This window comes from Copidosoma floridanum, unplaced genomic scaffold (genome assembly GCF_036245765.1).
Source record: "Copidosoma floridanum isolate Cflo_tuat_1 unplaced genomic scaffold, Cflo_Japanese_pri ptg000013l, whole genome shotgun sequence".
NCBI classification, from domain to species: domain Eukaryota; kingdom Metazoa; phylum Arthropoda; class Insecta; order Hymenoptera; family Encyrtidae; genus Copidosoma; species Copidosoma floridanum.
In genome coordinates, this window is record NW_028321890.1 from 12964304 (window position 1) to 13108482 (window position 144179).

Sequence of the window (144179 nt, forward strand, 5' to 3'; positions counted from 1 at the left end):
AACTGTATGATAAAACATTGAGCTCAGAATTTCTCTAGAGTTTTTTAAATGATGTTTCAAATTTTTCAAAAATAACCATTTTTGATACAAACGAAAGCAACTTTTTTTACGAGCTCAATAGATTTTCCTCTTTCATTGCAAGCTTCGCTTAAGCGCCAATCCTTAGGTGCCAATAAAAAAATTCCAATTGCAGTGTGGGTGGTCGGTAGGGGCTGTAGGGGTGGGGGAGGATCCATAAAAAAGTGAGGGGTAGACGCGAGTGGTGGGGTGTAGACAAAAAATGTAATGAGTCGAAATTACGGAAAAGAAGATTTAATTTTGCATTATGTTTTTTTTTTGGAAGGAGAGAGGTGTGGATGGTTGTGTTAATTGCCCCACAAAAACAACTATAAAATGTTGAAATAAACATGTTATTTACAGCTTAACGTAATAAAAAGTTAAATGCACAGCTATGCGAACTTGTTTTCAATAGAAGATGCAAATCAGGTTAACTTACTAATATCAGGGAGATTTGTTTTATAAAAAGTATCGATAGTATGGAATTGTTTAACTAATTTCAAAGTAACTTTAAAGTTAATGTAATGACCTCAACATAGTAACATGAAAAAGGCAAATTTAGGCATTTAAGAGCAAGTTTTGGTGGAAATGTCTATTGAAAGATGAAAAATGTGAGAAAGTGGCTTAGCAGCTGGCTTTTTTGGTGCAAATTATTGAAACAAAGTGAACGTTGATCACAAATTTTAAATCAACACGAATCGTTATATTTTCGAAGTACTGTCATATCAACAAGTATAACCGTACGTGCTAGTCGAAGATTTAAAAAAAAATCCTTTTTCATGCTTGAAATTGGATTAAACAGCAGACATATCAAGTTCAAATTTTCTTTGAAAAGATGAATCCTTTTATTTTATCTGATTACATTAAATTATACCCTTTTCGTGTGAAACGCTATTTGTTTGTATCGACCCATTAGCCATTTTTTGATTTTATTTTTGTTTCAGTTCCGTGAGTAACTTTCTTGATTCGTCTAAGAAAGTAACGCATACGATCGAAATCTTATAAACGAAATCGATGCAGTCTGACGGTAACGTATTTGTATACAAATGGTACACCATTACTCATACGATAATCAGCATGTGTACCAAGAAAAACTTTAAGCCTCAGCACGGGTTAGTCATTAACATTTGGAAGGGCCTATTGAATAGCTTTCTAATAGCTTTTTAACTCATTGATAAGAAAGAAGGGCGTGAGGCTTCTTAGTCAGTAAGTACCGCAAAAGGGATATAAAGCCTCAACCTTGGTGCAAAAGTCCAGTTTGTAAGTTGGATTCAGACTGAAACCTTTCACAAAATTTTATAATCGTGTGTTCGAATATAGTGCAAAAGTTCTCGACGAAGCCTTTGCTTAAGCTACATTGGAGAAATTTACGATAAGTAGAGAATAAAGTTGCCTCTGCAGAAAAAATGGAATTGCAGTATGAAGAAGTATTCAATGACGCTCAGGAGCTAAGGCCCCAAATCCAGATGGAGAAAAGTAAGTATTTCATTCACTCAATAATTATGTTAAAAAATATTAAAATGCATCTATTTTAATACGTGTCTTTATATCATTCAGATCCATTGAATAAAAAACGAAAGAGAACGTCGTATAGCTCAGCGCAGATTGTGGAGCTCGAAAGAGTATTTGACATGAATAATTACTTGTCCATGGCTGGTCGACTACAATTGGCGAAAGAGATGGGCCTCACGGAAAATCAAGTGACAATATGGTTCCAAAATCGCCGATCGAAATTGAAAGAAGAAAATAGAGACAGCCCTGATAGCAGAAACGTCGTGAAAAAAGCACGGAGAGCCCATATAATGCTGGATCCAGCAGAATCTGTAAGCAGCTGCGAATCTCTGCATGTCCAGCCTCCATTGTTTGGTCAGGAACAACTGTACCCCGCACAACAACAGACCATTTCCTCCCCGAACCAGCAGGGACAACAATCGTGGATGCCACAAAAGCAAATCCATGGTTGTGGAACCCAGCAGCGACCGTTTTGGCGTCCATGTGATTTAGCTGCGCAACAACTTGAAGTTGCAAAGCAGATGCCATACCTGACGAGCTCAAAAGCCACGGTACCTTCAACTTCAACCGACAAAGTGTACCATCATTTTTCTGTTGCTGCTCGTTACTCCAGGTAAAACAAAATTTTATTATTTACTTAATTTATGAATTTCTCCAAAGAAAAAAGCACTTAGGTTACAATCTTTAAACTTACACAATTTGTTTCTGCTTTAAGCTTCATGATATTATCTTATTTAAGAAAAATTTTTCCTAAGATGTAAATTATTTGTTTTTCTGTTTTTTTCATAGCAGTATCGAAGGAAATCGGGTAAACGGCCCCAACTATAGTTGCCAAGTTAATGTACTTGAACTGGAGCAGCAACTTCTCCCGCAGCCAGGACAACAGCAGCACCAGCAGCCCCAATCAACGCATCAACATCTGCAACCAGAAAAACGATCGCTGCTGGATGCATTTTTTGATAGTTTTTCGTGCACGGTGTATGACGACCCACTGGAGGATTTTATTGTTGAATTACCTAGTGGTGAAATTACTAACCAGAATGACTTTTATAAAGAAATGTGTAATTTTTTTAAAATTATGAATTCTCCAAGTGCTTGAACAGGACAAACAAAAAAGTTTGCAAATACGTGTATTTAGATGAAAAAAAAATCAGATTGTTATTTGTTAAAAAAAAAAATTAGCTATAAGTTTTTCTCTTTTAAGTTTTATGTAAACATTTGTATAATAGAATGAATAAAAATATGTTTAGTTAAAATTTGTTCCTTTTTATTTTTAATAAACGGTTCCCAAAAGTCAAATAATTCATGGGCTGTGTACAGAAAGTACAAAATATTTTTAAAATGGACTGACTTGAATCCGTCTTTTATATCAGGGTAGCAAATATGTGCTGATTTGGGAGAACCTCAAGTCTGGATGAACGAAGCATTCCCGAACCAGTAGATTTTAATATTCGGAGGGTACTCGTAAAAAAAGAAAATCTTTTTAATTAAAACTGTATCACGACTTTATTAACAATCGATTGCTCAAGTTTATGGTTCTAGTGTACATTGGGCATTGTTTAAATTTGATTGTAATATATTTTAAAAAATGTGTCAATTTTTAACGGATACGCCTTCTTCTCTTCATTCTTTCTCTTTTTCTTCTTCGTCTTCTGCTTAAAGCAATATTCGTGTGATAAAATTCTTTGAAATGTTTTCATAAAGTACAAAAATACCTCTAGAACAACACGCTAAATATGGTTTCTGTCAAGCTTGCATATCTGATTAGTAAGACAAGTAAAGCTTACGTGGAGAATCTTATGATTCAAAAATTGGTGGTACAAGGTTGATAATCTATACATATATATATATATATATATTGTTCAATTTGTGATACCATATATCATACTGTTCTCTTCCGTTAAGATTAGGTAAACGGTCGTATATAATATTGTTAGAAAGAAAATAAATTTACGTATTTACTCTGTTGCATATACGCCAAAAATGAGATCTTCGATACCAAAATCCCATTCAAAATACATGTAATTACCGAAACTAGCGCCAAATGCATCTTTTTGGCAGTTATATCGGTGAATAGATGTATTGTAGACGAGATTTTGGTATCAAAGTTCTAATTTTGGCCGTTTGCGCACGGGGCGAATAAAATAAATCCTTATAGGTACAAAGAGAATATATTTACAGTTTTTTCAAACTTAAGCCATTACTGAGTTATTTTGCTACTCACACCCTATGTGCAAATAAAAACTTTTAGTTTTTTACGATGCATATACCTTCTGAAGTCTAAAGTAGAAGTCTTGCTCGCCAATTTGACATGGGGAATTCATCATATAATAAAATTCCACGTAGGGTGCACCCACCACGCACACCAGATCTTTTACTGCTCCTGTAGGTTGGTATTGATCAGAGGAAAAACAACGCAAATGGCAAAGAGGAAAAATTTAATCTGAAAAAGGCTTATAAAACAGTCTTGGTTACTTTATGATTCTTCAAAATAAAACAGAAGAATTCAAGCTCACTGAATAACGACTCACCCTAACTTAGTCATCAAAATTGTGAAAAATGAGATAGAAGACCAGCGTTATTCTGTAAAAACATAACAAAATTGACATTAAATTTAGTACAAAATCTGTTTTTCTTTATGAACAACCATCCTGAACCGATGCCAAGCAAGTACAATGATATTTAGTTTAGATTTTTCTTAATGGAATATTAAATATATAATTAAGTAACAAATAGAAACTTCTTATGTATTGAGCATAGAATTGGACATACATTATAGTAAAATAACAGTATTTAGCCTGGTTCCGTAATTTTTAATGTAGCAGATTATATTTTTGTGTGTAACATGGACTAGTTGACGAACATCTTATCGCCAATTAAAATCACAAAAAATATTGTCTTAGAACTTTGATCTCGTTGTACATTTAATGAAGGGGGCTACGTGACCTGCTTCATCCGCTCACAGATAATGTCACAACGATGTAAGTGTTACAAGAATATGTAAAAATTGATTGAAATGTAAGTATGCGATACGGAAAAAATTATAACTGAGGAATTATAACGAAAAAAAAAAAGTTGATATTTTATATGTTAAAAAAAAAAAGTTTGACGTAGCCGTTAACAGTCTAAAAGTTTTCTTAAACAAAAGTGTTGACTAGTTAGAAAATAATTTAACTATTTTTATTAATAAAAAAATCATCTAGTTTGAAAGCACTATTGAGATCTGACAATTGAGAAAACGCTCAAAAACAACCAAATGCCTGAAAAGCCGCAGCATGCAAGATTCGCAGCCTGCTGTGGAAAGTGAAAGTGCTTACACTGCTGAAAAAAATCAGCTGATCACTTGTGCCAATCTGTCAGCAAATTTTCCAAAATTCGTTTTTCGTTTATTCCAAAACTTATACACTGCAAGAAGATCGCATCACAAATAATTATGAATCCTTTCATTCACATTTCAACGCGGAGTTTTACACATAAATCCAAAACGTGGTTGTGATCGTTGACGCTCTCAAAGCTATATAAAATATACGTCACTATGCGTAGTGAATAAGAAAACGCCAAAGAGTCCCAAGAGAGAGAGAGAGAGAAGGAATTTTCAGAAAGAATTTATTGTTATCACAAACAAGTTAAACGTATCGCTTTCAGTCCCCTCATTAGGTATTAATAGTCAGGAACCGATCTACTTCACTTTCTAATGACTTCAGATTTTGAGAAATCCGAGAATGACTGTATTATTAATATGCAATTTATGAGGTTTTAATATTTCGAAGTTTTAAATTTATATCTATTCTGTAAAGTCACAGTAATTAGAAACTTTGCACTACATGTTAGTTTTTTCCAAATCATCTCTTTCTTTCAAGTATATTTTAAAGCGCTGTTTTCTTTTCAACATAAAAGGTAATTTTAAAGATTCATTCTTTTGACTAAAGTAATTTATCTTGACTTTTTTTATGATGGTGTTTTTAGATAAATTTTTTTAGCAAGAGAGAACACAAATTTATTTTTCGAAAAGAGTAGAATTATTAATTTCCTACTTTCAAAAGAGCAAAAAACGCCAAAGTTACATTTTTCCAAAGAACACCAAAATTAATCTGTTCATAAGGAGGGACTAAAAATCTCTTCTTTCAGAAACAATACTTGCCGTGATTGACACTTACAAAAAGTAATAGGAGTTGTCGTCGCAAAAGCGCCATCGCCACTGTGTCAGAAGGGCAGAAAGAATTCGGACGGAAAGGTAGCCTCAGTTTGATGGTGCTTATGCAGCGAACACTTTTTTTTCTACCAAGGGCTCACTAAACCAAGTCCAAGTGTCTTTAAGAACGCCTAAAGATCAAAAAAATATCATTTTTGTATTACAAGATCTTATTCCCATCAGTATTTAAAAAATTGTGTAGGTGGTAGGAGCAATTGAAACTAACGTATTTACAAGTTCGTCATCATAGCATATACACATAATAATAAATGTAAAAAATTGGTTAGGATTTTGCACGTATGTAATCTTCAGTATCCATGGAAATCAACGTTTTATTTATTTGGAAGAATCAATTTTGTAACGCTAGAACCGTAGTTACACGAAGTGAAATATCTATGAAATGCATCCAATTTTTCGATAACTGTATAATGAAACATTAAGCTAAGAATTTTTTAAAAGTTTTTTTAATTATGTTTCAGATTTTTTAGAAATAATCAACTTATATTGTACTTAACTAAGGCAACTTTTTTTACGAGCTCAATAGATTTTCCTCTCCCCTTGCACGCTTCACTTGAGCGCCAACCCTTAGGTGCCAATAAAAAAATCCCAATTGCAGTGTAGGTAGTCGGTAGGAGCTGAAGAGGTGGGGGAGGGTCCATAAAAAAGTGGGGGTAGGTGCGAGTGGTGGGGTCTGGACAAAAAATGTAATGGGTCGAAATAACGGAAAAGAAGATTTAATTTTACATTATGTTTTTTTTTTGGAAAGTGGGAGATGTGGATGGTTGTGTGGAATGCCCCACACAAACAACTATATAATGTTAAAATATACATGTTATTTACAGCTTTACAGTAATAAAAAGTTAAATGCAATTCTATGCGAGTTTGTTTTCAATAGAAGATGCGAATCAGGTGAACTTACTAACATCAGGGAGATGATTTGTTTTATAAAAAGTATCGATAATATTGGAATTTTTTTGCTTATTTTAAGGTTATTTTAAAGTTAATGTAATGATTTTAACATAGTAACATGAAAAGGGCAAATTTAGGCATTTAAGAGCACGTTTTGGTGAAAATGTCTATTGAAAGATGAAAAATGTGAGAAAGTGGCTGAGCAGCTTGCTTTTTCTGTGCTGATTATTGAAACAAAGCGATTAATCATTACAAATTTTACATCAACACAAATCGTTACATTTTCGAAGTACAGTCATATTAACAGGTATATCCGTACGTGCTAGTCAAAGATTAAAAAAAAAAAAAACCCCTATTTGATCCTTGAAATGGGATTCGGCAGCAAACATATCAAGTTCAAATTTTCTCTGAAAAAATGAATCCTTTCTTTTATCGAATTTCATAAATTGTTCATGTTACGATTTTATTTTTGTTTCAGTTTCGTGAGTAATTTTCTTGATTCGTATAAGAAAGTAACGCATACGATCGAAATCTTATAAATGAAATCGATGCAGTCTGACGGTAACGTATTTGTATACAAATGGTATACCATTACTCATACAGTAATCAGCATGTGTACCAAGAAAAACTTTTAGCCTCAGCACGGGTTATTAATGAACATTTGGGAGAGCCTATTGAATAGCTTTCTAATAGCTTTTTAACTTATTGATAAGAAAGAAGGGCGTGAGGCTCCTCAGTCAGTAAGTACCGCAAAAGGGATATAAAGCCTTAACCTTGGTGCAAAAGTCCAGTTTGTAAGTTGGATTCAGACTGAAACCTTTCACAAGATTCTATAATCGTGTGTTTGAATATAGTGCAAAAGTTCTCGACGAAGCCTTTGCTTAAGCTACATTTGAGAAATTTATGAGAAGTAGAGAATAAAGTTACCTCTGCAGAAAAAATAAAATTGCAGTATGAAGAAGTATTCAATGCCGCTCAGGAGCTAAGGCCCCAAAACCAGATGGAGAAAAGTAAGTATTTCATTCACTCAATAATTATGTTAAAAAATATTAAAATGCATTTAATTCAATACGTGTCTTTATATCATTTAGATCCATTGAACAAAAAACGAAAGAGGACGTCGTGTAGCTCAGCGCAGATTGTGGAGCTCGAAAGAGTAATTGACATGGATAATTACTTGTCCATGGCTGGTCGACTACAATTGGCGAAAGAGATGGGCCTCACGGAAAATCAAGTGACAATATGGTTCCAAAATCGCTGATCGAAATTGAAGAAAGAAAATAGAGACAGCCCTGATAGCAGAAACATCGTGAAAAAAGCACGGAGAGCCCATATTATGCTGGATCCAGCAGGATCTGTGAGCAGCTACGAATCCCTGCATGTCCAGCCTCCATTGTTTGGTCAGGAACAACTGTACCCCGCACAACAACAGACCATTTCCACCCCGAACCAGCAGGGACAACAATCGTGGATGCCACAAAAGCAAATCCATGGTTGTGGAACCCAGCAGCGACCGTTTTGGCGTCCATGTGATTTAGCTGCGCAACAACTTGAAGTTGCAAAGCAGATGCCGTACCTGACGAGCTTAAAATCCACGGTACCTCTAACTTTGACCGACAAAGTGTACCATCATTTTTCTGTTGCTGCTCATTACTCCAGATAAAACAAAATTTTATTATTTACTTAATTTATAAATTTCTCCAAAGAAAAAAGCACTTAGGTTACAATCTTTAAACTTACACAATTTGTTTCTGCTTTAAGCTTCATGATATTATCTTATTTAAGAAAAATTTTTCCTAAGATGTAAATTTTTTGTTTTTTTGTTTTTTTCATAGCAGTATCGAAGGAAATCGGGTAAACGGCACCAACTATAGTTGCCAAGACAATGTACTTGAACTAGAGCAACAACTTCTCCTGCAGCCAGGACAACAGCAGCACCAGCAGCCCCAATCAACGCATAAACATCTGCAACCAGAAAAACGATCGCTGCTGGATGCATTTTTTGATAGTTTTTCGTGCACGGTGTATGACGATCCACTGGAGGACTTTATTGTTGAATTACCTAGTAGTGATTTTACTAACCAGAATGACTTTTATAAAGAAATGTGTAATTTTTTTAAAATTATGAATCCTCCAAGTGCTTGAACAGGACAAACAAAAAAGTTTGCAAATACGTGTGTTTAGATGAAAAAAAAATCAGTTTGTTATTTGTTAAAAAAAAAAATTAGCTATAAGTTTTTCTCTTTTGAGTTTTATGTAATTATTTGTATAATAGGATGAATAAAAATATGTTTAGTTAAAATTTGTTCCTTTTTATTTTTGATAAACGGTTCCCAAAAGTCAATTATTTCATGGGCTGCGTACAGAAAGTACAAAATATTTTTAAAATGGACTGACTTGAATCCGTCTTTTATATCAGGGTAGCAAATATGTGCTGATTTGGGAGAACCTCAAGTCTGGATGAACGAAGCATTCCCGAACCAGTAGATTTTAATATTTGGAGGGTACTCGTAAAAAAATAAAATCTCTTTAATTAAAACTGTATTACGACTACTTTAACAATAGATTGCTCAAATTTATGGTTCAAGTGCACATTGGGCATTAGTTCAATTTGATTGTAATATATTGTAAAAAATGTGTCAACTTTTAACGGACACGCCTTCTTCTCTTCATTCTTATTCTCTTTCTTCTTCTTCTTCTGCTTACAGCAATATTCGTGTGATAAAATTCTTTGAAATGTTTTCATAAAGTACAAAAATACTTGTAGAACAACACGATTAATATGGTTTCTGTCAAGCTTGCATATCTGATAAGTAAGACAAGTAAAGCTTACGTGGAGAATTTTATGATTTAAAAATGGGTGGTACAAGGTTGATAATCTATATATATATATATATATATATATATAGTTTAATTTGTGATACCATATATCATACTGTTCTCTTCCGTTAAGATTAGGTAAACGGTCGAATATAATATTGTTAGAAAGAAAATAAATTTACGTATTTACTCTGTTGCATATACGCCAAAAATAAGATCTTCGATCCCAAATTCCATTCAAAATACATGTTATTACCGACACTAGCGCCAATTGCATCTTTTTGGCAGTTATATCGGTGAATAGATGTATTGTAGACGAGATTTTGGTATCAAAGTTCCAATTTTGGCCGTGTGCGCACGGGGCGAATAGAATAAATCCTTATAGGTACAAAGAGAATATATTTACAGTTTTATGAAACTTAAGCCATTACTGAGTTATTTTGCTACTCACACCCTATGTGCAAATAAAAACTTTTAATTTTTTACGATGCATATACCTCCTAATGTCTAAAGTAGAAGTCTTGCTCGCCAATTTGACATGGGGAATTCATCATATACTAAAATTCCACGTAGGGCGCACCCACCACGCACACCAGATCTTTTACTGCTCCTGTAGGTTGGTATTGATCAGAGGAAAAACAACACAAATGGCAAAGAGGAAAAATTTTATCCCAAAAAGACTTATAAAACAGTCTTGGTTACTTTTTGATTTTTCAAAATAAAACAGAAGAATTCAATCTTACTGATTAACGACCCACCCTAACTTAGTCATCAAAATTGTGAAAAATGTGATAGAAGACCAGCGTTATTCTGTACAACATATTAAATTTATAATTCAAGCAGAATTAGTGTTTTTTGTTGGAACGTCACAAGTTGTACGTGAAAAGAAATTTATTGTAAGAGTATTTTTTTTTTTTTTTTTTTCTAATTTGAGCCGTAAGCTCATACCTAAAACATATCAAAAGAGTACTTATGAATTTTTTTGCTGCGTATATTTTGTACGAGCTTCTAGTCTATTGATGTTAACGGTACCTCTTTCTGATTCACCTCTTACGGAGAAACATAAATACATGTAGTTTTGTAAATTAAGTATATAACTGCAGGATATTTTATATGCTTTCTGATAATTTAAATTATTTTCAGACATCTGTTGGGTCAACGTAATACTTCTATAATTTTATCGCGATAAAAATAGTTTTATTATAGGCAAAGTTTATTAAAATAGAATTTTTAAGTAACGCAATTGATTTTTATACGTTATTAATGTTAACAAGACAGAAATTTGTACATGGTTGATAGCTCACTTTTTATTTTCAGACATTTACTAATGTATTTCTTGATAAATAATTAGTATATTACAAACTAATGACAGTCAGGACGTTTTGTAGAGATAGCGGCGGGGAACCACTTGCGGGGCAAGGGGGAAGCAGCGATGAGTAAAGACGTGGCTTCGCCACATGGGTCTCCAATGTGTGAGTGTTTATGTACACACATATATACCCACATTAGGTGGTGTGCACTCTGCAAGTCTGCAGTAGTGCAGTGCCTGCCTCACTGTCTGCTGCATCGGTTACGGCAGCGTATGGGTATACTTGTAATGTATTTGTGCGAAAGATCCAAGAATTTGATTTTTGTTCGTTATAACAATGTAATAAAAATGAGTAAATAAATAAAGAGACGTTTGACAGATATTTGTACATACAATTATAATTGTAGCTAATGTAAATAAAATTTTTGAATTCTTATGTGACTTGAAAAGTCTCATTGAAAGTGATATGTTAAATAATTAGGACATACTCTAGTCTTTGCGATTACTACAAGCATATGATTTTGTTATTTTGTGTAAAAAAATTGTATTGTATAAAAATTACAAATTAAAAATTTTATTAAGAAAAATAAATATGTGTTATTATGACACATTGTTTCGTTATGGGTACTGGTGGAACCTATGTTCATACACTCACACACATATATAAGCTCATGTTTTATACAGAAATACATTAATATCTACCATAATATTCAAATATTTACTGATTTACGTCCTGGAACATTTTGAATTTCCCGCTTTTTGCGACGTTGCCATGACGTTTTTTTCGAACCATTATTTAATTTTTTTATTCATAAACTAATCAGACAATCGTCGTAAATCTTTGTGTACATATAGTTTATAACATTATCTGTGACACATGGAAAAATTGGAGACATTCATGACGCCAATTTTTTTAAAACTGAGTTTTTATAAGTTTCCCCATAAGCGACCGTGTTAAAATGACTAAACTTTGAAGTTTTATATCTTGGAAACGAAACAGACGAACCACTTGAAAGTTTAACAGCTTCATTGTATTAACAATAAGAACGTCTGGTTAAAATTTCAAAAAGATTTATCACAGGGTTCTATCTCTACCGAACGTCCTTAAATAAAACTGTTGGAAAATGCATAACAATAGAAACGGTGACTAAGATTATCGATGTGTTTTCGGATTTATTGTAATTTTTTTTTTTAAAGAGCTTCCTCCCAGTCGCATTTGTGGATTTCCGTAAAATTTGATGTGACAGCAACAATTAGCAGGAAATCTGAACGGTTCTTGCTTGAGATGACCAGTAGAAGAAACAGATACTAACATTTTGTAGACATATTTTTGCTTGCAGAAGGTTTTATAGCCCTCTGGAGTCGCATTAATTACACTGCATTCATTATCTTCATTTCTGGAAAAGAATATGATTATTAGAAAATAAGGCTTCAGTTAAAAGTTACAAATACAGTATTTACATTGATAAAAAAATACACCAATAGTTTTCGTGGTATTCATACTTATAGATTATTCTCATGTACAGTTGTAAGGATTCTTTTTAGAGGTAATAAACTTGTTAGTTATATCATTTTATTAAATTTATAAAAATTTGAAAATATTACGGCTAAAATGGCTAAAATCGGAAAATATTATGTTTTTGTTAGTCCAACACAGAAACTTGCATTGATATCTATACCTTGTGTTTTAATGGAACGGGAATCAAGTGATTGCCACGATTCAGATTAATAAAAATGATCACAAAGTGAATTCGTTTATATAGTAGTAGGATAGGTAGCGTACCTTACTGTCTTTCTACCACCCTACAGTAACTCATAAAGTAAGAAAAAATTTATCTGGTTTCTCATACTTAAACATTTCTTACAACACCATAAAAACTTCCACAACTTATCAACAACCTTCCATGGATTTTTGAGTGTTTTTTGGGGTTGTTTTGGCGACTGTGGAGAGGGGGGGAGGGTACAATGCACCTCGCAAACAACTAAATAGTATAAAATTTTAATCTATATTTTTTATCACTGAATAAATTTCTATCTTTTGACAATGTTATTTAACACTTTGTTTCCAATAAGGGTATAAATAGTGGGGTAATGTAATGGAAAAAGTTAAGGTTAATAAAAATGCAATCATTTGCGAAACGATGTCGAAAATAATACATTCAAATAAGTGTGTGCATAAGTAATTTTTGTAAATAAGAAAGTTTATCAAATTTGATCTTTTATTAAATTAAATTTCAAAATGTCAGTGTGTATTGCATTAATTACGCAAAATCCTATCTATTAAACGTTCTATAACTAGACATTTTTTCGAGAGTAAAACTGACGTAATGCCAGCCCAGGGTATGACAATAGTTATTTACGTAACAAGTGCGGAAAAGACGATTTCCCGCACGAGTCTATCACACGAGTGCGGGAAATCAGCCCGCACGAGTTGTGTACAAGTTTTTTCGGAATAAGTGTGAGGAAAATAGGTGTTTTCCGCACACTATTGCGAAATAGTAGTTTTCCTACGAGTTTAAAAAGTCTTTGTTTGCGAACCGAGAGGTTTGCGGCCTGAGCCGAAGGCGAGGTCCGTAACGAGGTTCGTAAAGGAGACTTTTCAAACGAGTATCGGAAAACTGCTTTTTTGCCCGAGGAAGTACCAGCCTTCCAAAACCACCCGAGGGCGGAAAAAATTTTTTTCTTTGTAACACGAAGTAATAAATTAACATCTTATACAAAAAGGTTTCTCCTAATACTTTAGGTCCATCTATTTAATAAATTTTATTACCGTTTAAAATTTGAACATTTTGAAAATAAATTCATAATCTTAGGAGTAAATGTTCGTCAAACGCTTTTATTAATAAATAATAGTAATATAAGCGTTATTTGACAAAAACTATTAAGTCGTTATTTCTTTGGACATATTTTACATATTAAATTTAAGTACAAATATTAAATCGGTTGATAAGATTTTTTCTAAGTTATTGTTCAAAATTGGAGAAAGAAAAATGAAATTACGGAAAACTCCTAAAAAATGAAGAGTCAATCATGTATGTTTTAAAATATTAGGTAAAGATAACAAATCTTTATTGAATAGTGTTATACTGACTTTTTACAATAAGTACACTTTTTCTTTAAATAATAAAATTTTGAGCAAATTAAAGGGAAATACGACAATTTATTGTAGCGTATATCACGTTATATACCAGTGTGTCGATAAAGTAGATGATAAAAGTTTGATGAATTTTCTAATCAAAATACTAAACGAAATTCGTAAAGGTTTGCCACCTCATGAGCTGAATTCAAAAGTTGCGGCAATAGTTATGGCTCTGTTCGGAAATGATACGTTGGTTAAGTTTTTGGTTTGTACCTACCCCCACCCTGGCTTAACCAATAACTTACTAATAGTTAATCAGCTGATCACGTTTTGGCGCACTTTAAGCGCTTTTAAGGTTAAAGAGAGGACTTGAAAGCGCTCAAAGTGCGCCAAAACGTGACCAGCTGATTAACTATTGTTTACATGTGCGAACACACGGTCAGTTAGTTAAGCCAGGGTGGGGGTAGGTACCAACTTAATACTTAACCAACGCATCATTTCCGAACAGAGCCTATGTTGATACCAAATTCAAGTATAGCTGACGGTTTGTGCAACGACACACGATTAAGGATCACTTAACTATTCAAGTACATATTACAGCTAAAATTATTACTGGAGAAAAACTTGGAAATAAAGTCTTCATTCTTAAAATCACTCTTACTACAGGTAATGAAGAGGTATTATTTTATTTTATATAAAGCAAATTTTTCCTGATTGTGGAGGGGTTGAGTTTTAAAAAGTCTCATGAATTCATTGATATAAAAAACTTAATTTTTACCAAAATGTTACTCTTATCTTTCTTTTTCATTGTACGGTAGTATGGGGAACTCTAAAAATTACATGGGGGGATAAGGGGAGCCTGGCTGGGCTGTAGGTATGATTTTATTGGAACAAAACACCTGCAAAAATAATTAAATTTTCTCTTATTTTGCAGAAAGGGGCGGTGTTGTTTAAATTTTCACTTGAGTTACTACATGGTACAGGAAGATATTTATAAATATAGTTGTTTATTAAATTTATATATACAAGAAGGCTATGTCTTCTCCACGCTATGCCATAAAATTATTGTCTTGTTACTGTCTAGATTTATTTTTTGGATTATTTCAAAGTAACAACTTAAATGTTTTCTTAATAAAAAAAATCACAAACTATCACTTTGTTATATTATAATTATGAACTGAGTAACGGTTAGTTATTTGATGATTATTGCTCATAGCTGTTTGAGATTTTTAACCGCATACTTTTCTGAAGTTCTCACAAAGCGCACAAATTTTTGTTGTGCTTAGAAAGAAATGCTATGAAAATAGTCAAAACTGATGAGCAGCATTTATTCTTTAGCTATGAGTATTTTATAATCTTAGATTTTAAGTTTTCCTTTCAATTGGGGGCAGTTCGTGATAAAGTCTTGAACTAAACGTATCATGTCACACAATCGAAAAATCTTAATGCTAAAATTTTTGTCATAATGTTATAAACAGATTTAATAGCAGTGATAGTTAACTTACCCACATATTTCTACTCGAACAGCTTGTTTGTAGCTACCATGATTGACAACAAGCAGTGATTCCTTATCTTTACTCTCAGCAACTCTTGGAAAAATCACTTTTTCCTGAAAAACAAAACTCTGTTAGTAATGGTCTTAAAAAGTAAATCACACATACACTACTTAATTTGGTAACTAATTATTTAAAAAAAAAAAAATTTCGGCTGTTTCAAAGTATATCACACAAAATTAAATCCTTCTCATTCAAAGCAGTAGGCTAGTTACGGGATTGTCGGTGTACCTTTTTCCTAGGCATTTTTATTATATAAATATAACTGGATTAGTTGTTCCTTATAAAAATTCAAAAAATGAGCTCTACTAATAAGATGATAACAGGGAGAGTAGCGAGAAGAGTAGATTTTTGAAATTTCTGTTAAAAATTGAGAAAGTAACGTTTTTTGTCCTATTTTTTTGCAAAAGTTGTGGTACATAGAGAGTTAAATTTTTTTGTAAAATTTACCTCTGCTGGCCTATAATGTATAAATAATTTTAGCACGATAGGTCGTGTTTTACCGAGTAATTAAGCCTAAATTTATTTTTGTTGCCTTGAATGCAAAATGCAACGACATTCCCAGAGACGTATTTTACTGGTCAAAACCAAGTTTAAAAATTAAAAAAAATAACAAAACTTTAAACTTTTTTAATAATTAATAATTGATCAATAATCGTTTTTTAAATTTATCTGCTATCACGAAATGTTTCAATCAACAACCCAGCTTTTCAAATAACGCAAAGTAAGAAATAAATTTTTGTTCAAAAAGCCGTTGAAAAAAGGTAGGGTTTGACAAATTTGTAGTATTTTATTATATAATCATTGAAAAGTCAGGTACTTCTCCTACTTAAATCTAAATGAAGAAAGAGTAAAGTGAGTAATGAGTTATAATTAAAACTTACGTATGAGTTACATAGTGAAGCATCTTCTGGAGAAACATTAAGTCGATTTTCTACGTCAGGGATCTATGGAAATTTTTTTTTTAATAGTTACTACATATCTATTTTAGGACCATATCTTGAGAGTTGTTCCAACTTAGTTGGAGTTTCCTACTTCAGTGACTATGTCGTTGTGCATTTATAATATTACATTGTTATTTATTACACTAATAGCTTCTTTCTCGAAAAAATGACGTCAATTTTTTATTATTAATAATAAAGCCTGACTTGAGGACCTGGATGAACGAAGTAATTTTTTCAAAAGTAGCTTGTAAAGAATAAAAATATGTTTTTATAAGTTAAGGAGATTATAGCGTGTGGTAATGTCAACTTCGGAAGTAAGTTTTTGGGAATAAAGAAACTCTCACTTTAATCAATTACTATATACATTGTCTTTGCACAAATATTTTGGGAAGCCAGTGGGAGGGGGGGTACCAATAAAAATGTATGGTAGGGCTGTACGGATGTATGGAGGTTGGAAAACTTTTTAGGTTTAAATAATAATTCAGTATTGGGTTGTAAATGATTAAGTTACCTCTTATTTCGGGAAAGACTGTAGGGCACCGAGTAGAGGGCTATGAAGGAATTGTGAAATGCCTAACACTAATCACTTTTTAATTAACCTAAGCCGTAATCAGTAGAAAAAAGTGTTGATGTCTCTTTCTGACATTGCAATGAATAATACAAGCTCAAATTAAACATGATTGTATAAGAATTCAGGGAGAAAAATGAGAAATACGATATCAGATAAGTGTATAATACGAGTATGGTATTGAATATCAGTTTTTATTTGTTCCACAATTTCTCTATTATTTCAACGGTGCTGTATTTATTTAAATTTGAGGAATAAATGAAAATTTTTTTGAGAGAAAAAGCTATTTGTTCAACAAATAATTTTATTAATCGATTAAGTCAAAGTCACAAAGTATGTAAAGTAGGGAGGTTTACTTATGTTTGGAATATTTTAATAATATCATAAATTATACTTCAACTTACCAAATCAGCTCCAGAAAATAATGATTTTATATCTTTACTTGTTCGTAAAAGATTTTCTATAAAATCCTCAGGATAATCAGTCGTATTTTCACAGAATGTAGCATTCTCACAAACATGATTAAAACTTGGCACCAAAAAAGGGGATTCCTCAGTTGGGAAGACAATCTTACCATCTATCCTACTACTATTGTTACTGAAATCTGAAAAAAATTTTTGGAGGGTATAAGTTTTTGTACAGAATCATAAATTTTTGTAGCAATGTAAGTTAAAAGCTAGATGTATTTAAAATTAAAACTTCACGGTCCAACAAATACTAATTTATCAGTTTACAATAAAAAATTTTTAATAGTTTTAATTTAAACGTGCTAATTTACTTTTGCTACTTTTATTTTTAAAATAAAATTTTCGGTTTCTTATTTTAAAACAAAAATTCAAAATGATCTACATCATCATCATATTTTTTTTAAGTTAAAAAAGTTGTGGCTCAAGGATGGTATCAAGCTTTCAACTTTAAATTTTTTCTAAGAAATTAACAAATACTGGGGTTAATAAATTTTATACATACTGTCAGTTTCCTGGGACAAAATATTCCTTTCAGTCTGAAGATGACTATAGCCTTTCGTTTCATGTTTCCATGATAAGTAAGAGCTGTTCATTGAAGATATTTCAGAACTACTGTAACTTGAACGAGGTAGAGCTCCAACTTTTTTGATGATCTAAAATAATATTGTTCAACTAATTACTTACTAAGCTATTGTGATTAATCCATTACTTACTTAATTGAAAAATCTTAATTTTCCAAAAACTTTTAAGTAGCAGTAGGTTACTAATTAATTAATGATAAATGTTTCCCATTTTTATTAATATTATTATGTAAAGCTTTAATTTTTTTGAGTTTTTATATGAATAACAATAATAATAATAATAATAATAATAATAATAATAATAATAATAATAATAATAATAACAATAATAATAATACAGGAATTAATATAGGATCGTAGTGAGCACGAATAAAAGACGCAGCAGGTAAAAATTGTTTAACTGATGGAAAATATAATAAGCAAAATATGTTAAGACGAACTGGAAAGCGTTTTTCTTAGTCATCAGTATCATAATATTTTTAAATCGTGTGTATTTTTGTTTTACTCAATTCAAGTTTGCCTGATGATTTATTTTTACCTACATTTAAAAATTCGTACCCAAAAGTGGATAATTATATTACAAAAACGAAAATAATAATTATTTTCCTACAAACATTTATATCGTTTGCAAATAGAAGTTTAATGATAAAAAGAATAAGTAAAAAAGTCTTACAAAAACTGCAGAGGAGATAAACTTGATATGTTTTAAGTTGTAAAACACGCAGTCTTGTAGTAATTATATTTGTAACGAATATTGATCTTTTTATCACACGGAACCAATTATTTACTTGAACATTTAAAAAAAGTATGTTCTGACTCTAAAATTCAAGTTATTTAAATGTATAAATGACAAGATAAAAAATTCACTTATTTCAGGGGCAATGTTATAATTGTAGGCCTGTAAAAAATTCTGAATTCTCTAAATGGTAGTAATAAGTAAATAATTTTTATTAATATGAGATGGTATTTTAGAGACATTGATAGTTTTATTTTTTACAACTTTTGTAAAGATGAGATCACATTTTAATATCAACAATTGTAATTATATATACTCTTAGTATCGCCAACAACGCTGTTATTATCATCATCATTATCATATTTATTATCATCAACTTTTTTTAATCATTACTATTAGGTCAATCAACATTAGTTGGAAATCCATCTTAAAAAAGTACCAAGCTATTCAACATCGTCATGAGAAATATTTTTAACAAAAGTTGTATGTTGCAGAAACATAAAAAGAGTATTACCATTTACTGAAATAGAATAGTATAGCAGCTTTATTTTAATGTAACTTTATCAGACGTTGAGGTTTTTTAGCTAAACTACATTTTTCTGTGCAATGTTATACTATCTACACTACAATACATCGTTTAATTAACACAACTATTATTCATAATGTTATCTCATAAATAACACATTACATTTTTATAAGTTGACCAAGGGTGAACGATTCAAACGCAACTGACAAAAAAATAAACTATTCAAATTTTTAGATTTCATCAACCTCAACTGTTTCTAATTAAGTATTTACGAAATCTTTCTTTAGATTTAATAATCTTTCTTAAAAAATGGTTACATTCTAGTAAGTGTGGTGCATGATGTGATCGGTAGACTAGTTTCATTAACAAAAGCGTTACATTTTAGTCAATAGTAAAAAAAACTATCAATGCGGTTTATTTAATTTAACTTTACCCTTGTAAAATTAGTTTTTCCAAGCAAATACCAAAAGCAATAACTATTGAAATACTATTACATTTTAATTCTCATTTTACTCACGATCGTAACAAAAAATACTCTTATTCGTGAACGTAGATTGAATTTCGCATGGTTATTTCTGAAACGTGCAATATTTTAGTATCCATGTGAGATTTTCAAGCGGTCTAAAACATCATAAGTTTTATCTCCAGTTACTTGATATTAACACAAACTAAAAACTTTGCGATTCTAAAGCCAAAAAATGAGATTCAGCCTTTCCAATAAGTGTGCAACATTTACATTTACTATCTACATTCACTATCTATATTTGCACACGAAAGCCGTCCAATTAGTTTGAAAGGTAAATATCGCTCATTTTACCAAGAGAAACATATTCTTACGACGATACTACTTAGGGCTACATCCGAATTAAGTACAAATACATTAAACGATGAAATTGATTTTTTCTAACTACGAAACGGTATAATTCAAGAGTTCAATAGCTGATTACACGAAAACATTTAGCACGTGTAATTCAAAAATTACCAAATATTTAAATTCATATGGCCACAACTAAAATGTTGCCTTTTAGTTAAGAATCATTTTTAGACATATTAAAAAGGCTCAAGAAATCTTCAATGTTAATAAACATTAGACACTAAACGTAAGAAATTGAATTTTTAAATTGGATGTGTTACAGTATTAAATTGTTTGGCTATTTAATAGTTTACACATTCGTTAGCAAAACAAGTTTTTCAGTTATTATTTAGCAACGAGCAAAAAGAAAAAAAATAATGTACAAGATATAAAAAATTTTGGATGTGAAAAAATAAAATATGTAGTTTTTAATAGCAGATACATAAAATAACGCTGTTTTCATGAAATAACCATAAACATAAATCTTTTTTTCGTAAAGTGATATATAGTAAATATGTGTTTTCGTAAATATTTTACCAAAATATAAAACATCACAGTAGTCGATCTTTTTAAACAGGTTGCCATAGCATCGATAGTGTAAAAGACACTTGAAATTATCGTAAAAACTTCACTTGTAGAACCAGTCATTCATTTACTCTCGCGTATACAATTTTATGTAATTTATATTAAAACTGCGAACAAATACTATAATGTCTTCGATTTTTGAACCAAAGTAGATTTTTTTTAAATCTAATCGCAAAGCACACGCGTAATGAAAATAAAACGAAATGTAAGAGCACACGAGTAAAACGGCAAAATATCTCGTTGTCAGGCAGTCGATGAAAAAATAATGTTGGAACCGCTGTGGCAAATGAATATATGCGGAACTTGTGATTATACACATGCGAAGTCACTACTTGACTTACGTGCGCTCACATGTCCGTGCCACTTCTGATGGCAGTCGCTGTTGTTACTGTTTTTGCTGTGAGTTTACCACCAATCTTTCTCTCTTGCTCTCTTTTTTCCTCTTCCTCAAGCACAGCCGACGGACTAGCTAGGTGGAGAGACATCGCCTGTACTCTGAAAACCGGCATACACTGACGCTCAACGAGTGAGGTGTATTTAAGTGCCAGCAATGCGCACCAGTACACGTAGCTCGGGGCTTTCGAGCCACCATCCTGCTATGAGTGGAGATACCTATTCTTTGGTGTAAGTTGTATTTTAATGCTAAAACACATTTACGGAGCCTTCAATTTAGTTGAGACAAGTGTTTTAACGTTATAAGTTAATCAAATTATTCATCAAACTGCTGCACTCATTTTTAGGTTTTCAAAGCATGTAATGGAAGATGTACCTTTTGTTTTTTGTGTATAATCAACGTTCCATCTGATTTTTATGAATTATAAATGACTAAGAAAAATTTACAATTCATTTGTTGGCAATACAATTTTTATTAAGCCTGACTTTTTTTTGATGGCATATTTTAGAAATTGATTACCAGAATAGTCTTTTCTACACTTTTATTTGGATTCACATCCAATTGAAATTTTTCATTCCTAATTCGCACTCGAGTTTGCATGCACGTATGAACTATTTATTGCACTTTTGACTATCCATGATTACAATAAGTAAGACACGTATTTTTTCTTCACATATTCCTGTAAAGTATTTTTTTTTAATGAAATGAGTCATTAAAAAAAAACCAGAAGTCCGAGGGTACCCAAGTATGAAGTTAAACTTCTATAGGAGATAATCTAAAAATGTAATTGTATATGTATGATTCGGATGTGGTACAATTATACTTGGAATAGGATATTTGGTGATTGGGTGTGATTTCAATTGGTATTTTAATACTTAATTAATGAACAGTCACGGACGATAATCACCGTTAGTAGGGCGAAACTAAAGAACGATAAGAGAGGAGTGAACAAATAGGGCAGCAACCAGCAACTTTTTTTCTTGTGTGAGTATATCTATATACATGCACCTGACCCTATTTTTTTATTTTAATGTCAAAATAACTTGTCGATTCTTCCGAAAAATTGATGTAACTTTTTAATATCATTACAAACATCCTGTTTATTTTAAAACAAAGTAAATATTTATTTAATAATAAAATAAACATAAATTAAAAATTCACTTATTTACTCGTGTCACGTCACTTTTCTTTATTTTCGAAATTTCCGGACGCAAATGTGGAACTTCATTTCCGTCACATATTTTTTAAGAGTAAAAATTTCGAATACGTTGATTTACTCTTGTGCATAACGTGTCTATAGAAATACAACATAAAAAAAATTTTTAAAAAACACTCAATCGATACAAAGTTTTTTGTTTAATCAAGCACGAATAAAAATATTAAGAAATAAATTTAACTCATAAACTTTTATAAGTAGGCCATTTTAACGTAAATTAATTTTTTTTCTCACATAAGCACACATTTTGTGTTCTGTTCTACTGAACAAGCACCTCAGTACTTTTTGCAACTTGTATTGTCTTTGTAAAACTAGTTATAAACTAGCCAAAGACTATAGCTATGATCTTTTTCTGCAAAAATCCACGACAGGAACTTCAGAAGATAAAGGTTAACGAAGTAGACATTGATTGGAGCTACTCCACTAAGTATCTGGGCATAACGCTACATAGATATTTTATGAGGGACTTGTATAAATAAAACCCTTTTGAATAAAAAAGTAGTATCTCAGATAACCAGGCTGTAAATTTTCAATGCTGTTATCGGGGGCACCAGTGCCTATGCGATCTCAACTTGGGGCGCTGCAAAGGAAGACTGACTTCATGAAGTAGGTACTAAGATCGGTTCTAGGTACTCCTTGGGAATACTTGAATCATCAAGGAGCTAAAATCGTCCCAACAGTTCAGGTAGACCCCGTTCTCATCCAGATCAGACGCCCCCTCAAACCGCAAAACGAAAATAACCCCAACACTAGGTCTTCAATATACCATACTTCCTTTTTGAGAATGTCTTCAAGTGCACTGAATAGAAAATTTCGTCGATCTAAATAAACGTTTATACGAATAGAAAAAAAAAATTAACATCATTCAAATAAATATTTATTAAAGTCCATTAAATGTTACGTTATAAAGAAGTTATTTATTTGTTTCAAGTTAGTATTATTTGATTGTAATAATCATTTATTAGATTGTATTCTTATAATATATTCTTATAAACGTTTATTTGAATTGACGAAATTTTATTTCAGTGTGTGACTTTATTATCACACACACACGCACACGCACACGCACACACCGAGAGAGAGAGGAGAGAGACGGTCGTTTTTTAAATGGCATATTTTCATTCCTAACATCATGGAAAACATTTCAAAAAAGTTATTGAAAAAAATTTTTTTTCGTTTCAAAGGTTTTTCGATCAGAAAGTAATGAAATTAACAATAGAACCTTGTTTACGAATTTTTTTAGTGTACAGAAAAGGTTACAGAATCATTTCTATTTTTTAAAGTAACAACTGTATGTTTGTACACATATCATAATTTACAAAACTACTAGACAGATTAACTGCACTCATTAGGAATATTTTCATTTTGGTATAGTACATATCCCGACAATTAGTTTTGTAAATCGAAAATTGTATTGACTTATTGATCATTCAATTTTTTTCACTTTTTGTCTTGCTAAAAAAACGGTGTAACGTAGTTAACCTATATACATTATATAGCCTGATTACGATCATTTATATTTCTTATTTTGCTATTAGTTAAACCCAAAGATGATTTCATCAAATTGCGATTCGAATTACATTTTCTCAAAATGATCTCAGCTTGAACCAATCATAAAACGAACAAAAAGCTTCATTCTAAATTATTCTCTTTTTTGAGATGAGAAAACAAATGGCCATCACTTAGAAGAGCATCGAAATAAAGAGCCTTAGCCTTAACTGTAAGGTTAAATTACATAATTTTTGCTTTTATTTTTCCTAATCAGTGCTGTCGTTCGGAAAATATGAAAATGACGGTCTATATAAGATTAAGCGAAAACTTGAATATCTTTAGTTTTATGACTGTAATATGGTGAGATTTTTAATTTGATTTTGTCTTGAATTTTAAATGTCTCGAGGTGTTGATGTTCCTCTACTAAGAACTTGATTTTAGCGCTTCTTTCTTCAAGCTAGTTCTCAAAAACATAAAAATGAAATTACTTCATTTCTATAATGATTTTAAGATAAAATAATTTATAACTGAACCACTTTCATCTTTGTAAAATATTTCTAGGATTACAAAAAGAACTAATTGTTATGTATACATAAATTTAATATTATTTGTAGTTAACTAATCAGATTGTTAGATTAAAACATGCTTTTGCTCACAGCCTGTTATCACGGGTGGTCTAGAAAAAATTTATGGTTCCTATCCTATCGATAGGTTTGTGTGACACATAATATTATTTATTACTTAAACAGCTGTAGTACTAAATTTTCATGTAATTTTCTAAATTTCCATAATTTTTTCATTTTTCATGTATCGTATTGCAACAGTAAGGATCCAAAGTTTGTCCGTCGACTATATGTTAATGTTACTTATCAGTAGATAACACAGAGGAAGCCGTGTTTTTCATTCGTGCAAGTATTGGCTTTTGTAATTATGCGAATGTTAAAAACAGAGAAAAAAAAGAATAAAGTTTGATTGCTGAGTTTCAACTGGCGATGGCTGTATTTTATTTTTAACGCGCAAAAAGAGGAGGAACAGTTCGGCTTTTGCGCATCTTTATCTTCTTCCAACTCTCGTCACGTATGTATCGCAACGTACATATGGCCCTGACGTTTGGTCATCGAAAGATAAACGTTTAAATAGTTTGATGCTAGCCACGAGTTTGAAAACAGTAAGAGAAGAGGAGGAGAAAAGCGAGAGAAAAAAAACATCGGGTGTAGTCCCGATGCAACAATAGGAACTAACAACGGAAAAGTTTCAATTTGAGCATCTGAGAACAACTGACGGCACTGGCGTTTCTGTAAAAAAATAGAAACTTTAATTTTTTACCGTGGGAACAAGGTATGGCAAAGCTCATTATCCGAAAGGTGAGATTAGAAGTTAAATCTCATACAATTTTCCTCGACTTTGAACTGTCCATTCATGCGACCGTTCGCGCTATTCGATTGACCTCACCGATGAGAGGATGCCATCCTCCATTTAGGTCAAAGATGGTAGAGAAACATTCAAGAGATACAAGGGTTAAGTGTCGAGTACAAAAAACAAAATTTCGAAATGAGTTAACTTTTCAAATTTTTTTTTTTTTTTTTTTTTCAGTCTGCCACCTTTTACGTCCTTAGGGAGTCAAAGATTGTTTTACTGAGTCGCGCGTAAGCCAGCATTCGAGTAACACGTGTCATCAGAATATAACTGCGAGTTATTTTTTTTTTCTCTCAAGCTACTGGTTTTTTTTTTTCTTATTCACGTGATGATGTAACAACCGATTTTTGGTTTGGGCGCGTCGTGAATCCCTTTTCACGAGCTTTCTTTAAAAAGACATTTCTGTAATAGAAATGTCGTCACAACAATCCATTGGCAACCTAACCTCATCGGCTCTGGCTACTCAACCCTCGCAAGTTACTTTTGCTCAAAAGACTCAGCAATCTCAGTTTCCTACCAAAGATGAAGCGATTGTCCTTGACTCGATTGAGGGCATCTCTATTCACAGCTACACTGTTGCAATAGGTTCTTTAATTGAACCGAAGAATGTCAAATTTGTCTCCAGAATTTCGCAAAATCGTGTCTGCTTATATTTAAGCAACAGATCCTTAGTTGAGAAGTTATGCGATGACAATCTCAAAGTAGCAATTGGTGATCATTCCCTGAAAGTCAGACCTCTAGTTTCTAAGGCCAAACGTTTGTTAATCTCCAATGTATGCCCTATTATACCTCATTATGTTATCATTAAAGAGATGAAGAAAATAGGGATTAACCCAGTATCTGAGGTTACATTTGTCAAATCAGGCAACAAACAACCAGGATATGAACATGTTTACAGCTTCAGAAGACAAGTATATGTGAATCAAGAGGATATAACTAAAATTTCTCCTAACATGAAAGTCAACTTTGACGACACAAATTACTGGATTTACTTTTCAACAGACAAGATGATTTGCTTTCTGTGCAAAAAGGAAGGTCATAGTGCAAAGTTTTGTAAAAATCCTGACTCATCTCCTACTATAAGTGGTGAAAATGACAAGAACGTTGAATTTCCAAGTCTTCCCAGTAAACAGGCTAAAAAAAATCAGTCGATGAAAATTTTTCTCCATTAAACCTGGGAGTTAAGAGACCTGCCTCTTCTAATTCATCTCAAACTATAGTTCATGACATTAAAGTAACAAACTTAAACCTTGCAGATGATTTTATCAAGCCCCAGAAAAAAAGATCCAGAACTAATACTGGCAAAGTTACTAAAGCCAGTGTACTAATTCAAATGGAACCAGCCCGGGACTACATGAAGATGAACAGTGCAGATTATCCAGTTGATCTAGATACTGTCGCTGAATTTCTGGTCAAGTCATATGCTAATCCTAATCTTTCGGAGGTCGCATTATCATACACCAAGGATGTATTGGGTCTAGCCAGAATGCTCTCTCATCTTAGATCAAATGTATCTGACACTAACTTAAAGAGTCGTTTAAACAGAATCACCAGAAGGTTAGCTAAAAGTGGTAACTGACTCTCTCAGTGACACCTCAAGTATTGCTGGTGATAGTGAATTTAACGACGAACTGTAAGAGTGCAAGAAGAAGCAAAAGAGAGAGTAAAAAAAAACCAAGTACAAGTAGCACTCCGGGAGTGCAGGCAGAAGTGAAAACTTGAACTTATGGCGCGTTGGGCACTTTTTTGGGTGAGCATTTTTAGGTGCGCTCGCGACATGAGAAATTGTACATAAAAAAATAAAGATAAAAAACTCTCAATCTCGTCTGTCACGAGGGCACGAACGAATGCCCATGCGAAGACTGCGTATCAGCGTTGGTCTGAGCATTATTCCACGCTCACAGTTCATGCTTGATCGCACATAGCGCCGTTGACTGGATCCCACCGAGAACTACTTCGCGTGAAAATTTGAATTAAAAATCGTATGATTTTTTCAACAGACAGTAGGCGCAGAAATTCAAATTCGAAAGAATTCTTGGTATACTATTTATGTATGTAATCATGTGGCGTCTCACATCTCTCGCGCTTCAGGCTCTACTTGCCAGGTGGCCAAGCTCCTGATATTCGCTCCCGTCAAGCGGCGAAATTCTCGCATGATTCATATATAAGCGCGATCGAGTCACTCTAAGCCCACACCTCTTCTGTGTCTAAGGCAGGGAGCACGTCATCAGCCTTACGGATGAGTCCTGGCGTGCTCTCGGGACGAAGCACCTTTTTTCTCTCTGATAGACGACCTCTTGATCTCTATAATCATACAACATTATCCAATATTTTTAGGCATTAATTAGCCAATACATACAAAGATTTCCTTTGAATTTGAATTTCTGCGCCTACTGTCTGCTGAAAAAATCATACGATTTTGAATTTGAATTCTCGCGCCAAGTAGTTCGCGGTGAGATCCAGGCAGCGGCGCTATGTGCGATCAAGCATGAACTGTGAGTGTGGAATAATGCTCAGATCAACGGCATCAACACTGCTGCGTATAGCATGCAGCGCTCTCGCATACCTATACACTCTGAGTATACATATAGGTATGTAATCTCGTCTGTCGCGAGAGTACGAACGAATGCCCATACAAAGAGCGCGTACAGTATACACATATATTATAAGAAAACACGCGTAGTATATCTGTGTAAAATCTCGTCTGTCGCGAGAACGGCTGAAAATGCTCACCCAAAAAAGTGCCCAACGCGCCATAAGAAGTTTTCACTTCAAAAAAAAAAAAAAAAAAAAAAAAGTACAATAACATGTCATCACATTGCAAACCCTTGAAAATACTCTACTGGAATACTCAAAGCATCATGACCAAACAGTGGGACATTCATTATCAAAGCCAGAACTTTGATGTCATTATGTGTGTTGAATCCTGGCTCACCAAGAGGGACTCTATTCATCTACCAGGTTTCCTAACTTTGAGAAAGGACAGACAGCACAGCAAGGGTGGTGGCATTATTCTCTTTATTAGGAGAAACCTAGCTATTACTGAACTCAAAAACCTAATATCTCCTGATCAGTCTGTAGAACTTTGTGGTATAAAAGTTACTAATGTTTTTCCTAATATTGATATACTTATCTGCTACAGAGCCCCAGAGAAAGTTCTATCTCAAACTCAATGGAATAGCATAGCTCTTAATATAGTAAACACTAACACAATCTTAGTCGGAGGTTTCAACTCGCATAACACTGTATGGAACTGCAATTTAACTGATACAAATGGATCAAGATTAGAAAGCATAGTCGATGATTTTGACTTGTATTTACATAACTGGGATACCTATACCTACTTTAATCCAAGTAGAGATTATAAGTCTAACATTGACTTGGTTTTTTCATCTATTAATCTTTCTGATAAAATTGAAGTACGAGTTTCGGATGATCTCTGGGGTTCTGATCACGCACCAATTTTTATTACCTTGTCTGTTGAAAAGTGTCAGTACAAAAGGAAATCTTTCAAATTGCATGCGATTAAAACTGACTGGGTTACAGTTCAGGATATCCTCATTGAATCTCTTGACAGATTTTACAATTGTGAGTATGATGCTCTTAATCCTGTTGAAAAATATTCCTTTTTTACTGATATTTAAAATGATGCTATCAAGCTGAGTACTCCTACAAGAAACCGAAAAAAAGAGAACTCACCAATAGTAAAAAATCCAGTATCTTGGTGGGATTCTGAGTGTAATAGAGCAAAGAGACTGAGAACTGTAGCCTGGAAAAAATGAAATTTTTCAAAAAATCTCGAAGACCTAATAAATTATAAAAAGAGAGTTGCAGAAGCGAAAAAAATTTTTAAGGAAAAAAAAAATCACACTTCAGAGAGTTTGCCAAAAGTATGTCATTCAATACTGATCCGGGGTACGTATGGAAAAAATATAAAATTCTGAAGCACAGTTGGGTGAATACAAATAGCAGTACATCACAGAATATGCAACTAGATCTCTCCCTTGAGGCCCTTGATAAAATTTGCCCTCCCTGGGTAGAAACTGATCCACTCTTTTCTCCTAATTCAGCTCCGAATAAATTTTTTGATAAACCTTTTGATTTTGCTGAGTTTAATCTAGCTTTGGAAAATAAAAATGATAAATCTTCTCCTGGTATTGATGAATTGGATTATTTTACAATGAAAAAAATGCCTATACAGTATAAACTTATTCTCCTTGATATTTTTAATGAGGTACATGCTACAAAAACTTATCCTGAAACATGGAAGCAATCCTATCTGCATTTTATGCCTAAAGCTGACAGGCAAAGTGTTAGACCTATTGCTTTAACATCCTGTGTGTGCAAACTTTTTGAAACTCTTCTGAAAAATCGTCTTCTATGGTGGGTCGAAGTAATTAACGTGATTCCAGACAGTCAGCATGGATTTAGGCAGGGACGCTCATGTTCTGATAGCTTAACTAACTTAAAGTTGAAAGTAGAAGAGGCTTTCCTTGATAACAAGCATGTAGTTGCTGCCTTTCTGGACGTGAGAGTCGCCTTTGACAATGTAAATGTGGATATTTTGCTCCTTGAATTAACAAAAATTGGCTGCTCTGATAATGTTATTGAATTTGTGAAGTTCATTACTCATTCCAGATTTATTTATGCTGACTGTCTTAACGACAAATTTAGAATGGCTTATAAAGGAGTTCCACAGGGTGGGGTTCTCAGCCCTTTGCTCTATGTTATTTATGTGTCATCTCTTGTTAAAAATTTAAGCAAAGTTGTAAGTGTCTCTCAATTCGCAGACGACATAGCCATTTATGTAAAATCTAGTTCTGCCTCTTGGGCCAAAAATAGCGTTGAAAAAGCGGTAGATCAGATTAGCAAATCTTTATACTCACTATAGGCTTAGAATTAGCTGCGGAAAAAACTAAATTGCTACACTGTAATAAAAAACATATTTTACCCGGTCATATATGTATTAAAATACAGAATAATGTAATTGTTTCAAGTTCCACTGTTAAATTTTTAGGTATCTATTTCGACTACAAACTATCTTTCATCCCTCATGTCAATCATCTAACGGCAAAATGTAAAAAAGCACTAAACATAGTTAAATTTCTGGGTGGAACCTAGTGGGGGTCGGATCCTGTAACACTTATTATTCTTTACAAAAGCTATATTCGTTCCATGTTAGATTACGGCTGCTTCGTTTACCATTCCACCAACTTGAAAATGACTGAACAAATCCAAAAAGTACAAAATATAGCTATAAGAGCAGATCTAAGTTGCAGAATCAGCACCCCTACTAATGTTCTACATACTGAGTCTAAACTTGTTTTATTAAACGATAGATATAGATTCCTATGTGATAATTATCTGGCTAAAGTTCTGTCTAACACTAGTTCCTTAACTCGTAAGTGCGTCACTAGTTATATACACACCTTCATAAAAAAGCTGCCAAAGACCTATAGTCTATTAGTTCAAAGTATTTGTGATATTATGCAAGTTGAAAAATTAATTATTAAGGATTCAAATTTCAACCCCTACTGTCAGGCTTATAATATTATCAGTAGTAATATCACTGTCAACTTTGAACTAGGTAACAAGCTTAAAGATTCGTCTCACCCTACCTACCTGTTTAATGATTTTTTGAATAAAGAGAAAGTCCTCCCTTTTTTACTGATGGCAGCAAGGTAAGTGGTAATGAGTGGGTAGGTGCCTCTGTTTATTCCCCCTCCCTCAACATATCAAAGATACATAGCTTTCCCAAGCCAATGTCTATATTTTCTGCTGAATGTTTAGCAATTAACAGTGCTTTAGATATAATTGCTGAAAAAAAATTATTTAATACCGCTATTTTTTCTGACTCCCTGAGCGCCTTACAAAGTCTTCCCTCTAATAAAATAAATGTTAAAAGCAACAAATATATTTTGGAATGTAAAAATAAATACCTACGATTAAAAACAGACAATCCAACCCACTCGGTGAAATTCTATTGGATTCCAGCTCATATAGGAATTGAAGGCAATGATTTTGCTGACAGATTAGCCAAAGCAGCAACCTCTGCAACTGATATTTCAGTAGTTGCAAACATAATCTCCTTCACAGATTTTAAAGAGCTTTTTAAAAAAAATATGCATAGCTCGACCAAAACTACCTTGCTGCTTCAGGGAAAAACTAAGGGTAAAAAATATTTTGATATTTTTTATGAAGACATATTAACACCATGGTACAGTAGACACAAATATAATAGATCCTACATTGTAACTGTGAATAGATGCAAGGCCAATCACTATAGCTTGGCGGAGTCTTTACACCGACTTGGAATCATTAGAGATTCCTCATGTAAATGCGGTTACCCTAGTGAAAACATTAATCATGTTCTGTGGCAATGTGACCTTTACAATGACAATCGTAGAGAATTTGTTAGGAATCTAAGTAGAATCAACATTTTTCTGCCTTACACGGCAGATACATTATTGTCTTCACCTAACAGCGAAGCGTGTTTTCACATGCATAAATTTTTGCTTAAATGTAATCTAAATGTATAAATGCGATATACTTAAATAGTTTAAGACTTGCTGAATTGTGTTATCTAATGTACTTTTATTATTTTTTTAATCATTTAAATCTCATGTTAAGCTGAAATGGGCCTTCAGGCCTCAAATGCTCAATAAAAAAAAAAAAAAAAAAAAAAAAAAAAAATTGTTTTACTGAACCCAATAAGTATCATTGCAGAGAACAACAACGTAGAAGAATTTCGTGACTATATCCTTGATAATTATATCGAAGACTAAGCATTTGGATCTTCCTCTACTCGGGCTAAGCTTTTATCATCCCTCTGTTGAACAACAAACAATTGTGCGTCATTTTATTCGTACTTTAACAATATGTTTAATGAGTTTAATCTGAACTTATTCCGATTTGTAGAAGCTCTCAAAACAGTTCAAATTGAAGTATGTACAATTCCTCACATTTTCCAGATTTGGAAATCAAATAAAAACTCCTTAAACAATAACTATAGTATTTTAAAAGCTGGTTTAAATTATTACGATGAAGCATCTTTATTTTGCAAAAATTGTAAAAAAATGAGCTTTACTTGAATATGCCGTAATTTTTTGGCACAACTGATATTCAGGAGTGCCTTATAGTTTAGCCAGAGAAAAAAGTATAAGTACCCTTGAAACAATTGTTCTTGTGTAAAAAAAATTTTTGAAAAAAAATTACGATAGTGGAACTTAATGTCAGGGGTGTATGTATGCGTTTATAGGCGTAATCAAGTTTTTTGACTGACTCATGCAACTTTTGTCAGATTGGGCTGAAATTTGATTAAGAGCTTAGTCTTCTACGTCCAATATGATGGTTTAAAATCGGTAAGGTTTCCTGTTTTTGAAAAAAATGGCAGTCAAACGTTCTGTGAGACAAAAAGTGCTAAAAAATTGGAAAAATATGGTTTTTCCCTATCTAACTTATTTGTTTTATATTTATGAATTTCAGGTCGTTTAACTGTACCGTTTTTTACGAGATTATTTATAATTAAATTTAAAAAATCTCTATTGAACATGTAACCTTATCGAAGAATCACGTAAAATTACATTTTTAAGGAAAGTGTCTATGGTTTTCCCAAGCTTTTTTTTTATGAAAGAAGACTATTAGATAAACATCATATTAAATTTTCAAATGGTTCCAAAAGATGTTTTTTTTAAAGAAAATAAGAAAGAAGGGGTAGAGTAAGCGTAAATGCGTATATAATATAGGTATATTCGTACAAGCAAAACAATTGCCAGCATTGATACATTTTTGCGCACCTCTCACCTCTCTGCACTTTCCTCCAGCTAATTGTGATAAACGTCCTTAAGGTGGTTAGTATGGTTAAGAAAATGATTCATGATTGCTACAAAAATTAAACGACTGATTCTTCATTACACCTCGAGTAAAACTGAATTTTTCAAATTTTTCGACCGTCCAGTTTTGTAAATATAATAGTTGAAAGTTAAGAGATAATAACATAGGCTCTTATGTAAATACCGTAAAATTTAATCTTTATCACTAAATAACTTTTAAACGTGACTCACCATTCATACGAGACTTGGCATGTGTGTAGAAAAAGTTATAGCGAATACAAAGAAAAAAAAATTGAATATTCAGCGAATGGTTGTTATGTAAAATAACTTTCATTAACACAAAGTTATGTTCTGCATTCACATTCAGTAAATGTGGCAATGTCTCAACTATTTAACCTAGCAAATGGTTCTACTGGCTAAGTGCAACGTTGTCACGTTTCCGTTGCGTGTTCTCTTTCTCACTTGCACAAATCACTCTTTCTCTCTCTAGAATCTATGTATAATTCCTATGTACCATTATTTTTTGTAATAATTTGTAAATATACAACGCGAATGTATCATTCATTTTTACTTTATGGATGTAACGCAAACACTAGGTAGTTTTTTTGAACTATTATAGGGATAAGTTGAGGTTTGTTAAATAAGAGCTTTTATACATAGATAAATTATGACAAAATATCTTTCAGCAAAATACGATGTTCCGTGCAATGTCGTCTTACGAACTCAATGCCAAGAATTTTCCGAAAAAGCATAATAAAGATGTATGTGCCATGACAAGAATACTGCAAAATGTATGCGACGATTTAATATCCCATAAATAATTCATTTACGCTTAGCCTCAAAGAGACAGTGGTAGATCTTTGAAAAATACATCTTTTCAACATTTTTATTTATTTTTTGAGAACCTCCTTTATGTATAAAAAATTGATGAAAAGTTTGAAAAATGCAAAAATAGTTATCATTTTGACTATAACTTTGACAACTTGCAATTTATACATATAAGTGGGCGAGAAAATTTGTAGATCTCAAAAAAAAACAAAAAAACTTTTTTATAGAATGAAATTTTATTTTAGTACGGTCTTTGTGGCCTAAAAGGGAAAAAAAATACATAAAACAATTTATTGTATATTTCGGTACAAAGTTGCCATTAAAAACTAAATTTTGAAATTGAAAAGTTGTGAAACATCGAAAGATAAACTCATAACATTGTCTGTGGGTACACTGTTGTAGCCTAACTACAAAAATTTGTGTTAAAGCCACACTTTTTTCTTTGATGATAAATTTATCAGTCATACCTAGCATGTGAAAGCTCAGCTTTTTACACAAATTTTAAGACTTTGTTGATGGAACTTGAACTATTAATTATGTAAGATTAAAAATGTTTTTTGTAAGATTATGTATGTCTAAATTTGAAATTCCACGTTTCACATGCGTATACGCCATTTCTTCTTGAAGCTACTGTTTGAGTAAAAGACAAAATTTTTTGTTAAATAAACTATAAAAATTTGAAAAAAATTTTAGCAAAAAATTTACATCGCAATAACTGTCAATGTTTACATTATTTATAATCATTTTTGTACTACTTACATAAAAATTTTTGTTTTATTATTTACATTTAAAAATCTATAAAGTTTACTAATTAATCACGTAGCTTCGACTTTATCGTAAAACTATGTATAGCTTTTCAAAGACAGACAGAAAGCTTTTAGTTTAAATATAATAAAAAAATTAGTCCAGATGGAAATTATTTGATATGTTTTTCTTTTTTTTTTTTAAAATAATTCATAAAAATTTTATGGGAAGGTTCGATACCATATTGTTCAAAATATTATCAATAATAAAACTGTTATAGAAACTATACACATGGCGATAGATATAATTCGAATAAGGACAATAGAACATAAACTGAAATGAAATCTTTCACTAATTTTGATAGCATAAATGATATAATAATTTTTAGTAAAACAGTTTATTTTAGCGGCTTTACGGTTCTGTGTCTTTAGGATGCTGTAAATTTTATAAACAATAACGTGAAAATATATTTATAAAAATTAAGTTTAGAAAATTTAGTTACACAAAAAAAATGACCAATGAGATACCATTGGGGAAAAAAAACAGTAACTTGTACAAGAATCCAACATTTTTAATGTTCTTAAACCAACACTGAGAGACCCAATTGTTCATTGTTAACGTATTTGTTACCTGTTAACATAGACATGTTTAATTTTAAGCAACTATACGTATCTTTAAAGCTAACATGTTTAGTTTTGATCAACTCTTTCTTTATTGATCTGGAAGTTTAATATGTTAATAGTTAACCTATCAAGTTCATTAATACAATGCATCAGTTATCCGGAAACATATAGGTCATCTATGCAGCTAACATATTAATATGTTGACTATAAATAGTTGGGTCTCTTAGAGAAGAAACAAGATTTAACTGTTGTAACAATTAATTATCTCCACTAAGTAAGTATGATTAAAAAATAAAAATGTGGCTTAACGATGAAAGTTTCAGACATCCGATAGGATGTTTTAATAATTTCTTTAGTTTTTCTACACTTACCACAGATATAATAATAACAAAAAAGCAGTTTATAACATGAAAATTCCAGATTAAATTTAACGTACAACACTTCAATTAAACTGATTATAAAAAAAAAAATACATTCTCATATATTTATGATCAGTAACAATCATTATGACAAAAAAGTAAACATGATAAACAAAAAACAATCTCTAACATCTCAATGTGGTGCAATAATTTTATCAAAATCTTGAACACCAGATAATTATAATCATTATAAACGTCCAAATGACTTACCTAATAGTGTTCGCATATTAACTTATTTTTTAAAAAATTATCACATGACGTTGATCTGATGATTTTTCCTTTATTATTAGTTTCGGAAGATTACAAGATTTCGAGAGAGTATTAGAAAACTTGAAGACTACATCTACAGCTTTGTTTAAGCTCATTAAATATGCCCATGCACCAAAGAATTAGAATATTATCTAAAAAACACAATGGATTAAACAAAACCGTGCTAGAATTATACTATAATTCGAAGATTAAAAGTTATATTACTTGAAGATCAAGAAATTTTTTTTTTTAATTTATTATTACCAAAGTTGCAGAATCTAGTTCAATAATATGTACAAAAAACGCTCATAAATACTTTTGAAAGATCAATCAACATTTACAACATTCGCTTCATATTTCTGGTAAGAAGTTTGTTCACAGAGAATTATCTCCTCATAAATAATTGTTCATTACTCCAAGATTGTAACGACACGAACGATCAGTACAATAAGTTACACATAAAATGTCACGGATTTATAAAAATAAAAGTTTGTAATGAGCTATGGATGAGTAATGCACTTGTGATTCTTGTTCTTTCCCTTCCTAACAGGAACGGTGTTGATTCGTTTATAGGTAACGATACATCTAATTTTTTAATGAAAATTAGAAATTATAAAATGTTGTCTAATCTTTATCATACAGCAGGCAACGAGTTGTGACATGAAATAATTCTACTGTTTGTGTAAATCAGAATAAACGAGATTCTTATGTAATGGGCAAAGATAAAAGTTTAGCTAGTCAGCGGTGAAAACTTGTAAGGACAAAAACTATTTAATCCCGACGTAATACGGGCTTCAAAAACCATTCAAATTTCAAGCTCTTCTTCAAAATTGAAAGTTTGTCGAAATAGGGGTATACTTCGAGTTTTAACTAAAAAAAATCTCACGATCGATCCCAAAGATTGGCGTAAACTCGAGAAACGAAAATGTCCGACCGGCTAGAAAACAAAAAAATCCAGGCAGCCGGAAAAAAAAAAAATTAAAAAGCCAAAGCTCCAGATTCTGTGCTCGACTAGTACCCTTAAATTCCACCTGGCGCACCCACCTTCGTGTGACCCACAACACTGCGTCCGTCCACATAATTCCGCGCTCAAAGCTGTCCAGCCATCCTTATCGCGCGCAAAATGGCACTAATGTATGCATAACGATCTGGTTTGGTAGCGCGATTGCGCAACAGCGATCGGACAAGCGCGAAAACGAGAGTTACACGCACTTGTGGGGCGCGCGTCAACCTATCGGGCGTAAGAGGGGGGGGTAGTTATTTTTTTTCTCCAGCGCATATTTATCGATCGAGTGCCTTCGATGTTAGACCCGGGGCCCGTGAAGTCTCGGTAGGAGCACTAGGACGGGGGGGAAGGGTGCCGAGCTGGTCGGCGAGAAAGGGACCCGCGCCAAGGTGGGAGTCGGTATAAAGACGGGAAATGAGCGATGGCGCCGGTTAGTGCGTCTAGTGAGAGTGCCGCGAGTCTCGGCCCATCTCGTGAAAGTCCGTTGACATGAAGGTACGCTGCCGCTGGCTCACGGGCTATTATTTTTTCTACGCTTTCCTACCGTTTCTCCATACTTGTACTGCAATGTTTGTCTCTTTGCCTGTTTTTTTTACTCCTTTCGGCCGCTTCGGTATTCGAATGGGCGCGGGTGAAGTGACGCTGATCACCGATGATCTAGTGGGACCTTCGTCTCGTTGGGTTTTTGGTTCTGGTCTTCTGACGGCTAATGGATACACGTCGCAGGGATTGGGAACGGCGTTCGTCGCTCAAAGTGTAACGTTTTTACTCCCGAGAAAATTCTTGTTTGAAGGAAAATCAAGGTTTTCCCTTTGCTTTCATCTGGTATGGATTTCAATTTTTCAACTAATATCCGGCCTTTTTGCTCGTATCGCTTTGAAAGATGAACCATGAAGCTGTAACCCAACTTTTCAAGTAGTTAGCTCATAATTTTCTTTTTCCTGGTAAAATCAAAACGCATTGTCCAACTACAGATTTACTGAAATTTGGTTCAACAACTGTGATCGTATCTCTTTGACACGTTTGCCAGCACTTGTCGATCGTAAAACTTTCTAACGCGACGTTCATACGTTCAATAACCATAAGCGCGATTCAATCACCATGCACTGGAAGAAAGCAAAGTACGGTTCTTCTGCGAAAAAAGTAAAAAATAGAAAGGAAAAACCAAAGGAGCGTTAGGAGAAGTGAATATTCGCTCGAAAAACGGGAGATACCGGTTCCGAATTGAAAATCAAAGATCATGTTTGTTCAGCGATCGAGGCTCCAAAAATTCACTTTCTCGGATCGAGTCCCCGCTCGCTCCCTTCCAACCGACTCGCGAGACTTTGGATGAGCAGCCGTGGTAATGAAACACACGGTGCGCATATAAGTAAGTAGGTATACCAAAGTGTACACACACCTCTGACACGTGAAAGTTCCAAGCGACCCGTAACCTCCCGGCTCCCATCTCTTTTCTCTCGATCACCGGCTCCGCTCTTGACACCGGACCTCGTCTCGGTCAAAGTCGTGGACTCGTTGTCGAGCCTGGGAGTGCGTATATATACATAAGTCTTTCCTTCATTAATGTCACATGAACTTTGACACGTTTTTCTAACTGCACCAAGCGTTTTGGAAATATCTTGACAACATTTTACATGCGTTGGGAGAGTAAGCTATATTGCGACAGTTTGTAGCATTGAAAAAAAATTTTAATGAATTATAAAAAATAGGAATAATACTGTGGTACAAAATAGCAGATCTTTAAATTACCTTTCTATAGGGTTATTACTTACGCAGTGTGTTTCTAAATGCATTTGTTACTAAGCTGTACTAAAATACTCACGGATATTTTCTTGACATGGAAAAAAACTTGTTCTACACATAAATTCCTGCCTAATTTCAAATTGAAATACGGTTATACCGTGTTTCCGAAAAATTTCTCTCGATCACAGTTATTTTAACCTAGTTTGAGCGAGACATGAATTATGCATACACATCTTTCTTAAAAAACTGCGCCATCGAGTTAGTAAACTACTTCCGAGTGAAGTGATTTGATGTTTGATGAAATCAAATTTTAAATGCGAATGGATTATTTTGATGCAAAATTATTGATTTAGATTATGTACGATTTGTTAAAAATAATACGACGTGTTCAATTAATGCAACAGTTCGCAGTTTACGTATTCGTCTTTTTTTGCATTACATAGTGTGGCAATCCTTATATGACAAAAAATAATTGAATGCTCCAAAAATTAATGTAAAGCTTTCTTTTAAAATTCATGATTGACAGAAAAATTTCCAAACGCGTTGAAAGAATAGTTTGGCAGGAATTGATGATAATTTTCATTCAGGAAATGTCACGTTAAAAATATTTAAACATCGTATGGAATTTCGAACAATGTAATATACATTTTTATTAAAGGTCGATACTTTCGTTCAATTACGAGAATTTAATATAAAACTCAAATAATTTACGAACTCTACAAAGTAAAGTGCAATTAAATAAAGTTGCTTAGATGAATTGAAACAATTTTTGAAATTATATATTTTACTGTAAATATATATTTACCTTTTTTGAAACAGCAAATCTTGGACGAGAAAGAACTTATCAACTTAAAATCAATACAATACAAAAAAAAAATTTATAGAAGATAACGTTCTTAATTTTCTAAGTATTATCAGTAACCATTATTAACAAACGATGTATAAATGAACACATACGAGCTCATCATAACTTATAAAAATCGTGTAGGTACAAATGTTATAATAGCCATCAAGCACATGCTTCATTCTTGAAGTGTGTTCCCTATTATGGTCCCGTGTCAATAGTAAATCCTTTATTATAGAGTTAATAAAATTCGAAAATTTGTTTTTATAAAAGACAAAATTGCTTTGATGGTTACTTGCTTCGTTATGTATTCACCCCAACAATATTTTTTACAGCATTCAAAAATCATCGAACCATTAGACTTACAAATTACATTATATTTAGTTTTTGTTATCCTACTATTGAAAAATTGTACAAACATATTTTTTTTTAAACTTAATAAGAAAAGGAAGGGTATGTATTAGTTTAAATAAATTGACGAGGTGATAAAATACGTTAAAAATATCTTCAGAGTGGGGACAACCATTTTTTTTATAGTAAAATGAAAAATTAAATTTTTATGAACAAAATATTGATGTCATGAAAAGTAGTTTATAACGGTTTGTGTGCACATTCAAGGTAGTCGTTGATTCAAAAACCTCGAATGTTAATTGGTTTTACAATAACAACAGTTCAATTGAATTATTTGTAATTAAAATGTATTTAATAAGCATGTTAGAAATATTACCTATAAATACAACCACAATGATAGCATGGAACTGTAAAAAATTTTTAAATATTATTTATTTTTGGCCAGTATATAGGTACGAGATAGATATACTGAAAACATGGAAAAATGTATCAAAATTGAAATATCTTTTAAACGGCCACGGGCAATTTATCTATTTTTTTAATGTAACATTTCTATAGCTATATGAAATAAAATATCAGTTTTAATAAAAAATTAATTGTACAATCAAATAAAATGTTTGTTTTTTACGTATTTTGACAATATTTGCCAGATTCAGTATAGTGCAACTTTGAAGCCTCATATTTTCGGTTCAGCACCGCTGAGTTTTCTGAAATTTAAACAGTAGATTAAAAATAGTCTAAGGAATATGTGTTTAAAACTTTGAGAAGTTTTGTCGTCTCTTCATTTCATAAAGTACTACTTTAAATCCTAATTATTAAGTAAAAAATTTATGATTCATCAGTTACTAATAAAAGTCATTCTAAAGGGGTTATAGTATTTTGGAGTCAGTATGAAAATGTTTGCAGGATTCTGATATGCAGAGGTTGGTTCAATCAGCTAATATAAAAAAATCACTGGTGATGCATAGATTACATGATTTTTATAAGCCCATTGTATTTATAATGCATATAAGTGCATTAGCTTAGCTCATAATTAAATGAACTGAAGTCACGAGATAGCGAATGTTTAGTACCTTCTAATTGTTAAATTCAGTTCTTATACCAGAAAATAAATCTTTCTGTAAATGTCAGAGAAATTTAACAATAAAATTTGACAGTGACATAGTTCAATTTTGATTTCATAGAGCTAATTGATTTTTTGAGATGGTTGGTTAAAAGCATGTTAGAGATTACGTTGAATTTACGTACGTTTTAGAACACCACAGCTTTCTTACTCATTGCATTTTGTTCTACTTAAAATCTTACTGGGATGACTAACTTGAGAAAATTCTATTCATACTCCATGCTATGCTCTACTATTGTTTTTTCTCATATATATTTTATTCATCATGCATTTTTTAAATACGTTATTTTGCAATTACTTACACGTTTGTACACAATGTTTTCACTTGTATCATGTCTTAGTCTATTATTACTTTACATCTAACTTTACTTTGACATCATTTGAAAAGTTTATCTGCAGGTTTTGAATTTGATTATTAGTGGATATTTGTAAAAAAATTTGGAAATAAAAAATATCTAACAAAAAATATACCTACAAGTTGGAGAAGGCTTTTACTTTCTAACAGTAGAGATACAAGGTTAAAAACCATTACGTTTTGTAACGTGTCATCGACCTGATACTTATTAGCTTTTAACAAATTAGTTATGAAACAACTGATCAAAAGATTTTCGAAACCAAGATTAAAGATATAATGTAAAATGTTTGTTTTTCTATGAGAAGTGGTTTGACTTGGTACGAAGGTGTTAAAAAATCAATACATTTTTTTCGGGATAAAAGATTTTTGTTTAATATAGTACATCAGTGTATCGAATATACTGTCCTCATCAAGCCATATCTTTAGAGTTAAGCTTCTAATTTTACCTCCTATGTACCTCATCAACTTTCATAACGCTGGATATAGGGTAGTGATAGTTTACAAAGTCTGTTCGGCTTTAAAAAATGATTATATTGGTCGGTAATGTATGAAATTTTTTGTTTAAGTATAGAAGTCAAGACTAAATTTGAAAATATTTGTTAATTTACAATTTTATTCTGAAGCTATAAAGTTAAGAGAATACAATTATAACCGATTGTCGACAGAAAATTGTCTATGTACTATTGCTTCTTTTTCTTTTTTTCTTTTTTTTTCATGCATACATCAAACAAAATAAATATTTGATGGACATCGCTCTTGTATACCAAGCAATTGAATGGTTAATAAAGTAAATGTACTTAATTAAACTTTATTTCACGGTAAAAAATTAGTTTCCATGTCTAAGAAGAAATCTGTTTCTTCTTGTGTTTCAAAGTGTTTACGTTTTGCTTAAACGTGAATACGAGATACATCCATGCATTGTTTACAACTGGAAAAAACAAGAAATAATTATAAATACCGAGGATTCGATTTTTTTCGCTTTTTCTAGAACCGCTGAAGGTTAAGTATGGACAACATCCATAGGACGGACGTACGTGGACGAATATTACGCATGCAAATGGGGGCACAATTAAAAGTTTATACGAACGCAATGTTTTTCGCGAAAGTCTAGTACTCATAGAACGTTTTGGTGCTTTAATAAAAAATGAGCTGACGTGGAACAGCTAGAGCGCCTGATGAGAAAGTTAGTTTTATGTAAGAATAACGACGAAATAAAACATAAATAGAACGTTCGATCGTTTTTACGGCAGCAAATGTATAAAGGGGGCTAAAAATATGATATCGGTAATTGGTATGTGGTATTATATAACTTGATTGAAAAGAAAGGCTTTTGTATTATTCACTGTACCATTAATATGAAATCCATCAATGAGTTCCTGTAATTTAGGGAAAACATAGATGCTTTTTTTAACGTTAAAACTGTTATTCTTGAAAAATTTCTATACATTTAATGGAGAAAAAGGAGATACAATAAACGATGTTCTGTATCCGCAAGTACCTATGAGTCATTTTACGAAAAATGGATTTTTCAATAGCCAATTCAATTAAAAAGCCTATGTTTAAAAAGATTTAGTTTGGATGGAATTTTTTAAATAATAAAGAGTATTTTTCTATTAAAGTTGCCACAAAAATTAGATCATAAAAAGCTACATCTTCCTTACACAGAAAACATTGTAACGGACAAAAAATTGACATTTAGATAATATGATATGAATATGTTTTCTGAAGTTTAGATTCAAAGCAGAGTACTCTGGTGAAAATGCCTATTTGCATGCGTGTTTGTTTATGTATTCAGTCATTTCTCAGAACTTTCTCAGCTGGTTTTTATAAACTTTGGCCTTTATTTTTTATTATTTTTTTAGATGTACTTCCCACCACAACTAAAAAATAACGTTTCGAATTCAACTGTACTTTTCATTTCAAGTTTACCGATTTTTGAAAATTTGATTTTACAAATAAATCACTTTTTTACAGTTCTTATCTTTATTTTAAAATTTTGTATAATAGAAAATTTAAAAAATTGTGAAATCTTACAAGATAACGTATTTGTATGAAATGAGAAAAAATTAGGTGAGTGGAGGAAATCTGTGGGTATAAGTAGGCCATTGTATACAATCGGTCATATTTTAGGATTACATTGATGGATATCAATGAAACAGGATACATATTATCATTTAAAAATAGAATGACGATTGAATCCACTATTTTTCTTTTTATTCTAAATTTTTTTATTTGAAAAGATTGTTTTGTTTTCTTTAGGATACATCTAAGAGATCAATAAATTAAAAAATAAGGAAAAAAAAGAAAATTGTTATTGGATGGAATTTGAAAAAATAAGCATGCAAGTTTACAATATTATTGATCAATTTTTGAAAAAAATGTTTTCAACTCTTGACGAAAAGTTCTGTCAAAAATAAATTAGTCCTCAAAAAAAAGTTTTACAGAGGAAAGAGAGAAAAATAATTACTCCAATAAATTTGTAACATTTTGTATTTTGTTGTAAATGGGAAAACCACGCAAAATTCTCACTTTTAACGACGCGTGGAAGCAAAATATTGCTTTTAGTTTTTTTTTTCATCATGGGATTCTGTAAAAGTCATCAATTTTACCATTATTGTTATGTATTTTAGAAAACCGAAAAAAAAATTTCGATAACAGTCGTATGCTGTACAATTAGGTGCTCTTATATTCCAATATTCTAATGTTACAGCCGTTGGCTAGTACTGCAGGCTTATGAGTTTGTAACGTCAGTCCCCCCGATATAGCGACGGATGAAAATATTGCCGGAAATTACAAGGTACACGTGCAAGAGTGATATTTAATTTCCATTTGGTGCTACGGAATTTCGTTTTTACGATGGTTTTCCTAGAACTCATAACGCTCTAATTTTGCTCCAAGCCCGTAACGCTGCCCATTATGTTGCTAATGAAAAATTCTTTTCAGAGCAGTTTCCGAGGATCCCGTAAAATTATCAGTTGTTTTGGTCAGAAATGATAAAAAAAAAAAAAAGTATAATAAAAGTTGAAAGCTCGTTTTGAGTCTTTGTCCATTTCGGTCTTTTGAATGTGCCGATTTTTGTAAAATGACCCATACGTGCTTACACACGTCAAATTAAGTATAGGTATCATTCAACGCGAATTGCAAAGCTATACTGAAAAAAAGTCCTTGGAGTCGACAGCCACCGTAATTTGAACACGATACGTTTCGCAAGGAAAAAAAAGTACCTAGTCCATGCAAATGCAAAATTCTAATTTTCACGCATAAAAAGAAAATTAAAGTGTACTCGTGAGTCTTGGGCAATGTGCTCGTAATGATTGATAAAATACGGGTTCAAGTAATATAAATCCATAAACGAATTCGAAGTGCGTTCCAGTTTCCTTCAACCAATAGAGGTGGATAGTTTCACCATCGAAATCGACGGTATTACCCAATTAAATGGATGAAGCAGTAATTAAAAGCAGCAAGCCCTTGTTTACACAAACAAGTGGGTACTTTTGTCCAAAAATTATTTCATGTCCCCAATCACGGTGATGATTAGTCACGGTGGATGAACACTTTTTCGACAACACGAGTAATTATTACACTTTCTTGCGATTCAATTGGACGATGATTGTTCACGACCTGTTTCGGAGTTTCGTACGTCCTGTCAAGCATATCGTACAATTTTTGAGTTCGTTTCGACAAACTCAATTGTCTTTGAGTGCACAACTATAAGTTGGGGGTGGCGCAGAAGTGCAGAAATGTAGAGTGTACTTACTAGTGGCAGGTGTAGCCTAACACCGCAGTCCGTTCCATACTTTTCTATTACATATTGTTGCTAGATTTTTAGAATTACCTGTTAAGATTACCGTAGGAGTAATTAATATATAAGCCGCACGAATTTTCCTCCCTTTGAAAATCCACCCGCGTTACGCAAGTGTTGTAATAATAACACAAGAGATATTTGCAGGAATAAAGTCGTACAAGTGAGTTTTATCTGTGTAGGAATAGAAATTATTGATAAAGACTTTAGAAGATTAGCTAAAAGCCTAAAAAAAATACCATACATATACATCCACGTGCAATGATTCTCGTATTTGTCGGGGGTTGCTTGATATAACAATGCTAGACTAGCTACAGCACAGTTTTGTATTGTTAGAAACAATTTTTTTTTTTTTTTGGCTGGTATAATTTTTTTTCCATTATTCTCGACCAGAGGCACCTACTGCCCATTGACTGTGACATTTTGTACTGCATGATGAAGTTTTAAAAGCTCCGAGTGAGCCAGATTGTGGCATTGTCGACGCTATGAAACATTGCGATTTAAAAGCCCATCGTTGCCTTGACCAATCAGTACCATTTAGAGTAACGATGTGTTACTATCATTCATACGAAACGAAAAAAAGTCCATTATGCGCTTCAATTTGTCTTTCACCGAAAAAAAGTTGAGTAACAACTTTAAACGAGTTGAGAAAATTTACTCCCTAACTTCGCATTTACTTATATCGGGAAAACAAATCAAAACTGGTAGAAAATTGATGAGTAAAGCACCGCCCTTGTCGTGAGCTTCGTCGAGTATCCGTGAGTTCGATCTTCACAGTTTGTCGTGGCAAAAACTTTTTATTACTCGTTACCGTAGTTCGAGGCAATACGTACAACATCCAGAGACAGCGGCCAGCCACAAGCGCCGTAGCGAAAAAAAAAAAAAAAAAAAAAAAAAAAAAAAATAGTTTCAACAAAGTTGAGCCAAGACCAAAAACTTACGGATTCTCGAAGATTCAAATTACTCTATTACGGATCGCCTCGATCGAGAGACGATGGCATTGCTAACTTCAAAGTTCCGTCTTTGAAAACTGCCTGCCAGAGATTGCAACCAACGGAGATGAGGATGGAAAAAAACGGAACACGCGTATAAATATGATGGAAACAGCTTTAAAAGCGAGGGAAGGGCTGAGGGGCATCGCTCAAAAGGAAGGAGCTCCTCGTGCTCGCGTCGATAACCAAGTCTGATGCTCTGATTTTCCTTTTCGGCCGTTTCTCTCGCTCCGACATGCGACGCGTGTGAAGCCAAGTGCATCGGATGTCGCTCTCTTGCAATTGCGCCCCAGCACACACGCATACACATACGTATACGACATGTGCGTGTACATACACCTATGTTGAACTAGCGCGCAACTAGCCGAGCACTATATGGGCAATAAGTGCACGGTCTGCCTTTGCGCGAGTGCTCCTCCCGGCTAACTTTCACCCGCATCGGAAAGCAGCCGCTCCACTTGCCGGGTATATGCGCGAGCTACTCCTCTTCCATACTCCCGTGTGCTTATGTCGCGTCGTTGCGCGATTACATGTGTACACGGGCATGTTTCTCGACCAATTAAGTACGCACTTTGGATAAGGGGCCCGAAAAAGCCTCACCTTGGGCTGAGCTCAAGGTGTACGAATCTTTCCTCAACTCGATATTATATTGAAATTTAATTAGAATTTCTTACTGAAGAGCCAAGGATTAGAGGATTTTGGTTGCCCAATTATGTTGTAAAACATGTGACAACATAACTATATGCAGTAGCTGAATTGTTTGGGCCCACGTTGGGATCTGCGTTAAATTCAAGAAAGGGATGGGTCCACAAGCGTTTTTATAGACCCAAGGTTTTTGAATTTTTATACGAATATCCATTTGATTTTTTTTAAAAAGTTTAATTTAAAAAAAAAGAAATGCCTGGGTTTTTTAAATAGTGAGATTTTTTTAACGAAATGTTGACAAATACGTGGTGCTATACGATATTATATATGATATCTTGCATGGTATCTCCTTGTCAATTACAAATGATCTAATTATATTTTTTTAAATAAATAACTATAAAAAAACTTATGTTTATCAGGTACTACGAAAATGTATCTATTCAGTATCATGAAAAAATACTACAGCAATGTCAGTCATGGCGTCATTAATTTTAAATTACCCTCACAGTGAGTCTGTCAAGAAACCATAAAATACCTACAATTTTTGAATTAGATGAAACTTTTTCTTTTTATGAAGGTAAGTCATCACTTTCATAAAAACTGAAGCATTTACCTTTGAGATGGTGGGAAAAAAATGCAACCAAACCATAATCCCTTTTGCAAGCGTGTACGCGACACATATTTACCGATCGATGAGTTTGGTAGGACGCGAAGTCTCATCTGGAATTAGGGAACTTACTGACCGGATTTTCTCGACGGGATATCCATAGCTGCATATCTCGATGCATATATCTCTTCGAAACTCGTCCATCCACTCCCAAGTTACGCTGTGCCTAGTTTGCTATAACAACTTGAAAGCTGAGCTCCTAAACGAGCCGAAAATTTGGTGCAATGATAGACAAGCTTCGATCCATAATCGACAGTGGGATAGAAAGTTTGGGTCGTTACAACGATCTTTTCATCCACCGCAAAACTTGAGATCCTTTTTCCGATACAAGATCAAAATCTAGAAGCACAAATTTGACATTGCGGCACAGTACGCACACGTGATGTGTATAGGACTTTCATCGATACGATTAACTTGATACTATATATATATAGGTGACGACGAAATAGCTCGTTCGACCAAGTATCGGTAGTGTTTGTTGCACAATTTGTATCGACCGCTTGTATTTTTTCAACACAGGGCCCTTATTCAGTAAATGTTACTGCTAGTTACATGCTTAAGGTACGCATTGTCCCATTACTACGTGCGCGTAATAGCATCCAACGCATATTTTATCGATGACGCGTAGCGTTATCAACATACGCTTACTTTAAGAATCTATATACGCAAAATTGACGCATAACAATATAATTAACGATTAGTTTTAGTCAATGTTACCTAACAATGACTAAAATTTCTAACGCTTTCGATAACCTACGCGCCAAAGTTATAATATTTACCATTATGATTATGTTTATATAGCTACTGCTTTTTTGAATATTTACTATTACTTAAGGTGGTTCTTTCATGAAATGATGAATTATTTATCAAGTTATAATACACTACCCATTAAAATTTTAGAGTAGGCTTATGAATATAAACGCAATAAAATGAAGAATTAAAAGTAAATTTAAAACATGTGCTTTTATGGCAACTGAGCATTCCTTTACTGAAAGTTGTAGCCTAGTTGTTTATTTACTGAACGTAATTAAGTAAAAAACTGACACAATAAAGCTTACGCAACTCCAAGCATACTACCAGCCCGAAGTACATAAATTTTCACAGACTTAATCAAAAGATATTAAAATAAACACAAACATAAATTTTCGTTTCCTATGTTGAAAGCATAGGCAAGCATCAACTGCTGGTATTTTGAGGTTGAGCGCAAATTTAACATAATCATTCCTACAAACTTTTGTATCGGAAACCACGATCTAAAATTTTGAATCAGTACCTAATTTCTAAAAGAATGTTTACAAATAATCGTTTGAAATGTAAGCAGTATTAATAAATATAAATTCGATAGTCGTACCTTTGACGTGGAAGTCATGAAAGAACCACCTTTTAAGATAATTTTGTGAGGTTGCATGTTACAAGTAAATTTACCATACATTTTTTTGGTTGGTTCACTGAATTTTCTTTTTCTTTTTTTTTAAGTATTTTTAAGTCTGTATAAAAATTTCGCGATCAATGAAACTTCTCTTATTATTTTTAAAATCAAACAATTACCACTACAACTGAAACCTAATGAAAAGTAGATGGTTCCAAGGGAAGGCGCGTACGCACACGCAATGTCCCACAACGAAGCGAACCCACGCGAGAGTCGCGGGAAAAAAGATCTCGGGCGAACAATCGTCGTTAATGAGCTATCGCCGGAATCATCAATCCAAAGCGCGCGCGCACCCATCGCGATTCAGTTCGTTTTCACTGGAGCTCGGTTTGCTCGGCCGTCTTCCTGGTGAGGGGGACACCGTGAAACAGAAAACACCGCCTCTCTGTACGCGTGAAAGTGGGAATCGCCGAGGAAAAACGCCGTCATCGTTGGTGCTCTTACGGCACACGCCAACGATTCGGAAGATGGTTGCTACAGCTGCAGGAGGGGGGAGGGAACCCACGCGAGCGGTTTCACTTGCGACGAGTGACGAGATCAGAGGGGCAATTTTAAAAAACACCCCGATCCTTATCGCGGGTCCGGGAACAATGGAGCGCTGGTTTTCGCGCTTTACCTATTTTTTTGTCGTCGTCCCTCGTTTGTTCCGATGCTCGTGTGAGTTTCAAGGGTAACTCCACAGAAGACTGCGAGTGATTTATTTCTCCCCATCCTCTTGACTTCATGTTATCGGTAACATAACACCTATACTTAGAAGACTCCCCGACACCCGGAAGTTTGTCTTTTTACCTCCGTCCATTGTCAGGAATCCCGAAGCGTTACGCGTGAGATCATTAATCATCACCAGTGTCTTACACCGGTGATACCTACGCGTTTAAAACGCGGTGTAATTTTTACCACTTTCCACCGTGTGAGGTGCGACTATCAGTCGGCTATTTCATGGCAACCCGTTCCCACGACGAAATTTTACTGCGTTTGGGGTAATCGATGATTTTCCGCTGCAAACAAACGTACTTCCGTCAAACCGCGAGTTTTAAGTGTAGGTGTTGGCCCACGAGTATAATGACTTTCAAGTTTCACGTCACTTGATTTTTTTCCAGAGAGCTTACGAGCCAGTGTACTCTTGTACCAATGAGTTTTCATGATCTTTTTGTACATTGAAAAATGTTTTGGCTGTAAGTTGCTTTTTAATTTTCACGTGTGTTGTAAACGTTGTACATTATTGGCGATCCAACGCGATTACCATTATTTATATGTAAGTGAAAGTGCAAGCGAGGATCCGAACATATCATAAAAATGCTTACTCGACCAAAGAGGAGTCGTGGTGTTCGGGGAAGATTAATTTTAATGCGATTGAGTGTTTACTAGTGCCAGTCCAGATATTGAATTTTTATTTATCCCACGTGTGTCATCGAATGAATGTTACAAGTATGAGAACCGAGAGGTTCCGTAACGCTGTTTTAATGCTAAATTTCACTTGAATGGGACTTTCGCCTCCGAAACGACGTCAGAACGCGCGTAGTTTCTTTTCATCCTGAATTTCTTTTCTCACATTTTAACGAACATTTTGTCTTTTTTCGTAAAAATTTTTTACGGACCCGACGAATAATTTGATGAAAAATGTGATTTGACTACTTTGTATGTTTTAGTAGTTTACTTCCAGATGTGTGTCAATTAAATAGCTTAACAAAATTTCATTGAATGCAGCATATGTTGCGCAAACTGAATGTTAATACGTTATTCAACATAGGCCTGTATCATCACCAGGTCTCCGGAGTTGCTGTGAGCAAGGGAGTCATTCGTAATCCTGAAAAATAATTTACGGCTCAAGTGTAAGAATTACATTCCTCCAATGGGTTATATTTTAAAATGTTCGTGTATGCCTCAAATGTCGTGTTGAAAATATTATTTTCACTTTGTCAAAAGACAGTATAGACAATAACGAACACGTGAGTACATGTAACGAATTTTTCGCTCGGACGACATAGCGAGATGTAGAGTTGTCGTCCCAAGCTATACAAGTAAACTCATCCTAAATTCTCAAGTGGGTCAGAAGCTCGGCAAGAGTCCACATCTTTTCGAATCCACTAGATTGTAAAATCACTGTTTTATCTCGCAGAGAAAGTGAAACTATAATTATCCCGTATTTAAGACAGAAATAAGTATACCCACTTTACTTGGAAATTAAAAAAATAAGCGCTACTCTGTTTAGCGTATACGACAAAGTGTGACAGAGTAACTCGGACAAAAAAAAACTCGTTCTCTTTCATTAAAATTTGGCACTTTTGGGCAAGAAAAGGGCATAAAAGTCAACCCCTCGTCTTTTAATCGCGATGAAAAAAAAAAAAACCTTCATGTTTGCTATGATGTATGTATTACTATATGTACGAATTGTTGAACATGTAATGCAGAACGAAACAAAAAAATTCCCCATAATGCCCCAAAAAAAAGGTACGTCCAGTTACGCGGGACAAAAATTTCTTTTATTTAAAACTACTATTCGTGCATTTGATATGACATCATATACGTGCAATCGATTCTTCTTTAAATCATTGTATCCGACAAATAAATTTTTTTTTAAATTATGGCTACCGTAAAAGTAAAATACTTCACTCAGATTGAGATAAAGGAAAGTAATAGACATATAGCTATTTTCTTGTTTTCAAAGGTAATTTGTCGTATTATACACATATAATACTTTCTGCACGTTTTTTTACATACTTTGCCTCTAGTATAGGTACAGCTGTTGTTTTTCTCTTCTTTTCTCTTTTCTTCATACCTATATACCTCAGCTTGAGCAAGCGCATCGGTTAATCGGTTTAGTGTTAACTGTAAAAACATACCTAATTACGTACTAACATAGCTATAATATATGTCTACATATGTGAGTATAGTACCATCGTGAGGGAAAGAGAGCAAGCAGCAAACGTGCGGGAGAGAAAGAGATGGAACGGTAGACAGTAGAGTGGCACGCGCTGCAAAAGAGCGAGACGGAGCGAGAGGAAGTGTACTTATAAGAGAGGAAATTGAGAAAAGGGCTTAGGCCGCAGGGTGGGTGTGATGGCTACGTTTTCTCGTAACGGATATCCCCTCACGCGGCTGTTTACGGCCAAACATATGAAATTTCACTTCAAAAATTACTTTAAATACACACAGAAACGAGTATCGCTAGTCTGTTTGCCAAATGACCTTGAATGACGACGATCGCCGTACACACTTCTTATTCCCTAGGAAGGCCCTTTGCGGGTACCAAACAAAATGATAAGATCTCTATGCTCTTGGCAGGTACCAGCGCACCTTATCGCGGTCCTGTGGGTGGCAGTGGGCTACTCTACAGCTGAGCTCCAGAGTGCCAACGACAGCAAGCTCTCAAGGGCAGCGGAGGCCCAGCTCGAGCGGCTTGCGGGCTTCCCTCGCTCGGGCCTAGTCACCGACGGTGTCGATACTAGTGGCGCGTCGTCTGGGAAGCCGGTGCGCCAGACAGGCAGCTCCGACCCGCGGCAGACGCGCTCCAGTCCCACAAAGTCCTCGCTCCAGCCAGACGATGAGCTGCAGCTCCGAATCCCGATCGACTTTGGGGAGCTGTTCCGCATATTCAGCGACTCGAGCTCGGCAAGCCAGGAGGGGCCGGGCTCGCGGGACAAGCGCCACAAATCGAGCTTGGGGCAGGTGCAGCTGACGCCAGACAGGCTCAAGGCGCTTGACAAGTACGCCGACAGGATCATGCAGGACAAGGACGTCCAGTCGTACATGCTCGAGAGGATCAAGCGGGACGGGGCATATGGAGCCTATGGGGCTGGTGGGGGCAGCGGGTCCTTCGTCTCCGGGCTGGCTAGCCAGCTGGTTGGCAGTGTTGTTGGCTTGTCCTCGTCCGCGTCCAAGACGTCGTCTAGCTCGAGTGGCCACAGCCCTGCCCCGGTCTACGGGCCACCGGTCTATGGTCCACCGGCACATCATACGGTAAGCTTTTTGTTTATTCATCATTTTGTAGATTTGTAATAAAACGTACAATTTTCTGTTTACACGTAAATTTAACTTGAAGGTAAAGCTTGCTAGGTTCCGGGCTAAAAAAGTTTTTCCACATCGTAATTTGTGCTTGTTGATATCAGTGGGGTAGATGTAAGTGTTACTGGCGCTGCTCCAATTATTGTCAAATCTAACGTAACCTCTCGATATTAGTAACACCGCATTGTATATAAACGGACAAACCCAAAAACTAGTCAACCGTTAAAATCTCTTGCTGATTATCCCCATTGGGCTTCTGAAGATGCATTAAAATCAAGCAATAAGTGAAACATTAAGGTTAAAACTCTATTAGTCATTTTAGGTTCTTTGTGGCAAAAAATGAATCAAGAAAAACTAGGAGAAAAATGTATGAAAATTGAAGAAACAGAAGTAAAAAAAGAGCCAAGAGTAGAAAAGCAAAATAAAACTCGTATACAAAAAGAAAATGATAAATTGCAATTATCTAAAAGAGCAGGAACGAATGGAAAAGCAGAAAGCAAAATTTATTCAATAACAAAAAAAATACGTGGGAATGAACAAAAAAATAAGTTAAAAGAGGGAGTCTTAGTAAAAATTAAAAAATTAAAAAATTTGCAAGCCAAGATTGCTGATTCAAACGTTTAATTAGAAACAAGCAGCTAAAATATAAAAACTGCGTTTTTGCATTGAAGGTACGGCCGATACGAAGTATATTACTGTTATAACTACACTAGGTAGAAAGCCGGTACTGTTCAGTGCAGGGTTGGTAAAAAAAAGTATATCATTTGTTATTATTTTTTGCGATTAATGGTGTTAATTTTATCTTACAGACATAAATGTTAGATACTAAAAAGTAACATTTTTTAAAGATGTATCTATGAGTTTTACATTTACTTTGAGTTGTACATTTACATCTGAAGTGTAAATAAAAAAACGAGTAAGGCAGGTAGAGGAAAACGATAATTTTGCAATTTTTCGGCTTTTTTTGCGATTTAGAGCGCAAATTTGATATTATAACTGAAACTTAATATGTTAAGTACAAAAAAGTTGTATTTCGACGATATCTACAACTATTATGTTCAATTGATTATCTGAAATGCAAAAAAAAACGTAAGATAGGCAGAAACGACTTTCTATTATTTTTACCAGCACTTTTCGGCTCACAGGACGTGTGAGTTACATCCTAAGGTAAAAGCACCAGTACGTGAACACTTCCTAAAATTGCACCAGTAAATTGAACAGCTTGAATAAACTATTTTCAATTTAAGTGGATAAAAAAAAAAATTTTCTGATACCCTTTGATCATTCTTTAGATAAAACAAAATTAATATTTCAGTAAGTCTTTATACTCAACGAGAAAAAGATTATTCATTCGTGCAACTTGTATGAGGTGGCTTGTGAGACTGTTCAGGTACTGGTACCATTAGGTTTTACCTATGCCCAGTACTCGAACACATAAATACGATTGAAATCACTGTTAATCCATAATAATAGTATGTCAAGCCAGTCGTTATAGTTTTCATAATATGTTACCAATGAAATTAGAAAGAAATTTTTCGATTTGGTTATTTGCAATACATAATAAAAATAGAAATCAGTGGAAGGCATCTTACATAACCTCTCTCCCATTTAATTAACATGGGATGTTCAAGTACTCGGTAAAAAATACGTATCGGTACCAATACCTGAACACGCTGTTCATCTACTGGGTCATTGGTAAAAAAACTTTAAAATTAATTTATTAATTGTACACATGACCTAGAAAAACTTTTTTGTTTTTTTTTTAAAGGAAAAAATATAAACTTAGGGGCCGTACATAAGCCACGTGGTCTCAATTTCCTTGATTTTTGACCCTCCCCTCCCCTCACGTAGCTCTACGTAGCTAATTTGGAACCCCCCCCCCTCCAGGCATATGGTTTTATGAATGATTTTTTCTGAACCCCCTACCTAAAAAAAAAAAAATTGTCTGTAAAATAAAAATACTCTAGTTTATTTTATACGAGTGTATGTATATTTTATTATATTCTATCAACGGAATTATAAATATTCTATATTATAGATATCCTACATTCTATATAATCTAGTCATCCGTACTGAATGGTGAGATGAGCCACTCGCGCAAGTCATTAATGATAGGCATTGACTGATCATTAAGGTTCTGAGATTCAAGCTGGAATACAGTTTTTCGTTACCGACCGTCGGCGTATCAATAATAATTTTTCTCACTGCATATATAAATGTCACGCGCTTATTTTGAAGGCATATATCCTCGTTATACTTGGTAATTTTGAAAATCTAATTGAAATCTAATTAAATTTAAAAACCACATAGCTTGGGGTTCGACCCCTCCTCCCCCCCACGTAGCTTCACGTAGCATTTTGCTGTACCCCTCCCCCCCCTGAAGGGACCACGTGGTTTATGTACGGCCCCTTACTGGCGCAATGACTGTTTTGTTGTTATGCAAATCAGAAATTCAATAAAAATGAGAAAACAAAGACTTTATGGAAAAAGTGTTCACGTACTGATGCTTTTTAGGTGAAAATGTTTTACGTAAAAAAGTTGTATTTTAATGAGATCTACAACTTTTACATGTATTATAATCCAAAATACAAAACAAATAAGTTAGATAAGAAACAATTACGTTTTTGCGATTTTTGAGCACTTTTTGACTCACAGAACGTTTGAATTATACACTGGACGAAGATGTTAATTATGAAAAAGTTGTATTTCAATTAAATCAACAAATTGGTCTTTCATAGCAAACCTCAAAAATATCACATGACAAAGTTACAGCAGAAAAACTGGTTTTTTTTTTTTGTTTTTTTTTTCACTGAAAGTACCATCTTAAAATGACTGCCATTTTTTTTCTAAAACCGGAAATCTTGACGATTTTAAACCATCACGTTAGATATAAAAGACGAAGTTCTCTGTCAAATTTCAGCGCATCCGACAAAAACTGCATGAGTTAGTCAAAAAACTTGATTACGCCCATACATACATACATACACACACCTTTGACGCTGAGATCCGCGATCGCAATTTTTTTCTTACCAAAACTTTTTTATACAAAAACAATAAGTTTGAAGGTTACTTACACTTTTTGCTCCCGCAAAAATATAAGGCACTCCTGAGTATCAGTCGTGCCTAAAAAGTATTAATTCATAGTTATACTGTTTATTCTTTTTTTTTTTGTTTGTTATGAATTTAACTAAAATATTTGATGACTCGTGATAACGTGTAATTTGTTAGATAAAATAAGATTTGACAGTTTTAGGGGGCCACTGATTGAAATGTGCCAATAATTGAAGCACGCTGCCAGTATTAGATGCATATATTTATTACCTATTATTAAAAATATTTCGTTTTCTTCAATGAGAAATTTTACTCATACAATTATAAACAAGCTAAAGTATAGGTTAATCTCAATATGTTGCTAACTCTTTTATTTACAAAAGATGAAAAGATACAAAATGTTAAATCATACGAATAGCTTCTATAAAATTATAGCTGGGCCATCCCTCGAGTACAAAGCATATTATAGTCATGGGGCTGGGTAGAATCTCGTGTGAAACAGGGTGTTAGAGCACACAATAAGGTGATTCTTATGTAATTTTGGGTGTAGAATTCGAATCCAGCAGTCGTTTTTGGTTTTGCAGTCCGAGAAATTTGTTCGAAACGCAATTGTTTGAAGAAATAATCAAAACTGTTTTTGTACTTTGAAGAATTTTTTTTCTTGATAATTGGCCGATTTTAAGACGAAGAAGGCTCTTGTGAATTTTTCGAAAAATATATCCAACAAAAAATGTAAACTTTTTAAGCTTCAAAGTTTTTCCTTTTCAACCAACTTCAACTGTTAACAACTCTTGATCTAATCAATATTTTTACAATTTTCAAAAATATACTTCTTTTGTAAGTGTCCCTTACAGATTCCAACATAGTTTTTGTGATTGTTGTTTGTTTAAGACGTGGGCTTATGCAAAGTAAAAAACAGTTACGAAGGCTTACTGTAGGTGCAAAAGAACGTGCACCTGTAGTAAAAATACGTTAATACTTTAATATTTTTTGGTGTGGATTTAGAATCCACTGATAGATCTTGGGAAATATTAACACTGTTTTTTTTTTTAAAACTATAACTTAAACGAAAATTTCGGAAACTTCATTTTTTGTACCGAACAAATTTTTTTCTTGTACGCTGGTCTGTTTTAAGAAGAATACATAACTTTTTAATTTTTCAAAAATGCATTAAAAGAAAGTTAAGTCATATACTTTTAAATATTCGGAAGTTTTGCGGGAAATTGTCTTTTTGAATTAACTATAAATGTTAATGAGTATTAATCAAAACAATTTTTTTAATTTTTTTGAAAAAAACAGTTTTTCTACAAGTATTATTCTACTGGATATTACTTATTCCCAACATTTTTTTATCATACGCGATTATTTTCATCTCTTTTTTCACACAGATTCTCTGTAAGTGATATACCGTTTGTATCCAGTCTTCAGTGACATGAAGCCTTAACATACGCAAGCACTCTTGTAATGTACACACTACTATGCATACGAGTGGGGCTTTGCCCCCCTGAACACTCTACGCACCATCACACTTAAACATATTCATAAAACGATAATTATTTTTTGAGGCCAAAAATAAGAAATAATTGTAAATAACTATAAAACTAGACACAATAACGTAACTGGTATTGTAAAAAACTAAAAAAAATGTTTTTTTAACGTTCACAGAAACTCATCATTCTTGGTACGTTGTTAATGCAGTAAATGTAAAAAATTCAAAACGAGAATAACGAACTAACACAAATTCATAAAATGCATTTTTGAGCAGCTGTTATAAATTATTAGAGATTTTAATCACGGGACAAAAGATATTAAATTAAGCCAAAGGGCTTCAAATTTTTGTGTATTATAGAACTATAATAATGTAAAATGAGCCAATCGCGATTTAAATTAGATTTTTTTCAAGCAATCCCTCATCGTTGAGCCTTTTGCGGTGTTTATGCTGTGAGCCTATGTTAGAGGCCACACATAAGATTTGATTGCTTAAAAATAGTTGTAAAATATTTTTTCTGACAATTTTCACAATTTTTACCTTTAGACATTGACGTAAAAACGTTAAAACACCTCTACAACATTCAAATGCAACTATTTATAAATAATAGAATTAAATCTTATGTACAGCCTCCAATACAGATTCACCGTGGAAGCACCGCAATCAACGATGAGGGGTTGCTACAAAAAAAATCCAGTTAAAGTTATGAACAGCTCATTTCATACTATTATAGTACTATGTTATGCGAAAACTTAAAATATTTTTAGATAAAGAAATGTGCAGTAATGACTGTGAAAATGTTTTAAAAAAACCCTGTTTTTTTGAATTTTTTCAATTTTTCACTACAAAATTAATGGCTTAATAAAAAATAACAAAACATTTTTTTTTATTTGCCAATGATTAAAAAAAATTTTCTTCAATTAAAAAAAATGTAAATTTCTTATTTATTTTTAAAATATGTTTATAGCAATTGGTCGGTGACTTTGACGGCAAAGCACCTTTGATATTCAGATTCAGCACACGATAATTTGTGAGAAAAACTTTTGTACAGCCAGGCGATCTTGATCGGCTACGAAAAGTAACCTATGGCTCCCGGACTATTTTTTTTTAGTTTTACCAAGAAAGGTGTAATAAAACCAATTTTTTTCCTACAAAATTTTTTGATCATTAAAATTATTTGCATGAGTAAGAGAGGCAAGCCTCTTTCTAACCAGTGCTATCTTCCATGCTAATGAAATTTCACTAGAGTAAATACTGCATGGGCTTAGATTTTTTCGATAAAATATTATTTTAATATAAGACGTCCAATGACAGTTGGTTAATAATTAAAATAACGTCCAATGGTGGTACTGTCAAATTTTGTATATATTAAAAAACAAAACGACGTTTCGGCCGTTTGGACAATGTCCCGTTCCTCATTAGGTACAAAAATCTATGAGTAATAAAAAAAATTCTTTAGAATACAAATTCTGGTAAATGTAATAAACGCAAATTAAGTAAAGTATATAATATACCTCTGACTCTTACGAAGGGAATGTAAAATCATAATGTAGTCAGAGTTTCAAGTTTCTTTCAAATTTTTTGATTAAGAATATTCCGCTGGCGAAATCACACGTAAAAAATAGTTGAGTTAAAAAATAAATTAAAAGATATTATCATTTCACCTGGTTACATTAGTCTAGATGTTGTTAGTTTATTTACTAATACTAGTAAAGTCTTAATCATAAATGCAATAAAACATTTTTGAAAATTCTTGAATGGTAAAATCAATGTTTTTCTCAATGAATTTTTCACAGGTGTACCTTTAATTTTTAATTTAACTTTTTTCCATTTCAACAACAAATTTTATAAACAAGTTTTTGGCTCTTCAATGGGCAGTCCCTGTAGTCCAGTGCTGTGTGATCTTGTAATGCGTTTGCTTGAAATTTCATGCTTGGAGAAGTTATGTTTTGATGTTTCACTGTGTGTGTTGTATGTCGATGATATTCTCATACGTGTGCCTACTAAATACATTAACTATACTAAAAACATTTTTAATAGCTATTGTCCGGAATTACAATTCACTTTTAAGTCATGCAACAACGGCATTAGTTTCTTAGATTTAAAAATTATCATTCAACAAAATAACACAGTACTAACTAATTGGTACCAAAAACCCACACATTCAGGCCGATACTGGAATTTTCTCTCCCACCATCCAATACAACATAAAATAGATATCATTTACACATTAGTAGACTTTTCCATTAAATTAGCAGATTTAACACTCAATAGAACACTCAATAGAGATAGAACACTCAATTTCATAATTTAAAATTAATCAACAAATTTTTACTAGCTAACAACTATCCTCAAAAATTTATGGATGAATTTAAAAAAAAAAGAATAAATACCTTTAAAAAATGAACACGATTGACAATTGCTATAGAAACAATGATAATTATAAACTAGTCTTATCATTACCGTATATTCCCCACTTGCACGGTCCTATTAAATATTTTTGTAAGAAGCTTCGCATTGGTCTTGTATACAGTTTAAACAATAAATTGAATCCGATCTTTTCACTTGGAAAATATGTAACCGAGCCACTCGATAAAAATAGTGTCGTTTACCACATACCATGTGTGAATTGCAACTGCTGTTATGTCGGTTAAACATCGAGAGCAGTAAAATTAAGAATGGCAGAACATAAAAGAGACATAGAGAAAAAAAGGATACATCTGTACTATCACAACATAGCATTTAATTTACACACAACTTCAATTTTGATAAAATAAAAATTTTAGACACAGAACAAAATTATAAAAAGCACCTGTTTTCCGAAATGTTAAATATACATTATTTCAATAATAATATTAACAGACAACAAGATACAGACAAATTGAAAAATTGTTACAAGTCTCTCGTTAAGTCAATTAAGAAAGGAGGCTAACTTGATGTACATGATTTGAGGGCCCCTTTTATTTATGGTATTCGGAAAACATGATCTGTTTACGTGTGTCTCACGAGGAACTGCTCGCGATTCTTATTTGATTGTATTATGTGCGTATACTATGTCATTATTGTGTATGTGCAGGGTATAAAAGCAACGAAATTTGATACTCTGACTATACTACGATTGTACATCCCCTTTGTAAGAGTCAGAGATATATTATACACTTTACTTAATTTGCGTTTATTGTATTTACCAGAATTTGTATTGTAAAGAATTTTTCTTATTACTCATAGATTTTTGTACCTAATGAGGAACGGGACATTGTCCAAACGGCCGAAACGTCGTTTTGTTTTTTAATAAATACAAAATTTGACAGTTCCACCATTGGACGTTATTTTATAATTAAAACATTATTTTGTTCATGAAGATTTAGAAGTAAGAACTATAAGTTTCGTTGACTTGAAAATTTTACTTTCACATAGAAAAAGCTTTGCAGCCTACCAAATACGCAGATGACATGCTACAAATGTGTTTTCTAAGCTCAAGAATCAACGTAAATTTTATTAGCACAATTCATTCATCTCTCTCACTCTCTATATCTGTGCGTGTGTGTGTTTATACGTAATCAGTCACATTTCAGAACTCCAAATATCAATTGCCATATGCAAGGTGGTTAATTTTTTGTTCTAAGATATTTATGACAATGCAAAAGAAAATTTTGGCTCAACTTTTTTTTTTATTTTTAAAATTTTGTCAATTAATTGGAACTAACTTTTCCAAAAAATTAATTTTTTAGTGGTCTAGAACATTGAATATCTAAAAATTTGTAGATTACTATATTTTTCTAAAAAAATGTATTTGGATCGAAATAAAAGAATTTGTAAAATTGTATGGGTATTCGTGTTTGTAAATAGTCGGTGTAATATTTGTGTTGCAAATTTGTATGCATAATCGTTTTATGTCTGTCATTTTCGTATAGAGTTTGTTGGTGTACAATATTTCGTATACAAGTAAAATTTTTTCATCCAAAGTTTTTGATGCCGCATTTTCAGGATTGAGTCGCTACAATGTAATTTATTTTTTCTGTTATCAAATAAAATACATTAAAAAATGTTTTGATTAGTCTATATAATTTAATAATTGAAACAAAATAATATAAAGTTTTGACATTTTTAAATACTTATCAAATTGATTGAGAATTAAAAAAAAACGATTATGAGGAAATATTTATACACAAGAAAGCTTTGAGCCCATAAATTAGCAGCGATTATTTTTGTTCGCAAACTATGATTTTGTAAAAAAAATCTTGAACTACGGCTAATTAATCATTCTGATGAATGTATAGACTTCTCATGTACATTTATGGAAATGTCGATTTCTCCAGCCCTGAAATTTCACACGTAAGGGCACTGTCGAACGACTATTTCAACTCGACAAGGCAAACAACGGTCAAAAATCCAACGCTTTGCTGTTCTTGTCAATGGACCGGACGACCTTCCGTCACCGACAAAAAAATGTTCTAATGAAGTAGCTCTCGCTTTTCTTCGCTCGTACAAGCTTCACCTCTCATATTTTCCGAAGCCACCGGCTAAACGTACGATTTGTGCTATCTGCTACAAGTCCAGCTTCTACACGCGCGTAAACCCCTCCCCCCGACCCACATCAAAGCATGGGCTCGCCAAGCAGATAAAAAGAGCATGTTTCGTCACATTTCCTAGCTGGATTCCAATGTTTAGCGCAAGAGACGAGGTGATCAGACAGCTAATAAACGAACCTAAAGCGATTGCTGTGTAAGTATGGGTGTGTGCACGAACGTTAACTGGGTCGTTCGCCGTTCGCGCGATCGAGGGGGGAAACGTACGTGCAAGTCGTTTTCCCTGTTTATCGACCCCTCCTTGGACTCCACGAGCGTTTCATCCCTTCGTTCCTGCAGTATATAATATACATTGCCGGCTAAAAAAACACCCCAACTGTAAATCCATCTTAAAATGGTTGTTTATTATCTTTTTTTTTGTATGGGAAATCGATCTTTGTTCGACGATTGCGTGTAAAATCAATTTTACTCTTCAAGGACATATAATGATGATTGGTTCTCGAATAGTGTGTATGTTTTCATTATTCTAGATCTATTTTTTCAAAAACGCACAAAATTGATCCTCGTAGCAAGAGTAATTTCGTGAAAAATAGCTACGATCGAAATGCGTATTGACAATTAAAAGAAGATCGCTCGAGCGTAAATTGCGGCTGAATAAACTTAATATAAACAGACTCGGACTCAAAAGGATAGTCCACACGTTAAAAATTGACCAAGGTATACAAAAAAAAAAAAAAGGGTGAAAATTTTCCAGTCCAGGAATCGTATTGAACCGTCATTTGAAAACCAAACGTCACTGACAAAAGTTTCAAGCGCGAAATGCCCATGAGTAACGGGATGACAAACGTTTGGCCTCTTCTCGCCCACTCGGAATTTCCCCGAGACAAAACAAACTGGCCGTGTTTAGCGTACAATATACCTCAAAAGTGGGAGTGACGCGCGAAAAACAAGTTTCCCGGGGGAGTTGCCGCCAAACGAGCGAAGGCTCGGAGGCAAAGAACACGGGAACTAAATTACGCTTTGATTAAGCGCGCACATTAATTTCAAGTTGCGCCGGTTCGCTTGAGATCCCATTAGAACGCACAGCCCCGCGAAGCAATCGGCCGACAAGTGGGCACGCTCAAACGTATACCCTTACTTTGACGGGCTGTGAGCCAATCGATTTGCATTGGCGCTCCACTTTTATGGGTTCGTTGTCGAACCACCTCGCGAGTGGAATTGCTGGTACTCGAGATTTGCTTTGAGCTATACAACGCTTGGACAATCGATGGGAAGTCCAGAGAAGCAATCGGGTTGCCTTGAATTCACTTTTGTAAGCAAATTGATATATTGTATGAACGTTGTTAACCGAAGGACGATGCGCTTCATTTCAGTACGGCAAAGAGAACTTTGGCGTCTGGGATTTCAAGAAGGCAATCCTTAACACCCTCATCCAAGCGGTGAAGGCCATAGGTGGTGGTGGGCTGGCGCTTACGGGACAGATCATTAAGGGCGGAGGCTTCCTCGTGTCGACCAAGGGTCGAATCATCAGCAGTGCCGGCGAGGCCCTTACCGGCGTGGGCAAGAGCTTGGCAAACAGTGCCATCGTCCAGCCACCCCAGCACCCTCCGCAGCCGATATATCCGGTGTACGGTGCTCCTCATCCCGATGGATATACGTACGACGCGGTGGCACCACAACTTACCGGTGAGCTTTTATCTATATACGCATACCGTTGATTATCCCACGCTTTTTGTTCCCCTTTCTTTGTGTGCGCCCCCATGAAATCGCTACAGCGGCAAGCTCGACAATTCCGTGTATATATACGCCGTTGGTTTGTTATTCGGTTCTTCTACACTTGTGCCAAGACATTGGGGGAGATGGAGCGCGGGATCAGAACAATGGCAGTAGGTGATGAGAGTTTTATTGTTAACGGGACGGAAAAATATGAAATAGTAGACTGTTGTTGATGTATTGTTAGGCAGGAAAAAAAAATTATTGATTCGTGCTGCAGTATCCAGTGAAAATGAAATTGGGTTATGGGAGATGACTAACGAGTAATTCTAAAGCTCACCTTATTTTGCTTTGGTTTTTTTCATGGAGGTTCATCATCAAAAACGATGCACAAAAATGTTCATCCAATATAAACATACCAATGGATCCATATTTACCGTTTATAATGAAATAAACAAAAATAATAACGACTCTGAAGAAATTTTCTCACATACGTGTGGTTTTATTTCTTTTCAAATGACTTAAGCCACTTACTTCATTGCAACATCATTTTCTTTTTTTTTTCTTTTTTTTTTTTTACTCAAAGCAGTTATTGCACGGTTTGATCTTTCGAAATCAGGTCTAGCTATTTTCGTGCAAGACAGATATGAATATAAACATAAATCTAGAGATCTTTTATTTGCCAGTAAGTTGATTGAAAAAAAAAGCCAGAACAGGTTTTCATTAGAAAATTTCAGATCACCGACAAATATTGAGTATGTTGATAAGGCAAATTCTAATGGAATACGCTTGGAAAAAGTTTTTTTTTTTTTTTTAAAGAAAACACATAGCGTTTTCGAATCATTTTTTTAAAAACTGTGTTTTGCAATAATAGTTAGTTGAAAAGGCGAATACGTATAAATCAGTCTCTTATCTTTCATTTGTCATGGAAGAAAATGTACAACAGTATTATTTCTACCGATATGGTAATAGCAGTACTAGCAACGCTTGCATAACATCTCCATCAAAGTACCGTTAGCTAAATGTTTAGTATAGATTTTAATTACTTGCATTTTAATAACTTATTATAATTTCTTAGCGAGTAACCATAGAAAAATGAATGATTTTTATAAATATAAATTATCTTTATAAGAGCATGATGTAATTATACATAACAGATCATACAGTATTGCCACGAAATAAACAACTAAAAACAAAACTCATATTAGATATACCAATATAATTTTACAGAAGTTGGAATTTTTTGTGAAATAAATAAATAAATCATAGATTATTGTAATATGCAAGTATAAATATGTTTTTAATAATAAATATCTATTTCTTAGGCCATAATTTGCACTATGATGGACCACCTCCGAGCCCTGACGCATATCACTCGACATTCACATCTGCTTCTGATAGTAAGTACTTTTAGTCTGGTATAATTGCTTTCCTTCCAGATAACCCTATATATTTCCATTTCACGCAATAGAAAAAGAGAAGTTTTATAAAACCAATCATTTGCGTTATGTACACGTACTAGAATCATTAGTTGAAATGTCTCTTTCTCTTCCTTTTCCCATTCTTATTCCTCGTTTTGCTGAGAGGGCATGACTGCATGATAACAAATAATAATCAAAAGCTGCACGAAATCATAATAAAAAAATTGCGTAATTAGATGTCTAATTATTATAAGTAGTGAAAATAGTATTGATAAAAGGGATAATGAATAAACCACTAAATGAAGCGAATTCGCAGTGTAAAACGAAGTTTTAATACATTAACCATGTTTATGTGAGACAAGAGTCATCTACAACACGAATGTTGGAACTAATGCTTTTTAATGTTATTCTTGTAAAAAAATGTGTTTTATTTGTTATGTGATTGAATTACGTTAGATAAATCAAGAATGGTACTTTGCACTAATTGGTGAAATATCTGCATGAATCTAATGATTAAGCGCTATAAATTGACATGAAAAATGTTTTTTTTTTTAAATTTTTTTTTATTGATTAATAGAAATATCTAAGTTTTACAAACGAACATTGAATACTGATTAAAACTAATTGGATGTTAAGTGTTTTAAGGTTTTATTTAAAAATAACATGAGGAAGCTTACGAACAACTAGGAATTATTATAGAATTTAAGTGTTATAAATCAGGGTCAAATTGAGGCTAAGCAATTATTTTTTTATTCAATCATATAGTGTCAATGTCATACAGTAAATATTTCTTTTTTACTTTGGGGGCTATTTTTTAAATATGGTATAGGTGGAGCACCTTGTGCACATTCAACCTCGTTTTTGCCCTGGCTACTTGTGACACTAAATAAAAAAACTACTATTCTGTTATATTTCACCCAGATTTTAGATTGGCAGTCTTACAATCAAATAATACTTCAATAAAATGAATACATTAGTAATGAGAAGAGCTGTCACAACTATTTACAGTGCCGGCCTTAGCTACTCCGGCGCCCTCGGGCAATTTTTCGATGGCGCCCCATATATATATATATATATATATATGTGTGTGTGTGTTTGTGTGTGTGTGTGTGTGTAGTTTTCATTCACAAATATAACGAGTGGCGGTCTTTTTTTTGTTTAGTTGTTGTACACAAGTTCTTATAACCTTATCAGAAGATGATACATCAGATCACGATACCCGGCATGACGCAATCACTCTTGCAAAGCAGTTAAAAGACTATAATTTTATTGTTTCTTTGGTTGTTTGGTATGATGTCTTGTTTCAAATCAATGTTGTGAGTAAAATGCTTCAAGCTCAAGATATTGACATTTCCGAATGTACTAGACTTCTTAAAAACTGCTGTGATTTCTTGGAAAATTATAGACGGTGTGGTTTTTAAGCAAGCTATTATATCAGCTAAAGAATTAGCAGCGGAATTAGGAGTTGAGCCTATATTCGAACAAAATAAAAGAATCAGACGAGTTAAACGGGTTTTTGACGAAAAAGCAAACGATGAAATTATAATTGACCCAGAAAAAAAATTTGAAATAGATGTATTCAACCCCTTATTAGATGTCTCATTATCATCTTTGAAAGAAAGATTCAAACAATTGGAATATTTTTCGACCACATGGGGATTTTTATTTAATATTCAAATTTTACCAGAAAAAAAAAAAACTTCTCGAATTGTATTCTAATCTTGAGAAAGAGCTTACGATTGATAATAAATCAGATATTAAAGGAAATTTACTGTGTAATGAGCTGATTAGTTTGAGAGAATTCTTAATCAGAAATTCAAAAGATAAGATTACACCTAAAGTCGTATTGGATTTCATTAAAACTTACAATTTACAGGAGATTTATCAAAATGTTTGGATTGCAATGCGTATTCTTTTAACTATTCCCGTTACTGTGGCGTCTGGAGAGCGAAGTTTCTTAAAATTAAAGTTAATTGAAACTTTTTTGCGAACGACAATGACACAAGATAGGTTGTCAAGTCTTGGTACTTTATCCATTGAAAATGAGATAGCAGAAGATTTAGATTTGACAGAATTGATTAAAGACTTTGCAAGTAAAAAAGCTCGAAAAGTTCAATTTTAAGCGGATTAAGTAGTTAGAGCTTACTCAATCTTTTATAGAAGGAGTGTATTAGTGTCTGTAAATAATAAATACTATTTTTTCATTAAAATCTCACAATTCTACGCCTTTTTTGAAAAATCATATCATCCAAAGTTAAAATATTCATTATGCTTTATGGTCACAAAGTAACATATTTAAACGTGAGTATTACATAATTTTATTTTGTCTATATTTAGTACGAAATTCAGTACTCAATGCTTTAAGGTCAAAGTGCCTCTTCACACTCATATATTATAGATTCGTATTGCACCAGATAAAAACAATAAATATATTTCAAAATTTACTAGGGCATGACTCTTTTGGCGCCCCTCAGAGCTCGGCGCCCCCGGGCGCCGCCCGACCTCGCCCCCCCCCAAAGGCCGGCACTGTCTATTTACTTCGTAAACTTATTTTTCGTCATAATAAAATAATTTGTCATATATTACAGTTATGGTGAAAATTTTTTTGAAAGATGTTAATGAAATTTACTCTCGTAATTTTTTTTGCTTGATGCTACCACATTTAATTTCTTAATATTCTTTCTTTTCCTTTCATCTTCATCGACTGTAGACTGGTGTTTTGTATTTTTGTATACACTGATATTTGTAGACTTTGGAGACAAATTCGGCTTTGATCAGTATTGCTTTCAATTTATGTACAAGTGAAGATGTTCAGTTATTCGTTGGGTAAAAAAGACTTTTTAATAATTTTGATCCTATCTTCTTTAATTATATAATGGTATAAAATATAGTCACAAAAATCTTCAACTACTAGATCCCTTCGTATGATACTTATCAAATCATCCGTGATAAGATCTTCAATTCTCTGAGAAGCATTCAAGAAAGCTTACCATTTTGTCATCTTTTGTTTTGCAAACCTTGTTTAGTCCTAATTCTTGAATTTTATGCCACCAGCTATGGAGCACATAAAAATCTACATCCCTAAATGTTTGTGTTAGGCAAAATATTTCGAATAGCAATATCGATAGATACTTGAAAATCAGCGTAAACTGACTATGGCTTAAACAACAAAAATTATCATAAATCGGATAACCGAGTTTTCGTTACTAAAGGCCGATGTTTAATCCAGTGTACCAGAAAAATATAGTAACAAATTAATACGATTAGTGCGTACGCGTGTACAAATTCACAAATAACACATCCTTAATTCGCCACACGTATGCAAAAAAAAGATAATTAGTCAGCCTTTTAATAAGTCGATACACTTTTAATTTGATATTGTCTTTCAAGTGTTATGTGCAAGCAAAAATTAATTTATGAGCTTACATTCATCAAGTACCTTTTGCTTTACTAATGAGGAACAGTAGTGAGCTAATTCCACTAATGAATGTTCAAATAATAATGTTAGGATTACTAAGAACAATTACCTAGAACTAACAAAGCTGTAAAAAAAATAAAATAAAACATTGGAGCGTTTGCATGATACTTATCCTCAAATAAAAAAAAAATCTAAAATGACTCACTCGCACAAGGCAATAATAATAATCTTACGTGACTAACAACAGGTCTATAGACCAACTGACAGACGTTACGTTTACAGTTGACAATCTCCAACCGGGTCTATTGATCGCAAAGCCAATATCAGCGGACGTTTCAACATCAAGCCACTTTGGGGCGGATCTCCTTCAACCAGATCACATTGAAACCACTCCGATACAGTCACATCACGAACAAGCTGATGACACTCACACTGACGATCTTGAGCCCCGAAAGCCAGAACACAATGTAAAAAATGTTGTTGGGCACTTAACTGGGACGTTGAATATTTATCCTTCCAATAACTTCAAACAACCTGAGACTCAGTCCGTTGAAGAAGTAACGCCAGTACCTGGAAACAATCTTCAATTACAAGAGCACAACCAAGCCAACTACGAGCTGTATCCACCATTGGGAAATGACCCAGTGGATAATCTAAAAACAGTTCAACAGCCTCCAAACTACGAGCAGTTGGTTGCCTTTAAAAACCAAGTAGACAATTCTCAGAAATACGAATATCCACAGCTCAATTATCAAAGTACTTACGATCTACATTCATACAATGTGCCCACAAAGTATGGGACTCCCAACGTGAATCCTTTCAAATATTTGCCATCGAAAGCTAGTAGTGATAATTATCAGTCACCACCAGATGTCCAAATTGAAATTTCTAACCAAGACATTACTGGATTTGAAACCAAAGGATACTTCCCACGTCATCACCCTCGTCCAGGTCTACATGTCATCGCCATGCAAGGACCATTGAAAATTCCTATTTTAGGACCTAGCACCGCTGGACTGTACAAGAACGCTGCATTTCCACCCACACATAGTAATTCAATTCTAGGTATTGGCAAGTACCCGGGATACGGGCCCAGTTTCGATGTTCAACAATCGATCGAACATGAGCTTCGTAGGAGACGTGATGGTCCAAAAAACAAAATTCATAGGACATGAACTAATTTTTCTTCACTTGCAAGAGTGAAGATAAATAAATGACATGAGGTAACGCGAACGGTTGAGAGTGCTACTTAACATTATGTTCATAATAAATTTATGCAATTATACTTCTAAATGAGGACAAATAATCCAAGCAGGCATTGTTTATACGTTGATTACAAAGTGTAAAAGTAAGTTTTATTTGAGGTAATTTTGTCGGTTATTAAACTGGCGTTTAGATATGGATAAAATTTCATAAACTATTCGATTTTGACATAGAAATAAATTTTTCAAAATTTTGTGGATCTAAAGGGTAGCAGAGAAAAAAGTTAAGGACACTTTTGTTTTTATAGGTGAAACATAGGTGATTCTGAAAAATTACACATTTTCCTACAGTAAACGCAAATTAAACTTAAACTACCCTTCAGATCTGCAAAAAATGACAGAAATGTGAAGGTTATTTATATGGAATAAGTACTTGAATGCACTGATTAATTACTTATAACAGAAGAAAAGTAAAACAACAGACTGAAAAACGTGCTACATAATGACCCTTCTCCAATCACTTGAAATGTTTTCTTTACATATTAGAACTTATAATTTTTCATACTTATTTTAGAGATACAAGTAAACAAAACAAAAAAAGTTTAGAAATCTTTGATTTTCTAAAATTGGGCACCTACTTTTTTCTACTCAAAGTTTTATTTGTTTGTTTCTATTTTTTCTGGGTTAGAAAAATAAATAATTTTTTTACCCTTGAGATGTCAATCCTTCGAGCCATCAATTATATAACTATTTTTAAATAATAAAATTTTTTTGTTGGGTTCTAGTCGATTTTTGCACTTGGAAAACCACGTAAAACACTATAAAGTTTAAAAATTTTATTTTTCTCATATCTATTTTTTTTAACCAGCAAAAGATTAAGCATGAGTTAATGTACAGCATTTGGTAATACTAAACCGAGGGGTTCCAGTATTTTATATGGAATTGCAATAAAACGTTTATTATTTTTTATTAAGATTCCATGTCATGTAGATGAGCCCCTAATTTAGTGTTTTTGTTAATGTTTTTTTTGAAAACTTTTGTCTTAAAAATTTCAATGGTAGGGCATTCTACAGATTTTAACTTAAGAGCTTTAGATAGTTGAATTGTTATTATAACTATTCTTTCATGAAATTAGTTTAACTGTACAAGTTTACAAAGCTTGTAAAATCTGTAATATAATTATTACACTTTCTAAGTAAGATCCGAATTGCACATCAAAAATGTTTATTAGTTATGAAAGCAAAATTATTTCGTTAATAATACTTGTCTACACTACTTTGCAAGTGAATAATTATATGAGGTACGTAGATTATTGTGAGCAGCATATATATGACCCTCACCTATGCATTAAAATAAACGAATACCTCAAAAACAAGAGAGTTGTCAAATATTTATTATTATTATTATTATTGTTATTATTATTATTATCATGATTACTATTATCATTAGTATACTTATGAGTAATAAAAAAAAAATATTAAAGAAAAAAAAAATATTACAAAAAAGCTTAGAAGTAAGCAATTACTTGGTTTGTCTTACCAAATATACAATAAAAAAAATTTGTTTTCAGTGGTATACGCATACGCTTATTATCCACGGTATGGTCACTATCAAAAATCATGGCACCGAGGTTGAAGGCTACCATCTACATACGAGAAAATTATAAGAGTATTTTTGTTAAAATAAAATCAAAGATGTTGAGCACGTTTCATGGCATTTATCAAATTTTATTTAAGTATTTGTACCGTGTACATTATACAGTTTATTTAACAGTAAGACAAATTTTGTACAGAATCTTTTTAGACTAAAATTGAAAAAAAAACTTGGTTAATTTTTTGTAGTCTAAGCATAGCAAAATATCTAAGGTAAAAGGAAATTTGGAGAAATCGTTTTATATTGTTATATTGAGTCTAATAAATTTTTGTTTACTTTTTGCAATCCGTATTAATATAGTACTAAGCATGTTGTACATTCATATAATGTAAAATTGTTTTATTTGTTCAGAAGTAATTGTAAGATACAAGAATTTTAAGTTTGAATACTTTTCTTATATACAATTTTAAATATGTACACTCTATAGTCATACATAATCCTGTCATGTGATCAAATGACATGAGAAATAACTTTTAGCACTGAAAAATTAAAAAATTTTTTTGTATCCAAAATATAATTCCAAAAGTAGTAAAAAAATATCGATAGAATATACAACATATCAAAATTTTTATAAAATAGTAGTTATTATTACAAAAGAATACAATAATTTAAAAACATAATCTTAACCATGGAAGGTCTTAAAAGATTGATTATTCAATTATTTGTTGATAGGTGATAAATGCTTAATCAACTTCCTCCGTACATATAATTTTTAATTTATTATTAGGAATATTTGATTATTATTATAATTTAATTTAAAGTACTGTTAAATTTTTCCTCGCCATTATTCTGTGAAATACAGTACGTTTTTCTTATACTGTGTCAATGTTTGCTTATTACCTCTAATTTATATTCTTGTAAAATAATTGTGATAAGCTATTTTGTACATAACTATTTTAAAAACTACGATTATAAACTATTATAATAATTGCCCCAACTGCAATTTTTCAAGTATGATGGATTTAAAACTTTTTATCTGATTTTTTATATCTGAAAAATAATTATCGTCACCTTCATTCATATACTTATTTGTAAAATCCAACTTAGTGTAATACATCCACAAAATATACATACGTGAATTGTAATAAGTATATAGTGTCACTAAACAATAGAACGTCATTATTTTTTAAACATCAGGTATTGTATATTTATTTGATTTGAAAATATAAAAATTTTTTAGTAAAATTTCAAATGACTTTACTCTTTGCTATTATATTTATCGTACTCCTTTTGAATTAAGTTTAGAGCTTCGCAGGCGAAGAATTAACTTAAATTAGCAACGAAAGTAAAAAAAAACTAATAGGTGAACTTTAATAACGTAGAGACATTCTATTGCTTCTTTTTCGCGTCCTAATAGAAGGAGCATTGTTTAAGTCAAAATAGTAATTTTCGTACCGTCGATATAGTTGGTGTATGTTTACGCTTGAGTTACGAAAGACGTTTTTTTTAGCAAGGTCACAAACTACTTTACTGCTTTACTACTTTGGGTCCCGAGGTAAAAAAATGGTTGTTTTCGTCGGATAAGTGCCATCGACCCGAGGGACGTTATGTAGCCACGAATCGATGGCGCTAATGTGGCGAATCCTAATTTTCCTACCGAGAGCACAGTAGCCTCTTAAAAACGCCCAAAGTAGGAAATAATAGTTTTCGTACCTGGTGGTGCATGCTTCCATGGGCTTGCCCTGGTTGGATGCGCACCAGGTTGAACTCTCTTTTTCCTATTGAGGGCACACTAAACGTCCAAATGTTAAAAAAAAACGTTTATAGAAAAAAAAGTAGTTTTCGTCAAAAAAGTGCCATCGCTATCGGTGAAGGACAGCTGCGGTTACATAGCATTTTTGTGTCGAACATTATTTTTCCTACCGAGGATTTAGTAAGTGTCCAAATGTCACGAAAAACGCCCCGAGAAAAGAAAATAACTTTTTTTTATTTCGAGCGTTATTTGTTTTAATTTTGGACGTTTACTGCACGGTTAATGTAAAAAAAAAAAGAGTTCTTAACAGTAGCCTTATTCAAGTAAATAATTCATTACAAAAAAAAATATCTCGTTAAAGAAACTTTGATCATCTGTCACTGCGCATGCGCGTATAGAGATCGTTAAAATAACATATTGGGAATGCTGGTTCAGTGTCTCCAGTAATAAACCAGTTAGTTGGTGATCACATGATTTTGCTAAAAAGTTCAGATGTTTGCCATCTGAAAAATATTCCAGTACACTGGTCACGTGATCTCTGGCCAACCGGGCAGAGTTACTAGAGGCACCAAACGAAAATACTTATGGTTAAGGAGGTTTGGGAGTAAAACGCAGGGATTGCAATAATGTTGAGTTTTCAAGGTTGTCTAGAATACGAAGAACTTTTACTAATTTTTTTTAAATATTTGTTATAAGTTATTTTTAAAAGAATTATACAAATAAAAATTAGGGGTGAGAACCGACGTCTTTATGAAACACTGCTTGACGATGGTCACAGTTGTGTTTGCACATACAAACAACAAACATCGGTTGTTTTTCTTTCTTATTCGATTTAATTAATAATATATGGCCATGTTGCACGTATATCAGTAATATTTCAATTTCATGATGATTTTGTCGATGACGACAATTTGTTCTATTGCACGATTTTATTTTTCACGCTATCAAGTCGTTTCTTGAAATGTTTTTTCGAAATTAAAAACTAAAAAACAATTAAACCAAAATTAAGTTAACGATAACATAAAACTATTAATCTCACGTCTACGTTCAGGCTTGCCCATCAAGCTATATGCTCGTAATGATAAGTGGAAAAATGTAATTGCCTTGCTTATTAGTTGCTAAGTGATGTATAGCTTATTGGTAGATACAATAAATTCTTAAGGTCGTAGAAGATAAAGATTTTTTGTTTTTTTGTTGCCTTAACATGGCATAACTATATTTCTGTCCGAAATACAAAACAACAGTATAACAGAATTTTTCGTTATTCTGCAAAATTGTTAGTATGGTTCCATTTTCGAAAAACTTCTTATGGTCTTAATAAATGCTTTATTTTTTCTTGAAATTAAGAATTTAAAGTGATTTTCTAGCCTTTTAATTGCGAATTCGATAAAAGTAAAGTTCTTAAAAAATTCAATCATAGAACATTCGAAAGTACCTACACCTATCAAAAAAATAATGATAAAGAAGAAATATTGTTAAAACTTTCTATTACTGTTGAAAAAATTTTCAAATACGTATTTAATTTCCTCTATAAGCTGTACTGTACGTCTTATACAAACCCCTCATCGACACAACTACAATACAATGTACGCAATAAAAAAGAGAAATTTTCACAATACATTCTGTAAAACGTCCACTTTAACATACTCGGAGTTACAATGTACGGCGAAATCATTTAGGGACTGAAGATATTTGCATAAAATAAATCCATCGTCATGAAAAAAATAGCTTTTCGGAGATGAGCGAAAATGTTTCTCTTGTCTCGTTTCAGCTCTTCGTCAAAACGTATGAAATAGGTCCCCAGTACGGGATAAATCCACCAGTTCGAAAGGAAATGCTGCTCCTAGAGCGGACGGTTAATATTTACACTAGCAAAACTAAGGTCCCATATATCATTCAAGTATGTACAGGCGGTATATCAATAAAAATGTTAAAATGTAAAAAAAACGAGCCAAGTTGGTGTACATAAATAATTAAAATTAAACCGACTCTTGCAGTAGTTCTCGTAGTAGGTACCTACACGCTTTCCTTACTTCATGACAGGCTGCTCGGCATGAAAGGTAAGTCAAGGGTCCCTCGGGCAGGGTCCAGTGGAAAAGGTGGAACAGGTAACAATTATACGCCTGGCCAATGGGTCGGCCACGATAGAGGAACGACCAGCAGAGGAACTCACGCTTGTTTCATCTTGAGAGTACCTGTCGGTCCAGTGAGGCGAGTATCATCGGAAAATCATAAAAAACACGCGCTTGGTACTTTAGGAAGACGTTTTTACCTGTAAATACAGAAAACAAAAAATATCACGAACAAACCAAAGCAGCGCTTTTAAGTATGCTGGCTGTCACGTAGGCTAGCTGTAGCTTTGACGCACTAGCTTTTAGATATCATGTAAATTATCGTATTATTTTCTTCAGTGGTTTTAAGAAAGTTTAAGAAAAAGAAACAGTAAATAAATGAATGAGAGAGAAATTTAGAAAAACGATAGAAGAAAAAGCTGGTAGTATTCATTTTTTCAGGAGAGGCATGAAAAATTGCCGAAGCACAAAATACAGCGATGCCGTGATAAAGCTGCGTGCTCACATTTTTTTTTGTAATCGCACTCCCCCACCGCAGTGATAATAGGCCGAGGTAGAGTAGGGGACAATGAAACAGGCTTCTTCAAACTTTTTAATTTCGAGAAACTTATGCTTGGCGCAACTAGCTAGTCAGTTAGTAGTCAGATGTACAGCTCGATAGAAGTTCAAGAAAGTGAGTCGTTTTTAGCCGTCTGCTCTACAGTCCATAAGATATTCGATAAGGTGAGTCATTATCGTAAACAGTAAAATTTTTTTTTGTTAAATTACAACATTTGTTATTAGAAATACATGCGACCCATATTAAATGTAGTTAATTTATAAAAAAATCATATATATTATAATATGCTTTGTTAATTTACTACCTGATTTGTAATACCAAAGAAAAAGGTGTTCAAATGTTATTTCTACAAATAGAATTGTAACCCTACAATATCACTTGTAAATTTACAAGGTGGATTGTAATTTTGCGTACTAAGCAATATAGTGTCAGGTATTATATTTATACAACATCAGTAGTAAAAGTAAGATGCAGATAGTAAGATTAAAAATTGTAGAGGATACATTTTACAAGCGCCGTAGTAGCTGTTCTAACTTATTTGAATATTTATACAGAGATACATTTCGGTTGATATTTTTTGGACTAGGTTGTACCTAATTTTGTAAGCGATATCTACGTTTTCACTTTTTATTATTACAAAATAGATATTTTTAACGATAACACTATATCATTTAGACATTAAATGAATAGTGAGCAATAGTATATAAATTGATTGAATCTACATCTATTATTTTATCCCCAATAATTAAGTAACTCAAGAAAATATACGTATATATACATTAAAAATTTTTTTATCCATATTTTTGACTTAGTTTATGCTAATCGTTGTTGATTTTTTATATTATAATAGTTTTAAAAAATACACAAAAAAGTAGAAACAATTTAGAACTAAAACAAATGCGTTTTTACGATTCGTACTCTGCCTTGCATTCTTAACTTTTGTCTTGCTTCTTACATCACCAGTTTAAGTCTTTTTAAATATTAATAAGGGCATCGACTCTAGTGTAAGGTTATTTGTTTTTCCCTTGTAAGCATATTTCAGAACAATCCTTAATTACCTCAACTGTAAAAACAGTAAAAAGTATGCTGCTGTGTCTGAAAGGATGCAATCAAACACAAAATAAGCAGCAAGAAGTAATCCTAAAATATCTATTATATTGATTAATTTATTATTTAGTATATTTTTACCCGCAACCAGTAAAACTCTGTAGATTTTGAGATTTTTAAGCATGTTCAGAAATCCACTTCTTCGAAATTATCGACTAAAATAAAACAATAAAATTATTGGTGTTTATCTTCCACAGATCTTATGATGACTTACCTTTGGTCGTTACAAACATTTTTTTTTAAATTATCTGTGATAGCTAAGTGTAGGTAGTTATGTTTAATCATAAAGTTTTGTGGATCAGCTCCTTTCAAAAAATAAAATGTCGCTGTATACTTTAATATGTACAATTGATTAAAATAAATTAGGTATTTATGACAAAAAGAAAGTATTTAAATTTGTTACTTGTGAAATAGTTCGAAAAGTTGAAGTATCAAGTGAATTTGGATAGCTTTTGTGGTTCAAATAACAGAGTTTTAAATTTTTGAATGTTTTTGAATTTTAATTGACCACATCAAGATTTGTATACGTTCATAAAAGACAGCTCTTAAGCAAATTTAATTTTTCTTGTTCCGTTAAAGAATTTATGTTATTATCAAAAAGAATTAGCTCAATTCATTTAAATTATCTGTTGGATTTTCTTTGAAATGAATGATTATTACTCGTATGCACACAATACACTCCATTTGTTCGGATTCCGTATAGTTGCGTCAATGGGTATGAATTGTTTTTTCCCTTCATGTTATAGTAGTTCTGGATATTTTACTAGTAATCTAGTTTAGAAGTCCAGGATTGATTTTCCAGTTAAAATTTAAAAGTGGGTGTATATGAAGTACTTATGTAACAGGCATGGCCACGTCGACACAAATTCGTCCACGAGATAGGTTTTACTAATATTATTAAAGAATCGTTGAAGTGGATAAGATTTGGTGAAGGGTGATAAATATAAATTAAAAGCAACTGTATCTGTATAGTCTAAGTGGAGTATTAATCTTAAGTGGTTTTAGACGATGTTCTTTAGTGATTGTTTGCTCTTTGCTGTTAGAGTATAAAGTCAGCTGAAACTTTGGACAACTGCCTTTTAAAGAATTCAGTTTCTTTTGCTTGCAAACATGGAATGTACTTGGTGTTAAGACGTTTGCCAAAGCATTTTGTTGCTGCAGTTTATTCATGTTTATATTTGGTATTTTTAATTTCTGTAACATGACTTTGGTTCCGTTGCTAATTCGTTTCACGTTTTTCTAACGATTTTTGAATACATGAGGATACAAATTTTCAAGTTGATACGCGATTTTTTTGAAATCGATCTCTTTGGCGTGTTTATTGATCACTCACATTACCACGGCTGTTGTATTCACAACTTCCTTACACGATAATTTTCTTAAATCGACATTTTGCAAATTTTTTTTTTTTTATATAATATTTAGCGGAGTGGATTTAAGTAAATGTCACGGGACACGGAAATTTTTAATAGAAGACGCTGTAATCAAAACTAGCGGTGGGGATGGGGTTCGCTGTGTTTTATTATTGTGATTAGAAATAGAAGACTCTGCGGTGATGATTATTTAATTCTCTGATGGTAAAAATACTGTAGTGCATTTCTCGTTATCTTTTGAAAATATCAATGCCTCCTTTTTTAACTCAACCAATTTTGCTGTCATTAACCGGCTTTCCATTGCTTTCTAAAATAATAGTTGTTCAGTTGATTTTTAATTTAATATTTGCTTTTGTGATCAGACAATGCAGAGGATCATGTTAATCAACTTTTTTTACAAAAAATTTATTATTTTAACAATCCAACATCACTTTGAATATTGTCTGAAAAAAAAATTAATAGTGGATTAAATTAGAGGGAACATATCGACGTCCCAGGCGATGACTGTGCCCTTTTTTCTAGTCCGGACGAAGACTATGCCCATTTTTTTTAAGTCTGGGCGAAGACTATGCCCTTTTCTCAAGCCCAGACGAAAACTATGCCCTTTTTTGGTCCCCGACGAAGACTATGCCCGTTTTTTTCGCGCCCGGACGAAGACTATGCCCTTTTTTCTAGTCTGGACGAAAACTATGCCATTTTTTTTGAGTTTGGGCTAAAAATATGTCTTTTTCTCGCGTTTAGACAAAAACTAAATTAAAAAACACCCCAATATTATCTACTCACTCACCCCTCTACTAGCTACTAGTACGCTGCAAAAAGCTCACGAATACGAACCGTCTGAAAACGATTTAACATTCTCAGTTTTCTCGATACTTATGTATGTATTTATATCGATATAAGTTTTATCTTTACATCGAGATTCACATTTATGTAAATCTACCGACGCCTTTGTAAAAAAACAACATGTAATCATTATTCTTAGCAGGTCTAACGGCTCAAGTATTTGGAGTTTTGTTAAATGTTAAAACAGGGGTTTTTGAGCTTTTTTAAAGAGATTCCGTAAATTGTATATAACAATAACTGTAATTAATTTAAACTTGCTATTTTATTCATGTGTTAAAAAATACTTTTTAACTCAAATATGGATGTCTTACAAACATTAATTAATAAAAAAAAGTTTACTTTTTTCTCAATTTTCTTACGAATATTATATTTTATTATATCACGAATTTTACAAATTTTATTAATTTTTTAACTTCAAGTTACAATAGTTACATTACTTATTATAGTCAACAAAAATGTAGAAAAAAAATTAAATTCGAAAATAAAACCTATAAGAGTCTTTCATATTCATTTGTTGCAAATTACCATGCTTATAAAAACATTCCTGAGTTTGTATTATTATTTCATAATGGTGTATTATTATTCACAATTATTTATACAAATGTAAACAACAACCACAATATAAGTATATTTGACTATATATATATCTAATTACAAACACAAATGTAAGGAGAGCTTAAATGAATTGTACTGCATCTGGGCTCCAGAAAACATCAATATCTTCGTCCAGACTCAAAAAATATGGGCATAGTCTTCGTCGGAAACCAAAACAGGGCATAGTTTTCGTCCGAACTCCGGAGAAGGGCATAGTCTTCGTCGGGGACCAAAAAACGGGCATAGTTTTCGTCTAGAACAGACAAAAGGGCATAATTTTAGTCCGAACAGCGGAAAAAAGCATAGTAGTCTTCGTCCAGGATCCTAAAAAGGCATATCCTAAAGGCAGTCTCCGCCCACGGTGTCAATAATATATTCTTTCAGAATAAAGCGTTTGCATAAAAACCATCATACAATAATTTTTTTGGACCCTCAGGCAAAGTGCTTTGTGCTCTAGGGCATATTTTGCAATTATGGGCGGTAAGAAACATTTTTGCCCGTCAGGCACAAAATTTTATCTCACCCTAGGGCACAAAATAGTTTTTCACGTCAAACATCACTTTGCACCTTTAATAGAACGAACATTAATCTCAACTCAAACACAAAAATCCGACAATCCCACTTTTCTGTCCATCAAGCAGTACTTTCAACCCTAAGGCTAAAATATTCCTTTCTCTCCTCACTTTTCCTTAGGTGGACTTCGGAACTTTCAGATAATGACTGCGATCTCTGTAGAAAAAGCAGGATTTGCTTCTCAGGTACCATCCAACCAGGGCTACCCTACGGTTCTTTGGGTTAAAAAATAGCTCCAGTAGCGATGTCACTCTTGTTACCAAAATAAATATTTAACGTTATCCTTATTCAACAAGCGCTTGTGTAGCCTACACTTCTTGTTACGATACAGAAAATCCCAACTTTCCAACTGTAATCCAAGATAATGTTGAATAACGTACACTGCAAAAAAAAAGCATCAACCGTATAATATCTTATGTTACCTAAAAACTCATGCTTTTTATTCAAGTCATATTTATCTGAATCAAAGCTCTCGGGATTGTACGAATTAATATGTTTGTATTCAATGTTATTTGCGTAAGACCCATTGACACTTCTATGCGATAATTTGTATTTTTCAGCCACTGTTATAGGAATGTGCTTAAAACTTTTTAAATGTCGAATTACAATTTAAAACAACGTGTGTTTACTTTCGCATTTTGATCTGAACGTGTGTTTTGGTGGTTCAAAAAACTCGAGCTTACATCTTAGTACAGTTTCCGAAAAACAATTGTTTCTCAAATTCTTTCTCGCTCTGTCGAAAAAAAAATTTTTTACAAAATTGGTGATAGCTGCCAAAGAAATTGTAAATAATTTTTTTTATATGATTGGCACAACTAGTTAAATTTTTGATTTTTGTTTATTTTTGTTTTTGAAGCATACAACTTGTTTTTTGTAACGTATTTTACATTATTTAATCTATAATTACTTAGGCGAACCAATATTCAACCGTTTATTTTTTACGAAATAGCTGATAGTGAGATACAATTTGAACTGCATAGCTCCTTTAAATACGTCATGACCTATCAATGACGACTAGATATAAGTACAAAAATGGTTGTATCGGGCCAATGCTCATTTCTGATACTGTCACTGTACCGTATACAATATCAATCCGATGCTTCGATGTACAATAACCCAATGTATGTGTATGGCTATTTTATTCACAGCGATGTATGATTTACGGATACGTATGTACAAACTATGTTTATCAAGGGATTTTTTCTTTCTTTAAAATGAGTTTGTACAGTGATAATGAAAAATCTGTCTTCCGTTTTTGAAGTTTTTACGTTCTCCCAAAGAAACATATCACATTCTACATTATATGCATTTTGATATTGAATACATTAAAATATATTGCTAAATATCAATTTGTTACAACAACATATCAGTTACGATTATCTAGGGCTGCTGTTGTTTGGGATCTTCCTCCATCCCGATCTACCGCGAAGTATTATAGCTTAGAATTACCTTCTCTGACATTGAAAATTTCTCTCAATTACTAAATCCACAAAAAAATTTATGATTCACATTAAAGGTATGCACGAAATCGGCGGACTATAGTTTTTCCCATACTTTTCATCTGCTTGTAAGACTGAATTATACTGAAGTTCTTTTTTTTGCTGTCCTCTGACCGCACGGCTACAACCAGAAAACTCTGTTTGAACAGTGTTTTCTAGTAAAGACTTTAATACCTTTCCAACTGCAAATTTATAGGTTTCCATACCTATCGATGATTCTTTTATCCACAAAGTCTGCATATTAAAAAAAAAAAAAAAATTTATAAAATTAGTCAATCCTGTAATGAGGAATACATGAAATTTTTTTTATTTACTATCCAAACTTCTTTGTTTTGCCTTATCCGCTTTGAGTATCTTATAAAAATCTTTCGATTCAACAACAAAGTTCATTGAAAATAATGATACAAACTCATTCAAGGCATCATCAGTATCTAATGAAGCTCCTACAGCTTTCAAGTCAGCCATTACGATGTTACGATTCTGACGTATATCATACTGGATGTTACTTCTTAACGATCGCATGTCCATTTTAATCTTTTTATAAAGTTTGTTTGAATCTTTAACAGTTGTTAGTTTTACATGCGAGTCCATTTCAACTTTGGTGTTGGCGATATAACAGGACTCATTATGCCTATTTATTTTTCTGATGACGGCTAGTTATCGATGACTCTGCTGTGCTAAGTTGATCTTTATCCATCAGTGGTATGTCATTTAATTCTTGCTGAAGGTTCTTACTGTTTAATATAGGTATCACTGCACTCGTATTTTTGTTTGACTTGTCTTTTTCGTAACTAGTGCCATTTCCTAAGCTCAATAAGTTAGTTTTTTCAAATGTCATTGTCAGTTTTTCTATTTCTATTGCCAAATTTTCTGTAAATATGTATCATAATTATTTTACTCATCTTACTCATGTATAAAGCAAAGTCGCTAAAACCGTTGTAATCGCTAACCGCGAAAACTACTGAACCGATTTTGCTGAAATTTTGCACACTGATTCATGATACTTCCTAGATGGTTTTAGTATAGTTTTTATCTTAAAAAATTTAATAACAATAGCAATAAATGAGCTCAAAGTTTTGTAAAAATACGCCAGCTTTTCACTTTAGTTCAGTAAAATCCGCTAGGTGGCGTCGACATAAAATCGAAGCTACCTGCAACATAATTAAATAAGTGTGGTTATAATAGGCCGGAGCGTATCGATAGTGGTATAGTCGAGCTTCGGCAGCTCAAAAAGCTGTTCAGAGAACGATGGTGATACTCTTGCAGCTGGATATTCCGATTACGGACGACACTCTTCTCTAAGGGGGCAGGGACCTAAGTGTCCCTTCACCCTGAATCTCGACGAGTGCAATCGAAGAAAAATAAATTACTTCCAACCGATGCCGTCTCTGCCAGAATTACCAGGAGACATATCTAGCCAGAGCACAATCTGCACCAACTCTTCAGAGTTGTGTGGCAGTCCCACCTTCCCACCTGGTGAAGTTAGAGAATTTGTGGCTACAAATGTAAGCAAGGGAAAACAGCTCTGAGGGGCACGGAAAGCCACAACGGCTACCTTTTTGGTCGTCGCGTTCCTCAACGCGCTTACCCACATGTTTCCGTCTAAAGATGAGCAATTAAGCAGTTGGTTATCCGGGGAACGACCTGAGACGAGATGTTCTTTGGTCAGCGGCGTACCTTCCTCCATCACAGTCTCCGTACATCGAGACTCCCAGGGTAAGAATCAAGCAACCCGTAGCCAGCTCTTCATCATCAGTAATAATAATAAATAATAGCCTGGAAGTTTCACCACTGGCGCTTTTTAGGGCCATTATAAGTATTTACGTTCCCTACTTAACCATCAATTTTATCGGTTCTTTTTAGGGGCCACCTAAGTCTAAACTACCTTGCCAACAAGTACATTTTTATTACCATTTCCGGAAGCGATTCGTCGACTAAAAGACTATATTAACTAAAGACGGGCACTATTAAACCAAGTCAGACATTCACTAGCAGACGTCACCTGCGGAGTTGTTCTTCGCAAGGCTGGAAAACCCGGTGACCGACGACCCTATATTACCCTCTTGACTCTAAGAATTCAACCAGGAATTACTGATCCTCTCCAAAGTCTGCGTTGGGCAAACCTATAACAGCTATGAAGGAAAAAAAAACTTGAGCCAACGGGACAGCCTCCACTGGACAAGTATCACTAACCAATCTCCCCATCTAAGATCACTAAAACAACTGAATCTGCAAATAAAAAAGGTGCTTTAGACACCAACGTCTTCGACGTTATACCGGGAGACGTTGGGAAAGAGCACTAAAACTAGCCCCAAAGCTTCGGACTTTGTAATTTTTCTCCTAATCAGTCTGGGTCTTCAACAGTAAGCCAGAGAAGATCACCCTGAGGTATCCAGGCAGTCACAATCGCTGTTAACTGCAGTCAAGAAAGAGTTAACTTAAGAAGCTCACCGGTCTTTTTGAGGGCCATCAAACGTCGAACTACCTTGCCAACAAACATATTAAAATTAACAAAGTTGACTGAAAATAGCCTTTAGGGGTCATAAAAGTCGCAAGCATACCAATAGTCGCAAAAGGGTGTATTGGAAAAAAAACCTCAAATGTATATAATGAATACAATTTGAGGCGTCAAGAAACTGACGCAGAAAATTTATCGAGATTGAAACAGCAGCGTCAAAATCGTCAACTAACGAGTCCATTACGTGAGAGATCAGCTTTTCATTGTACCCTCACAGCAATCTCTGAAATCTTTAAAGATCCTACTTCAGATTTTTTAATGAGTAGAAAATGTATTTGTGTTTTCGTGGCAATAAAAATGTTGGGTTTAAGGTGCAGGACTTTGTTGCTCTGGTAATAAAATTGTGAGATATGAGAAAAAACAATTTTTTTTTAATATAAATTTTTTGGGGGTTTAAAATCTTAACAGCTTTAAAAAATAGCCCTTTTCGTGAATTACACAGAAGAAACTAAATCAACAACTTCTTATAGCCATCGATTATTTTATAGCATAAATTTTCAGTGTAATGATTTTTTTGAATCCTTACACCTTATTATTTGACCAAATAAACTATATGGATTCCGAAAAAATATGTTTTTAATAAGAAGATTTTTGTTCTGAGATGTATCGTTAATATGTGTAAAATTTTCTAATTAAAAATGTTTCACATTACATGTCAACACACTACGGTGTTTTATTTAGTAAGTCTCGGGCAAAGCCGAGACGGGGGGCTGCTAGTTCAATATATACGTCAAAAAATGGATTATTTTGTTGTACCGTTTTTTAGGTTATAATATCTTTTATTAATTACTAAATACGAGTATCTCAATTACATAATACTCTAAGATAAACTCACTGGCTTCGGATAGTATATCCGCACTAGGAACTTTTTAAATGAATCATTGGGCTTTTTCTCTTTCTAGACCCACATAGAGATCGAATAGTACTCTTTCTCTGACAGATATTTGCAAGAAACCGATCCTTCGAATTCGCTGATCCATGATCTTGGAACTAATTCTACGGCTTTTTTATTATCCTTTGCTTTGTAATTTTCAAAAATAAACACTAAAATCTAGTATTTTTTTGTAGACATATTCGATTGTGCGTTTAAACTGCGATTTTTTTCTGTTGCCTTATTTTGTTCGTTGCCAATAAGTTGCAATTATACATCGATTGTTTTTTTAATCACCCAAACTTGCATGCAAATAGAATTCAAATTTTTATTAAAATTTTTATAACATTACATTTAGAGCACGATTTATAATTTTTATAATTGTCTACTGCAATTATCAATACAAACTATTCAAAAAAGTTAAATGGAGTATCTTTCTCGCCCACCGTAGGGCTTCTCGTTTGTTAGGCTAAATCTAAGCTAAATGAAAGCGTTATGTTTTTCTACTAAGAACGAGTAGCTCGCTCGCGACGAGTAAGCAGGCTGGCCGAACGATCAAAAAATGTTTATTCTGTAGGTGAGGTGGGCTCCCAATTATTCTTTTCGTAAATGCAATGTGTCAATTCGTAATACGTTGTATTAAAATATTGTTTTTGAAAAAAAAAAAAAAAAAAAAAAAACAAAACTCGTAAGAGTCTTATAAAATTTATTTTACAGCGAATTCTAAATTAATAATTAACATGTAACATTTTTATCGCATATATAACACTACAAATTTATATCTTCAAACATTTGCTGTCTATCATATTACAATCAAATATTTTTAGTTTTTTCGAACATTTTATAGTTTTCACCAATCCTACATCAATTGAATCACAACGATAATCAAAAGTAGCCTTATAATCTCAATAGTACCCTTGCAATTCTTGACTTTTGAAAAACAACCTAATAATTTCTAATAGTTTTTCATCATACTTATAAATAAAATTATCCGGTCTCAAAGTTAGTATAACACTGTCAAAATTTTAATTTTAATATTTTCCAATCGTTTTCATAATTCAAGAAAGTTACAGGATAATAAAATCCTTTTTTTATGATTCCACAAAATGTTTAGTTTTTTTAAAGTTATTTTAAAGTTTCAGATTGCATGTCATGTGATCGCCTGCTAACTTGCACTAATGGATTTTTTGGAGTTTTACTTAGTTCTTTCATTTGTCCTAGATAGTTTTCAAAGGGAAACTCTGAAGATAAGGACAATGGTGCTACCTTATATTTTACGTCATCAGACGGATGAATTAAGTGATGAAAGTTTATAACTTGTGTACCTCTTCCGTAGATTGTAGGCATCAATTCAAAAAAGTTTCTGAGTAAAGAATCAGTATAATTAGTATGTGTCATAGACATACGCTTACTAAATAGTATTCTACTTCCAACATACAATAGTTTTAATTGTTTATACTGACTAGTTGATACTATCTGTATTAATGTAAGCGGCAAAACGCACAATAGAATGAATTGAAATTGAGTTGCTCTCTAGTTTCTGAATACCTTTAAATAAACCTTTTTACGTTGAAACTCTATTGTTATATCTTTGCTTATTTCTTCTAAAAAATGACTTAATTTTTTTCTGATTTTGTTAAATTTGGATAAGCTAGATAAGTCTAAAAATTTGTAAAGCTCTAGAAATACCTTAACTTAATAATTGCATTAAATTGAGAGAAACTTGCCTTACAAGATAAAATTCAGGAATCTCAACCAACGGGCAATTTCCTTTGTGGTGTCAAGGTTGAATTTTAAGCAAAAACGATTTTTTTGTTCTCATAGCACAGTCAACACTGCTGATGCTTGGTTTTTATTTATTTATTGATAGTAACGCCTTTTATCTCACACTTTTCGCAAGCATAAAAACCATCATGACCCTTAAAAAATTTTGAAAAAGCTCTCACCGGTGTATCACGTATAAATCCTTTGATGTTAAGTACATAGTTCTTATTTGATACCTAAACTCCGTGTTCTATTCCGATTTTAGCTTCAACTATAAAATCTTGCATGAAATCATGGGCTGATCTCGGAAACCAGAACTAAAATATTGTACTAAGTATATCATAGGTAATAATAGTAATATAAGTGTATTCCCGAAAATAAAAAATAAAAATAAGCAAAAATAATAAAAAAACAACTAATAAATTCACAGAACCACGTAGACGTAGGGTTTTCTACTATTGAACAATTTAAGTTCTAGAACGTATCTTCAATTTTTCATTAGTTTCCTAAAGTTCCAAATAGTTTTCTGAAATTTTTGTTAGTTTTTCAAAAGACATCGTATTTTCCTTTTCATTTGGTACTTGCTGAGTACGTTGTATGATGTATTAATAATAAGTTTAAAAAATTGATTGAAGTGATAAGTAATTTTTTTATCTTCCTAATATACAAAGCAAAGTTACTTGTACCGTTGTAATCGCTAACCGCGAAAACTTCCGAACCAATTTTGCTGAAATTTTGCATACCGATTTTTGACACTTCCTAGAAGGTTTTAGTATAATTTTTGTCTTAAAAAATTTTATAGCAATATTAACAAATAAGATCTAAGATTTGCGAAAATATGCCAGCTTTTCACGTTAGCTCAATATAATCCGCTAAATGGCGTCGACATAAACTCAAAGCTACCTACAGTAGAATTAAATAAGTGTAGTTATAATGCGCCAGAGCGTCTAGCAGATTTCTGTAGTCGTCTATCGACACGGAAGATTGTTGTTACCAGAAAAACAGGTACTATATGTTAGTACAAGTATTTTCGATACTCTGTACAAAAAAAATGTGTACTGGTACAGGTATATTTGGTACAGTAGTATACTTTAAAGTACCTTAGTAAGTACAGATAAACCTCTTACTTAGTACGTAAAAATCCGATACGTGGTACGGATTTTTCCTGTACCAGTACAGAAAGTTAGTCGGCCAGTGGGAGCATTCAGAATGTCAGTATATAAATATATATATATATATATTTATATATATATATATACATACGTAGCTGTAAAAGTTCAAGAGGTTAGGATTTCAGTATATCCACACAACACAATATAAAGTTTAATACATTGATACGAATCAAACAAGATGTAATGATAAGTGCAGTAGGCACTTGTAGTCACTTTCCTGTTGCGTATAATAATTGGTTTTCACTCGCAAAGAACAATTTACATATTGAGCCAAAAGAACAATGACAATCTCATACATGTATGCAAGTATGCACATATATATATATATATATATATATATATATATACATATCTCCACTGTATATTATAAGCGCACGTACTCTGTGCGGTAGACGGTACAGTAGAAAGCCATGCGCAGTATACAAACTTTATAGACTATCCATGGTACAGAAAAGTCCTGTACTAAAGCTATTGAAAAACTTGTACTAGTATAGTTATAAAGCCGACTAATCACAGGTTTTTCGGTGATCCAGATAAGTATGTCAAAATGTGAGACTGGTTGCAGAAATCTCAAGACCTGTACGTTACTTTTCTATGCTCATCACTTTTGGTATAGCTTATTCTGGTAACAACAATCTTCCGTGGGCAGATTAATGAGAGCTGCACCATCAATGTAGATGATAGTTGCGTAGCTACGTATCCCAGTTACCGACGACACTCTTGTTTAATGAGTCATAGACATTTTGCTTAAACGACATTTTGCCTACCAATCAGAAAATTGCCCATTGCTGACAAAATAGTATCTCCATTTACTGTTGAGATAGTTTTCAAGAAGATTCTTAAGAAAATTCTTGAGAAAATTTTTAAGAAATTTTTTGACAAATATCTTAAGTAAATTTTTAAAAAAATACTCAAAAAAACTATAAAGGAAATTCTTGAGAAAATTCTTAAAAAAATTAGCGTTAAACATTCCTATTCAAATAAAGTACAAAATTATATAAAGAGATCATATGCGGATAGGAAATAGTTATCTATGATTTTTTTTGGTATAGACAGTAGTAGTACTGCTGGTTTGTGCAATTTTTATCATGATCTCCAGTTTTGGATGATATTGTGCTCAAAGATAAAAATGGTACATTATTTTATTTTCCCGAAGAATAGCAAAAAGTTTATTATTTTAAAATGTTTTAAGATAAATCAAAATGGTTTCTTATATTAAAGGAACAGGTTTGTATTTTTGCAGGTTTTAAGCTTCTAGTTTTGTGATAGTATTACGATAAAAATTGTGTTTTTAGCATGGCAAAGTTAGAAAATATCGTAAAAAAGCATATTAATTCGTTGGTCGTTAATATAGTACATTAAGGATGTTCGGTAGAGATAGAATTCTGTAATGAATCTTTCTAAAATTTTAACCAGATGTTATTATTGTTATTACAATGGAGCTGTCAAAATTTTGAGAGGCTCGTCTGTTTCGTTTCCGAGATATTGAATTTCAAAGTTCAGTCATTTTAACACGATCGCTTATGAGAAAACTTGTGAAAACTCAGTTTAAATAGGTTTGGCAGTACACCCCCACACATAGGTGGTAAGTGGGTGGCCCCGTCGACAAGGCCAGTAGTCTGTCATGGTAACCAGGAAAAAAAAAAGTTTCAAGTTATACTTAGTAATGTGGATTTACTGGTCAGAAAAAAATTGTCTGATGTCAACGTATTTTGACCGTAATTTTACCGTAATTGACAGTAAGGTATTTTTAGTTTTCTAATTAAGACAAACCGTAAAAAATTTTCTGACCAGTAATTGGTAAATTTACCTAAAAATTGAAGAAAAATTTTGTCACAACAGAAAAAAATACAGTGAGTTTGTGATTGACTGATTTTATTTATTTACTTAATACTAAATAAATCAACGTGTTTTTAAAATTACAGTGTAATATAATTTTATATGACAAATTTAATACTAATTTTAATTAAAATACTGACTTTTTTAAAGATCCTTATAAAATAATATGGTATAACAAAGTAACTATGTTTTTTTTTAAATCAGAATACTTAAATTCTTTTTGATTTGTTGTTAAATGTTATCAAGAAGATTTACATTGGCTAAGCCTTCTTGGTTCATACCTTCAACTTCATCTATCTCATCTTCATCAGAAGAAAATGACGGGTCGGGCTTTAAAATTCTTAAATTATGTGCAACGTAGGTGATTTTAAAAGCTCTTTTATTTATCAATCGATTTCTTTTAATGCTATGGATCTAGGCATGTATACTAAAAAAGCATTTAGTAGCCGCAAAACTACTTGGCAAATTCCAAATATTTACCGCAACTTTACCTATGGAAGTTACTTAACATGTCCTCTTTCACCATAGTATATTTGGCAAAAAATTAAGAAATTCTTTTACAAACTGGGAACTCTTCAATTTTTCGTTTGGGTAAATTAAATTTTTTCGCTACGTTTTGTCATTAATTCAGCTTCAAGTTAGTATTGTCTTTGATTTAAAAACTTGCCACGTAATTCGGGATCCAATAAATGAGATCTAAAGCCATAGTTACACGAGCAGCTAATTTTAGTTATAAAGTTCGTTTCTTTAGAGTTCAACAAAGGTAAAACACTATTTGACTCTCACGTATATCGATGCGAGAGTTTTACAGTCACAAAATTTTTTAACCGGTCAGCGTACACTTGCGATAAATAGAAGAAAAAATTATTCAGTAAATTGACGGTAATTACCATAAATTTAAGCGTAAGTTAACCAGTAAATTTATGAACTCACATGACTGGTTATACTCAAACTACAAATACCTGAATAATCCTCCATGGAAGATAATGTAAAAATTAATAGATAATCCTCATTACATTAAGTTGATTATAGTCTGTAAAAAAAATTGTTTAGATTGCCTAGATAAAATTCTAACATACAAATAAAACTTCAATTGGAAAAAGTAAGTGAGAAAGTTTTCAAAATCGGAGATATCTCAATTTTACTGTTTATTTATATCTCAAAGTACGTGTACAAAGTTTCAAGTACTAATATTCAGTAGAAAATATTTGAGAAATAATTTAGTAAAAAAGCGTCATACTGCATTACGTATTTAAGTTTACTTTTTTCACTTTTTTCATACCATAAGCACCCAATCGGTACATTCGAGTGCCTAAACTATTTTCTAAACATTGACTTTCCTACCTGTCACTTTTTTCCAGATTGAAAAGGTAATTTTAGTTTAATCCACGTTTAATTAGAAAAAATACGTGATTTTCCACCATCATTGTGTTTGATTTATAAAAGCATGAATGTCTGTAACTTTCTTCTAAGGTACCCTAGCTTTACTAAACTTTAACCCAGTTATTTTGACGTCAGAATTTGATAGTTCGTACAGTTTCATCGATATCTCAACCATAATTAAAGTACAGATAGTACTACCTTAACGACTAACGAATAAGTATGCTTTTTTACGATATTTCCTAACTTTGCCATGCTTAAAACACAATTTTTATTGTAATATTATCACAAAACTAGAAGCTCAGAACCTAAAAAAATATAAACCTGTTGCTTTAATATAAGAGACCAATTTTAATTGATCTTAGAACATTTAAAAATAATAAACTTTGTGCTATTCTTCGGGGAATAAAATAATGTACCTTTTTTATCTTTAAGCACAATATCATCTAAAACAGGAGATCATGATAAAAATTGCAGAAGCCAGCTGTCTATACCAAAAAAAATCATAGATAACTATTTACTATCCACGTTCGATCTCTTTATATAATTATGTATTTTATTAGCATGGGAATCTGTAACGATAATTTTTTCAAGAATTTTCTCAAGCATTTCCTTAATAATTTTCCTAAATATTTTCTTAAGAATTTACTCAAGAAATCTGTCAAAAAATTTCTTAACAATTTTTTCAAGAATTTTCTTAAGAATCTTCTTAAAAACTATCTCGAAAGTAAATGAAGATACTATGTTGTCATAGCAATGGGCAATCTTCTGATTGGCGGGCAAAATGTCGTTCGAGCAAAATGTCTATGACTCATTAAACAAAAGTGTCGTCGGTAACTGGGATACCTAGCTACACGACTATCATCTACATCGTTGATGCTGCTCTCATTAATCTGCTGATAGACGACTACAGCAATCTGCTAGACGCATTTCCGGCGCATTATAACTACAAGTTTTTATTTGTTCAATTATCTAATTCTGTAGGTAGCTTCGAGTTTATGTCGACGCCATCTAGCGGATTATACTGAGCTAACGTGAAAAGCTGGCATATTTTTGCAAATTTTAGATCTTGTTTGTTGCTATTGTTATGAAATTTTTCAAGATAAAAACTATACTAAAACCTTCTAGGAAGTGTCAAAAATCGGTATGCAAAATTTCAGTAAAATTGACTTGGAAGTTTTAGTGGTTTGTGATTACAACGGTATTAATAACTTTGCTTTATATATCAGTAAGATAAGATAAGAATAAAAAGAAAAATCTTTCCAAACTGTCAAAAAATTTCTCAAGAATTTTCTCAAGAAACTTCTTGAAAACTATCTCAAAAGTAAATGAAGATACTATGTTGTCACAGCAATGGGCAATCTTCTGATTGGTGGAAAAAATGTCGTTTGGGCAAAATGTCTATGACTCTTCACACTGATTACGTCTGTGGTAGAATATCAGGAGACATGTCTAGCCAGAGTACAACCTGCTCCAACTCTTCAGAGTTGTGTGGCAGTCCCACCATTCCACCTGGTGCTGTCAGAGAATTTTTTACTCCAAATGTGAGCCAGAGAAGACAGCCCTGAGAATCACGGGCAGCTACAACGGCTACTTTCTCAGTAGTCGTACCAACAGCATACCCACAGAGAAGGTGTTTTCTAGGCCCACTTTCCCGACTAAGAAAGAGCGGTTTGATATCTGGGGAACGACTCGAAGACGAAATATTCTTTGGTTAGCGACGTACCTACCTCCATCTCGGTCTCCGTACACAGAGACTTGAAGGGTAAGAGTCAAGATACCCGTAGCCATCTCTTTATTATCAGAAATAATAATAATAAGGAATAGCTGGAAGTTTTACCACTGGCGCTTTTTAGGGCCATTATAAGTATTTACGTTCCCTACTTAACCATCAATCTCATCGGTTCTTTTAAGGGCTACCTATATTGAAATTACCTTGCCAACTAATACATTTTTACTACGATTTCCGGAGACGATTCGTCAACTCAAAGACTATGTAAAGCCGGTCAATATTAAACTAAGTTAGTCATTCACTGGCATACGTCACGACCAGAGTTGTTTGTCCCAAGGTTGGGAACCCCGGTGACCGACGACCCTATATTAACCTCTCAACTTCAGGCATTTAACCAGGAATCACCGATCCCCTCCGAGGTCTGGGCTGGGAGAACCTAACAGCTATAAAGGAAAAATAATAAACGTGAGCCAACGGGGCAGTTACCAACGGGGAAGCATCACGAACGTACCTTTCCACCTTAAATCACCAAAACAACTGAGTCTGAGAAAAAGGTGCTTTAGACACCGTCTTCGATGTTATACCAGGAGACTTTGGGAAAGAGCTTTACAACTAGCTTCAAAGCTTCAAACTCTGAGGTATCCAGGCAGTCACGTTTGCTGGAAACTTCAGTCAAGAAAAACTTAAGAAGCTCACCGGTCTATTTTAGGGCTATCGAAAGTTGAACTACCTTGCCAACAAACATATTACAACCTTATAAAGTTAAAAAAATAGCCTTTAGGGCTCACAAGAGTCTCAACTATGCCAGAAGTCACAAGAAGTCGAGTTAGAAGAATAACTTTAAATGTATCTTATGAATACAATTTTAGGCGTCAAGAAAATGACGAAAGAATTTATTAAGTGAAAGATCAGCTTTTCACTATAACCCTCATAGTAATCTCTTGAATCTTTTAAATTTTTAAATAGAAAGAGTATGTATTCGTATTTCTGTTGCGATAAATAATGCAGAGATTAAGTTCCAGGACTTTTTTGCTCCAGTAATAACGTTGTAAGATAAGAGAAAAAAATTTTTTAATAATAAATTTTTTGTGAGCTTTAAATCTTTACAGCCATGAAAAATAGCCCTGTTCATAGATTAAACGGGAAAAACTGCAAGTCAACGGCCCTTAAAGACCAACGATTATTTTATAAATTATATAAGGAATGCACAGTACTTTTCAACATAATTTTTTTTTTCACTTTTTAAAGCTTTTTACTTGACCAAATAAATTCTATGCATTCCAAACAAATATGTTTATAATAAGAAGATTTTTGTTCTGAGAAATGTTAGAATTAGATGTATAATTTTCCACTGAAAACGTTTCACACATGTCAAAACACTACGGTGTTCCATTTAGTGAGTCTCGGGCGAAGCCTAGACGGAGGGGGGGGGGCGCTTGTTTATAATGAAAATAAAAATCATTTACTTGAGATTATCTTACAGTTCAGAACTTATTTTTAATATAAATTTGTATTTAATGCATGTTAATTCATTTGGTTTCATTATAAATTAGATTCATAAATAATTTACTTATTAGAATAACTTTAAAAAAATGTTTTTTCAAAAAACTTGGAAATCAGTATATTTTAGTAGAGCACCTTTCCAATGTATTAATAAATAATTATGCCTACTCGTTAAATTTGTTACTCTTACAGTCAACAAATAACTGTTCATACAACTTCTTATATTTTATTGAAATTTTCAAAAATAAAAAAAAATGTTTCTTGTACCATACGGATAAAATCATTAATTTTATTGTGTTTTATGCTTTTATAATTTTTTTATTCAGGATTAAAGCAATTTTTAGACTTAAGGTAGTTCTTTACATAGTTAGTGAGAGAAAAGTTCAGAGAAGTGAGAAGAACTCCAATGTGTGCAGTAAAGTTAGCAATTGTTTTTCTCATGTGAATGTACTTATGTACATGCTTTTACGCAGACTTCATCTTCTATTTCTAATTTCATTTAAAAACCAACTTGTGGGTCTATTTAAAAAAACGAAAGGTTTATCTAAAAGTAATCTTTTGTACCCAAAAAATTGGGAGCTTCCTACAAATAATACCAATGCCATTTAACGTGATTTTTTCATAAGGCTACATGTTTAATATCGATTTTTTAAAATGTATCATATTGTTAGGTAGGAAAGAAATTAGTATGGAGGTGCGTTGTAAGAATGATTAAAACTTATTTCCCTGAAGACTTTCATTCAAAATACCACATTTATAAGGCAAAGTCGCGCGTGTGTGCCCGTTCCATTCTCGTCGTGTCCTCCCGTAATCATCGCCCGGTGTCTTGGATTGATAACACTCGAGTCCGTTGGTAACGTCCGACCTTTTTGATAGCACTCAACTGCCTGCTCACCCGATTGCCTGAATGCCGCAACTGCGATTGAGTCTCGCTGGGTCTTATATTACCTTGTTCTTCTCCTGTCGATGCCCTCTTGCCAAAGTAGCCTTGCTGTTACCAGGAAAGTCAGTATGATATGCCTCACATATCGTACGTTAAAATATATAATATAATGGTACAGTCAAACGAGCTGCAATTTTGGTATATAGGTATTTTTTATGCTTTTTCAATATAATTTTGATGTTTAAATAATATCTGTTAAAATAACTTACGTGTGATAAACGTCCTAAAGGGACAATTACTGGCATTTAATACTACCCTATTAAAGAAATTTATACTACAAGATGGTTTTTGTGAATTTTCTATAAACAATCATGTTTTGGGTATAAAATATAAACGAGAAATAAGTGTAGGATCGTACGTGATAGAGCGTGACGTAACAGATGTTATCACCGTAGTATTTAATATTAATTCAAATCATACCCAATCAAGGTATACTTATTTCCACGATAATTGCCTCACCTTCATATACAATATTGTCTCGTAGAGGGTATTTTTATACTCAAAATTATATTGTTTGTCATATAATTTCATAGAAGTAAGACTCTACACTTGGGTACCCAAGCACCCACTGTCCACTAGTTTTTATATTGTCTTTACACCACTCACATTTAAAGTTAGATTAGTAAGTACGCTTCTTCTGAGCACCACGAATTAATAAGGTCAAGTTTTCAGACAATGGGAGCAACTGTTTCAGTTATTTAAAAATCAAATAAGAAAACTAAATAATCTTTAACTAAAAATGCCTGAGGTTACTAATTAACAATTGCTTCTTCGTTACTCTAAGTTATTGTGCGATGAAAAAATTTGACACTACCTTAATTACGGTTCTAAAAAAACACCTAATCGTAGAAGATCTTAAGTTTTTCAAAAATTATTTTTTTTTAACAATTAACACTTAGTTAATCTAAAAAAATAATCATTAATACGGAAGCATTTGTACACTGTAATTGGTATTAAAAAAAACGTGTTTAACAAACAGTTAATTGAATGGTGGTGTACGAGTACGGTTAAGATTTTTCAGAATCATGGGGTAAGAGGCGCAGAAGAAGCTTGACAAATTTGATCGAAAAAAAAGTCAAACTCCCGTGCCCCAAGGAATCCTTGTTCTCGACTTTGTCGATGAAAACCTAGTCGTAGTTTTTGAAGAACGACGCGAGTATGGACCTCAACAAGACCAATACGAATGCGCGTGTGTACTTTTAACCCTGTGTTACTTTTGACCTATATATTTTGAAAATTTTATTTAATATTAAGAGAAAACTTCAACAATATTTTTTCGTGATTATTATTAATTCATTATTGTTTTTTTTTTTTATAGGTGTAGGTACTTTTAAATGTTTTATACTTAATGTTTTTCAAAATTTCATTTTTATCAAATTTAAAATCCAACGACTGGTAAAAAAACTGAGATTTATAATTTTCAGGAAACTAAATCGTTTAAACTTTTATTAGGATCATAAGGAGTTTTCCGAGAGAATGGAACCGTACTAAAATATTCTCAGAATAACGAAAAATTTCGACTATCCGATTTTCATTACATTTATGCCAAGTCAAGGCAACAAGAAACACCTTTGTCTCGTACAATCTTAACAATTTATTTTATCTACCAATAGGCTTTATTATCAAAAAGCAACCAACGTGCAGGGAAATAAAATTTCTTTACTTATCATTACAAGTATATAGCCGAACGGCCAAACCTGCACGTTGATATGAGATTACTAGTTTCATGTTATCGTTGAGTTAATTTTGGTTTAATTAATTTTTAATATTTAAAAGACATTCCAAAAAACGACTTGAAACCGTGGAAAAAAAAATCGTTCAATGAAAAAAATTGACGTCATCGACGAAACCATTATGAAATTAAAAAATCTTACCGATACGTGCAACATGGCCATATATTATTAATTCAATCGAATTAGAAAAAAAAACCAACAGATTTTTATTATATGTATGTGTTGGTTCTGATCCTCATCTACGTGTCAAAAATTTTCTGTTACAACACGAAGTAATGGCTGAACTCTCGTATAATGCACTGAGAAACTGCACAGCTTCAAACTTGCTGGGGAACAATCAACACCAAAAAAAAAATAATTGGGAAAAAAACTAATCAGACTGTACAGGAATGGGGTGAGTTGATCTATTGCAGGTGAATAACATTTTTAGAGTAAAAAAAAGGGGATGACACAAGAATGTAACAAGGACGATGAGCAGGAGTGTTTCGAGAAAAAGGGTACAAGTGTGTATTGTAAAGGCGTCGGGCGCTCGGGTGACAGACCGTAGCTGGTTGTATACGTTGTCTTCAGCGAAAATGCTAATGATTTCCTTGGTGGCCATGCACCGACATCGAAAAGATTGGAAATAATCGAGATAATAGCCTTCTGAAGGTTTTTACGGGCAACCAGCACCAGCACCGTGACCCAAGCGCTAGAGCTGCGTAGTACGTACACTAAGAGAAGGATTTGTTTACTGTTAACGTACAAGTATGTTAACAAATAATTAGCTTACATATTCCTTATAACTATTTTGATTTTAACTGACACTCACAGCATGTTAATAGTTAACATTGTATATTAAATGTTGAACCTACGCCGCCTCAGATAGCACCACGTGAAATAAGTACATATTATACGTAAGACATTAGTCAATTCATAAAGTTAATTATCTCTCATATAAAAACACAAACAGAAAAGAAAAAAAATTAGTGGAAATTTTCCTTGACCTTATGCACGAATATTTGTTGTGTACGAATTCTCTCTTTCTCTCCCACGACCAATCTCTTTCACTACTCTACTCTTTACAGCTAATTTTAATCAAGTTGCAAAACCACACAAGAGACAAGCATCAAAACCATAGGCGACGAACGATGGCTGCGCAGTAAACACGCTTAAACCAAAGCTGACGAATTACATCTCTAATAATAGCTACTTTTTTTATCGTGATAACTTGCTTATATTATATCGTCGTTGACATGCTCAGATTGAACCACACACACTGCTGAAGTTCCATGGGGTAGTTGATCGGCTTTCACGTCAAATAAACAAGCAAATAAATAATAAGTAACTGTAAAAAAACTGAATCATTGTGCTTTTTTTTAAACTGTAGAACTTAAAAATCATTTTAGGCATACAATATTAGTTGATCGACAATTATTAAGTTAGGTACTTTCATAACTTTTATCATCACTACACGTATCGTATCAAGGTTCGGCAGTTAGGTTTTATATTTTGTAAGCAACGTAAAATAAAAATGTCATGCGCAACGTAAGTCTCGAGCGCAAAAGACTGCTTCGTTAAGTATTTTTTTATTTTATTTCAAAATCGACCAAGTTAAATTTTTCTATAATTTTCAAGTAAGACTTCTTTTCTATAGAAATGTAGAAGCAACCCGTTGATAATACACTTTTGTCAGTTGCAAAATTGCAAGGTTTCAGTTAAGAAAGATTTTTCTAAATATTACTTAACAAAAGTGATCTTTTAAAAAGTCCAAAAAACGTAGTGACGACGGAAATAACTTAAGGAGTTTGATAATTTCGTTATGAACAAAGTGAAATGATTTTAGCGAAATGATTTTACTCAGCTACGCATCAAATCTGTTATAAGGCCCACAAGCCTTGTTTGGCTTTGACTGGACGAAACGTACACATAAGGTAATAATATTAAAAATAAACAGTTATATAAATTATATTACGTATGATCTTCTTATTAAAAGCATGTAGAACTCGCGAGTACGGAAAAGTGTTCAGGTGCTTGCTAAAACGCGTCTAGCACGCCCGTTTTTACGTGATTTTGTGTTCTCACGTAGATATATATTCTACTTCAACTCTACATACTATTTTCCGCCCTCGGGTGGTTTTGAGAGGCTTGTACTTCCTCGGGAAAAAAAGCAGTTTTTCGACACTCGTTCAAAAAGTCTCCTTTATGAACCTCGTTACGGACCTCGCCTGCGGCTCGGGCCGCAAACCTCTCGGTTCGCAAACCAAGACTTTTCAAACTCGTAGGAAAACTACTATTTCGCAATAGTGAGCGGAAAATGGGTGTTTTTCGCACTGGTATTGGTGTAGAAAATCGATTTTCCCTTATAGTGTGCAAAAAAGGTGTGCGGCAAAAGTTTTTCTATACAGTGTGCGGAAAAGGTGTGTGGCAAAGGTTTTTGCAGCACAGTGTGTGGAAAAAGTGTACGGAAATGGTTTTGCCACACACCGGAAAAAATTTTGCTACAAGGTGGTAATCAAAATTTATACCTATCATGTACCTATTTTCCTCACACATTGACAAGAAACTTATACGCAACTCATGCGGGACGATTTCCCGTACTCGTTTGATGGACTCGCACTCGTGGCCGGTGACGGTATTATTATAAGTAGATGATAAGCCTTCAAGATTTGCTCATCAAACACTGCCAACAAATACTTTTCTTAATGAAAATTTTAAATACAAAAAAAAATTTCACAAATACAAAACAGTGATATATGCATTTAAACAGTTTTCTTATTCCTAAAACTTGATAAAAGTAATAGAACTATTACAATTTAATGCAATGCTTTATAAAAGCATTTATTCACTGTTTGCGTAGCAAAAAGTAGTAAGTGCAATTTGAGCTGAAAAGACATACCAACGTGTAAAAAAAATTACATGGTATACTTGTTGAAAGAATAAGGGGAAAATCTTAAACTTTCAAAGGAAAAACTCACAAACAAAAGTTGTAACGTCATGTATGAACTGGGTGAATATATTGTTGTTGACATCGCTATGTAATCTTTTATAAACACATTTTTGTATCATTTAGTTTTATTAATATTTTAAGGTTAAGCCACGAATAACTTTTATCTTTTTCATAAGAATAAGGTCATAAAGCCATGAAGTATTCAAGAAATTATCAGTAATTCAAAAAAAAAAAAAAAATGATTACGGCAAATTTTTTCCAATAAATATTTTACACGGGTGATTGATTATTTAACAATATTTAAGAAAATATAAATACTTAGACTTCGAAAAAATACATAATATTTTTATTATTATATTCAGGTTTTAGAACATTTTGTTAATATTTATTCAAACTTATTTTATCCTTACAGTCTTTTCCTTAATAAAATAAGACAAATAACAATGTATAATCATATCCAAGGCCACCACATATAATATATTGGGTGCATATATGAATCTGTATAAGCCAGCTAACTATTTATTCTTTTACCTTATTTTTTAAAACATATTTTTAGACTGTGCTGTTAGAAAATTTTCATTACAATACAGATTTTTGTATTTAATACTATGATATTATTGTTATATTTTAAATACATTCTTTTTTATTTCATAGTATTTAATTTCTAATAAATAATTACATACACTTCAAAACTAATTTAAACATGGTCGTACATCCAAAAATGATAATTTTATTTTTATATTAGCTTATGAACACATATAAATACAATATTATGATAAATACAATATATATTTCTATTTACAATACAGATTTTCATTACCGATACAATAATATAATTAAATCCTACTTTTCTTTATAATACTTACTAACTAATAAATACTTACACTGTACATATTCTGTAGGCATGGTTGTACATTTTTAAAATAATCATTTCATTTTTGTAATTAGTTTATGTTTATGTACGAATACACTAAAATAATTATTACACTATGTACATTTTTCTTTACAATATAGATTTTCGTACTTAATACAATGATACTGTTTTATCTTATTTTTTTTCACAATACCTATTTACTAACTTATAAATACTTACACTATAAAAGTTTCGTTAGCAAGGTCGTACATCTTAAAAATAATGATCTTATTTTGATAAAAGTTTATGTAAAAGTACAAATACAATAAAATTAACACTACAATATATATATCATGGGCAACTAATGATTTTGCGTGTTCGTTGAGTCACTTTTGGGCTTGAACAGGCAGAGTGGGGCCCCTTGTTCTGGTCCATCTACTTCCTGGGTTGATTCTACAACCTCAGAACGAATTTGCTTGACAGGTGGTAGGTACCAAGACGAGGTTGTCATTCGTCGCTTTCGTGACCTCAAGCATGCTGGCGGTAGGGAATCTGAGAGGCTATCCTTTTCATTACATACCGAGGGTAAATACTGGCCCAGATCGGTTAGGGCCACGAACGGCGTTCTTAAATCAAGGGCCCGCTCGTCGGTCTCCTGGGCTAAGACTGGTCGCTGGTAAATGTTGACATTTATGACTTTTCCCAACTTACGACGATTCGTACAGGGTCTCCAAATTTTCCCTCCATTGTTTTTCTTAAATTTTTCATTAATTGTAAAGACCTCAAGAACTTTTGATTTAAAAAATAAGGCATGGGGCCTATGACTCTCAATATTGTCACTTGTGACTTGTTTTTTAACTTCGCTGTTCAGTTAGGACATGCCGGGCATAACTGGCTGACGATCCCTAATGACGGGCTTGTTGTTATTACGAGCCCGCTTGTGCCCGCAGTTAAGAAAGTTTTCTTCTTCGTCAAAAATTATTGCGTCGAAAATGCTTTTTCGTCTTTCGTTATTGACTTTTGAGGGAGGAATTGCGATCGGGGATTGACTACTGTTAGTAGACCCACTGCTCGAGGTAAAAATTGTGATATCTATGCACGACTGGCTTACTTTAAGCGTACTGTTTATAACATTTCTGTAATAAGAGTTCAAAGGGCAATATTTCTGCAACCGTCGTCGCCAAGATGAGGGTTTGCTCCGAAGCACTTTAATAATAGAAATGTCAACGTTTGAGGCCTCCATGACTTCTTCAGGCATAGTTGTCGATTTATTATTACTACTTGAATTACAGTTTTTTTCTACTGGTCTCTTGTAACTGTGATAACTGCTTCTATGCTCAGTTGGGCGTACTACGCAGTGAAAATTTTTTTTGTTAAATCATAAGGAAACTATAAAAATTGACTGTAAACAAAATTATATACAAATAATTACTAAACAAATGAAAATAACAAAAGTTTAGTAAATTTTAGAAAATTTTAGTAACTTTGCAACATTCAATAGTGAAAATAAATACGACCCATATCAAATATAGTGAATTTACATGTGAGGTTTTTATATATTTCACAAGCAACTTAGTAATTTTAACACGTTGCAATGGTGAGTTAACGTTTCGTGTCGTTAAAGTGCTAGTATAGTGATTTTGTGGTCTACAAAATACCTGCGCATTTCACGCGAAATAAAATGAAAACTGCGTTGAAGGCAAATACACGTGGATTGATCTTTTATTTTTTAGTCTAAGGATTTTTTTTAATAGTTTACTATCTAAGCTCTGTCTCATTTTATAATCAATTATTGATCTTGTTGGCTAAGTAAATTTTTTTTTTGTACTATCTTATACAAGTTGTAATAAGCTGTCGTGTTACAAATTAAGGTTAGGGATTGTTTATAAGGCTTTTATCTACTTTAAAAAACGAACATTGATAATGCATCAAAACCGACATATAATTATTAGGTTAATTCAATATTGATGGGATTTATAACATTTTCTTAATCTTTTTTATCATGCTACGAAAACATATTGATTTTTACTTTTTTTGGACACTGCCATTGTGTTTGTCCAGAAGCATGGTCGTACATCTTAAAAATAATGATCTTATTTTTATAAGAGTTTATGTACATGTACAAATACAATAAAATTAACTCTACAATTTATATATCACGGGCTACTAATGATTTTGCGTGTTCGTTGGGTCACTTTTGGGCTTGACCAGGCAGAGTGGGGCCTCTCGTTTTGAACCATCCACTTCCTAGGTTAATTTTACAACCTCAGAGCAAATTTGCTCGACAGGTGGTAGGTACCAAGACGAGGTTGTCATTCGTCGCTTTTGTGACCTCAAGCATGCGGGCGGTGGAAAATCTGGAAGGCTATCCTATTCATTGCATATCGAGGGGAAATACTAGCCCAGATCGGTTAGGGCCACGAACGGCGTTCTTAAATCAAGGGCCCGCTCGTCGGTCTCCTGGGCCAAGACTGGTCGCTGGTAAATGTTGACATTCATGACTTTCCCCAACTTACGACGATTCGTACAGGGTCTCCGAATTTTCCCTTCATTGCTTTTCTTAAACTTTTTATTATTTGTAGAGACGTCAAGAACTTTGAATTTAAAAAATGAGGCATGGGGCCTATGACTCTCGATATTGTCACTTGTGACTTGTTTTTTTACTTCGCTGTTCAGTTAGGACATGCCTGGCATAACTGGCTGACGATCACTAATGACGGGCTTGTTGTTATTACGAGCCCGCTTGTGCCCGCAGTTGAGGAAGTTTTTTTTTTCGTCAAAAATTATTGCGTCGAAAATGCTATTTCGTCTTTCGTTATTGACTTTTAAGGAAGGAATTGCGATTGGGGATTGACTACTGTTAGTAGACCCACTGCTCGAGGTAAAAATTGTGATATCTATGCACGACTGGCTTACTTTAAGCGTACTGTTTATAACATTTCTGTGATAAGAGTTCAAAGGGCAATATTTCTGCAACCGTCGTCGCCAAGATGAGGGTTTGCTCCGAAGCACTTTAATAATAGAAATGTCAACGTTTGAGGCCTCCATGACTTCTTCAGGCATAGTTGTCGATTTATTATTACTACTTGAATCACAGTTTTTTTCTACTGGTCTCTTGTAACTGTAATAACTGCTTCTATGCTCAGTTGGGCGTACTACGCAGTGAAAATTTTTTTTGTAAAATCATAAGGAAACTATAAAAATTGACTGCAAACAAAATTATATACAAATAATTACTGAGCAAATAAAAATAACAAAAGTTTAGTAAATTTTAGAAAATTTTAGTAACTTTGCAACATTCAATAGTGAAAATAAATACGACCTATATCAAATATAGTGAATTTACAAGTGAGGTTTTTATATATTTTACAAGCAACATAGTAATTTTAACACGTTGCAATGGTGAGTTAACGTTTCGTGTCGTTAAAGTGCTAGTATAGTGATTTAGTGGTCTACAAAATACCTGCCCATTTCACGCGAAATAATATGAAAACTGCGTCGAAGGCAAAAACACGTTGATTGATCTTTTATTTTTTAGTCTAAGGATTTTTTTTAAAGTTCACTATCTCAGCTCTGTCTCATTTTATAATCAATTTTTGATCTTGTTGGCTAAGTAAATTTTTTTTTTGTACTATCTTATACAAGTTGTAATAAACTGTCGTGTTACAAATTAAGGTTAGGGATTGTTTATAAGGCTTTTATCTACTTTTAAAAACGAACATTGATAATGCATCAAAACCGACATCTAATTATTAGGTTAATTCAATATTGATGGGATTCATAACATTTTCTTAATCTTTTTTATCATGCTACGAAAACATATTGATTTTTACTTTTTTTGGACACTGCCATTGTCTTTGTCCAGAAGCATGGTCGTACATCTTAAAAATAATGATCTTATTTTTATAAGAGTTTATGTACATGTACAAATACAATAAAATTAACACTACAATATATATATCACGGGCTACTAATGATTTTGCGTGTTCGTTAGGTCACTTTTGGGCTTGACCAGGCAGAGTGGGGCCTCTTGTTTTGAACCATCCACTTCCTAGGTTAATTTCACAACCTCAGAGCGAATTTGCTTGACAGGTGGTAGGTACCCAGACGAGGTTGTCATTCGTCGCTTTCGTGACCGCAAGCATGCGGGCGGTGGAAAATCTGGAAGGCTATCCTTTTCATTGCATATCGAGGGAAAATACTAGCCCAGATCAGTTAGGGCCACGAACGGCGTTCTTAAATCAAGGGCCCGCTCGTCGGTCTCCCGGGCCAAGACTGGTCGCTGGTAAATGTTGACATTCATGACTTTCCCCAACTTACGACGATTCGTACAGGGTCTCCGAATTTCCCCTTCATTGTTTTTCTCAAACTTTTTATTATTTGTAGAGACGTCAAGAACTTTGAATTTTAAAAAATGAGGCATGGGGCCTATGACTCTCGATATTGTCACTCGTGACTTGTTTTTTTACTTCGCTGTTCAGTTAGGACATGCCTGGCATAACTGGCTGACGATCTCTAATGACGGGCTTGTTGTTATTACGAGCCCGCTTGTGCCCACAGTTAAGAAAGTTTTCTTCTTCGTCAAAAATTATTGCGTCGAAAATGCTTTTTCGTCTTTCGTTATTAACTTTTGAGGGAGGAATTGCGATCGGGGATTGACTACTGTTAGTAGACCCACTGCTCGAGGTAAAAATTGTGATATCTATGAACGACTGGCTTACTTTAAGCGTACTGTTTATAACATTTCAGTAATAAGAGTTTAAAGGGCAATATTTCTGCAACCGTCGTCGCCAAGATGAGGGTTTGCTCCGAAGCACTTTAATAATAGAAATGTCAACGTTTAAGGCCTCCATGACTTCTTCAGGCATAGTTGTCGATTTATTATTACTACTTGAATCACAGTTTTTTTCTACTGGTCTCTTGTAACTGTAATAACTGCTTCTATGCTCAGTTGGGCGTACTACGCAGTGAAAATTTTTTTTGTTAAATCATAAGAAAACTATAAAAATTGACTGTAAACAAAATTATATACAAATAATTACTGAACAAATGAAAATAACAAAAGTTTAGTAAATTTTAGAAAATTTTAGTAACTTTGCAACATTCAATAGTGGAAATAAATACGACCCATATCAAATATAGTGAATTTACATGTGAGGTTTTTATATATTTCACAAGCAACTTAGTAATTTTAACACGTTGCAATGGTGAGTTGACGTTTCGTGTCGTTAAAGTGCTAGTATAGTGATTTTGTGGTCTACAAAATACCTGCGCATTTAACGCGAAATAAAATGAAAACTGCGTCGACGGCAAATACACGTGGATTGATCTTTTATTTTTTAGTCTAAGGATTTTTTTAATAGTTCACTATCTGAGCTCTGTCTCATTTTATAATCAATTATTGATCTTGTTGGCTAAGTAAATTTTTTTTTTGTACTATCTTATACAAGTTGTAATAAGCTGTCGTGTTACAAATTAAGGTTAGGGATTGTTTATAAGGCTTTTATCTACTTTTAAAAACGAACATTGATAATGCATCAAAACCGACATCTAATTATTAGGTTAATTCAATATTGATGGGATTCATAACATTTTCTTAATCTTTTTTATCATGCTACGAAAACATATTGATTTTTACTTTTTTTGGATACTGCCATTGTCTTTGTCCAGAAGCATGGTCGTACATCTTAAAAATAATGATCTTATTTTTATAAGAGTTTATGTACATGTACAAATACAATAAAATTAACACTACAATATATATATCACGGGCTACTAATGATTTTGCGTGTTCGTTGGGTCACTTTTGGGCTTGACCAGGCAGAGTGGGGCCTCTTGTTTTGAACCATCCACTTCCTAGGTTAATTTTACAACCTCAGAGCAAATTTGCTTGACAGGTGGTGGGTACTAAAACGAGGTTGTCATTCGTCGCTTTCGTGACCTCAAGCATGCGGGCGGTGGAAAATCTGGAAGGCTATCCTTTTCATTGCATACCGAGGGGAAATGCTATCTCAGATCGGTTAGGGCCACGAACGGCGTTTTTGAATCAAGGGCCCACTTGTCGGTCTCCTGGGCCAAGACTGGTCGATGGTAAATGTTGACGTTCATGACTTTCCCCAACTAACGACGATTTGTACAAAGTCTCCAAACATTCCCTCCATTGTTTTTCTTAAATTTTTCATTATTTGTAGAGACGTCAAGAACTTTGAATTTAAAAAATGAGGCATGGGGCCTATGACTCTCGATATTGTCACTTGTGACTTGTTTTTTTACTTCGCTGTTTAGTTAGGACATGCCTGGCATAACTGGCTGACGATCCCTTATGACGGGCTTGTTGTTATTACGAGCCTGCTTGTGCCCGCAGTTGAGGAAGTTTTCTTTTTTGTCAAAAATTATTGCGTCGAAAATGCTTTTTCGTCTCTCGTTATTGACCTTTGAGGGAGGGATTGCGATCGGGGATTGACTACTGTTAGTAGACCCACTGCTCGAGGTAAGAATTGTGATATCTATGCACGACTAGCTTACTTTAAGCGTACTGTTTATAACATTTCTGTAATAAGAGTTCAAAGGGCAATATTTCTGCAACCGTCGTCGCCAAGATGAGGGTTTGCTCCGAAGCACTTTAATAATAGAAATGTCAACGTTTGAGGCCTCCATGACTTCTTCAGGCATAGTTGTCGATTTATTATTACTTCTTGAATTACAGTTTTTTTCTACTGGTCTCTTGTAACTAAGATAACTGCTTCTATGCTCAGTTGGGCGTACTACGCAGTGAAAATTTTTTTTGTTAAATCATAAGGAAACTATAAAAATTGACTGTAAACAAAATTATATACAAATAATTACTAAACGAATGAAAATAACAAAAGTTTAGTAAATTTTAGAAAATTTTAGTAACTTTGCAACATTTAATAGTGAAAATAAATACGACCCATATCGAATATAGTGAATTTACATGTGAGGTTTTTATATATTTCACAAGCAACTTAGTAATTTCAACACGTTGCAATGGTGAGTTAACGTTTCGTGTCGTTAAAGTGCTAGTATAGTGATTTTGTGGTCTACAAAATACCTGCGCATTTCACGCGAAATAAAATGAAAACTGCGTTGAAGGCAAATACACGTGGATTGATCTTTTATTTTTTAGTCTAAGGATTTTTTTCAATAGTTTACTATCTAAGCTCTGTCTCATTTTATAATCAATTATTGATCTTGTTGGCTAAGTAAATTTTTTTTTTGTACTATCTTATACAAGTTGTAATAAGCTGTCGTGTTACAAATTAAGGTTAGGGATTGTTTATAAGGCTTTTATCTACTTTAAAAAACGAACATTGATAATGCATCAAAACCGACATATAATTATTAGGTTAATTCAATATTGATGGGATTTATAACATTTTCTTAATCTTTTTTATCATGCTACGAAAACATATTGATTTTTACTTTTTTTGGACACTGCCATTGTCTTTGTCCAGAAGCATGGTCGTACATCTTAAAAATAATGATCTTATTTTTATAAGAGTTTATGTACATGTACAAATACAATAAAATAAACTCTACAATATATATATCACGGGCTACTAATGATTTTGCGTGTTCGTTGGGTCACTTTTGGGCTTGACCAGGCAGAGTGGGGCCTCTCGTTTTGAACCATCCACTTCCTAGGTTAATTTTACAACCTCAGAGCAAATTTGCTCGACAGGTGGTAGGTACCAAGACGAGGTTGTCATTCGTCGCTTTTGTGACCTCAAGCATGCGGGCGGTGGAAAATCTGGAAGGCTATCCTATTCATTGCATATCGAGGGGAAATACTAGCCCAGATCGGTTAGGGCCACGAACGGCGTTCTTAAATCAAGGGCCCGCTCGTCGGTCTCCTGGGCCAAGACTGGTCGCTGGTAAATGTTGACATTCATGACTTTCCCCAACTTACGACGATTCGTACAGGGTCTCCGAATTTTCCCTTCATTGCTTTTCTTAAACTTTTTATTATTTGTAGAGACGTCAAGAACTTTGAATTTAAAAAATGAGGCATGGGGCCTATGACTCTCGATATTGTCACTTGTGACTTGTTTTTTTACTTCGCTGTTCAGTTAGGACATGCCTGGCATAACTGGCTGAAGATCACTAATGACGGGCTTGTTGTTATTACGAGCCCGCTTGTGCCCGCAGTTGAGGAAGTTTTATTTTTCGTCAAAAATTATTGCGTCGAAAATGCTATTTCGTCTTTCGTTATTGACTTTTGAGGGAGGAATTGCGATCGGGGATTGACTACTGTTAGTAGACCCACTGCTCGAGGTAAAAATTGTGATATCTATGCACGACTGGCTTACTTTAAGCGTACTGTTTATAACATTTCTGTAATAAGAGTTCAAAGGGCAATATTTCTGCAACCGTCGTCGCAAAGATGAGGGTTTGCTCCGAAGCACTTTAATAATAGAAATGTCAACGTTTGAGGCCTCCATGACTTCTTCAGGCATAGTTGTCGATTTATTATTACTACTTGAATTACAGTTTTTTTCTACTGGTCTCTTGTAACTGTGATAACTGCTTCTATGCTCAGTTGGGCGTACGACGCAGTGAAAATTTTTTTTGTTAAATCATAAGGAAACTATCAAAATTGACTGTAAACAAAATTATATACAAATAATTACTAAACAAATGAAAATAACAAAAGTTTAGTAAATTTTAGAAAATTTTAGTAACTTTGCAACATTTAATAGTGAAAATAAATACGACCCATATCGAATATAGTGAATTTACATGTGAGGTTTTTATATATTTCACAAGCAACTTAGTAATTTTAACACGTTGCAATGGTGAGTTAACGTTTCGTGTCGTTAAAGTGCTAGTATAGTGATTTTGTGGTCTACAAAATACCTGCGCATTTCACGCGAAATAAAATGAAAACTGCGTTGAAGGCAAATACACGTGGATTGATCTTTTATTTTTTAGTCTAAGGATTTTTTTCAATAGTTTACTATCTAAGCTCTGTCTCATTTTATAATCAATTATTGATCTTGTTGGCTAAGTAAATTTTTTTTTTGTACTATCTTATACAAGTTGTAATAAACTGTCGTGTTATAAATTAAGGTTAGGGATTGTTTATAAGGCTTTTATCTACTTTTAAAAACGAACATTGATAATGCATCAAAACCGACATCTAATTATTAGGTTAATTCAATATTGATGGGATTCATAACATTTTCTTAATCTTTTTTATCATGCTACGAAAACATATTAATTTTTACTTTTTTTGGACACTGCCATTGTCTTTGTCCAGAAGCATGGTCGTACATCTTAAAAATAATGATCTTATTTTTATAAGAGTTTATGTACATGTACAAATACAATAAAATTAACACTACAATATATATATCACGGGCTACTAATGATTTTGCGTGTTCGTTAGGTCACTTTTGGGCTTGACCAGGCAGAGTGGGGCCTCTTGTTTTGAACCATCCACTTCCTAGGTTAATTTTACAACCTCAGAGCGAATTTGCTTGACAGGTGGTAGGTACCAAGACGAGGTTGTCATTCGTCGCTTTCGTGACCGCAAGCATGCGGGCGGTGGAAAATCTGGAAGGCTATCCTTTTCATTGCAAATCGAGGGAAAATACTAGCCCAGATCAGTTAGGGCCACGAACGGCGTTCTTAAATCAAGGGCCCGCTCGTCGGTCTCCTGGGCCAAGACTGGTCGCTGGAAAATGTTGACATTCATGACTTTCCCCAACTTACGACGATTCGTACAGGGTCTCCGAATTTCCCCTTCATTGTTTTTCTCAAACTTTTTATTATTTGTAGAGACGTCAAGAACTTTGAATTTTAAAAAATGAGGCATGGGGCCTATGACTCTCGATATTGTCACTCGTGACTTGTTTTTTTACTTCGCTGTTCAGTTAGGACATGCCTGGCATAACTGGCTGACGATCTCTAATGACGGGCTTGTTGTTATTACGAGCCCGCTTGGCCCACAGTTAAGAAAGTTTTCTTCTTCGTCAAAAATTATTGCGTCGAAAATGCTTTTTCGTCTTTTGTTATTAACTTTTGAGGGAGGAATTGCGATCGGGGATTGACTACTGTTAGTAGACCCACTGCTCGAGGTAAAAATTGTGATATCTATGAACGACTGGCTTACTTTAAGCGTACTGTTTATAACATTTCTGTAATAAGAGTTCAAAGGGCAATATTTCTGCAACCGTCGTCGCCAAGATGAGGGTTTGCTCCGAAGCACTTTAATAATAGAAATGTCAACGTTTAAGGCCTCCATGACTTCTTCAGGCATAGTTGTCGATTTATTATTACTACTTGAATTACAGTTTTTTTCTACTGGTCTCTTGTAACTGTAATAACTGCTTCTATGCTCAGTTGGGCGTACTACGCAGTTAAAATTTTTTTTGTTAAATCATAGGAAAACTATAAAAATTGACTGTAAACAAAATTATATACAAATAATTACTGAACAAATGAAAATAACAAAAGTTTAGTAAATTTTAGAAAATTTTAGTAACTTTGCAACATTCAATAGTGGAAATAAATACGACCCATATCAAATATAGTGAATTTACATGTGAGGTTTTTATATATTTCACAAGCAACTTAGTAATTTTAACACGTTGCAATGGTGAGTTGACGTTTCGTGTCGTTAAAGTGCTAGTATAGTGATTTTGTGGTCTACAAAATACCTGCGCATTTCACGCGAAATAAAATGAAAACTGCGTCGAAGGCAAATACACGTGGATTGATCTTTTATTTTTTAGTCTAAGAATTTTTTTAATAGTTCACTATCTAAGCTCTGTCTCATTTTATAATCAATTATTGATGTTTTTGGCTAAGTAAATTTTTTTTTCGTACTATCTTATACAAGTTGTAATAAGCTGTCGTGTTACAAATTAAGGTTAGGGATTGTTTATAAGGCTTTTATCTACTTTTAAAAACGAACATTGATAATGCATCAAAACCGACATCTAATTATTAGGTTAATTCAATATTGATGGGATTCATAACATTTTCTTAATCTTTTTTATCATGCTACGAAAACATATTGATTTTTACTTTTTTTGGATACTGCCATTGTCTTTGTCCAGAAGCATGGTCGTACATCTTAAAAATAATGATCTTATTTTTATAAGAGTTTATGTACATGTACAAATACAATAAAATTAACACTACAATATATATATCACGGGCTACTAATGATTTTGCGTGTTCGTTAAGTCACTTTTGGGCTTGACCAGGCAGAGTGGGGCCTCTTGTTTTGAACCATTCACTTCCTAGGTTAATTTTACAACCTCAGAGCATATTTGCTTGACAGGTGGTAGGAACCAAGACGAGGTTGTCATTCGTCGCTTTCGTGACCGCAAGCATGCGGGCGGTGGAAAATCTGGAAGGCTATCCTTTTCATTGCATATCGAGGGGAAATACTAGCCCAGATCGGTTATGGCCACGAACGGCGTTCTTAAATCGAGGGCCCGCTCGTCGGTCTCCTGGGCCAAGACTGGTCGCTGGTAATTGTTGACATTCATGACTTTCCTCAACTTACGACGATTCGTACAGGGTCTCCGAATTTTCCCTTCATTAGTTTTCTTAAACTTTACATTATTTGTAGAGACGTCAAGAACTTTGAATTTAAAAAATGAGGCATGAGGCCTATGACTCTCGATATTGTTACTTGTGACTTGTTTTTTTACTTCGCTGTTCAGTTAGGACATGCCTGGCATAACTGGCTGACGATCCCTAATGACAGGCTTGTTGTTATTACGAGCCCGCCTGTGCCCGCAGTTGAGGAAGTTTTCTTTTTCGTCAAAAATTATTGCGTCGAAAATGCTTTTTCGTCTTTCGTTATTGACTTTTGAGGGAGGAATTGCGATCGGGAATTGACTACTGTTAGTAGACCCACTGCTCAAAGTAACAATTGTGATATCTATGCACGACTGGCTTACTTTAAGCGTACTGTTTATAACATTTCTGTAATAAGAGTTCAAAGGGCAATATTTCTGCAACCGTCGTCGCCAAGATGAGGGTTTGCTCCGAAGCACTTTAATAATAGAAATGTCAACGTTTGAGGCCTCCACGACTTCTTCAGGCATAGTTGTCGATTTATTATTACTACTTGAATTACAGTTTTTTTCTACTGGTCTCTTGTAACTGTTATAACTGCTTCTATGCTCAGTTGGGCGTACTACGCAGTGAAAATTTTTTTTGTTAAATCATAAGGAAACAATAAAAATTGACTGTAAACAAAATTATATACAAATAATTACTGAACAAATAAAAATAACAAAAGTTTAGTAAATTTTAGAAAATTTTAGTAACTTTGCAACATTCAATAGTGGAAATAAATACGACCCATATCAAATATAGTGAATTTACATGTGAGGTTTTTATATATTTCACAAGCAACTTAGTAATTTTAACACGTTGCAATGGTGAGTTGACGTTTCGTGTCGTTAAAGTGCTAGTATAGTGATTTTGTGGTCTACAAAATACCTGCGCATTTCACGCGAAATAAAATGAAAACTGCGTCGAAGGCAAATACACGTGGATTGATCTTTTATTTTTTAGTCTAAGAATTTTTTTAATAGTTCACTATCTAAGCTCTGTCTCATTTTATAATCAATTATTGATGTTTTTGGCTAAGTAAATTTTTTTTTCGTACTATCTTATACAAGTTGTAATAAGCTGTCGTGTTACAAATTAAGGTTAGGGATTGTTTATAAGGCTTTTATCTACTTTTAAAAACGAACATTGATAATGCATCAAAACCGACATCTAATTATTAGGTTAATTCAATATTGATGGGATTCATAACATTTTCTTAATCTTTTTTATCATGCTACGAAAACATATTGATTTTTACTTTTTTTGGATACTGCCATTGTCTTTGTCCAGAAGCATGGTCGTACATCTTAAAAATAATGATCTTATTTTTATAAGAGTTTATGTACATGTACAAATACAATAAAATTAACACTACAATATATATATCACGGGCTACTAATGATTTTGCGTGTTCGTTAAGTCACTTTTGGGCTTGACCAGGCAGAGTGGGGCCTCTTGTTTTGAACCATTCACTTCCTAGGTTAATTTTACAACCTCAGAGCATATTTGCTTGACAGGTGGTAGGAACCAAGACGAGGTTGTCATTCGTCGCTTTCGTGACCGCAAGCATGCGGGCGGTGGAAAATCTGGAAGGCTATCCTTTTCATTGCATATCGAGGGGAAATACTAGCCCAGATCGGTTATGGCCACGAACGGCGTTCTTAAATCGAGGGCCCGCTCGTCGGTCTCCTGGGCCAAGACTGGTCGCTGGTAATTGTTGACATTCATGACTTTCCTCAACTTACGACGATTCGTACAGGGTCTCCGAATTTTCCCTTCATTAGTTTTCTTAAACTTTACATTATTTGTAGAGACGTCAAGAACTTTGAATTTAAAAAATGAGGCATGAGGCCTATGACTCTCGATATTGTTACTTGTGACTTGTTTTTTTACTTCGCTGTTCAGTTAGGACATGCCTGGCATAACTGGCTGACGATCCCTAATGACAGGCTTGTTGTTATTACGAGCCCGCCTGTGCCCGCAGTTGAGGAAGTTTTCTTTTTCGTCAAAAATTATTGCGTCGAAAATGCTTTTTCGTCTTTCGTTATTGACTTTTGAGGGAGGAATTGCGATCGGGAATTGACTACTGTTAGTAGACCCACTGCTCAAAGTAACAATTGTGATATCTATGCACGACTGGCTTACTTTAAGCGTACTGTTTATAACATTTCTGTAATAAGAGTTCAAAGGGCAATATTTCTGCAACCGTCGTCGCCAAGATGAGGGTTTGCTCCGAAGCACTTTAATAATAGAAATGTCAACGTTTGAGGCCTCCATGACTTCTTCAGGCATAGTTGTCGATTTATTATTACTACTTGAATTACAGTTTTTTTTTACTGGTCTCTTGTAATTGTAATAACTGCTTCTATGCTCAGTTGGGCGTACTACGCAGTGAAAATTTTTTTTGTTAAATCATAAGGAAACTATAAAAATTGACTGTAAACAAAATTATATACAAATAATTACTGAACAAATAAAAATAACAAAAGTTTAGTAAATTTTAGAAAATTTTAGTAACTTTGCAACATTCAATAGTGGAAATAAATACGACCCATATCAAATATAGTGAATTTACGCGTGAGGTTTTTATATATTTCACAAGCAACTTAGTAATTTTAACACGTTGCAATGGTGAGTTAACGTTTCGTGTCGTTAAAGTGCTAGTATAGTGATTTTATGGTCTTCAAAATACCTGCGCATTTTACGCGAAATAAAATAAAAACTGCGTCGAAGGCAAATACACGTGGATTGATCTTTTATTATTTAGTCTAAGGATTTTTTCAATAGTTCACTATCTAAGCTCTGTCTCATTTAATAATCAATTATTGATCTTGTTGGCTAAGTAAATTTTTTTTTTGTACTATCTTATACAAGTTGTAATAAGCTGTCGTGTTACAAATTAAGGTTAGGGATTGTTTATAAGGCTTTAATCTACTTTTATAAACGAACATTGATAATGCATCAAAACCGACATCTAATTATTAGGTTAATTCAGTATTGATGGGATTCATAACATTTTCTTAATCTTTTTTATTATGCTACAAAAACATATTGATTTTTACTTTTTTTAGACACTGCCACTGTCTTTGTCCAGAAGCATGGTCGTACATCTTAAAAATAATGATCTTATTTTTATAAGAGTTTATGTACATGTACAAATACAATAAAATTAACACTACAATATATATATCACGGGCTACTAATGATTTTGCGTGTTCGTTGGGTCACTTTTGGGCTTGACCAGGCAGAGTGGGGCCTCTTGTTTTGGACCATTCACTTCCTAGGTTAATTTTACAACCTCAGAGCATATTTGCTTGACAGGTGGTAGGAACCAAGACGAGGTTGTCATTCGTCGCTTTCGTGACCGCAAGCATGCGGGCGGTGGAAAATCTGGAAGGCTATCCTTTTCATTGCATATCGAGGGGAAATACTAGCCCAGATCGGTTAGGGCCACGAACGGCGTTCTTAAATTAAGGGCCCGCTCGTCGGTCTCCTGGGCCAAGACTGGTCGCTGGTAAATGTTGACATTCATGACTTTCCCCAACTTACGACGATTCGTACAGGGTCTCCGAATTTTCCCTTTATTGTTTTTCTTAAACTTTTTATTATTTGTAGAGACGTCAAGAACTTTGAATTTAAAAAATGAGGCATGGGGCCTATGACTCTCGATATTGTCACTTGTGACTTGTTTTTTTACTTCGCTGTTCAGTTAGGACATGCCTGGCATAACTGGCTGACGATCACTAATGACGGGCTTGTTGTTATTACGAGCCCGCTTGTGCCCGCAGTTGAGGAAGTTTTTTTTTTCGTCAAAAATTATTGCGTCGAAAATGCTTTTTCGTCTTTCGTTATTGACTTTTGAGGAAGGAATTGCGATCCGGGATTGACTACTGTTAGTAGACCCACTGCTCGAGGTAAAAATTGTGATATCTATGCACGACTGGCTTACTTTAAGCGTACTGTTTATAACATTTCTGTGATAAGAGTTCAAAGGGCAATATTTCTGCAACCGTCGTCGCCAAGATGAGGGTTTGCTCCGAAGCACTTTAATAATAGAAATGTCAACGTTTGAGGCCTTCATGACTTCTTTAGGCATAGTTGTCGATTTATTATTACTACTTGAATTACAGTTTTTTTCTACTGGTCTCTTGTAACTGTAATAACTGCTTCCATGCTCAGTTGGGCGTACTACGCAGTGAAAATTTTTTTTGTAAAATCATAAGGAAACTATAAAAATTGACTGTAAACAAAATTATATACAAATAATTACTGAACAAATAAAAATAACGAAAGTTTAGTAAATTTTAGTAACTTTGCAACATTCAATAGTGGAAATAAATACGACCTATATCAAATATAGTGAATTTACATGTGAGGTTTTCATATATTTCACAAGCAACATAGTAATTTTAACACGTTGCAATGGTGAGTTAACGTTTCGTGTCGTTAAAGTGCTAGTATAGTGATTTTGTGGTCTACAAAATACCTGCGCATTTCACGCGAAATAAAATGAATACTGCGTCGAAGGCAAATACACGTGGATTAATTTTTTATTTTTTAGTCTAAGGATTTTTTTAATAGTTCACTATCTAAGCTCTGTCTCATTCTATAATCAATTATTGATCTTGTTGGCTAAGTAAATTTTTTTTTTGTACTATCTTATACAAGTTGTAATAAGCTGTCGTGTCACAAATTAAGGTTAGGGATTGTTTATAAGGCTTTTATCTACTTTTAAAAACGAACATTGATAATGCATCAAAACCGACATCTAATTATTAGGTTACTTCAATATTGATGGGATTCATAACATCTTCTTAATCTTTTTTATCATGCTACGAAAACATATTGATTTTTACTTTTTTTGGATACTGCCATTGTCTTTGTCCAGAAGCATGGTCGTACATCTTAAAAATAATGATCTTATTTTTATAAGAGTTTATGTACATGTACAAATACAATAAAATTAACACTCCAATATATATATCACGGGCTACTAATGATTTTGCGTGTTCGTTGGGTCACTTTTGGGCTTGACCAGGCAGAGTGGGGCCTATTGTTTTGAACCATTCACTTTCTAGGTTAATTTTACAACCTCAGAGCAAATTTGCTTGACAGGTGGTAGGTACCAAGACGAGGTTGTCATTCGTCGCTTTCGTGACCGCAAGCATGCGGGCGGTGGAAAATCTGGAAGGCTATCCTTTTCATTGCATATCGAGGGGAAATACTAGCCCAGATGGGTTAGGGCATCGAACGGCGTTCTTAAATCGAGGGCTCGCTCGTCGGTCTTCTGGGCCAAGACTGGTCGCTGGTAAAGGTTGACATTCATGACTTTCCTCATCTTACGACGATTCGTACAGGGTCTCCGAATTTTCCCTTCATTGTTTTTCTTAAACTTTACATTATTTGTAGAGACGTCAAGAACTTTGAATTTAAAAAATGAGGCATGGGGCCTATGACTCTCGATAATGTTACTTGTGACTTGTTTTTTTACTTCTCTGTTCAGTTAGGACATGCCTGGCATAACTGGCTGACGATCCCTAATGACAGGCTTGTTGTTATTACGAGCCTGCTTGTGCCCGCAGTTGAGAAAGTTTTCTTTTTCGTCAAAAATTATTGCGTCGAAAATGCTTTTTCGTCTTTCGTTATTGAATTTTGAGGGAGGAATTGCGATCGGGGATTGACTACTGTTAGTAGACCCACTGCTCGAAGTAACAATTGTGATATCTATGCACGACTGGCTTACTTTAAGCGTACTGTTTATAACATTTCTGTAATAAGAGTTCAAAGGGCAATATTTCTGCAACCGTCGTCGCCAAGATGAGGGTTTGCTCCGAAGCTCTTTAATAATAGAAATGTCAACGTTTGAGGCCTCCATGACTTCTTCAGGCATAGTTGTCGATTTATTATTACTACTTAAATTACAGTTTTTTTCTACTGGTCTCTTGTAACTGTAATAACTGCTTCTATGCTCAGTTGGGCGTACTACGCAGTAATAATTTTTTTTGTTAAATCATAAGGAAACTATAAAAATTAACTGTAAACAAAATTATATACAAATAATGACTGAACAAATAAAAATAACAAAAGTTTAGTAAATTTCAGAAAATTTCAGTAACTTTGCAACATTCAATAGTAGAAATAAATACGACATATATCAAATATAGTGAATTTACATGTGAGGTTTTTATATATTTCACAAGCAACTTAGTAATTTCAACACGTTGCAATGGTGAGTTAACGTTTCGTGTCGTTAAAGTGCTAGTATAGTGATTTTTTGGTCTACAAAATACCTGCGCATTTCACGCGAAATAAAATAAAAACTGCGTCGAAGGCAAATACACGTGGATTGATCTTTTATTTTTTAGTTTAAGGATTTTTTTAATAGTTAACTATCTAAGCTCTGTCTCATTTTATAATCAATTATAGATCTTGTTGGCTAAGTAAATTTTTTTTTTGTACTATCTTATACAAGTTGTAATAAGCTGTCGTGTTACAAATTAAGGTTAGGGATTGTTTATGAGGCTTTAATCTACTTTTAAAAACGAACATTGATAATGCATCAAAACCGACATCTAATTATTAGGTTAATTCAATATTGATGGGATTCATAACATTTTCTTAATCTTTTTTATCATGCTACGAGAACATATTAATTTTCACTTTTTTTGGACACTGCCATTGTCTTTGTCCGGAAGCATGGTCGTACATCTTAAAAATAATGATCTTATTTTTATAAGAGTTTATGTACATGTACAAATACAATAAAATTAACACTACAATATATATATCACGGGCTACTAATGATTTTGCGTGTTCGTTGGGTCACTTTTGGGCTTGACCAGGCAGAGTGGGGCCTCTTGTTTTGAACCATTCACTTCCTAGGTTAATTTTACAACCTCAGAGCATATTTGCTTGACAGGTGGTAGGAACTAAGACGAGGTTGTCATTCGTCGCTTTCGTGACCGCAAGCATGCGGGCGGTGGAAAATCTGGAAGGCTATCCTTTTCATTGCATATCGAGGGGAAATACTAGCCCAGATCGGTTAGGGCCACGAACGGCGTTCTTAAATCGAGGGCCCGCTCGTCGGTCTCCTGGGCCAAGACTGGTCGCTGGTAAATGTTGACATTCATGACTTTCCTCAACTTACGACGATTCGTACAGGGTCTCCGAATTTTCCCTTCATTGTTTTTCTTAAACTTTACATTATTTGTAGAGACGTCAAGAACTTTGAATTTAAAAAATGAGGCATGGGGCCTATGACTCTCGATATTGTCACTTGTGACTTGTTTTTTTACTTCGCTGTTCAGTTAGGACATGCCTGGCATAACTGGCTGACGATCCCTAATGACAGGCTTGTTGTTATTACGAGCCCGCTTGTGCCCGCAGTTGAGGAAGTTTTCTTTTTCGTCAAAAATTATTGCGTCGAAAATGCTTTTTCGTCTTTCGTTATTGACTTTTGAGGGAGGAATTGCGATCGGAAATTGACTACTGTTAGTAGACCCACTGCTCGAAGTAACAATTGTGATATCTATGCACGACTGGCTTACTTTAAGCGTACTGTTTATAACATTTCTGTAATAAGAGTTCAAAGGGCAATATTTCTGCAACCGTCGTCGCCAAGATGAGGGTTTGCTCCGAAGCACTTTAATAATAGAAATGTCAACGTTTGAGGCCTCCACGACTTCTTCAGGCATAGTTGTCGATTTATTATTACTACTTGAATTACAGTTTTTTTCTACTGGTCTCTTGTAACTGTGATAACTGCTTCTATGCTCAGTTGGGCGTACTACGCAGTGAAAATTTTTTTTGTTAAATCATAAGGAAACAATAAAAATTGACTGTAAACAAAATTATATACAAATAATTACTGAACAAATAAAAATAACAAAAGTTTAGTAAATTTTAGAAAATTTTAGTAACTTTGCAACATTCAATAGTGGAAATAAATACGACCCATATCAAATATAGTGAATTTACATGTGAGGTTTTTATATATTTCACAAGCAACTTAGTAATTTTAACACGTTGCAATGGTGAGTTAACGTTTCGTGTCGTTAAAGTGCTAGTATAGTGATTTTTTGGTCTACAAAATACCTACGCATTTCACGCGAAATAAAATAAAAACTGCGTCGAAGGCAAATACACGTGGATTGATCTTTTATTTTTTAGTTTAAGGATTTTTTTAATAGTTAACTATCTAAGCTCTGTCTCATTTTATAATTAATTATAGATCTTGTTGGCTAAGTAAATTTTTTTTTGTACTATCTTATACAAGTTGTAATAAGCTGTCGTGTTACAAATTAAGGTTAGGGATTGTTTATGAGGCTTTAATTTACTTTTAAAAACGAACATTGATAATGCATCAAAACCGACATCTAATCATTAGGTTAATTCAATATTGATGGGATTCATAACATTTTCTTAATCTTTTTTATCATGCTACGAAAACATATTAATTTTTACTTTTTTTGGACACTGCCATTGTCTTTGTCCAGAAGCATGGTCGTACATCTTAAAAATAATAATCTTATTTTTATAAGAGTTTATGTACATGTACAAATACAATAAAATTAAAACTACAATATATATATCACGGGCTACTAATGATTTTGCGTGTTCGTTGGGTCACTTTTGGGCTTGACCAGGCAGAGTGGGGCCTCTTGTTTTGAACCATCCACTTCCTAGGTTAATTTTACAACCTCAGAGCAAATTTGCTTGACAGGTGGTAGGTACCAAGACGAGGTTGTCATTCGTCGCTTTCGTGACCGCAAGCATGCGGGCGGTGGAAAATCTGGAAGGCTATCCTTTTCATTGCATATCGAGGGGAAATACTAGCCCAGATGGGTTAGGGCATCGAACGGCGTTCTTAAATCGAGGGCTCGCTCGTCGGTCTTCTGGGCCAAGACTGGTCGCTGGTAAAGGTTGACATTCATGACTTTCCTCATCTTACGACGATTCGTACAGGGTCTCCGAATTTTCCCTTCATTGTTTTTCTTAAACTTTACATTATTTGTAGAGACGTCAAGAACTTTGAATTTAAAAAATGAGGCATGGGGCCTATGACTCTCGATAATGTTACTTGTGACTTGTTTTTTTACTTCTCTGTTCAGTTAGGACATGCCTGGCATAACTGGCTGACGATCCCTAATGACAGGCTTGTTGTTATTACGAGCCTGCTTGTGCCCGCAGTTGAGAAAGTTTTCTTTTTCGTCAAAAATTATTGCGTCGAAAATGCTTTTTCGTCTTTCGTTATTGAATTTTGAGGGAGGAATTGCGATCGGGGATTGACTACTGTTAGTAGACCCACTGCTCGAAGTAACAATTGTGATATCTATGCACGACTGGCTTACTTTAAGCGTACTGTTTATAACATTTCTGTAATAAGAGTTCAAAGGGCAATATTTCTGCAACCGTCGTCGCCAAGATGAGGGTTTGCTCCGAAGCTCTTTAATAATAGAAATGTCAACGTTTGAGGCCTCCATGACTTCTTCAGGCATAGTTGTCGATTTATTATTACTACTTAAATTACAGTTTTTTTCTACTGGTCTCTTGTAACTGTAATAACTGCTTCTATGCTCAGTTGGGCGTACTACGCAGTAATAATTTTTTTTGTTAAATCATAAGGAAACTATAAAAATTAACTGTAAACAAAATTATATACAAATAATGACTGAACAAATAAAAATAACAAAAGTTTAGTAAATTTCAGAAAATTTCAGTAACTTTGCAACATTCAATAGTAGAAATAAATACGACATATATCAAATATAGTGAATTTACATGTGAGGTTTTTATATATTTCACAAGCAACTTAGTAATTTCAACACGTTGCAATGGTGAGTTAACGTTTCGTGTCGTTAAAGTGCTAGTATAGTGATTTTTTGGTCTACAAAATACCTGCGCATTTTACGCGAAATAAAATAAAAACTGCGTCGAAGGCAAATACACGTGGATTGATCTTTTATTTTTTAGTTTAAGGATTTTTTTAATAGTTAACTATCTAAGCTCTGTCTCATTTTATAATCAATTATAGATCTTGTTGGCTAAGTAAATTTTTTTTTTGTACTATCTTATACAAGTTGTAATAAGCTGTCGTGTTACAAATTAAGGTTAGGGATTGTTTATGAGGCTTTAATCTACTTTTAAAAACGAACATTGATAATGCATCAAAACCGACATCTAATTATTAGGTTAATTCAATATTGATGGGATTCATAACATTTTCTTAATCTTTTTTATCATGCTACGAGAACATATTAATTTTCACTTTTTTTGGACACTGCCATTGTCTTTGTCCGGAAGCATGGTCGTACATCTTAAAAATAATGATCTTATTTTTATAAGAGTTTATGTACATGTACAAATACAATAAAATTAACACTACAATATATATATCACGGGCTACTAATGATTTTGCGTGTTCGTTGGGTCACTTTTGGGCTTGACCAGGCAGAGTGGGGCCTCTTGTTTTGAACCATTCACTTCCTAGGTTAATTTTACAACCTCAGAGCATATTTGCTTGACAGGTGGTAGGAACTAAGACGAGGTTGTCATTCGTCGCTTTCGTGACCGCAAGCATGCGGGCGGTGGAAAATCTGGAAGGCTATCCTTTTCATTGCATATCGAGGGGAAATACTAGCCCAGATCGGTTAGGGCCACGAACGGCGTTCTTAAATCGAGGGCCCGCTCGTCGGTCTCCTGGGCCAAGACTGGTCGCTGGTAAATGTTGACATTCATGACTTTCCTCAACTTACGACGATTCGTACAGGGTCTCCGAATTTTCCCTTCATTGTTTTTCTTAAACTTTACATTATTTGTAGAGACGTCAAGAACTTTGAATTTAAAAAATGAGGCATGGGGCCTATGACTCTCGATATTGTCACTTGTGACTTGTTTTTTTACTTCGCTGTTCAGTTAGGACATGCCTGGCATAACTGGCTGACGATCCCTAATGACAGGCTTGTTGTTATTACGAGCCCGCTTGTGCCCGCAGTTGAGGAAGTTTTCTTTTTCGTCAAAAATTATTGCGTCGAAAATGCTTTTTCGTCTTTCGTTATTGACTTTTGAGGGAGGAATTGCGATCGGAAATTGACTACTGTTAGTAGACCCACTGCTCGAAGTAACAATTGTGATATCTATGCACGACTGGCTTACTTTAAGCGTACTGTTTATAACATTTCTGTAATAAGAGTTCAAAGGGCAATATTTCTGCAACCGTCGTCGCCAAGATGAGGGTTTGCTCCGAAGCACTTTAATAATAGAAATGTCAACGTTTGAGGCCTCCACGACTTCTTCAGGCATAGTTGTCGATTTATTATTACTACTTGAATTACAGTTTTTTTCTACTGGTCTCTTGTAACTGTGATAACTGCTTCTATGCTCAGTTGGGCGTACTACGCAGTGAAAATTTTTTTTGTTAAATCATAAGGAAACAATAAAAATTGACTGTAAACAAAATTATATACAAATAATTACTGAACAAATAAAAATAACAAAAGTTTAGTAAATTTTAGAAAATTTTAGTAACTTTGCAACATTCAATAGTGGAAATAAATACGACCCATATCAAATATAGTGAATTTACATGTGAGGTTTTTATATATTTCACAAGCAACTTAGTAATTTTAACACGTTGCAATGGTGAGTTAACGTTTCGTGTCGTTAAAGTGCTAGTATAGTGATTTTTTGGTCTACAAAATACCTACGCATTTCACGCGAAATAAAATAAAAACTGCGTCGAAGGCAAATACACGTGGATTGATCTTTTATTTTTTAGTTTAAGGATTTTTTTAATAGTTAACTATCTAAGCTCTGTCTCATTTTATAATTAATTATAGATCTTGTTGGCTAAGTGAATTTTTTTTTGTACTATCTTATACAAGTTGTAATAAGCTGTCGTGTTACAAATTAAGGTTAGGGATTGTTTATGAGGCTTTAATTTACTTTTAAAAACGAACATTGATAATGCATCAAAACCGACATCTAATCATTAGGTTAATTCAATATTGATGGGATTCATAACATTTTCTTAATCTTTTTTATCATGCTACGAAAACATATTAATTTTTACTTTTTTTGGACACTGCCATTGTCTTTGTCTGGAAGCATGGTCGTACATCTTAAAAATAATGATCTTATTTTTATAAGAGTTTATGTACATTTACAAATAAAATAAAATTAACACTACAATATATATATCACGGGCTACTAATGATTTTGCGTGTTCGTTGGGTCACTTTTGGGCTTGACCAGGCAGAGTGGGGCCTCTTGTTTTGAACCATCCACTTCCTAGGTTAATTTTACAACCTCAGAGCAAATTTGCTTGACAGGTGGTAGGTACTAAAACGAGGTTGTCATTCGTCGCTTTCGTGACCTCAATCATGCGGGCGGTGGAAAATCTGGAAGGCTATCCTTTTCATTGCATACCCAGGGGAAATGCTATCTCAGATCGGTTAGGGCCACGAACGGCGTTTTTAAATCAAGGGCCCACTTGTCGGTCTCCTGAGCCAAGACTGGTCGATGGTAAATGTTGACATTCATGACTTTCCCCAACTTACGACGATTCGTACAGGGTCTCCGAATTTTCCCTTCATTGTTTTTCTTCAACTTTTTATTATTTGTGGAGACGTCAAGAACTTTGAATTTAAAAAATGAGGCATGGGGCCTATGACTCTCGATATTGTCACTTGTGACTTGTTTTTTTACTTCGCTGTTCAGTTAGGACATGCCTGGCATAACTGGCTGACGATCACTAATGACGGGCTTGTTGTTATTACGAGCCCGCTTGTGCCCGCAGTTGAGGAAGTTTTTTTTTTCGTCAAAAATTATTGCGTCGAAAATGCTTTTTCGTCTTTCGTTATTGACTTTTGAGGAAGGAATTGCGATCCGGGATTGACTACTGTTAGTAGACCCACTGCTCGAGGTAAAAATTGTGATATCTATGCACGACTGGCTTACTTTAAGCGTACTGTTTATAACATTTCTGTGATAAGAGTTCAAAGGGCAATATTTCTGCAACCGTCGTCGCCAAGATGAGGGTTTGCTCCGAAGCACTTTAATAATAGAAATGTCAACGTTTGAGGCCTTCATGACTTCTTCAGGCATAGTCGTCGATTTATTATTACTACTTGAATTACAGTTTTTTTCTACTGGTCTCTTGTAACTGTCATAACTGCTTCCATGCTCAGTTGGGCGTACTACGCAGTGAAAATTTTTTTTGTAAAATCATAAGGAAACTATAAAAATTGACTGTAAACAAAATTATATACAAATAATTACTGAACAAATAAAAATAACGAAAGTTTAGTAAATTTTAGAAAATTTTAGTAACTTTGCAACATTCAATAGTGGAAATAAATACGACCTATATCAAATATAGTGAATTTACATGTGAGGTTTTTATATATTTCACAAGCAACATAGTAATTTTAACACGTTGCAATGGTGAGTTAACGTTTCGTGTCGTTAAAGTGCTAGTATAGTGATTTTGTGGTCTACAAAATACCTGCGCATTTCACGCGAAATAAAATGAAAACTGCGTCGAAAGCAAATACACGTGGATTGATTTTTTATTTTTTAGTCTAAGGATTTTTTTAATAGTTCACTATCTAAGCTCTGTCTCATTTTATAATCAATTATTGATCTTGTTGGCTAAGTAAATTTTTTTTTTGTACTATCTTATACAAGTTGTAATAAGCTGTCGTGTCACAAATTAAGGTTAGGGATTGTTTATAAGGCTTTTATCTACTTTTAAAAACGAACATTGATAATGCATCAAAACCGACATCTAATTATTAGGTTAATTCAATATTGATGGGATTCATAACATTTTCTTAATCTTTTTTATCATGCTACGAAAACATATTGATTTTTACTTTTTTTGGATACTGCCATTGTCTTTGTCCAGAAGCATGGTCGTACATCTTAAAAATAATGATCTTATTTTTATAAGAGTTTATGAACATGTACAAATACAATAAAATTAACACTACAATATATATATCACGGGCTACTAATGATTTTGCGTGTTCGTTGGGTCACTTTTGGGCTTGACCAGGCAGAGTGGGGCCTCTTGTTTTGAACCATTCACTTTCTAGGTTAATTTTACAACCTCAGAGCAAATTTGCTTGACAGGTGGTAGGTACCAAGACGAGGTTGTCATTCGTCGCTTTCGTGACCGCAAGCATGCGGGCGGTGGAAAATCTGAAAGGCTATCCTTTTCATTGCATATCGAGGGGAAATACTAGCCCAGATGAGTTAGGGCATCGAACGGCGTTCTTAAATCGAGGGCTCGCTCGTCGGTCTTCTGGGCCAAGACTGGTCGCTGGTAAATGTTGACATTCATGACTTTCCTCATCTTACGACGATTCGTACAGGGTCTCCGAATTTTCTCTTCATTGTTTTTCTTAAACTTTACATTATTTGTAGAGACGTCAAGAACTTTGAATTTAAAAAATGAGGCATAAGGCCTTTGACACTCGATATTGACACTTGTGACCTGTTTTTTTACTACGCTATTCAGTAAGGACATGCCTGGCATAACTGGCTGACGATCCCTACTGACGGGCTTGTTGTTATAACAAGCCCGCTTGTGCCCGCAGTTGAGGAAGTTTTCTTTTTCGTCGAAAATCATTGCGTCGAAAATGCTTTTTCGTCATTCGTTATTGACTTTCAGGGGAGGAATTGCGATCGGGGATTGACTACTGTTAATAGACTCACTGCTCGAGGTCAAAATTGTGATATCTATGCACGACTGGCTTACTTTAAGCGTACTGTTTATAACATTTCTGTAATCAGAGTTTAAAGGGCGATATTTCTGCAGCCGTCGTTGCCAAGATAAGGGTTTGCTCTGAAGCGCTTTAATAATAGAATCGTTAACATTTGAGGCCTCCATGACTTCTTCAGGCCTTGTTGTCAATTTATAATTACTACTTGAATTACAGTCCTACTGTACTGGTCTCTTGTAACTGTAATAACTGCTTCTATGCTCAGTTGTGCGTACTACACAGTAATTATTTTTTTTTGTTAAATTACAGGGAAACTGTAAAAGTTGACTGTAAACAAAATTATATACAAATAACCACTGAACAAATAAAAATAACAAAAGTTTAGTAAATTTTGAAAAATTTTAGTACCTTTGCAACATTTAATAGTGGAAATACATCCGACCCACATCAAATATAGTGAATTTACATGTGAGGTTTTTATATATTACACAAGCAACTTAGTAATTTTAACACGTTGCAATGGTAAGCTAACGTTTCGTGTCGTTAAAGTGCTAGTATAGTGATTTTGTAGTCTACAAAATACCTGCGCATTCCACGCGAAATAAAATAAAAACTGCGTCGAAGGCAAATACACGTGAATTGATCTTTTATTTTTTAGTCTAAGGTTTTTTTTTAATAGTTCACTATCTAAGCTTTGTCTTATTTTATAATCGATTATTGATCTTGTTGGGTAAGTAAATTATTTTTTGTTCTATCACACATAAGATGTAATAAGCTGTTGTGTTACAAATTAAGGTTGGGGATTGTTTATAAGGCTTAAATCTCCTTTTAAAAACGAACGTTGATCATGCATAAAAACCGATATCTAATTATTAGGTTAATTCAATATTGATGGGATTTATGACATTTTTTTGTTTTTTTTTTATTATGCTACGAAAACATATTGATTTTTACTGTTTTTGCAAACTGCCATCGTCTTTGTCCAGTTAGTATAGAGAGGGATGGTCAATATAACAAAAAAATTCCATCGTTTTTATTAGATTATTAGTACTTGACTTGCACTGTGCAGGTAATTGCATATTTCTCAGAGCTTATTTGTCAGTATATAGTAGTTTGTAGACATCTTGTTATACTTATAGATACGCAACTCATTTTTTGTATGGTTAATATCAAGGGGCTGCCTGTAATTTACAAATATTAAATTTAAATGTGATTTAAATCTTTAAATCGCAAAACTTTGTTTTTTTTTTTTTTTTAAATTATTAGTAAGGGTATCTTCTGCAACCATAGTATTCTTTAAGATCAATTATAAAATGATATGTTCATAAAAATTTAACAACCACGTTTAAAGCTTAAGCAACATGATAATATATATAATAAAAATATCATATCTTGGGAATCATAAAAATAATAGTCGAATACTGACCTCAGAAAATATGTAATGTTTGAACTGCATAATCGTGCAGTATATATTTTTTTTCTCTCACTTCTATATAAAAAACAATTAGTGGACAGTGGTTGCTACGGTCCTTAAGTAGAAAGTTATACTTCCATAAAATTATGTGGCGAATAATGCAATTATTAATATAAGTATACCTCGTATGTAACGATATTATATACGACGGTGGTGTATTTATCGTTGAAATGAGTATACCCAGAGATTAGTAGAGAAATTGCTGACTGCAATGCTACGGCGCGAGTTCACTTTTGGCCACTGTTCCAAGCGCCACGTCACGGCCAAGCGGTCTAACCAGGCACACACATATTTTTTTTTTTTTCAAGAAGCGTGGAGGGGGTACACCGAGTGTGTGCCTACGCATTCGCGTGGTAATGGCCATGTCAGCACATACTTTGGAGACGCGTGGAAGAAGTATACTGAATATGTGCCTATGGAGAGAGGAGTGGTATGTGGTGCATGGAAATGCCGACTACAGCTATATTACTATATATACCCGCGTATATCATAGCGAAAAAAAGCGACGAGTCTTTCTCGCTATATACTCATTAACTTCTTAAATAAGGTCTTTGAAATTATGAGAAAACAGAGAAGAAAAAACGATTTCACATCTAATATTTGTAAAATAAAAAAACCTATTTTAATTTACAATTCTCTATAACATATGAAAGTTTAAAAGAGGCTAGCCATATTATTTTTCGAAAATTAAATCATACAAATAAATGTTTACGCAATTGAAAGCTCAGACTTTTAAGGCATTTTATTTTCAGTTCTTATACTTTTGATTTTCGTTAAGTACTGCGTATCAAAGTACGTTGAAAAAGTATTGAGCTTGCAATTTTATTTGAAGTTGATAGTATGGTTATAAGCACCTTAAATATTAATTATTATTTTTACTCATCATAATCGCTATGAACTGTAGGCCAAGCTCCAGAGGGTATCAATGAACATATGTGACTTAAGGTTATATGGGGTCCGAAGTTTGAATAGCTGAGATGACTAGGGTTTATGCCTTCGACAGCATATTTTGGCGATATGAGGTTTATTTCTGATTGCCATTGGATTTTTTTTTTTTTTAATATAATTTAGTATTCTATTTCAACTTCCTTTTGCAACTTATTGCAATTTATATACGTACATTTTAATACTTACTGTAGCTAAAAAAAGTAAATACAGTTTGGTTTGTTCTTAAATCTTACTAATATATGAAGCAAAGTCGCTAAAACCGTTGTAATCGCTAACCGTGAAAACTACTGAACCGATTTTGCTGAAATTTTTCACTCTGATTCATGATTATTCCTAGATGGTTTTAGTATAGTTTTTATCTTAACAAATTTAATAACATTAGCAATAAATGAGCTCAAAGTTTTTCAAAAATATGCCAGCTTTTCACTTTAGTTCAGTAAAATCTGCTAGGTGGCGTCGACATAAAATCGAAGCTACCTGCAACATAATTAAATAAGTGTGGTTATAATACGCTGGAGCGTCTCCATAGTGTTGTAGTCGAGCTTCGGCAACTCAACGAACTGTATTAAGAATGCTGATAATAGTCTTGCAGCTGGGTATCCCGGTTACGGACGACACTCTTCTCTAAGGGGAAAGGGACTAAAGTGTCCATTCACCCTGAATCTCGACGAGTACGATCAAAAAAAAAAAATTAATTCCAACCGATGCCGTCTCTGCCACAATACCAGGTGATATATCTAGCCAGAGCACAATCTGGTTCAACTCATCAGAGTTGTGAGGGAGTCCCACCATCCCACCTGGTGTAGTTAGAGAATTTATGGCTACAAATGTAAGCAAGGGAAAACAGCTCTGAGGGGCACGGGAAGCCACAACGGCTACCTTCTTGGTCGCCGCGTCCCCAACGCGCTTACCCACATGTTCCCGTCTAAAGATGAGCAGTTGGTTATCCGGGGAACGACCCGAGACGAGATATTCTTTGGTCAGCGGCGTACCTCCCTCCATCACAGTCTCCGTACATCGAGACTCCCAGGGTAAGAATCAAGCAACCCGTAGCCAGCTCTTCATCATCAGGAATAATAATAAAGAATAGCCTGGAAGTTTTACCACTGGCGCTTTTTAGGGCCATTATAAGTATTTACGTTCCCTACTGAACCATCAATTTCATCGGTTCTTTTTAGGATCCACCTAAGTGTAAACTACCTTGCCAACAAATACATTTTTATTACCATTTCCGGAAGCGATTCGTCGACTAAAAGACTATATTAACTAAAGACGAGCACTATTAAAGCAAGTCGGCTATTCACAAGCAGACGTCACCTGCGAAGTTGTTCTTCGCAAGGCTGGAAAACCCGGTGACCGACGACTCTATATTACCCTCTCGACTCTAAGCATTCAACCGGGAATCACTGATCCTCTCCAAGATCTCCGTTGGGCAAACCTATAACAGCTATGAAGGAAAAAAAACTTGAGCCAACGGGACAGCCTCCACTAGACAAGTATCACTAACCAATCTCCCCATCTAAGATCACCAAAACAACTGAATCTGCAAATGAAAAATATGCTATAAACACCAATGTCTTCGACGTTATACCGGGAGACGTTGGGAAAGAGCACTACAACTAGCCCCAAAGCTTCGGACTTTGTAATTTTTCTCCCAATCAGTCTGGGTCTACAACAGCAAGCCAGAGAAGATCACCCTGAGGTATCCAGGCAGTCACAATCGCTGTTAACTGCAGTCAAGAAAGAGTTAACTTAAGAAGCTCACCGGTCTTTTTTAGGGCCATCGGACGTCGAACTACCTAGCCAACAAATGTATTAAAATTAACAAAGTTGACTGAAAATAGCCTTTAGGGGTCATAAAAGTCGTAAGCATGCCAATAGTCGCAAAAGGGTATATTGGAAAGAAAACTTCAAATGTATCTTATGAATACAATTTGAGGCGTCAAGAAACTGACGCAGAAAATTTATCGAGATTGAAACAGCAGCGTCAAAATCGACAACTTAAGAGTCCATTACGTGAAAGATCAGCTTTTCATTGTACCCTTACAGCAATCTCTGAAATCTTTAAAGATCCTTCTTCAGATTTTTAAATAAGTAGAAAATGTATTTCTGTTTTTGTGGCAATAAAAATGTTGGGTTTAAGGTCCAGGACTTTGTTGCTCTGGTAATAAAATTGTGAGATATGAGAAAAAAAATTTTTTTTTTAATATAAATTTTTTAGGGGTTTAAAATCTTAACAGCTCTAAAAAATAGCCCTTGCCGTGAATTACACAGAAGAAACTGTAAATCAACAACTTCTTATAGCCATCGATTATTTTATGGCATAAAGAACGCACGGTACTTTTCAGCATAATTATTTTTTTGAATTTTTACACCTTATTATTTGACCAAATAAACTGTATGGATTCCGAAAAAATATGTTTTTAATAAGAAGATTTTTGTTCTGAGATGTATCGGGAATATGTATAAAATTTTCTAACTAAAAATGTTTCACATTACACGTTAACACACTACGGTGTTTTATTTAGTAAGTCTCGGGCGAAGCCGAGACGGGGGGCTGCTAGTATCTTATACGATTGTTTTATTAAAAAAAACTTTAGATCATTGGCATCGGTCAAAAAGTCTGAGATCACTTACATGCAAGCATACGAATACGCACATAAAGATTTATATGATCTACCAAGTATTTAGTTAGTTATGAATGTTACTTTCATTCAAATTGTTACCTTTAAAATTATAAATTAGCCTTGCCAGCTATAACTATTAACGTTATAAAATATTTAAAAGTCAGTTGTTGCGTAGGATTCTATGTACGTGAAACAGTATTAAAAATAAAATTTTTATCACGTGCCCAAAAAGAAGTGTTAACAATATTCATAAATTTAAAGAAAAGTTGCAATGAGAAATTAAAATAGAATACTGAATTATATTAAAAAAAAAAAAAAAAAAATTTCAATGGCAATCAGAATTAAACCCCATATTTCTAAAATATGCTGTCAAAGGCATAAACCCTTGTCATCTCAGCTATTTAAACTTTGGACCCCATATAACCCAAAGTCACATATGTTCATTGATACCCTCTGGAGCTTGGCCTACAGTTCATAGCGATTCTGATAAGTAAAACTAATAATTAATATTTGAGGTGCTTATAGCCATACTACGTACTTTGATACGCAGTACTGAACAAAAATCTAAAGTATAAGAACTGAAAAATAAATGCCTTGAAAGTCTGAGCTTCTAATTGCGTAAACATTTATTTGTATAATTTGATTTTCGAAAAATAATATGGCCAGCCTCTCTTAAACTTTAATATGTTATAGAGAGTTGTAAATTAAAATAGGTTTTTTTATTTCACAAATATTAGATGTGAACTCGTTTTTCCTTCTCTGTTTCCCTATAATTTCTAAGACCTTATTTAAGAAGTTAATGAGTATATAGCGAGAAAAACTCGTCGCTTTTTTTCGCTATGATATACGCGGGTATATATAGTAATATAGCTGTAGTTGGCATTTCCATGCACCACATACCACTCCTCTCACCGTAGGCACATATTCAGTGTACCCCTTCCACGCGTCTCCAAAGTATGTGCTTACATGGCCATTTCCACGCGAATGCGTAGGCACACACTCGGTGTACCCCCTCCACGCTTCTTAAATAAAAAAAAAAATGTGTGTGCCTCGTTCGACCCCTTAGCCGTGACGGGGCGCTTGAAACAGTGGCCAAAAGTGAACTCGCGCCGTAGCATTGCAGTCAGCAATCTCTCTACTAATCTCTGGGTATACTGATTTCAACGATAATTACACCACCGTCGTATATAATATCGTTACATACGAGGTATACTTACATTAATAATTGTATTATTTGCCACATAATTTGTAACGAGGCAAAATGGCCTCTATATTCCAAAATGCTCTCGCTGATGCAACGTGTATACAAAGAGCATTAATTTGGCGCTTCTCCGAACTGTTTGTTTTTCGGGAGCTGTATACACGCTGAGAGGAGGGGACGAGGACGCCAACGGACAAATAGCTGAGATGCAGAGACACAGCCGCGCCAGCAGAAAAGGACAAGGAAAGTGCGAACGCGACTACTGAGACACAGCAGCTGCTAAGTATGAGAGTGACTGCGAGAGGATATACGTGGCAGCGGCAGTGGCGGCGGCCATTGCTTGAGCAAGAGATCGTGAGTGAGTCCAGAGTAGAGCCTCGAGCTGCACGCTTAAGCGCGAGCAGCGAGAGCTTCGGTGACTTGACGGGTTTTCGTGGCGAGAGTTGAGAGAGAGAGAGAGAGAGAGAGAGAGAGTGCGTGCGAGACGAGAAGCTGCTGTGTTCTTCCCGGACGACTAGGTCTCCAGGTTGAAGACTACGGCCGCTGAGAGAAGAAGCAGAGAGAGAAGAGTTGAGAGAAAGAGAAAAGAAAGGGTGAAGCCGCAGGACGAACGACCCGCTCGAGGACACCGGACGACATCACGCCGGGTTGGACTCGCGGACGTTTTGACCAGGAGGTGAGGCTAGAGAGAGAGAGAGAGAGAGAGAGAGAGAGAGAGAGAGAGAGAGAGAAAGTGTGAAGCGTAGACCGTGCGAGAGAGAGATTGTAGTGTAGACAGTGCGAGAGAGAGTGAGAGAGAGTTTGGGTTGACGAGACGAGGTGTACGAGAGATCGCGAGGTGCATGGGAGGGCCGCCATTTTTCGTGTGTGTTGTCGTGTATTAGGGTAGATAGTAGAGTAGAGAGAGAGAGAGAGTGTATAGCAGTGTGAGAGATTGGGGACGGAGAGTGAGTGGGTGCGTAGTAGTGTGGGTCGAGGACGAGCAGGAGCCCCTCCTGGTCCCGGACCAGCAGGACGTGGTGGACGAGCGCTCGCGGCTCGCAGGTTGTGAGGCGGAGTCGCTGTAGCGCCGTCCAGAGGTCGAAGTGAAGCATTGTGTCGTGTATTGTGAAGAGAGGGAGACTGTGTATTAGTGTTAAGTGTTTAATAAAAGAAACAGTGAAAGGTATTAATTTGTCGTGTGTAAATTAATAGTTCTTCCCGTAGAACGGGAGAACTCCCGCGCCTATCCCCCTTTTTCAGGAGCAGAAACCCAAGAGGTAAGAGGGACAACGGTGACGAACGCGATCGAGATTTGCTAATGCTGCGTCGGCGCCTCGTTTTATTTCAGGTCAAGAAGCAGTGTTACAAATTTTATGGAAGTATAACTTTCTACTCAAGACCCGTAGCACCCACTGTCCACTAATTGTTTTTCATATAAAAGTGAGAAAAAAAAAATATATCCTGCACGATTATGCAGTTCAAACATTGCATATTTTCTGAGGTCAGTATTCGACTATTATTTTTATGATTCCCAAGATATTATATATATATTATATATATTATCATGTTGCTTAAGCTTTAAACGTGGTTCAAAAATTTTTATGAACATATCATTTTATAATTGATCTCAAAGAATACTATGGTTGCAGAAGATACCCTTACTAATAATTTAAAAAAAAAAAAAAAAACAAAGTTTTGCGATTTAAAGATTTAAATTACGTTTGAATTTAGTATTTGTAAAGTACAGGCAGCCCCTTGATATTAACCATACAAAAAATGAGTTGCGTATCTATAAGTATAACAAGATGTCTACAAACTACTATATACTGACAAATAAGCACTAAAAAAGTTGCAATTACCTGCACAGTGCGAGTAAAGTACTGATAATCTAATAAAAACGATGGAATTTTTTTGTTATGTTGACCATCCCTCTCTATACTTACTGGACAAAAACGTAAGTAGTTTGCAAAAACAGTAAAAATCAATATGTTTTCTTAGCATGATAAAAAAAAATACAAAAAAATGTCATAAATCCCATCAATATTAAATTAACCTAATATTTAGATATCGGTTTTTATGCATGATCAACGTTCGTTTTTAAAAGTAGATTTAAGCCTTATAAACAATCCCCAACCTTAATTTGTAACACAACAGCTTATTACATCTTATATGTGATAGAACAAAAAATAATTTACTTACCCAACAAGATCAATAATCGATTATAAAATAAGACAAAGCTTAGATAGTGAACTATTAAAAAAAACCTTAGACTAAAAAATAAAAGATCAATTCACGTGTATTTGCCTTCGACGCAGTTTTTATTTTATTTCGCGTGAAATGCGCAGGTATTTTGTAGACTACAAAATTACTATACTAGCACTTTAACGACACGAAACGATAGCTTACCATTGCAACTTGTTAAAATTACTAAGTTGCTTGTGTAATATATAAAAACCTGACATGTAAATTCACTATATTTGATATGGGTCGTATGTATTTCCACTATTAAATGTTGCAAAAATACTAAAATTTTTTAAAATTTACTAAACTTTTGTTATTTTTATTTGTTCAGTGGTTATTTGTATATAATTTTGTTTACAGTCAATTTTTATAGTTTCCCTGTAATTTAACGAAAAAAATAATTACTGTGTAGTACGCACAACTGAGCATAGAAGCAGTTATTACAGTTACAAGAGACCAGTAAAGTAGGACTTTAATTCAAGTAGTAATTATAAATTGACAACTAGGCCTAAAGAAGTCATGGAGGCCTCAAACGTTGACGATTCTATTATTAAAGCGCTTCGGAGCAAACTCTCATCTTGGCGACGACGGCCGCAGAAATATCGCCCTTTAAACTCTGATTACAGAAATGTTATAAACAGTACGCTTAAAGTAAGCCAGTCGTGCATAGATATCACAATTTTGACCTCGAGCAGTGAGTCTATTAACAGTAGTCAATCCCCGATCGCAATTCCTCCCCTGAAAGTCAATAACGAAAGACGAAAAAGCATTTTCGACGCAATGATTTTCGACGAAAAAGAAAACTTCCTCAACTGCGGGCACAAGCGGGCTCGTTATAACAACAAGCCCGTCAATAGGGATCGTCAGCCAGTTATGCCAGGCATGTCCTTACTGAACAGCGTAGTAAAAAAACAGGTCACAAGTGTCAATATCGAGTGTCATAGGCCTTATGCCTCATTTTTTAAATTTAAAGTTCTTGACGTCTTTACAATTAATGAAAAATTTAAGAAAAACAATGGAGGGAAAATTCGAAGACCCTGTACGAATTGTCGTAAGTTAAGGAAAGTCATGAATGTCAACATTTACCAGCGACCAGTCTTAGCCCAGAAGACTGACGAGCGGGCCCTTAATTTAGAAACGCCGTTCGTGGCCCTAACCGATCTGGGCCAGTATTCACCCTCCGTATGCAATAAAAAGGATAGCCTTTCAAATTTCCCACCGCCCGCATGCTTGAGGTCACGAAAGCGACGAATGACAACCTCGTCTTGGTACCTACCACCTGTCAAGCAAATTTGCTCTGAGATTGTAGAATTAACCAAGGAAGTAGATGGACCAAAACAAAAGGCCCCACTCTGCCTGGTCAAGCCAAAAAGTGACTCAACGAACACGCAAAATCATTAGTAGCCCGTGATATATATATTGTAGTGTTAATTTTATTGTATTTGTACATGTATATAAACTCTTATGAAAATAAGATCATGATTTTTTAGATGTACGACCATGCTTCTGGACAAAGACAATGGCAGTTTTCAAAAACAGTAAAAATCAATATGTTTCCGTAGCATAATAAAAAAGATCAAGAAAATGTCATAAATCCCATCAATATTGAATTAACCTAATAATTAGATATTGGTTTTTATGCATGATCAATGTTCGTTTTAGAAGTAGATTAAAGCCTTATGAACAATCCTCAACCTCAATTCGTAACACAACAGCTTATTACAACTTATATTTGATAGAACAACAAAAAATTAACTTACAAAACAAAATTAATAATTTATTATTAAATGAGACAGAGTTTAGATAGTAAACAATTAAAAATATCCTTAGACTAAAAAATAAAAGATCAATTTACGTGCATTTGCCTTCGACGCAGTTTTTATTTTATTTCGCGTAGAATGCGCAGGTATTTTGTGGACCACCAAATCGCTATACTAGCACTTTAACGACACAAAACGTTAGCTCACCATTGCAACGTGTTAAAATTACTTAGTTGCTTGTAAAATATATAAAAACCTTACATGTAAATTAACTATATTTGATATTAGTCGTATTTATTTCCACTATTTAATGTTGCAAAGTTACTAAAATTTTTCAAAATTTACTAAACTTTTGTTATTTTTATTTGTTCAGTGGTTATTTGTATATAGTTTTGTTTACAGTCAATTTTTATAGTTTCCTTGTAATTAAACAAAAAAAATTATCACTGTGTAGTACTTACAACTAAGCATAGAAGCAGTTATTACAGTTGAAAGAGACCAGTAGAGTAAGACTGTGATTTAAGTAGTAATTATGAATCAACAACTAGGCCTGAAAAAGTCATGGAGGCCTTAAACGTTGACATTTCTATTATTAAAGCGCTTTGAAGCAAACCCTTATCTTGGCGACGACGGCCGCAAAAATATCGCCCTTTAAACTCTGATTACAGAAATGTTATAAACAGTACGCTTAAAGTAAGCCAGTCGTGCATAGATATCACAAATTTGACCTTGAGCAGTGAGGCTATCAACAGTGGTCAATCTCCGATCGCAATTCCTCCCTCAAAAGTCAATAACGAAAAACGAAAAAGCATTTTCGACGCAAAGATTTTTAACAAAAAAGAAAACTTCCTCAACTGCGGGCACAAGCGGGCTCGTAATAACAACGAGCTCATCAGTAGGGATCGTCAGCCAGTTATGCCAGGCATGTCCTTACTGAACAGCGAAGTAAAAAAACAGGTCACAAGTGACAATATCGAGAGTCATAGGCCCCATGCCTAATTTTTTTAATTCAAAGTTCTTGACGTCTTTACAATTAATGAAAAATTTTAAAAAAACAATGAAGGAAAAATTCGGAGACCCTGTTCTAATCGTCGTAAGTTGGGGAAAGTCAAGAATGTCAACATTTAACAGCGACCAGTCTTGGCCCAGGAGACCGACGAGCAGGCCCTTGATTAAAAAACGCCGTTCGTGGCCCTAACCGATCTGGGCCAGTATTTACCCTCAGTATGCAATGAAAAAAATAGCCTTCCAGATTTTCCGTCGCCCGCATGCTTGAGGTCACGAAAGCGACGAATGACAACCTCGTCATAGTACCTACCACCTGCCAAGCTAATTTTTTCTGAGGTTGTAGAATCAACCCAGGAAGTGGATGGACCAGAACAAAAGGCCTCACTTTGCCTGGTTAAGCCCAAAAATGACTCACCGAACACGCAAAATCATGAGTAGCCCGTGATATATATATTGTAGTGTTGATTTTATTGTATTTGTACATGTATCTAAACTCTCATAAAAATAAGATTATTATTTTTAAGATGTACGACAATGCTTCTGGACAAAGACACTGGCAGTTTTTAAAAACAGTAAAAATTAATATGTTTTCGTAGCATAATAAAAAAAATCAAGAAAATGTCATAAATCCCATCAATATTGAATTAACCTAATAATTAGATATTGGTTTTTATGCATGATCAATGTTCGTTTTAGAAGTAGATTAAAGCCTTATGAACAATCCTCAACCTCAATTCGTAACACAACAGCTTATTACAACTTATATTTGATAAAACAACAAAAAATTAACTTACCAAACAAAATTAATAATTTATTATTAAATGAGACAGAGTTTAGATAGTAAACAATTAAAAATATCCTTAGACTAAAAAATAAAAGATCAATCTACGTGTATTTGCCTTCGACGCAGTTTTTATTATATTTCGCGTGAAATGCGCAGGTATTCTGTAGACTACATAATCTTTTTACTAGCACTTTAACGACACGAAACGTTAACTTACCATTGCAACGTGTTAAAATTACTAAGTTGCTTGTGAAATATATAAAAACCTCACATATAAATTCACTATATTTGATATGGGTCGTATTTATTTCTACTATTAAATGTTGCAAAGTCACTAAAATTTTTTTAAATTTACAAAACTTTTGTTATTTTTATTTGTTCAGTGGTTATTTGTATATAATTTTGTTTTCAGTTAATTTTTCTGGTTTCCTTGTGATTTAACAAAAAAAATTTTCACTGCGTAGTACGCCTAACTAAGCATAGAAGCAGTTATTACAGTTACAAGAGACCAGTAGAAAAAAACTGTAATACAAGTAGTAATAATAAATCGACAACTATGCCTGAAGAAGTCATGGGGGCCTTAAACGTTGACATTACTATTATTAAAGTGCTTCGGAGCAAACCCTAATCTTGGCGACGACGGTTGCAAAAATATTGCTCTTTGAATTCTTATTACAGAAATGTTATAAACAGTACGCTTAAAGTAAGCCAGTCGTGCATAGATATCACAATCTTGACCTCGAGCAGTGGGTCTACTAACAGTAGTCAATCCCTGATCACAATTCCTTTCTTAAAAGTCAATAACGAAAGACGAAAAAGCATTTTCGACGCAATAATTTTTGACAAAAAAGAAAACTTCCTCAACTGCGGGCACAAGCAAGCTCGTTATAACAACAAGCCCGTCATAAGAGATTGTCAGCCAGTTATGCCAGGCATGTCCTAACTGAACAGCGAAGTAAAAAAACAAGTCACAAGTGACAATATCGAGAGTCATAGGCCCCATGCCTCATTTTTTAATTTCATAGTTCTTGACGTCTCTACAAATAATGAAAAGTTTAAGAAAAACAATGAAGGGAAAATTCGGAGACCCTGTACGAATCGTCGTAAGTTGGGGAAAGTCATGAATGTCAACATTTACCAGCGACCAGTCTTGGCCCAGGAGACCGACGAGCGGGCCCTTGATTCAAGAACGCCGTTCGTGGCCCTAACCGATCTGGGCTAGTATTTCCCCTCGATATGCAATGAAAAGGATAGCCTTCCAGATTTTCCACCGCCCGCATGCTTGAGGTCACGAAAGCGACGAATGACAACCTCGTCTTGGTACCTACCACCTGTCAAGCAAATTTGCTCTGAGGTTGTAAAATTAACCTAGGAAGTGGATGGTTCAAAACAAGAGGCCCCACTCTGCCTGGTCAAGCCCAAAAGTGACCCAACGAACACGCAAAATCATTAGTAGCCCGTGATATATATATTGTAGTTTTAATTTTATTGTATTTGTACATGTACATAAACTCTTATAAAAATAAGATTATTATTTTTAAGATGTACGACCATGCTTCTGGACAAAGATAATGGCAGTGTCCAAAAAAAGTAAAAATCAATATATTTTCGTAGCATGATAAAAAAGATTAAGAAAATGTTATGAATCCTATCAATATTGAATTAACCTTATAATTAGATGTCGGTTTTGATGCATTATCAATGTTCGTTTTTAAAAGTAGATAAAAGCCTTATAAACAATCCCTAACCTTAATTTGTAACACGACAGCTTATTACAACTTGTATAAGATAGTGCAAAAAAAAAATTTACTTAGCCAACAAGATCAATAATTGATTATAAAATGAGACAGAGCTTAGATAGTAAACTATTAAAAAAATCCTTAGACTAAAAAATAAAAGATCAATCTACGTGTATTTTCCTTCAACGCAGTTTTCATTTTATTTAGCGTGAAATGCGCAGGTATTTTGTAGACCACAAAATCACTATACTAGCACTATAACGACACGAAGCGTTAACTCACCATTGCAACGTGTTAAAATTACTAAGTTGCTTGTGAAATATATAAAAACCTCACATGTAAATTCACTATATTTAATATGGGTCGTATTTATTTCCACTATTGAATGTTGCAAAGTTACTAAAATTTTCTAAAATTTACTAAACTTTTGTTATTTTTATTTGTTCAGTAATTATTTGTATATAATTTTGTTTACAGTCAATTTTTATAGTTTCCTTATGATTTAACAAAAAAAATTTTCACTGCGTAGTATTCTCAACTAAGCATAGAAGCAGTTATTACAGTTACAAGATACCAGTAGAAAAAAACTGTAATTCAAGTAGTAATAATAAATCGACAACTATGCCTGAAGAAGTCATGGAGGCCTCAAACGTTGACATTTCTATTATTAAAGTGCTTCGGAGCAAACCCTCATCTTGGCGACGACGATTGCAGAAATATTGCCCTTTGAACTCTTATTACAGAAATGTTATAAACAGTACGCTTAAAGTAAGCCAGTCGTGCATAGATATCACAATTTTTACCTCGAGCAGTGGGTCTACTAACAGTAGTCAATCCCCGATCGCAATTCCTCCCTCAAAAGTCAATAACGAAAGACGAAAAAGCATTTTCGACGCAATTATTTTTGACGAAAAAGAAAACTTCCTCAACTGCGGGCACAAGCGGGCTTGTAATAACAACAAGCCCGTCATTAGGGATCGTCAGCCAGTTATGCCAGGCATGTCCTAACTGAACAGCGAAGTAAAAAAACAAGTCACAAGTGACAATATCAAGAGTCATAGGCCCCATGCCTCATTTTTTAAATTCAAAGTTCTTGACGTCTCTACAAATAATAAAAAGTTTAAGAAAAACAATGAAGGGAAAATTCGGAGACCCTGTACGAATCGTCGTAAGTTGAGGAAAGTCATGAATGTCAACATTTACCAGCGACCAGTCTTGGCCCAGGAAACCGACGAGCTGGCCCTTGATTTAAGAACGCCGTTCGTGGCCCTAACCGATCTGGGCTAGTATTTCCTCTCGATATGCAATGAAAAGGATAGCCTTCCAGATTTTCCACCGCCCGCATGCTTGAGGTCACGAAAGCGACGAACGACAACCTCGTTTTGGTACCTACCACCTGTCAAGCAAATTTGCTCTGAGGTTGTAAAATTAACCTAGTAAGTGGATGGTTTAAAACAAGAGGCCCCACTCTGCCTGGTCAAGCCCAAAAGTGACCCAACGAACACGCAAAATCATTAGTAGCCCGTGATATATATATTGTAGTGTTAATTTTATTGTATTTGTACATGTACATAAACTCTTATAAAAATAAGATCATTATTTTTAAGATGTACGACCATGCTTCCGGACAAAGACAATGGCAGTGTCCAAAAAAAGTAAAAATTAATATGTTTTCGTAGCATGATAAAAAAGATTAAGAAAATGTTATGAATCCCATCAATATTGAATTAACCTAATAATTAGATGTCGGTTTTGATGCATTATCAATGTTCGTTTTTAAAAGTAGATTAAAGCCTTATAAACAATCCCTAACCTTAATTTGTAACACGACAGCTTATTACAACTTGTATAAGATAGTACACAAAAAAAATTTACTTAGCCAACAAGATCTATAATTGATTATAAAATGAGACAGAGCTTAGATAGTTAACTATTAAAAAAATCCTTAAACTAAAAAATAAAAGATCAATCTACGTGTATTTGCCTTCGACGCAGTTTTCATTTTATTTCGCGTGAAATGCGCAGGTATTTTGTAGACCAAAAAATCACTATACTAGCACTTTAACGACACGAAACGTTAACTCACCATTGCAACGTGTTAAAATTACTAAGTTGCTTGTGAAATATATAAAAACCTCACATGTAAATTCACTATATTTGATATGAGTCGTATTTATTTCCACTATTGAATGTTGCAAAGTTACTTAAATTTTTTAAAATTTACTAAACTTTTGTTATTTTTATTTGTTCAGTAATTATTTGTATATAATTTTGTTTACAGTCAATTTTTATAGTTTCCTTATGATTTAACAAAAAAAATTTTCACTGCGTAGTACGCCTAACTGAGCATAGAAGCAGTTATTACAGTTACAAGAGACCAGTAGAAAAAAACTGTAATTCAAGTAGTAATAATAAATCGACAACTATGCCTGAAGAAGTCATGAAGGCCTCAAACGTTGACATTTCTATTATTAAAGTGCTTTGGAGCAAACCCTCATCTTGGCGACGACGGTTGCAGAAATATTGCCCTTTGAACTCTTATTACAGAAATGTTATAAGCAGTACGCCTAAAGTAAGCCAGTCGTGCATAGATATCACAATTGTTACTTCGAGCAGTGGGTCTACTAACAGTTGTCAATCCCCGATCGCAATTCCTCCCTCAAAAGTCAATAACGAAAGACGAAAAAGCATTTTCGACGCAATAATTTTTGACGAAAAAGAAAACTTCCTCAACTGCGGGCACAAGCGGGCTCGTAATAACAACAAGCCCGTCATTAGGGATCGTCAGCCAGTTATGCCAGGCATGTCCTAACTGAACAGCGAAGTAAAAAAACAAGTCACAAGTGACAATATCGAGAGTCATAGGCCCCATGCCTCAGTTTTTAAATTCAAAGTTCTTGACGTCTCTACAAATAATGAAAAGTTTAAGAAAAACAATGAAGGGAAAATTCGGAGACCCTGTACGAATCGTTGTAAGTTGAGGAAAGTCATGAATGTCAACATTTACCAGCGACCAGTCTTGGCCCAGGAGACCGACGAGCGGGCCCTCGATTTGAAAACGCCGTTCGTGGCCCTAACCGATCTGGGCAAGTATTACCCCTCGATATGCAATGAAAAGGATAGCCTTCCAGATTCTCCACCGCCCGCATGCTTGCGGTCAAGAAAGCGACGAATGACAACCTCGTCTTGGAACCTACCTC

General features: G+C 33.8%; 2 protein-coding genes across 3 annotated transcripts; one reads left to right on the top strand and one right to left on the bottom strand.

Annotated features, from left to right (window-relative positions):
• Positions 1-11792: 11792 nt before the first annotated feature.
• On the bottom strand, positions 11793-21169 carry LOC106643452 (Spaetzle domain-containing protein). 2 transcript variants are annotated; one of them, XM_014358600.2, is made up of 6 exons: positions 21033-21169; positions 17913-18063; positions 17348-17547; positions 16316-16378; positions 15384-15487; positions 11793-12196 (listed from the first exon to the last, which is right to left on the bottom strand). In XM_014358600.2, exons 2-6 carry the CDS (start codon positions 18001-18003, stop codon positions 11953-11955), a joined length of 702 nt encoding a protein of 233 aa, XP_014214086.2. In that variant the 5' UTR covers positions 18004-18063; positions 21033-21169; the 3' UTR covers positions 11793-11952. The 2 variants fall into 2 exon arrangements, with proteins under 2 accessions (XP_014214086.2, XP_014214085.2); XM_014358599.2 differs by lacking the exon at positions 21033-21169 and adding an exon at positions 20644-20905.
• Positions 21170-25621: 4452 nt separating this feature from the next.
• Positions 25622-69661, top strand: LOC149374869 (uncharacterized). The gene is made up of 7 exons (XM_089590675.1): positions 25622-25964; positions 26073-26333; positions 26465-26652; positions 52146-52820; positions 63308-63620; positions 64973-65047; positions 68769-69661. The coding sequence occupies exons 1-7, from the start codon at positions 25622-25624 to the stop codon at positions 69659-69661; spliced, it is 2748 nt and encodes a 915-aa protein (XP_089446801.1).
• Positions 69662-144179: the final 74518 nt, after the last annotated feature.

Bases quoted from the DNA above. Each gene is read 5' to 3' on its own strand.
- LOC106643452 (XM_014358599.2), bottom strand. From the start codon at position 20,754: ATGACTGGTTCTACAAGTGAAGTTTTTACGATAATTTCAAGTGTCTTT. The intron at 18,064-20,643 runs GTAAAATATTTA...ATATTATTTTAG, and splicing joins CTGTGATGTTTTATATTTTG to ATCATCAAAAAAGTTGGAGC. The intron at 15,488-16,315 runs GTAAGTTTTAAT...TTTGTTTTTCAG, and splicing joins CTTCACTATGTAACTCATAC to GAAAAAGTGATTTTTCCAAG.
- LOC149374869 (XM_089590675.1), top strand. From the start codon at position 25,622: ATGTCGTCACAACAATCCATTGGCAACCTAACCTCATCGGCTCTGGCT. The intron at 25,965-26,072 runs GTTTGTTAATCT...TTGTCAAATCAG, and splicing joins TCTAGTTTCTAAGGCCAAAC to GCAACAAACAACCAGGATAT. The intron at 26,653-52,145 runs GTCGCATTATCA...TGCTCTTGGCAG, and splicing joins CTAATCCTAATCTTTCGGAG to GTACCAGCGCACCTTATCGC.